At 32.9% G+C, this 133,484-nt stretch overlaps 3 protein-coding genes across 3 annotated transcripts in view; 1 reads left to right on the top strand and 2 right to left on the bottom strand.

Moving 5' to 3' along the window:
* The first annotated feature begins 59,200 nt into the window (after positions 1-59,200).
* gcm (glial cells missing) lies at positions 59,201-79,387 on the top strand. Its single transcript, XM_088273207.1, has 6 exons — positions 59,201-59,332; positions 72,477-72,721; positions 73,070-73,225; positions 74,304-74,557; positions 77,179-77,266; positions 78,198-79,387. The coding sequence occupies exons 1-6, from the start codon at positions 59,322-59,324 to the stop codon at positions 79,292-79,294; spliced, it is 1,851 nt and encodes a 616-aa protein (XP_088129333.1). The 5' UTR covers positions 59,201-59,321; the 3' UTR covers positions 79,295-79,387.
* Positions 79,388-82,774: 3,387 nt separating this feature from the next.
* Positions 82,775-116,229, bottom strand: Atg17 (autophagy-related 17). Its single transcript, XM_088273206.1, has 18 exons — positions 116,013-116,229; positions 113,300-113,500; positions 106,065-106,273; positions 102,677-102,846; positions 101,976-102,103; positions 100,242-100,468; positions 98,409-98,662; positions 96,723-96,905; positions 94,556-94,728; positions 93,527-93,713; positions 92,927-93,210; positions 92,070-92,156; positions 90,269-90,416; positions 88,118-89,157; positions 87,398-87,578; positions 86,462-86,596; positions 85,249-85,378; positions 82,775-84,344 (listed from the first exon to the last, which is right to left on the bottom strand). Exons 2-18 carry the CDS (start codon positions 113,365-113,367, stop codon positions 83,947-83,949), a joined length of 4,002 nt encoding a protein of 1,333 aa, XP_088129332.1. The 5' UTR covers positions 113,368-113,500; positions 116,013-116,229; the 3' UTR covers positions 82,775-83,946.
* A 12,036-nt stretch (positions 116,230-128,265) lies between these two features.
* jp (junctophilin) overlaps positions 128,266-133,484 on the bottom strand; it is a 20,243-nt gene continuing 15,024 nt past the window's right edge. The window contains exons 2-3 of the mRNA XM_088273185.1: positions 132,196-132,399; positions 128,266-128,879 (exon numbers count right to left, since the gene is read on the bottom strand). Coding sequence (XP_088129311.1) covers positions 128,793-128,879; positions 132,196-132,399 — 291 coding nt within the window. The 3' untranslated portion in view covers positions 128,266-128,792. The remainder of the gene's footprint in view (positions 128,880-132,195; positions 132,400-133,484) is intronic.

The raw sequence follows: 133,484 nt of genomic DNA, 5'->3' as shown, positions 1-133,484 counted from the left end.
TCTAACATACAATTTTTCGCAGAATCTTTGTGGCACATTTTATAAAATTTATAAAATTAAACAACTTTGTTTTAACCCCTTTTTATTATTAGTACACTTCAACCTATATCATGGTTTTTTTTAATGTTTTTCGCAGATTATTTGTGGCACATTTTATAAAATTTATAAAATTAAACAACTTTGTTTTAACCCCTTTTTATTATTAGTACACTTCAACCTATATCATGGTTTTTTTTAATGTTTTTCGCAGATTATTTGTGGCACATTTTATAAACTTTATAAAATTAAACAACTTTGTTTTAACCCCTTTTTATTATTAGTACACTTCAACCTATATCATGGTTTTTTTGAATGTTTTTCGCAGATTATTTGTGGCACAATTTATAAAATTTATAAAATTAAACAAGTTTGTTTTAACCCCTTTTTATTATTAGTACACTTCAACCTATATCATGGTTTTCTTGAATGTTTTTCGTAGATTATTTGTGGCACATTTTATAAAATTTATAAAATTAAACAACTTCGTTTTGACCCCTTTTTATTATTAGTACACTTCAACCTATATCATGGTTTTCTTGAATGTTTTTCGTAGATTATTTGTGGCACATTTTATAAAATTTATAAAATTAAACAAGTTTGTTTTAACCCCTTTTTATTATTAGTACACTTCAACCTATATCATGGTTTTCTTGAATATTTTTCGCAAATTCTTTGTGGCACATTTTATAAAATTTATAAAATTAAACAAGTTTGTTTTAACCCCTTTTTATTATTAGTACACTTCAACCTATATCATGGTTTTCTTGAATGTTTTTCGCAGATTATTTGTGGCACATTTTATAAACTTTATAAAATCAAACAACTTTGTTTTAACCCCTTTTTATTATTAGTACACTTCAACCTATATCATGGTTTTCTTGAATGTTTTTCGTAGATTATTTGTGGCACATTTTATAAAATTTATAAAATTAAACAACTTTGTTTTAACCCCTTTTTTATTATTAGTACACTTCAACCTATATCATGGTTTTCTTGAATGTTTTTCGCAGATTATTTGTGGCACATTTTATAAACTTTATAAAATCAAACAACTTTGTTTTAACCCCTTTTTATTATTAGTACACTTCAACCTATCGGTTTCGACAAGAACCTTGTCATCATCAGGGTTTATTAAATTCTAAAAAACTAAAAACATTAAAATATTCATAATTAATTACATTCCCTTACCAAAAACTTCCACACACTCCGTAAAATATCCTAAATGTTATTTGTTCCTGATGATGAGAAGGTTCTTGTCGAAACCGGTAGGATTAAATGTACTAATAATAAAAAAGTGGTTAAAACAAAGTTGTTTAATTTTATAAAGTTTATTATGGTTTTCGTGAAAAAATATCTCAATATATCATACAATTTAGACGGTTTACAATTATTACGTATTTATGCATATAAATATACATATTTTTTTTGGTTTTTATTTAACTTATTTTCTTTATATATATCCAGGGTTGCCAATCTACTGCATGGAATCCCAACTCGATTGGGGAAATTGTGGGTATTGGCACTTTGTGGGGAAAATGCGGGGATTTTAACATTTGACCATTAATTAATGTAACAATTTTTTGAAAGTATATTTTTTGTGTGTTCTCCTTTCAGTATTATTTTTATGTGTTTGTATACTGTCTAACTAAATACAATGTTAACTGTTTTTTTAGGCTGTACTTTCTTACATATTTTATTAAGTATAAAATGTATTTTTAATTACTATGTATTTTATGTAAAAGCCCGATTGTATTTTAAAATTTAAAAAATATGTAGTCGATTTTTTATTAAAACTTGTTTATTTCCAAGGGATAATTATGTGGAGAATTTGTGGGGAATCGGGACTTTGTTTTTCCCCAATTTGGGGAAATCGACCTAGATTTTTGGGGAATTATGAAATTGGCATTAGCAACACAGTATAAATCATTCATTGCAAGATTGATCACCTTGCCTTGAAGTATGTAATACTGCGTTAAAAGGATGCAGTGCCTTGTGTACCATTAGGTGCGCAAAAGGACAAGAAGATGAAGAATATAACATCAACTTCAAAATTAAACTCATTTTCAAAAAAAGTACATATCGTAGTCATACAGGAGAAATTGACCAAGTGCATTATTAACAAAAACGTGATCATTGACTATTTGACATCTTACTACCTTAATATTGCCCTGGAAAAAATCCCAAAGGAATTTAAACACGGAAAAATAATATATTGACTTTTTTAAAATGATTAACTGCATTGATGTTTATTTTCTTGCCAAGCAAAAGTTACTTAAATGGCCCTCCTGAACATTTTACTTTTTGTTAGTTGGTCACTTTCTCCTGTAGGACTACGATATATTTTTAAGTATTTTCCTTATTTATTAAGTATTAATTATTTTACTATACGCTCAAATGTAATTCTTGAAAAAAGTGGAATTTCGATACTTCACAAGCATTGTGAGATTATATATATGCATGTATATACTAAATTAGTATACTTTCTATTTCTTTCATTTCCATTTAATCAGAATGTACAAGAGCAACGCGTTGCCGGGAACATTTAGTGTAAAATAAATTTAATATAGGAAACTACAAATGTTTCAAAACGAAAAGATAAATAGATCAACAAACACGTATGCCATTTGGATATTTTAATATTCGCGTCTGAGGTACAGCGGAGTTGAGATTTCTTTAATAAAATAAGAATTTCGAAGGAGCATAATACTGTCAACACGTTATTTCAATATACCGGCTACTTGATATTATGCTTTTTCGGGTTATGAAAACTCAAAATGACACTCTACTGCGCTTCGCAAACGCTTATCCCTCGCCACAAACCTGCCATAAATCACAAAGTGTCTCGTCCTTTAACTGCCTCACTGCAAATAAGACCGGACGGTCGTAAAGGCGAAACAATGGCCATGGAAAATTAATTGTTTTCTTCGGTCGCCCCGTTATAGGGTGCTAACCCATCCGCATATCATTTTTTTTTAAATATTTATAAAAATGTGCTAATTGAATGAATCCCCGAAAGTAAGAATGTAGCCCCACTCGGAGGAGGTGACATGGTTTGTCAAACAATGACGCGCTAATATTTTGCACCTGATAAAACGCGAACAAACGTAGAAATCTTTTTTAATTCAAGTTTTACATAGTAAATAGGTATTAATATAGAAAAATGGATTGATATTACCATAAAGTGAATGCCGAATCAATTAATGAAAATAATATAAATAATCTTTAAATACAGTAAGAGGTAGCACGCATTAAACAGATTGATTTTTGTGGTATAAATCAGTCCAACACATCATAACGCTCACGTGTGACTCATAATTTTGAAGCTTCAGAGGCGCTCAAATTCAACCGAGTATAAAAATAAACTGTTAATAATGAAATAAAATGTCGGTGAAAAATCAAAATTATAACTATTACTGTTTTACCGAAAAATATGGTTCATATAAAAATTACGCACGTATGCTATCGCGATTCTAGATCAGAAATGTGATAAATTTACTTGAAATCTTGAAAAAATAGCTAAAAAATTACGCCTGGAATGTAAAATTTAGAATTCTAACTGATGATAGTTGATATTATAGTAAAAAAAATAATTCTAACCTTACAGGGACATCTTTGGTGTGCGCCGTGAATAAATTTGTATAAAAATAATGAAAAATAATGCACTACCAAATGTTTTCTTTACTGATTTGTATAGATATTACATGAAAGTATCTTTATAATATGAACTACCAACGTACGATAGTGTGGCTCAAACCGCGGCTGATATGCGAATGTAAAATATTCTAATCCACCAAGATATGGCGGCCAGTATGCCGATGGGTTAAGCAGATATTTCGAGATATTCAGAACTATCGAAGACAACGCTTTGTTCTGATGAGCGAAGAGAGAAATTAAGACTTCATTAAAAGCGGCTGTGGTCGATTTGATGACCGAACTATCTGCTCACCCGTGACTCGTTGTGTTGCGAAATATGTGACATACGATACGGAATTATCGCGTTTTGTTTATTACCAATTATTGTACGTAATTAACTTTCCACTAAATGAACTACATTCATTCTCATTTTATTTTTTGACATCTCATCAAAGATGACGAAGAATATGGAAATCACTTTAACATAGTTTCGTTGTAGCTTTAGAATAATTAAAAAAAAGTAAATAAGATATGTACATATATGCAACTAAAGCAAAGCTATGATTTACATATCAAATAAGAAATAATATCAAACATAATAAAAAATTTCGGGAGCTACTGTATACTAGAAATATGAGAAATAATTAGAAACTTGCAAGAACGCTCTAGAAGGATGAAAAGCCATTAAAATAAGAAAAAAGGGAACTATTCAAACACTAAAGTTCACACTAAAGTTGCAAACTTTAAAAAATGAGTAAGAAATAAAAAAAACGGGGTAAAATGTAAAATATCCAAAAGAAATGTAGGGCAAAAAGGCATAAAAAATAAAAATAATTTAAGAAGTAAACATAAAATGCTTAAACATGAAAAAAATGAAGACATTGAAATCATGATAATTAATTGAATGAATTATATATATGTTAACTGAAGAAAATAAAACACAATTTAAAAACAAAAATAATAATAATTTAAAATAAATTATATCACCCACAAACATAAACAATAAATGATAAGTATAGTTCCCTCTCCAAGCATAAAAGCTTAATCTCTTTATTGCAGAGAACAGCGTACCCAATTTTACGATTGTAATGTAGAAATTTCTAGAAAAAGTTTTGAATTATTTAAAAAATACTCATGCAACTATATCAAATGATTTTAAAAAATATCCAATTTCCAAATGTCTAAAGAAATAGTCAAGTTTTATTGTTGATACATAGAATTTAATAGTGTTTTCGCAGAGATCAGCTTACTCGATTTTAAGATTGTAATGTAGAAATATCTAGAAAATGTATTGATTTTTTTAAAACTATGCAACTATGTTAAATGATTTAAAAAACTGTATTTGCGAATTTCCAAATGCCAAAAGAAATAGTCAAGTTTTAATGTATAGAAGATAAAGGTGTTTTTTTTTAGATCGTGTAAGGATCTTGTCGTGGTTTTGTCCTTTAAGGAATGGGAACAAATGGAGTAGTCGGTACAGGCGACCCGCATCCAGGCGCGTGCTCCTCGCAGTCACTCTTGCACCTGGAGATGAAGACCACCTTTCCTGATCCATTCCATATTAATCATCATGGGGAATATTGGACACCGCGGGAATAGTAATTTATAGACAGCCGTAAATTAGATAGACTCTGGCGCATCACGTTTTAAGCTTGAGGATGTAATTGTCCAGAAAAAATCCTAATTGATTGGTGAAAAGATACTGACTGATAGATCTGAGTGTGATAATACTAATGCCAATATTCGCTGAATTGTCAGTTATACATTAACCATACAAAAGTTATTTGAATAGACTTTTGGTGTATCACGTTTTAAGTGTAAGGGCGTAATTGTCCAAAAAAATACTGATTTCATTATTTGATTCGGGGGTTTGGAAATTTTGGAAATATCTGTTTATTTTTAATTTAAGTTTTACTTGATAAATACCACTGTTTTTCGTAATCTATTATGATGCATGTTTTGATGCACTCCACATCATTACGATGTTTGAAAATGATACGGAATACATCGAAACACGTGTCACAATAGATTTGAAGAAATAGTATTTTTGACATCTCATCAAAGATGAAGAAGAATGTGGAAGTCTGGGCATTTACGGGGCTGACGACCGTCATAGGCTGGTTTAAGTGATCACTTTACACACGTGTAACATTCACCAATTCTACCCATTATTGACAACCACACTACTCAAATTTAGGAAGTTCTATATAAATGAACCAATTTAGAAACATTATTCTTGAATCACTAGAACTTCACTAGAGACATCTATTCGGCTATCCAAACTCAAAACACAGTGAGGGACATTTTTTTGTAGTACTTTTTTTTTGCATTTTTGGACTAAATAGATTCTACTTAATCTAAAAATGCAAAAAAAACGTACTACAAAAAAAATCTCTTCTTGTGTTTTAAGTTTGGACAGCCTTATTGGTGAGATGAAAAGAACCTTTTTATTGAGAAGAAACTCTTTTATTGGTATGTGAGGTCCGAATCCTAGATTATAATCACACACATGAGAAACGCCAGAAAACATCACTTTCATTTGTATTATTTAAGCTTATAATTTGACCAGATAATTTATTTACAACATTTGAGTATGTCCAAATACTTATTTAGTATTTGGACACACTCGAAATGTTGTTAAGATAGTGGTATTTACCCATTAAAACATAATATAATAATAATAATAAAAACCCTTATCCGCACCCCAATGGTGTATTAAACTTAACTGGTGTAGGGCACTGTGTCATATAAACGCAGTGTTATCTTGATCGTTTACACACGAAGAAAAGGTGATCAGCCCTCCAATTCAGGTACCAGTCCATGGTAATATTGAATAAATATTACAATGAAAAAAAACACTTTTATTTATTTTACCCCCTTTGGGAATTGAACCCGGGACCTCCAGAACGGTAGTAGAGCGTGCTGACCATTACTCTATGGAAGTGTAAAACTAAATTAAAAATAATTTAACTTGTAAAATCTCAATTCAATGATCTGCTGATCGTGTTAGCGATATTCAGATAGCATGTATGGGAATGAGGCAGGTGAGAATCTAGAAGCAATGATATTTATGATAATGTTTTTGCTGATTTTCTCGGTACAGGTGATCCTTGTTATTGAACAGCAGCAATACAAAGTAAAAGAATAAAGACCACGTGCTATTAATATGCACCACGATTGAAGCCACTTATCTCGGATAAATAATTAAGTGTAGCGAAATCGCGACAATACTGCCTACTTTGTATGCAAGGTTCGTAACGTTTCAATCACTCCGCTACTGAATAATTGAACGCATCGTAAAATCGAAACCTGATAATGCTGTCCTCCTTGAGAATCGAGAGAAAAATAAAATTAAAATTACAAACTATGTGGTGTGGTGCTAGTTTTTCTTCTTCTTCTAATTTATAATCGATATTATATTCATTTATATTCAAATATATATATATGTATATATTTATATATATATATATATATATATATATATATATTTATATATATATATAATATATATATATATATATATATATATATATATATATATATATATATATATATATATATATATATATATATATATATATATATATATACATATATGAAATAATGAGAAAAAATTCAATATAAATAGATTGAAAATTGTAAAACAAGTGTAAGTCCCTCTCCAAGCACTCAGTCTCTTTTTTGGAGAAAACTGCTTTTATGATTTCAAGATTGTAAGTAGAAATGTTTAGAAAATGAATTATAATTATAACATGTCGAGTGTCCTATTCCTCAGTACCTCTTTTAAACACATAAACCCTGAATGAGTAAGAATTCATGATATGAACATTATTACAGTGAGAATGGACTGATCTTGGTTGCTCACCTAAATTAATTATTAATTAACCTTTTCTTCCCGGTGTTGTGTACCTTGTACACATTGCTTCTAATAACCATAATATCTCTATAAATATAATAAATACAAGGCTAAGATTTTAGGTATTACTCCATAACATATTTACGTATTGATTAAAAAAATAATATGAATAATAATCACAATTTATCGGGTACATCGGAGGTATTTTGTGAATATCGGAAACAAATTTGCGTATAAACAGCGCGTGAAGAGTGTACGGGAACCGCGACCCCATATTCGCATCTCACTCTTGCATACTTGCACTGTGCAAGCGTGAGGAACTCAAAGCTCGATTTTTTTGACGTCATTTGTAATTGACTAAGGGGATTAGCTATGAATGTCCGTAGTTTTCCGATTTAAAATCGCTATTTTTTCACTGTGTAGCGACTACCCAACACCGGGACGCGCGTTTTTATTTTAGCACCGGATGGGAAGGGTTAAAACACATAAACCATGAATGAGTAAGAATTCATAATATTACATTATTAGGGTGGGAAAGAGCCGGTCTTGGTTGCTCACCTAAATTCATTCTTTATTAACGTCATTTGTTCCTTTGTATCCTAAGTGTGTAGCTGTGACCAATAAAGAGCAGTCGACACTTACAATTTTGAGTCCATTATGCTCACGATTAATTTGAAGGACATTCTTAGGCCTATTTAAACAACGCAGTATTTGCTGGAAGAAAGAAGGGAAAAGGGAATATCAGACGGGAACAAATAATATGTTTGTTTACATTCAAGTATCATCGTGTGTGAATACAATGGGTCAACTGTTCAAAATCACACGATATTTATTTGTTAAAAAATATTACACTGCGGAAAACATTGCGGAAAACATTGTTTTTTTTTCAAGTATATCGTAGTTATACAGGAGAAAGTGACCAAGTGCATTTATTTACAAAAACGTGATTATTGACTATTTGATATCTTACTAGCTTAATATTGCCCTGAAAACATCCCAAAGGATTTTAAACTTAGAAGTATAGTATATTGACTTGGTAAATATAACTGCATTGGTGTTTATTTTCTTGCCAAGCAAAAGTGACTTAAATGGCCCTTCTGAACATTTTACGTTTTGGTAGTTGTTTACTTTCTCCTGTACGACTACGATATTTATACTTTATCCGCCTCCGTAGTGTAATGGCCAGCACGCTCGGCCACCATTCTGGAGGTCCCGGGTTCGATTCCCAGGGGGGTCAATTAAATATAAGTGGTTATTTCACTCTAATATTTATTCCATATTACCCTGGACTGGTACCTGAAGCGGAGGGCTGATCACCTTTTCCTCATGTGTTAAACGATCAAGATATCACTGCGTTTGTATTATGCAGTGCCCTATGCACTATTGGGGTGCGGATAAGGAATGAATGAATGAATGAATATTATATGTTATGATTATATTGACATCTCAACATAGATGAAGAAGAACACTGAAGTCTGGGTATTTACAGGGCTTACGACTTATTTAAAGATTTTGCGTTTCATTTGTAGAACTTCATTTTAATTTACATATGTATAACAAATCAAACACTGATTTTTTTGGTCTACTAATCTGTATTTTATAGTTAAAAAACTCTTTTTTTTAAATTGTGTCAATTTTTTCGCCTAGTTATGGCATTTTCAAACGAATGTTTGTTATATAATGACATATTAATATAAACCGTTTTTTAACATGTGGGTGCGATTTGTGTAGTGGGTCGGTACGATCGAAAGTATGGTCTGAAGCCAGCCAAATGCCAGGTCGTAAGCCCTGAGTTACTTACACTTCCATCTTCTTTCATACAAAGAGGAACGATAAAGAAAAAGTAAATTTCAAGAATTTTCTGTATAATATTTATTTAATATCATCCTGGACTGGCAAATGAAGCGCAAGGCTGATCACCTTTCGTTCGTGCGTTTCCTTCGCTTCCTTTCGTTTCGCTTCCTTTCCCAAACGAAGCGCCAGGCTGATCAACGATCAAGATAACACTGCATCTATACGATGCAGTACCCTATGCACCATACGGTGCGGATAAGGGTTAGAATTTTGAAACGATAGATTCCTAATTTTAGATTTAAAAGTGAATATAAGAACAATCTCCTTATCATTCTTCGTTCACTTTGTGTAATACCACTTAAACAATTCAAAAACACTAATTCGTGACTACCGGTTTTGAAATAATGATTCCATCATCAGGTCATTAAAAAGAAATTGTTACGGTCTGACATTTTTCAAAAATAAAATTTTGAAAGAGAGAAAGAAGACAAATGAATCAAAATGGGGAAATTTTAAAAGTGGTCTTGAAGATAAATTTAGTTGGTTATTTACTATGGGTAAGTCTTTATTAATTGATTTACTTAATAAACAAACAAAAAATAGAAAAATAGAATGTGTCAGTTTGTGGTTCCGTGGTTAGTGTCGCGAACTCTTAAGTCAGAGTTTCTCAGTTCAAACCCACTCTAGCACAATTTGATACCTATTTCTAATAATGAGCCGCGTATGCCCGCAGAAATAGTATGAAATTGAAATATTTGTGCAAATAATAAAAACACAAATATTTCTCTTTAATAAACAAAATGTATAAAAAAAGAATTCAAGAACTATCATATGAGCGTCAATCCAACTATTATAGACAGTGAATTCATCCTTGAATTTCATTTTAAATTACCATAAGAATATTTTGAATTACGCCAGTTTAAATCAATTGAATAACACTCGTAAAAAGTCATGTCATTAATTTCTATAAATGCATTCGTTTATGGTTCATCCGTGATGTGAAAGGGTTTTAAATTGTGCTCCTAGTCTTTGATTTAAGCATAAAGGACCTATTACAAAAGGCCCTCCGAAGGGACTCGAATTACTATACGAGTGCATGACAACCATTACATTGTCTTTGGATGCGGCCGAGGCTATTTATTATCCTCGACAACAAGTGCATTTTGGAATAGATAAGACAGTAAATGAATGCAAATGGTACAAAAAACTGATAGGTTTTCAATAAATTCTATCAAAAGGAATATTATTATTAAAAATTACATACTGTGCTACCATTCATTCAAGGTAGAATATACCACACAAGTTGTTGCTGTGTAACCCTTTTAGTCCAGAAAACATTTGTCATAACTTTGTAAAAAAATGCCAAAATGTTGATCGGTACTATTTTTTTTATTTGATTTATTTAATATTTTTACAGATTTTTTTTACACTTGGGTGGCTTGACTCTGGCCAATGTCTGATCACGACTGATTCTTCAGCTCTATGGATTCGTTGCGTGCGGCTATGAGGATAGCTTGAAATGACTGGTTATGATTGATAGTCTGGAGGAGAAGAGAGGGAGAGGAAGATTGCCACACGATGGACTGATCAAGTTAATACAGCAGCAGACACCTCGATGGTTGAAGCGCTACATGCAACTCAGTCAAGGGGAAAATTAAAAATTGTCATGCTTCGACAAGGGTCACAACCCTTAGTAATGGGAGTAAGATGAAAAGAGATAAAAATATTACATTTAAATTTATAAAATTAGATATTTGTACTTATAAAATTACGCTGTTTCTCTCCAAAAAGAAACTAAGCTCTTGCTATTGATTGTACTAAATTAATGATAAAATACAGTATTTTTTTCTTCGTGTTGTTTTTTTGTGTTTCGTGTATAAAAGGCATTTTCGAGTATTTACAACATTATGAGTGTATTCAAATAGTTGTTCTCAAATCCGAGTTTTCTTCACTTCACGAGTTATTTTTACATATTGATATCGCAATACACATAGACAAAAATATAGAAGTCTGGGTATTTAACGGGCTTATGGCCTATCATAAGATGGTTAAGTGATCACTTTACACACACGTGCAACATTCACCATTCTACCCATGATTGACAACAACACTACTCAAATTTTTGGCACTCCTAGATGAAGGTATGATCAATCTCACAACACAGTACATATGAGTTCATAACAGCCAAAAAAAAAAGGTTATTTAAAATCTTCTATTTTATACAATAGAGTCGAATACTTTGTTTTAAAATAATAAAAAAATAGATTTGAATTTTTTTTCATTGCAACAAAAAGCCAACGTAGTCGAGAACCATTAAATTGAAATAATAAAATATGTATTTTTTAAAATATTAGTTATTGTTTGAAGGAATACGATTACAAAGGGTTAATTGCAGAATGTTGGGGTGATGTGATAATATAGCCTTTGGTGATGAATGTTTGGTTCCGTTGGAGGAGGAGCCAAATAAAAGATTTAATAAGTACGTTGGTTGTACAGAAGCCACGTTATTTTTAAACAAATTACGATCCAAAAAATAAAACATCAGCAATTGAGACCCCGAGTTATGATTGTTTAAGATACGGCTCTTGGTCTAAAGATTTTTGTATCAATTTTTATTCTAAACTAACTGACGACTAACCATCACGCAGCTTCCCCACTCAGATAGGCAGAAAGAATAGAGCGCCACAATCTTCGCCTCTTGCACATTCATACATCTTTTCATACATTCACGCCAATTATTCCGACTCCTAATCTGATCACATTCAAGTATTTGATCATGCCAAGTTTTCCTCGGTCTTCTGAATTCAATTTTTCAGTTTTTAACTTGTAACATCGATCAATATGTGAGAGTATTACTCGTAGAAGTAAATTTAGAATTACATTGTTGACATCTCAACAAAGATGAAGAAGAATATAGCATATATAAGTCTGTGCATATACAGGGCTTATGACCTGGCATGGGCTGGTTAAGTGATCACTATACACACGTGTAACATAAACCACTCTACCCATGATATACAACCACACTACTCAAATCTTAGAAGTCATTCTTGACTAATCAACTTGACTTGATATTCTTGATTGTTTGTAAAGACAGATTGGTGTGACTTTCTATTCTCTCTACCTATCCCTACGGCAAAGTGATGATTACTTAAATAAAAAAATAAAAAAAATTATGTGATGATTACTTAGTTGGTTATATCCAAGTAAAGATGGGTATACTAATAAAAATAAAAACAAAAATCCTAGATTCTAGGCATATGTTTGATGATACTCCCTACCACCATGCGCGTAGCACGATGCGCAATGGTTACTCCTATTATCTCAACCTATTTAATAGAGGTCTTCCCAAAAACAAAAACAATAATAGGGAAATTTTGAATAAAAAATAAAGAATTTCATTTGAAAAGATCCCTAGCGATGCCGGTGGTTTAACCAATCACCGCGCGTTCTTGTGACACCAGTATAATGCGTAAGCACTTCTGTACAAACGTACACATCACACACCCTGTGACGACGCTCGCTGTAAAGTGAGGTGACGTTGATCGAACAAGGAAATTGAGCTATTAGAAATATTGTGGGTTAAGTTCAAATTCAGAACGAGATCGGCCACGCAAAGGGCTAGACGTCTTTCGACGCACATTTTTTTTACAATATGTATTGGAATTTGATTTTTTAAAGAATATATATTGAGAAAATATTTTAATGATTTTTTCATCTCCTTACCTTTCAATAACTCTCTTCTTTTCGAAACCGTTTATTTATTTCGAAATAGAAACTTATTTTTCATTACAAAAATTATGTTTTGAGCAAAATATTCAACTACGTGAAATGTTACCTTAGTTTAAAGAAAATTAAATACCGATTTGTCGTATATTGGGCCTAAGGCGTTGTCCACTCGGTTAAAATGCTTGCAACGCATGCTACAATACGTTTATATATTCTACAATCAAATTAAATAAGAATGTAAATGTTTAACTAAAAAAATAACTAATCATCTCACCACTTCCCCGCAAAGATAGGCAGAGGGAATAGTATGTCTAATTTTTAATTGTAATTCTGGAAGGCTTCAATTCTTATTACTTTTTGACATCTCATCAAAGATGAAGAAGAATATGGAAGTCTGGGCATTTACGGGGCTGACGACCGTCATAGGCTGGTTTAAATGATTACTTTACACACGTATAACATTCACCAATTCTACCCATTATTGACAACCACACTACTCAAATTCTTGGAAGTTCTATATATATATATATATATATATATATATATATATATATATATATATATATATATATATATATATATATATATATATATATATATATATATATATATATATATATTTATATATATATATATATATATATATTTATTTATATATATATATATAAATATATATATATATATATATATATATATATATATATATATATATATATATATATATATATATATATATATATATATATATATAAATATATATATATATATATATATAAATATGTATATATATATATATATATATATATATATATATATATATATATATATATATATATATATATATATATATATATGTATATATATATATATATATATAAAAAACCCTTATCCGCACCCAATGGTGCATAAGGCACTGCGTCATATAAACGCAGTGTTATCTTGATCGTTTACACATGAAGGAAAGGTGATCAGCCTTCCGCTTCAGGTACCAGTCCAGGGTAATATTGAATAAATATTACAGTGAAAAAATCACTTATATTTATTTTACCCCCCTTGGGAATCGAACCCGGGACCTCCAGAACGGTAGCCGAGCGTACTGACCATTACACTACGGAGGCGGACAAATATATATATATATGAACCAATTTAGAAATCTATTGGTGAGATGTAAAGAAGCTTTTTACTAAGCAGAAACTCTTATATTAGTATGTGAGACATTATTAGTATGTGTATTGACACACTCAAAATGTTGCTTCAATTCTTATTTACCTTTTATTATTATTGATTGTAATTCTCAATATATATTTATTGAGAATTACAATCAATAATAAAAGTTATGTAAAAAATAATCTTGGATAATTTTAAACTTTTGATTCCAATCTTACCCCATTTTACACTTGATCGTTTCTACAGGTTTCTGCCTTCTTGGACGATGTCAGTAGCCAGTTATTATTCCGTATTAAATGTACGAGAACGTATGTATTTATAGATGGTTGCCATCTTATTTAGCATGTTATTGAGAAAGTATTCGGTGTAATAACCCAAATCCCTATTTTACACAAAAATAAATAGAAATTGTCAAATAATATTATGTAAGAGATTCAATGTACGCTTTCTATTTAAGATTTTTAAAATCTAGATCTCGCAGGGAGGTAACTTGATTTTCCGTTTGTAGTAACATTCTTCATTAGATTTTTCCCCAAAATACAGACATAAACATCATATCATACATAGAAAAATATAAAATACAATATAATTTCAACTTGCTACCATTTTTTTTCTTCTCTTCTTATAACCCTTATTCGCACCCAATGGTGCATAGGGCACTGTATCCTATAGAAGTGTTATCACGAATTTTAAATACATGATGATAAGATGATCAGCTCTGCGCTTCAGATATTTTAGTCCACGGTAATGTTAAATAATTATTAGAATGCCAAACCCCTTATGTTTTTTTTAACCCAGGAGGGTTTGGAAACTTTAGTTTGATAACTTAGGAAAACATCGAACTTGGAACTTCCAGCAAGGTACCCAAATGCGCTAATCACTACACCACAGAGTGAGATATCAATTGAAAATTAATGTAAAAAACTCTAAACGGAGCAAAGTCAGAATATGTCAACAAAAAAATGGACACAGTCTACATTTTATGCACAAATTTCGTAATACCTCATTTGTTGACCTCGTCTGGGCGTTATGCAGAAAAAAGTCAGTACACAAATCATTGATCATAAATTAAATCAGTTAATTTAAACAAAATTAAAACAAAATTATTAGATCGAATTCCACTTTTATTTTATCAAACTCTTGATAATGTCGTGATTAAACGAAACGCGTCACATTATATGTCATTGTAAATATCAAAATTGTGTCGGGTTGTGGTCCTGTGGTTAGTGTCGCGTACTCAGAGTTGAATCAGAGTTTGTGGGTTCGAGCCCACTCTACCACAATTTGAAACCTATTTTTAATAATGAGCCGCTTAGGCTCACAGAAATAGTATGAAGTTGAAGTATTTTTGTAAATAATAAATATTTCTCTTTTTTTTTAAATAAATAAAAGTGGAATTCAATCCAATAATTTTGTTTTATTTTTTATACGTTACCAAAAAAAATTAATCCGTTAAGATGACATACAAAGGTACGTTTTATGATCTTGATGATATGATTAGTAAGAAAGCAGAGAAGACGCCACTCCTCTAAATAATGATAATAATAATAAATTAGTTATCCATATTGCTTATGACACCGGTAAATACTTAATTAATAAAGTATCTCCGGAATATCATGTAACCTGTTATTAAACAAAACGATTCATTTTACCCCAGGGATAAATTATTGAGAGGAAATGTTGCAGCCGTAAATCAAGTGCCTTAATTCATATTTGTTAATCGGAATTACAATTTGATTCAAATATTGAAATAAGATCGGTTTAATAAGTACCTGTCCAGCCTCTCGTCTGAGCAATTTGGGTATTCGAGAATAAATGATATCATTTTATTACGAAATACCATAGTAACGCAATCGTGATATTTTATTATGACTATGAATTGGTACGTGGGTATTTTGTTAGTGGTAAAGTAATATAACACTATCCTTATCATTCATCGTTCATTTTGTGTAATACCACTTAAAAACTGTACTTCAAGACTACCGGTTTCGGAACAACCATTCCATCATCAAGTCACAGTCTATATTTGGTCTGATGATGGAATGGTTATTTCGTAATCGGAAGTCGTGAAGTACAGTTTTATTTGTTCACTTTGTGTATTACGACTTAAAAGTAAAGTTTTAAAGTGGTATTACACAAAGTGAACGATGAATGATAAGGAGTGTTATATGTACGTGTCAACTTATGTTTTTAAGTAACTAACTAACCATGATATGACGGAGATAATAGAACACCACACCACTCTGTTTTAGTAAACATTCTTCGCCTTTTATGACATCTGACCTAACCACTTTCATGTACATATTTCAAATACTTATCCACACAATGGTGTATAGGGCACTGGATCATTTCGGAGTACTCTTATCTTAAATGTACTTGTCTTTCAAATATTCTTACAAAATTCCATATTAAAATTAGGTATAATATAATAGTTTATTTGGTATACCTAATTTAATGGACTAAAGTCGTAATTTTTCTTTAAAAAATACCTCTATGATTTAGGTTCGAAATTTATATAAAAATGTCCAGTACTTGATTTCAAAATCCAGCCAGTCTATATAAAATGGTTATATATTCGATGCCGCGGGAAACCTATCGTTGTAGTGATAGGAAACATATAATAAAAAAATACCACACAACACGACACGTGCATTTGTAGTACTCAAAAACACACTACAATCGCGTAATGCGATATTTTCTGAGGCGAACACGCCCCCACTCCGTCAAGGATTCCACAAGAGCCCCGAAACTCCGCGGTAACATTTTGGTACAAATGTTATTTTTTAAATCTTAAAATTAAGGTTCGTCTTATAGTCTGTAAAATACGGTTATACCTAAAATACAAAAAATATAATTAAACACCCTTTGGAAATAAAACTAATCACTTTAACGAACATCAGGGGAGTAGGATTGAGGGATGATCGACTTTGATGCAAAAGGTATGTATTATACTAATGTGGGTTTAGTTGTATGAACAAGTTCACACATAATTCACCTCGCGATCCCTCTCAAAATTTGGATCTCGCAAACTGATAGTTATCTAGAAGCTTTAAACAATAAGGCAATATTTTCAGATTTATATTTATTAATTTGGCAGTCACTTTGTGGTAGATAGATAATAAACATCCATATTATATATTCATTCAAACCTTTATCCGCACCCCAACGGTGCATAGGGCACTGTATCATATAAACGCAGTGTTATCTTTATCATTAAGACATGAAGGAAAGGTGATCAGCCCTCCGCTTCAGGTACCAGTCCAGGGTAATATTGAATAAATATTAGAGTGAAAAAAATCACATTAAATCATATTTATTTGACCCTTCCTGGAAATCGAGCCCGGGACCTCCAGTACGGTAGCCGAGCGTGCTGACCATTACACTACGGAGGCGGACATATAATATATTTGTAGATAATATACGCCAGAGGACGCCCACGTCGCGAATATCTAAGCGACTTATACGAGGACATATGCTGCTCGACGTATGAAGAGCTGAAGGGGGTTTCGGAATCTAGTGCAACGGAAAGTCTGTTTATGACAGTCAATAGTCCGGCATCTCTTGAGGAGTTTTACGTGGTTTCCTCCCAGTAATCAGCAAATGCTGAGAAGTTCCTTATTGGCCCACACTAGAATATCCCTCCTGTTCCCAACACAGATTTAAATAAAATATCTTACCTAAATAAATATCTTAAAACCTTATATATATATATATATATATATATATATATATATATATATATATATATATATATATATATATATATATTTATATAAATATATATATATATACATATACATATATATATATATATATATATATATATATATATATATATATATATATATATATATATATATATATATATATATATATATATATAAGTAGATTATAATAAGAAAGGTAAATAATAAATTCCCATCTAAAAAACTTAAGAGAAGAAGAATAACAACATTTTGAGTGTGTCCAAATACTTATTCACAAAATCTGGATTATCTCCAATTACAGGAGTTATTATCATATTATATTTTGACATCTCATACAAAAATGAAGAAGAATATGGAAGAATATGGGCATTTACGGGGCTGACGACCGTCATAGGCTGGTTTAAGTGATCACTTTACAAACATGTAACATTCACAATATTCACACGTGTTACAATTTGAGTAGTGTGGTTGTCAATAATGGGTAGAATTGGTGAATGTTACACGTGTGTAAAGTGATCACTTAAACCAGCCTATGACGCTCGTCAGCCCCGTAAATGCCCAGACTTCCATATTCTTCTTCATCTTTGATGAGATGTCAAAAAATAATAAGAAGAATAACTGTAAGTGGAGATAGCCAGATATATGAACAAGAATTTGGACCCAAAATATTCCGGCTAAATTATGTTCATTATTTCAATACGTATAGTTCGTTTCAACGTTGAGTAAATGTCCCACAGTGCAGAGCAGCGCCCCGCAATTTAGGCGTAATTTACAATTTATCCTGTTGGAATAAATAATGATTTGATTCCCATTCAAACGTCGTCACATTTAAAGCAATTTATTTTTCTACTGTATCCTCTCACCCCTTTTTACATACGTAATACCTTTCTCTGTTATACTAATCGTCTGTGTTTGATATATCACCAGAGAGGGCCTACTTCCGTTCTTGCTGTCCTGAGCCGACAAACCTTTGGTTACCAAGAAATAATAATAAAACGCAGTAAAATTAAGACTTAGGTTTTTTCAATTGAGACTTTTAGTATAATTATTATCATACACTAGATTATTTACCCTACAGATGTTATATTGATATTATAGGTGTCTCGATTCGAGACGAAACATATACGTTTTTATGCGAAAGAAGATAGGTTTATAAATTTTTTGTAGGAGGCATAGTTTAATCAGGAACGTCCAGCTTATTATTATTAACTTTATTATTGATTTGGCGTTTAATTTGTAGAACTCCATTTTAATTTATGCATTAAATTTTAAATTAAACTCAAAATTTTTACAATTTTTTCGCCTAGTATTGCCATAGCATTTTAAAACGAATGAAACGATTGTCATAATATTGATTTTTCTGTGTTATTTTTTTAAACATTAAAATACAACTTAGTAGATCTGTGGGTACAATATTAATTCACTTAAATTGTATTTTAAAGAAGAGAAAAAAAATACCGCTGCTGTTGAAATTATCACCAAAACGGATAATAAAATATTCAACATACATTTTTGCTTGAAGACATTTTTTTCTTCTGATCCTTAACCGCACTCAATGGTACATAGGGCACTGCATTATATCGACGCAGTATTTTGATCGTTTATTATATGAAGGTAAGATAATTGGTCCTTCAGTTCATGAACTCGGGACCTCCAGCATAGTAGTTAAATGCTCTAACCATTACACTACGAAGGCAGACAACTTTTCAATTTTGAAACCAGTAAAATTTTTTATATGTATTACTCAAAGAGTAAATAAATATGATCTAAGGTGGTACTTTTGATTTTAATTAAAAAAAAATTATGAGTGATAAAATATTTTTAAATATAACTCAGTGTGATACATTTGATATTCACTATATGTTGACTGTAAGAAAGACATTTAAATTATGATATGTTTAAAAACTTAATTATCATAACAATAAATCGTTTAAAGAATTTATTCAAAACCTTTTTTTAAATGAAAAGGCGTGTGCGATGTAAAAAAAAGGTTTCCTACCCGTTTCGTTCACCCTTTCTCACCCTTTGTTTGAACCCTGTTTGCATTCCGAGCAAATAATGTCTAATATGTAAATAAACTCTAACTAATGCCTCTGTAAATATGCATTTAAGCATACTTTGAATAAAATGGCACGAGGATCCTTTCGGAAGCGCCTCCTTTGTTTAGTAAAATAAACATAGTCAGTTTTTTATGCAGCGCTTCAAAGGTGTCAAATTTTGATTTAAGGCCAGACCTCAAATCCTTTACACGGCATTAATCATTAAAAGGATATTCAATTTCATACTCGTTATTTTTAACGCTTCACTTGAACGAATGGGTGTTATATCCTTTTAATATCCTTAATCAATAATGTTCGGTGTATGGGGCAGTCAGCACATTGTTTTATCAATCGCAAGTTACTTGAGAAGAAGCAGAGGAAGACCGAGAAAAACATGGCACGATCAGGTATGCCAAATACTTGAAAGTGGTCAGGTTAGGAGTCGTAACAATCGGCGGGTATGTATGAGAAGATGCATGAACGTGGAAGAGGCGAAGAATGTTTGCAAGGACAGAGTGGTGTGGCGCTCTATTCTCTCTGCCTACCCCTGCGGGGAAGCGGCGTGATGGATAGTTAGTTAGTTAAGTTACTTGATGTCACAGTTAGGCCAGTTATAGACCAGTTACGTTGGTAACTAGTCTATAACTGGCCTAATATATGTTTTTTGAAACATCGATAATACTAGCTAAGTACCTACTACTAGCCGTAAAGTATTGACAATCAAATTGACAGTCTGTAGAAACAATGTTGCAAGTTTAAAAACCAAAGTCAACATCAACTGTCAACTGTCAATTTGACAGATGATTTGTAGTTAGTACGTTTTACTATTTCACCATGAATAGATTTAATGAAATACGCCTTGTAATGCTTTTTTTACTATTAAGCGGTAAAAACGTTTGTAAAAATTGCCGAAAATTTTATGAAGTGTACGGTGAGAATGCTTTGAGTAAACGAAGGAGTTGTTTGCTTTTCCAAACTTCAGGTACAGTTAATGTCTCATTCTCTAGTCCATGGGTCGGTAACCTTTTGTTGTAAAAGGGCCAAATATTTTTCATGGGGATCAGTGCGGGCCGCACTTGCAGTAGGTATACATACAATATTTATGTACAAATATTTTAGTTTTAAAAATAAAACGCTAAGTGTATATTTTAACGACATTTATTGTATTTCATAAAATCAATGAGATTCCCTTCGCTCCCTTTCTCGCTTCCTTTCACTCGATTGTGTATAATATCGTCCGTCGTGTGCGTTGCGGCGAGAATCTCGCGGGCCGCACCAAGATGTCTCGGGCCGCAGGTTGCCGACCCATGCTCTAGTCGATAAGTGTTCTTAATATAATATTTTTTAAAGTAAAAATTATGGCCTGATCTAGTGGCTGAATTATGCATGTCGTGTTGGGTGGAAGAAACACTATTTTCGCATTAGATTTTTCTATGCGAATCACATAAAAAATGACTTGAACTACCTACAAAAATAAGGGAAAGGTTTCATTACATTTGAAAATCGTATAAGTTCAAAATCGCATAAAAAAATCCGCATAAAAACAGACCCCAGTATATATGATTAAATATTCAAAAAAGTTAAAAAAAATAGTTTGGATATGTGTAAAAATATCTAAATATGTCATTTGACATAGCAAATGGTTTTGCTAATTCTTTGAGGTGCGCTCCGTTGAATGATCTAATTCATTGTGGTGTGAGTATGTACTTACCGAAGTATTGTGGAGTTACAAGCATCGTCCCATCCCTTTGGTATTTTCCCAGTAATTACCATCCCTTTGTACTGCGATAAGCAAACCTCCCCCACTCTACAGGAGAGGAGAAATGAAACACCTATCCGATCGAATTGTACTCTGTCCATTTAGTTGATGAAATAATTTGGAAAAGAATCGCGATGTGAATTTTTTAAATTTAATTTCAATTTAATAAGATTTATTGTTAAAAAATTGAAATCGTGTATGTTGGCGGCGCGTGAGCTGGTTCGTAAAGTAGGTTATAATATTTTGGTAAATGTCAAAAATAAGGATATGGACTGACTTTTTCGGTAGATTTTCTGATTCCTGTCAGGAGAACTGTTATAAGCTGCAAAATTCCTCGCTGCAATGTTCCTCGTGTATCGTCTCAGCAACTTTGATTTATTCAATCGATTTAGCGCGAATATGTTAAATATTCAATCAGCGATTTTTTAGCGATTTATATCATACCGAAGCAAAGCGAATACTTCTTGAGAGAGATTCAATTAGCAGTATGTTAACAAGTGGACCAAAAACCAACGCCAGGGAAGTACTAGTGTATTGCAACAAAAATGTTTTTGAATGTTTTTCGCAGATACTTTGTGGCACATTTTATAAACTTTATAAAATAAAACAACTTTGTTTTAACCACTTTTTATTGGTAAACTTTTTCCAACCGGTTTCGACAAGAACCTTGTCATCCTCAGGGTTTATGTACTAATTCTAAAACATTGAAATACTCATGGTTGGGTTATAGATAATTTTTGGAATCTTCAAAAGGTGTGATGGTTAGTTTAGTTTTTTATTGTCATTTAGCAGCATTTTCCATCGGACGGACTATATCTCGCTTAGAACAAATACGCCAAATACAACGAACGTATCAATGTCCTAAACCAGTGGGTCGATTGTGATGGCATTTGTAATCTGTTCGATTGTCAAACGCGGAGCAGACACAAACACCATCCACGCTCCACACTCCATACACGGCTGTATGGGGCGCTGATTACTTTGATGTGCTTTGTGATTAAACAAATGCGTTTTAGATAACCCGAGAACGTTTCCTTTGTGACGAAACAAACCGGACATTCTATATAGCAAATACCACATTCAATAAATATTTCGTAAAATTGAAAGGTATATTTTTTTATAATTCTTTATATTATCCGATATAAATCGGTGGTACTGACAAAACTTAAACAACTAAGAGTAACTAGCTAACTAAGTAACCATCATGTCGCTTCCCGAAGGGGTAGAAAGAGAGAATAGAACGCCACACCAGTCTATCTTTACAAACAATCTTCGCCTCTTCCAAATTAATGCATCTCCTCATATATACCCGCTGATTATTCCAATTCTTGACATGACCACGCCTAAGTATTTGACATATTTGATTATGGCAGGTTTTCTTTATTCTTCCTCTGCTCCTATTTCCAAATACAATTGCATTTTAAATTCGTTTTACTGTTCCTCCTTCACTCATTCGTTTCACATGTCCAAACCATCTCAACACACCTTTCTTAATTTAAACGATAACGCTTATCGCGGCCTTACGTTATTTCCTTATGTCACCATTCGAACATCTATCATACATCGCTTTGCCGCACCGAGAGATAGCATTCGACTGCATTCAGTCTACTTTCATCCTTCTTATGCCAACTACACTTTACTTTCATACATTAAGGTTGTAACCAGGACTTCAATGTATACTGTTGGAGTAGTGCGTTGAAAATTAATAAAAATAGTAATGGTTTGGCACTCGGGGTTGCATGCCCATACTCGTACAAGCGTACGTACTTGGACACTAATTTTTCTCTAATGGTAAAAGCACCTGTACCAGCGAATAAAAACAATATACATTTTGAGTGTATTCAAATACTTGTTCACAAATCTGGGTTTTCTCCACTCGGTTATTTTTACAGGGTGGTTTTAGAAAACTGAATAATTATTGCTCGTGTGCAGAGTGATCACTTAACCAGACCATGATAGGTCATAAGCCCTGTAAATACCCAGACTTCTTTCCTTTCTTCCCAGAATCTTTTTCGTCTATGTCAAAAATGTAATTCAAAATTTACTTCTAGTTATACTATCAAATATTGATCAATGTAACAAGTTTATTGGAATTGAGGTAAGAGGAATTTTAATTAAAAAACAATAGATGTTGATAACATGTATTTTCCCACGAAATCGATTCAGTTCTCAGCGGGTAGCCTTGGCGTCTATATTATAGAATAATCTCACCCCAAAATCTTATAAAATCGGAAATCAGCAAATTCATAAAAATCCCCCAGATGTGACAAAACATACGTGTGTTTTCCAAAAATGCATCTCGCTCACATTCATAGTAGATACTTTGTACCGAATGAAATAGCAATTACAATATTGGTAGCAGTTGGAAGTGTGTAGAAGTCAGGAGTCGATTCATGGTGATCGGTTTTATATGATTATCTGCGTGTGAGATCAAAAACGCAACGAAATTCAATGAAAAATGTACCAATTTAATTGTTATTGATTTTATTTCTGAAAATGATACTACTGTTCTCAATTTGTATTTATTTTCTTAAGATATTTTTCTTTGGTAGTGCTAAATATCGTTGAATATTATTATTTGAATTAGTGTTTTTTAATTTGATAAAAGAGAAATATGTGTGTTATTTATTATTCACAAAAATACTTCATTTTAATACTATTTCTGTGAGCCTTAGCGGCTTATTATTAGAAAAAGGTCTCAAATTGTGGTAGAATGGGTTCGAGCCGAGAAACTCTTGACTCAAGAGTCCGCGACTCCAACCACGGGACCACAACCAGACACAATTTTTATTAATTGATTCGACAGTTATTTTGTGGTAATACCTATCCATTTTTTATTAAGGTTTTATCTATATAATAGTGGTATTTACCAAGTAATACATAATTTTAAAAATATATTGTTTGATAATTTCACTTGGTAGAATCATAAGAAACCAATGGGATTATTGGTTGGGATGGTATGAGTAATTCATTATTAAATAGTATTATTGTTGCCCAAAAATCAAAACGAAAATAATTTCCGAGAGTTAAGTTCCGAGACAATACTATATAGGAAATACTCGACAAATAACTTATGCCAGTCAAACTACATATATCGCTCACTCCTTTTAACAACGACAATTTTTAGTTGTGCATGTTTTTCGGAAAGCTCAGAAAATGTACTATATCCCAAAAGTGGCATATTTTTAACATAACATTTACCCGATACAGGGCAGAAAGTGTTGCTTTTGCATTTTGAAGAAAAGGTATTGTTTAATATTTTTTTTAAATAAACTAAATATTTTTCAAATGGAGAAAAAAAATTGAGGTTTTACCAAAAAAGATCTGTTGCATAGAAAAAATGTTCAAAAAGTGGCTTTATATTTATTTTTAATACATTGTATTATATTTTCTCTCATTGTATTACACGATCTCCTGAAAAATCAAGTTTTTTAACGTATGACGTTGTTGAAAGGAGTGAGCGATATGCTAAATCTTTACATATGGGTTTAAGTATTTCACTCACATAATACAAGCAAGCACCTCCCAGCAAAGCACACAAATCACAATCAGCACACTTTAAGGAAACGCACATATAACTGCAAGAACTAAAACACAGAAACACGTGAAATTAAACCTAACACACACCTCTTTTAACCAAAATATCTATGATTATTACGCAATATTGTGCAACCTGCCTCCGTTATTTATAAATACATTAAATACCAAAAAGTATGAGATAAAGGAGGTGCATAGTTCTGAAATAAATTGCATCATTCGGCGTATTCACTTTGAACCCTCATGGAATCGAACCCAGGACCTCCGGAATGGTAGACAAACGCGGTAACATCTACATAAAGGAGGTAATATTATTTATCAATTTTATAATAAATTAAACAATTCGATTCAAAAAGTAAAGAGCAGAGCGATAAAAATTAGTAGAATTTTCAACATCTCAACATAGACGAAAAAGAATATAAAAGTCTGGGTATTTATAGTGCTTATGACCTGTCATTCACCGTTCTACCCATGATCGAAAACCACACTACTCAATTTTTCGGAACTGCTAGATATATTGATCAACCTCATGAGACAGTACATGAGACACTTTTGTTTGTACGCAAGATCCGAATCTCGTATTATTTTTACATACTGGGAAAAAATTGAAAACATGATTTTTTATGCAGCTTATAATTTAACCAGTTTATTTCATTCACAACATTTTGAATGTGTCCAGAAACTTATAAATTACTCACTAAACGAGCCTATGACAGGCTATCAGCCTTGTAAATACCCAGACATACATATTCTACTTCATCTTTGTTGAGTTTTCAAAAAGATAATTCTTATTTTTAAAGATAACTTTACTTTATCGATACTTTAAAATGTTACAAGTTTTTAAAAACTTTCATTAAATGCTTCGGCAGTCATTTTTTGGTAAAATCTATCCATTTTTAATTAATGTTTTACTTAGTAAATATACGGTGTTTGAAAATGATGCGGAATGCATCGAAATACGTGTCGCAGTAGATTTTAAGAAATAGTGGTATTTACTAAGTAATACATTAATTAAAAATTACTAAGAGCTGATTAAGAATTGAATTAAGAGGAAATAAATTTAAATTAATTCCCATGTGTAAAAAACCTAGATGTGTGAACAAGTATTTGGACATACAATTTTTTTTTCAATGAACAGAATTTACTAGCGAGTGAACGTAAAACTCGCGTGTTCTCAAATATGCCTTTTCTACCAAATGAGCCGTTTAATAACGCGCTATCTCTCGCTGAACACTAAACCCGACACCAGGTCCCATCAATCAGAGTCGAGGGATGAACCACCCTTACCGCATAGAGTGTGGCCACCCCTAATGAGTGTGGGAAGTCCCTTATAGACAATCGGCAGAGTCATCGCTAATTCCGACCAGTTTATCAAATTGGTTAAATCGGTTATCGAGTATTTTTCCCCTGGCGTGAAATGGTTAGCGTGTGTAGCTACCATGCTGGAGGTACCGGGTTCAATTCCCAGAGGGGGGGGATACATATTAGTCATTTTACACTGTGATATTTACTTAATATTTCCCTGGACTGGTCTCTGAAGCGCATGAGTGATCACCTTGCCTTCATGTAACTAACGATCAAGATAACACTTCGTCAATACGATGCAGTGCCCTATGCACCATTAGGTGCAGATAAGGGTAATGATGATGAAAATGTATTGTCGATCATGGTTTTTCAGTGATAATTCTCTGCATTTTGCAAACAAAATATTACTTTTTTTTAAATTGTACATGGTAAATACAATTTTTTCTTAAAATCTATTGTGACACGTGTTTCGATGAATTACACATCCTTATCAAACATCGTATGTGAAGCTAAGTCCAAATTTTAGAGTTCCAAAGATTGAGAAGTGTGGTTGTTAACCATGGGTAGAATGGTGAATATTTCACATGTATAAATTGATCACTTCAACCAGCCTATGACAGGCCGCAGTCTCTGAAAATACTTAGAAATCCACATTTTTCTTAATCTATGTCGAGAAATCAATATAAATAATGTATGTTGACATGTTATCTTCTAACCCCTATCCACAATCAATGGTGCATAGGGCACTGCATCATATAAAAGCAGTGTTATTTTGATCGTTAACACACGAAGGAAAGGTGATCAGCACTCCGCTGCAGGTACCAGTCTAGGGTAATATTGAATACATATTAGAGTGAAAAATTACTTATATTTATTTGACCTCCCCTAGGAATCGAACCCGGGACCTCCAGTGCGGTAGCTAAGCCAGCTAACCATTACACCACGGAGACAGTCAATTATTGATTATTTTTATTTAAAAAAAAATTCAAAACATATTACATACATAAGTCATACATATAATATTCCCGATGAGTAATTTCTATTTCTCATTTTGGGACATGGGATTAAGGTTAACAAGACTGAAACACAAAGAATAAATTAATAAAAAATGTTTTTTTTTAATAACTAAAAGTAATACTAATATGTCAAAATATAAAAATACTAAACAGGTAGGTATCTTGAATAGGCATAAAAAGCATTATTAAACTAGAATTATCCTTAATTTTAAAACTAGATTGGGGTCATTGAATCAGATTCATCACCCCTCCAGGGTTACCAATCAAAACATTATCAAACCATCCGACGGCAATACGAGACGTCTCTTGTGTTCTTATCACCATCCATCAATTAACCCCGGAATGACGTAACGATTTTTTATTAGGGCAGACAGAGGGGGGCGCGGCAGACCCCACCGACGGCTGTGGGAATCCCTCTCGGCGCTGCAAGACACCGGATACTATATTATATTGTGATGTTTTGTGTGGCGGACAAAGGAACTTCCATTTGCGGTAATTCGGATATCAAATATTTGGTCAAACAGCGCGAATGACGATACAAATTGACATGATGCAATCTAACATGACATTTTTGTACTAAAATAACAAATAATGTATAAACATAAATTTCTTTTTTCAACATTTTCATAGCTTCTAAAGTTTTTCAGTAAATTGTGTCCAAATGATTTTTTTATATACATTTTTGTGAGTAATGCAATAAAAAAGTATCGTGTAAATGTTGTCAATTAAAAAGACTGGTCTTATTAAAATCTAACTAACTAAGCATCACGCCGCTTCTCCGCAGGGGTAGGCAGAGAGAATAGAACGCCAGACCACTCTGTCCTTGCAAACATTCTTCGTTCATGCATCTCCTCACACACACTCGCCGATTGTTTCGACTCCTAGTCTGACCACTTTCAAATATTTGGCATACTTGATCGTGCCAACAAATTATAAGCTGCATAAAAAATTTAAAACCATGTTTTCAAGCATGGGTATAAATACCCAAGCTTTGTAAATGGGTTAAAAATATATCAATTTTTTTACAGTATATATGATGCAGTGCCCTATGCACCATGGAGTGGCTCTTTTCCGATATTTATACAAAAATGACGTTTTCAAGGAATCAATATTTCATATTATTTTTTGACATCTGAACATAGATGAAGAAGAATATGGGGCATATAAGTCTGGGTAAATTTACGGGGCTGACGACCGTCATAGGCTGGTTTAAGTGATCACTTTACACACGTGTAACATTCACCAATTCTATCTTATCCCTTTCTTTTTGGCCCAAAATAATAATATTATATTCTATGTATTTCGTTTACGTAATTTCACATTCACTATAATTTTAAACCAATTTGCTAATTTCGTTTCAATCTGGCCGCAGAGCAGCGTTCGCGAACACGCGCCTCCCATAAAATAGGTGCCTAAATGCATAAAAAAAGCGACACAATATCCGAACATCCCCCGATCATAATCGAACACAATCACGCCGAATGCGTTCATTGAATTCCGTAATATGTAATATGAACTCATCGGTAACGGGGCATTATTGACCAATTGTCGATTTTTTACAGGACTCCCAGACAATGGCCACGGAGAGGAGAACGTGTCCAAATAAAATTTATTGGTCAACAAACTATTGCAGGAGATTTTGGAGGGAAAACGAACGGCATCTTATTCATGGAAGGAATAACAATTGGGGGGTAAGTATTTTACAATATTTGTGATTTTTATTATAATATTACGAGTATTACACGATAGCATTTATGTTTTTGTTGATATAAAAGAACATGGAAAATAAAAATCACATTTTAGTATCATGTTAATATTTGTACACAATTTATTTATTTTATTTTATTTCATTCACATAAACGCCAAAAGAGCTTTTACAAGTACATATAATTCATGCAGGAAGAGTAGATGTTTTACTAGAGTTTAATGGGATATATTTGTAAATAATTTCATATAAGTATGTTTAAAGATAAATTTGTTACTTTATTTTATAACAATATATTAAATAAAAATCTTATTCTATTGTCTTGTATTATTGTTTCCTGTGTCTCTCTAAAAAATAGACTAAGCTTTTGTGCTTACGAGAGATTTACATTGAATTGGATCAGTTTTATATCCGTATTTATGTTAAAATGATTAGCTCTCAAATACGAATATTTAATTGGAATTGCTTAGTTTTGAATTTTAGATTTTTTAAAAATATCTTAAGGCTTTAAAAAAAGGACTTACTTGTTTTGATTTTATATTTTTTTATTGAAAAAGAAATGAAGGAAATAAAAATATACTTCTATCTGAGTGAATTAATTTTTTTTCTTTAGGTGTAAAGGTTTTTTTATACTTAAAATAATTGTCATAATGTAACTTTGTTTATTTTTATTTTATTTTTTTATTTTTTTTATTTTATTGGAAGGAAGAACAACAGTTACAATATATGATACATACAGAATAAAAAAAAATAAAATCATGAGTTCCAATTATAGTTCTTCACAACTATGCATAAAAGAGGTCTATATAAAGGAAGAGACATGAGACAAGGATGGGATAAAGAGAAAAGGAGATAGCAGTGATAGGAAAAGAAGAAAAGGAAAGGACAGGGAATAGAATTACTTTTTTAATATAAGATTTCGAACAAATTTTAAAATCACTATAAATATTTTTAAAACAAAGTTACATTTTAATTATAAAATGAAGAATGACAAATTTAGTGCTTCAAATATAATTTATATTAAACAATTGTTTTCATTCAGTTGTGTATAGTCTATTACACCAATATTTATATTATAAAACAATTAATTTGGGGTTGTTTTTAATGTTTTTAATAGTTATTATAACATAAATGTGGATTTGTTTAATTGGCTATATTTTTAGTAATGTAACTATTTTTGTTATTGTAATGTAATATTTATTATTGTTAATGTAACTTTTGTTTATTTTATACTTTTTAAAATGTAAAGCTGTACAATTCCCGAACAATTTTTTTAAAAATATTTATCTATCATAGTATCAATCTCTAATGCCTTCTTTATTTCATTGAATTTATTAACGCTTCTATTGTATTTTTTACCCAATTTGTAAAACAAACTTTCGCTTTTAAACGGCTGCTGCCCAATGAGCTGGTCTTTATCGGGTTGATATCCGACTACGCAGCGTTGGGGTACAATCATTCCCCACATAATGAGGAACAAAGAGGGTCCTACCACAAAGGATTTCAAATATTATGCTTACGTTCTGCGCCCATAAAAGAACAGTCTTGTTCAATATTTTTGACGAATCCATTGTTGGAAAGATTCGTTACTTTGTGAGAGAAATGAAATATTAAATTTAATATACAATGCTTAATAAATAAGTGCATATATCACTTTAAACTGGGTCTGTACAGCGTCTGATCTAGTGGTCGATCCAATTTGGATGATCTAAGTTTATATATTGGAGCTTGCATACTGAACGTAATTTAATATGAAAAATATATATGTATTTATATTGATATGATAAATTGCTAGGCTAGATGATTTCCGCAATTATTTGTACAAGTTGTTTCAACGCAGGATGTTTACAATTCCTTACGGCGGGATAAACGATAGTCCACAGCTTAATCTTCTTTAAACCCAAGTAATATACTACGTAATTCATTTTTTTTGTTGTTGCTTAAAACACCGTTTACGTATTAAAAAAAAAACTTCGAAATAAATGTACGGTTTTGAAAAGAAAAGAATTCAAAGTTAAAAAATGATAAATAAATATTTATTCGCCAAATTCTAATCAATATATTTTCTTAATGTGAGCGGACAACACGTGTGGCTTCTCGCACAGCCGGTCGCGTACTAATTGCAAATTTTTAATTCATATTTGAGAGTACACCCTTAAGCTATGACGAATCTGACATCGGGTACCTATATGTTTTTTTTTCACTAAAAAAGATTCATACAAAGTATATTTATTCCTACTTTTTGATATCTGAACAAAATTTGGGTATTTACAGGTAACTCTACCACTACTACTGCTACTTCTACTACCATCACGCCGTTTCCCGCGCTTTTTATTTATTTTATTTTTTTATAAAACATATGTTTTCCCTAATGACCTAAAACTTATCAGCGTTTTTTCAGTCCATCAATTTATTTGTTACATTTCAAATACATATTGTGTATGCATATTTTATTTATTTTTTATGAACATAAATTGTATACATTTATTTAAATCACAATTTAACATATTTAGAACATTTTTTGCAGAGACCCACCAAGCTACATTGTGTGTCTTGTGGGTGAAGCTCTTTTTTAATACATTTTTATTATTTTTAACGATTTTAATCGAATATACACACAAAAAAGATATAAAAATTAAGAATATAATCATTTTACAATTTACATTAAATTAACTCTTGATCAAAATTCTATTTAATATTAAAAAAATATATATCGCCAAACATTTTTTTTTTGCTAGCCAAGATCCCTCAATGTTGTATGAAGTTGGTATTCATGTGTAATATTATTATTTAATGATGTTTCCATGTCGTAGCACGTGTCGGTCGTACGCATGCGTAGATAAGATATTACGGGCGACCTACGTTGCACCTGGAAGGGCGCGTGTCCTCTGCCTTCTACCTGATATAACTATTACCTTTTACCTTCCATCCTGTTCCGGTATTGTACCGTGAAGCGCGCCGTTGATGGCACAATGAAAGCTTTCGAGAGAGCTTTTAAAATTGAAACTAAAAAATACTGTTTGACCATCTATGTATATAGTAGCCTCACCTAGTAGTATCACCTCACCTCCTCTTCTTCCAACTAATTAATATTTTTTCATAGCTTAGTTTAAGGCCTTATTCGCAATAATATAATTCAGTTAGCGTCCGGCAACGCTGAGAACTGGACATCAGTTTACGCTCATTTTTTTAGAATATGTATACGTATTGGAATTTTTGTAGTTTTTTAGAATTTAAATTGAAAAAATATTTTTTATATTTTTTTTACTCCTTACCTTTCAATAAATCTTTTCTTTTAATAACCTTTAATAAAAAATAATTTATTTCGAAGAAAAACTTATTTTTTCAATACAGAAACACTGTTTTTGTATTGAAATAAAAAAAAATCTTTACGTAAATAATTCCTAATATGCGCTAAACCCAGAATTTGTGTAAAAAAAATTGGGGATACACTAAAAATTTCGAAAATACTGAAATCTTAATAATAAAAAAATTCTATGAAACTGTTTTTTCTCTTCTAAAAACAACCACGTGATCATAAATAAGAAATTACAATTGATTCATTACTGACCAAACATAACACTGCTAGAGTTAAGTAAAGCAAGAAGTGGCCTAACTAAAATTACCGTGAACAAACAATATTTGCAAAGTAGTGAAAAGGACGTTGTATTACCTTTTACATTTTTTAGCCGAGTATAATTAATTGTGACCTTTTTTCGTGATCACCCTAATTGAGTGGGCTTATTTTAACAAGCGCACATTGAATTAATGAAAGCTCTCTTTAGGATAGCGTGCCGCTTTTAGTTGATCTTGCCCTCTTTTATTTCAACATAATTGATTCAATACTTTAATGAAAACTGACAATTAGTAAAATGAAGAGAAATTAAGCTTCTTAGCCGAAATATTTTTTCTCGTTTCGTCGAAAAAAAGTCATTTCTGGGTTTTCCCTTCAAATTGCACGTTTAACAAATCAAAATATACGTTTTACAACAAATTGGGCGTTATATTTTATTTTACCCCTGTGTATGGAAGCCAGGCATGGAGTTGGCAAAAAAAAGGATGAAAGCAGACTAAATGCAGTCGAAATGCAATCCTTCAGACGAATGTGTGGCAAAACGATGTTTGATAGATGTTCGAATGATGAAATAAGGACAGAATGCAAGGTTGAGATAAGCATTATCGATAAAATTAAGAAAGGCGTGTTGAGATGGTTTGGACATGTGGAGCGTATGAGTGAGGAAGGAACGGTTAAACAAATTTATGAGGTGAATGCAGTTGGAAAAAGAAGCAGAAGAAGGCCAAGTTGGCACAATCAGTTATGTCAAATACTTGAAAGCGGCCGGGTCAGAAGTCGTTATAATCGTCGGGTATGTGTGAGGAGATAGATGAATATGGAAGAGCCGAATAATGTTTGCAAAGACATGGTGGTGTGGCGTTCGATTCTCTATGCCTACCCCTGCCGAGAAGCGGCGTGATGGTTAGTTAGTTAGTTAGTTAGCTATTTTTTTTTTATTTTATAAAAAAAGTAAGAATTTTTTAAAATACAATATATTCATATTAGTTCTACATATTCCATCAGTGTGAATATCTTCCCACATCTTTAATTGTTAGGAATAGCGAGTCTATTGGTCGTCAAGTTGGCAAGCCTGCGCGGCGCGCTGTCATAGTCTGTGCGCGCGATGTGTACCTACTGAAGTTTTCAGATTTTTTTTAATACTAGTAATCTATCACGAGACTTTGAACATACGTATATTTTTTCAAATTTTAGATTTTTATAAAATACAATATAACGTCCAATTTGTTTTGTAAGGCGCCCAATTTGATTTATGCAGCGTCCAATTTGGTGAGACGTCCAAATTGAAATTAAAAACTTACATTATTATTGCTCTAAAGTTTTAGTTACAAAAGAGTATATTACATTTATTTATATTTTGTACTAATATCAACCCTTTCTGCAATAGCAACAAATTAACAAAGCGTTTTCACGCCAGAGATTAAAAGCAACCTTTCATATTTATTACCAGTTTGTCAATAATAGTTTAAAATTCAAATATTAAATCTTATTAATCTGAAAAACAACATCAATGAATTTACTTACGTCTTTTAAAAATAAACATATTTTTTTAAATTTCAATTATTTAAACAAATAAATTTTATATTAAAAGAGGAAATGCCAAAATACATATTTTTAAAACATATTACATACATAACAGTAACATTTATAATATTTCCGATGAGTAATTTCCATTACTCATTTTAGAATTGAATTTAACAAGGTACCTACAAAAATGTCAAAATTTTAAAACGAAGTAAATAAGATATGTAAAAAGTAAAATGATGAACATGTAATTGGGAAAAGAAGCAGAGGAAGACCGAAAAAAACATGGCACGATCAGGTATGCCAAATACTTGAAAGTGGTCAGTTTAGGAGTTTTGAATATTGAAAGCATTAACTTTGCGGATCATATTGATATATTATTTCGAGAAATAAAAATACTTTGTGTTCTGATCCACTCACATTTTTACTAACCAACTAGTTCCGGCAACAACCTGTTGCCCTCTTCAGGGTTTAATTTCAGGGTTTAGTTTAGTGAGGATGGTTAGTTAGTTAGTTTAGTTATAAAATGATGAACCATATGATTTGGTATGAAAAGAAACGGCAAGTTTTCTCTCTCAAGAAGATGAAAAATCAATGATGTTTTCTTTTAAATGATTTTGTAAAGTGCAATATGTGCTTCTCACATTAAGTAATTTTAATTAAATAAAGCTTCAATTTATTTTCGCAAAACACAACTGAAAAACCCATCCCCTTCACGGCTGTTAATATTGAAAGGGGTAATACGTTACAGCATCGCGCAGAGAAAAGAGTTGGTAGTGGGGAATAAAAAAATACAAATTATTTCTTTCTTCTTGCGTATACAATGCATTACTGCAGTCAGCATACTTAAACATAATATCAGATCACTCACACAATTATTATTATACGGGTTGGGAATTGATTTTGAATATTAATGAACGATTCAATCACAGAATCCCATTTTGAAATAGTTTATTTATGACTAGTATTCAGTATTTATCAAGCAGAGTGATGTGAACAAAGATATATATATATATATATATATATATATATATATATATATATATATATATATATATATATATATATATATATATATATATATATATATATATACATATATTTGACTTTTATGTGATGAAGGCAAAGGAAATATGAGCAGGTAAGGCGCAGGCGCTAAGCGGAAGAGGTAGAAGAAACTAAAAATAATACTATATGTGTAGAACATTTTGAGAGTGTCCAAATACTTATTCACATATCTGGATTATCTCCACTTAAGAATTTTTTTTTTTTTTTGACATCTCAATATAGATAAAGAAAAATATGGAAGTATCGGTATTTACAGGGCCTGTGACCTGTCATAGGTTGGTTAAGTGATCATTTTACATACGTGCAACGTTCATCAATTCCACTTATGATTGAAAACCACACTACTTAATTTTTAGGAACTCCTTGATTTATACTCGACACAAAAAATGACACAAAAATTAAAAATCAATATGATGGATGATAAGGATTCTAATGATAGATATTTCAGGCGTTTCTTGAAAAGTAACAGAAAAGGTTCATTTTCAAACGAAGAGGTCTTTAATCTGTTTATAGTCTGGCCGCTTGGACAGAAAATAAATAACTGAAGACTGGTGTGATTTGACAAGGAGTAAAAAGTGTGAAATACAAAGTGATATACCAATTTCAGTAAATGTTTCATATTTAAAAATGACACTCCTTTTTTCTCAATTAGTATTCCCTAGAATAGCGAAAGTGTATTATAAAATATGATATTTATTTCTAACGAACTCATATAATAAAGAGTTTTTAAAAGAACGGAATAATTCATGGCGGCACATTCATAAAATGGAGTCAAGAGTTTCCAAAACCTCGCTAAATACTTACTAAGTAACACTCGATATCATTTGTATTTTATATCTGTTAAGTGTTAATAGTATCAAACGCAGAAACCTAACAATAAATTCACTTCCCTTTGGAAAACTCCATGGTACAATTGTTATTTCTGTCGCCGAATGAGCACACAAGTACACCATGAATACCCGATACCGTTAAATAAAATCTAAGCACGATAATGCAAAATTTAGCTCTAGAATGGTTTAAGTGCCCGCATGGGATAAAAAAAGATATACAGGCATAAATAATAACAGCGTATCTACATTACTCGCCAGTCCCCATACAAACGCAATAATTTAACATAGGTTAGTAGTAATTGCACAATGGTAGGTCCTAAATGTTTGGGCGTGATTCCCACACTAGACGATAAGGGATTTATCATTCTCACCCCTGCTCTCTGTAATTTGTTAATTTAATCGAAATTTCGCTAATTTAATTATTTATTTCGTTGCACACAATAACACATATTAAGTTGATTGGTTTTATTTCAACAAATTCATATGAAAATAAGGCTTTAAATATATTAATAAAACAATCGTTAAACACCACTTTTTGATTCAATTAAGGCCTTACTCGCAGTAATAGATAAAAACACCAAAAAACGAGTGTAAAAAGAACTCCACCGACAAGACACAAAAGATAGCTTTAAAAGGCTCTGCAAAAAAATGTTTATTATGTTTAATATATATATATATTAATGTTTATATATATATATATATATATATATATATATATATATATATATATATATATATATATATATATATATATATATATATATATATATATATATATATATATATATAAATATATACATAAATAAATATATATATATATATATATATATATATATATATATATATATATATATATATATATATATATATATATATATATATTTATATGTATATATATATATATATATATATATATATATATATATATATATATATATATATATATATATATATATATATATATATATATATAGTAAACAAATAAATATTTAAGTACAAAAAAGCAATTAAAAATAGAATTCAGTAATCGTCCGGCAAAGCTGAGGGCTAGGCGGCAGTTCACGTCCAATTTAAAAAAATAAATATATAAATGAATTTTTTGTTGTTTTTTTTTTAAAATATACATTTTGAACTAAGTACATTTCCTTTTAATAACTTGTTTAATGAAAAATATATTTGTTCAATACAAAAACGGTGTTTAAAGAAAAAAATCAAAAACTCAAATGTTACCGGGTTTAAAGTATTCGATAAATCACAACTCAATTCTGTTACCGAGTTTAAAGAATTGAGTTGAGATTTATCGAATACTGGGCCTTAACGTAAACACGACTAGTTTCGAAAACTACAGATGTTCTCATCAATAGGTGAAAATAGGAAAAACAGTTTTTTTAACCTTAACCTTAAATGGATAGATTTTAGACTGCCGAATCAATCAATGAAATAAAAAACTAATTAATTTCAGTTTTTTTTTTTAAATTTAGCAATGAAAGTAAATGTTCGCGTTTATATAAAAAATGTGTTTGGTTAAATATGAATAAATCACTTGAATAACACCACTCAATATCAATTGTATGAATCCCGGAGTGTTATTCAATAAATGTGTTTTGATGATGTCACACAATCGTGAAAAGGTTCATCAAAAAGATATTTCCAACCCTTAGTTATCACGGGGTTGGTTGATGAATTACGTTATAGAATTAAGCACCTACCATTGAAGTCAACTGAGAACTACCCTTAACGCCCACGATTCAATTTATCTGTATTTCAGTTGGTATTATTCGAATTTATTGTGAAAATATGAATGATAGTTCAGGGAGACATTCGTGACAAAGGAAATTTTGAATAGCGATACGAATAATCCAAATTGCGTGAATTTCGGTTGGTTTACGTGTTGTTTACCAAAACTGAAGAAAAACTCAGTGCTTTTATTTATTCAACCCATCCGCATTTCAGTTTTAATTTATTTTGTAAATATGTATACAAATATACTAATTGAATATTAAAAATAAAAAATAAAGTAAAAAAGTTCACCCGCCCGGAGGGGATGTGACATGGTTAGTCAAACAATGAGACGCTAATATTTTGCACCTGATAAAACGAGAACAAACATAGAAATTATCTTAAAATGCAGAAAAAGGTAGCACCAAACTGATTTTTGTGGTATAAAGCATTACCCTCGCGTGTGACTCCTACTTTTCAGGCGTCAAAGGCATTCAAATTCAACCGAGTTATAAAAATAAACTGTCTTATAAAATTATAACTATTACTGTTTTACCAATAAATGTGGTGCATATAACTATTACGTACGTATTTTATCTAGATCAGAAATACGATAAATAAATTGAAAAAAATAACAACATACCTGGGATGTTAAGTTTTGAGTTTTTACTGATTTTAGTTGATATTCTATATCTAGTTTTAGGATGATAACTCATGAAGCAATGACTAGTCAATTTTGCCACCACCGCTACGTTGCACTAATAAATGACGTAGGCAAATATTGTAGATAATCGGTTACCAAAATATCGGTGGGTCACGTGGCACGTCTAATGTATCGCAATAATAATATATTTTTATGGGAATGAATTATTAAAAATATAATTTTTTATTGTAACAATGAGTCGACAATTTTAACAAACCAAAGTATATTTTTTAAAACCAAACAACGAACATGATTTTATTTTATTTGATTGACTTAAAAATGGGTAAAAAAATTAACGATTCGACTAATGTATTACTAATAATTATATACTGTACAGAACATTTGTAATTCTCAAAATTAGTATTGATTACATTATTAAATTAAATTGAAATGTTTTATACATTTTTATCACGTTTTCCGTAAAGTTAATGCCAAATCTATAAATAATAATACGAAGACTTTCTTGGATTTTTAAATCACTCAACCTTAAAAAAATTATTTGATACTATAAAATATATACTATAGATACTGTAAAAATGAGCAAACCGACGAAAACTTAGCACGATCAGGTATATCAAATACTTGAAAGCGGCTGTGTCCGGAGTCGAAACAATCTCGACGCTCGGCTACCGTTCTAGAGGGACCGGGTTCGAATAAGTGATTTTTTCACTCTAATATTTATTCAATATTACACTGGACTGGTACCTGAAGCTTAGGGGTGATCACCTTTCCTTCACATGTTGACGATCATTATAACACTGTGTTTATATGATGCAGTGCCCTATGCACCCTTGAGGTGCGCCTAAGGGTTTGAAGATGAAAAAATGCATGAGGAGTTGCATGCATGTTAAAGAAGCGAAGAATTTTTGCAAAAATGGCGTTCTCTTATCTCTGCTTACCAGTGAAGAGAAGAGGCGCAATGGATCGTTAATTAGTTTTTTTTTCAAATATGTTTTGTATTTTCCATAGTAAGAAAATATATGTTTTGGTTTTGGTCAAAGTTGTCCAAGGGTTCAAACCTTACCCGTATTGACTGTAAGTAGGTACCAAATTTGTATTTTATTACAATTTACTGTTTTAAAGGACAATCGAATTTTACATTCATTTAAAAAATCTAACGTGGTCCTTACCCCAGTAAATTGAACGCGGCATGGTCATTAAAAAATAAATGCGACCATTATTGTATCTCAATACGAGAGCCGATAGAATACCAAATCTCTCTCATAAGTGTCAATCTGTTTCAATCAATCATTTAACTCCACGGTAAGCGTAAAAGAGATTGATTAATAAAATATGTCTCTTTCTATATGAACGCCATCACAACGAGTGCGAATGAGATGACAACTTTTATCGATGGGAGAGAATTGTGATTTTTTAAATTTATTTGACGGAACCCCTAACGGGTGGAATGCTCGTAGATCAGTTATTTTATAGGTCAGGGGTCAAATCCTATAATCCCAATTTGTATTGTGGTGTGACGTTCGACGTGAACATATATTTTTTTTAAAAATATTTTATTGCAATGTGTTTTTTATAGGGTTGTTTATGACCTGCGAAAATGCAGCTTTAAAATATATAAATTCAATAATTGATTCGGCAATCACTTTGTGGTTTTTGAATTCATGTTTCGACGAATTTCGCATCATTTCCCAACTCTAAAATTTGGATTTAGATTCACGTACAGTATTTGAAAATGGTGCGGAATGCATTACTGAATGAATTACTGTAAAATTAAAGTTTTCACTTGTCATTTCTGAACATTTCTGTTATTATCAATTAAAATATAATAAAATAAAACCCTTCTCCGCACCCCAATGGTGCATAGGGCACTGCGTCATATAAACGCAGTGTTATCTTGATCGTTTACACATGAAGGAAAGGTGATCAGCCCTCCGCTTCAGGTACCAGTCCAGGGCAATATTGAATAAATATGGCAGTGAAAAATCACTAATATCAATTAATAAATTTATGTAAGTAAGGCTTACCAAGGGAAATTTTAATTAAAAATGGAAAGATATGTGAAAAAGGTGACTGCCAAATCGTTTAATGAAATCGACATGAAATCGAAATCAAAATAATAGGCAGTTTTTTTACTATACTAAATATATTTATATTTACTGTATTTATATCTATTTCTCCTTATCGTTAAATGTTTTCTAATTTCATAGCCATAATGAATGTGTATGTGCCTGACACTAATTTATTCAAACAAGATAGTCTATGGTTAACTGTTTCACGAAATGCGGGAACAATCGTTATTCGAATTATTTTACCTCAATAATTTTGCAATTACTCACATTTCATTCCTTTGTAACAAAAACATTATCTTTGCTACGTTTTAGAAATGATTTCCTTGAATTGTTTTAATATAGCGTCATCAATCACTATTCGAATGATTATTCGAATCAGTCACTATATCGAATGCAAACAGCCACAATTCGAATTATTTTATCTCAATAATTTTGTAATTACATTTAATCCTGTGCATTATTATTAGAAGGTTTTAAAAGTGATTTGTTTTATTTAAGCATTATCTTTTTGCAGCTTGAAAATGATTTCCTTATTTTTTATGTAAGCATTATCTTTGGAAGGTTTTTCAAAATATTTTCCTTGATTCGTTTTATTTAAGCATTATCTTTCAAGGGTTTTCAAAATGATTTTCTTGTTTTGTTTTATTAAAGCATTATCTTTTGAAGGTTTTTCAAAATATTTTCCTTGTTCGTTTTATTTAAGCATTATCTTTGAAAGGTTTTCAAAATTATTTCCTTAATTTGTTTTATTTAAGCATTATCTTTTTGAAGGCCTAGAAAAATAATTTACTTGATTTGTTTTATTTAAGCATAATCTTGGGAAGGTTTTAAAAATTATTTCCTTGATTTTTTTAAAAATAAGCATTATCATTGGAAAGTTTTGAAAAATAATTTCCTGGAATATATTTTTTTAAACCATTATCTTAGGTAGGTTTTTAAAATGTTTTTCTTGGTTTGTTTTTAATAAGTATGATACATATTATTGGATTGCTCTTGAATGTTTATTTTAATTATAATGGATTTGGATTTTTTACTGATGCGAATTTTTTAAGTATAATTGATTTTAAGATTGTGTACTAGAAATGTCTAGAAAATAAAAACCCTTGTGACTATATTAAATAAATAATTAACAAATAAAAAATAACATATAGCATTTCGCTCACTCCTTTCAACTAAGTCATATATCAAAACACTTGATTTTTCAGGAGATCGTTTTTAAAGTTTTAAAATATAATAAAATGTATAAAAATAAATATCAAGCCACTTGTTGAACTTTTTACTGTGCAACAGATCATTATATCGTTAGTCCTTCTTCTTCTTTAACTTGTTGTAGGCCTAGTGGCCTGTTTTTAAGAGGGATTAGCCTCCTGCCATGTCGATTCCCAGCTATCGACCCATCTCTTTGGTGGTCTGCCCGGGAGTCGTCTATCATGGGGTTGGCCGTACAGTGCGATGTGGGGGAGTCTGGATGGTTCCATTCTCCTCACATGCGCATACCATTGTCTCCATCGTTGGCTTCCCCACCTAACGACATCTTCCATCTCGCATATTTCCCTGATCCTGGCGTTTCTTATTCTATCTCGAAGACTCTTGCCTGATATGCTTCTTAGAGTCTTCATTCCTGACACTCTAAGCGCCTTTTTTGTATCGTTAGTAAAGTGATTAATCCAGTTTCAGAGAGAATAAATACATATTATTTACATATCCATTTTCGCGTAGAGATTCAATATTCTTTTAAAGGAGAAAAATCTATCACTCCATGGTATAGTCCTAAAGTACCAGCCTATGATGTACAGTGTGAAAGTTGGTTCTGTATATTAACGTACGAGTATATACTCGTATGTAAGGGGATGATTAGTTCCGGCTATAAGTAGCCACGCGTATAGTAAACCACCAGATACATCAATCAATGTTACCCTCCTTTACTTACAACATAAAAGGCATTCATAGCTTAGTACTTATAATATTAAACATCGTATCCAAAACGTCATAATCCATCTAAGCGTTCATATAAAAAATATTTAAAATGGTCCAAGAAAAATATGGTTGTTTTCGCTCGAAACCATTGAGTAATTAATACATACCTTTAGCGGTCAGCGCGTTTGACTACCGTAAAAAGGTTCTGAGTTCATTTCTTAGGGTGGGTCAAAATAAATATTTAATTAAATTATTTTTCCCACTATTATTAATGTATCATTACTCAGGACTGGTACATAAAGCGCAGGGCTTTAAAAACGCAAACTTTTTCTTTCATGTATTCAACGATCAAGTTTGTGTACGATGCGATGTAGTGCCATTTTAACCATTGAGTGCAAACAAAGGTACAAAATACATGTGTATATTTATATATATAATAATAATAATAAATCCCTTACCGCACCCCAATGGTGCATAGGGCACTGCTTCATATAAACGCAGTGTTATCTCGATCGATTACACATGAAGGAAAGGTGATCAGCCCTCCACTTCAGGTACCAGTCCAGTGTAATATTGAATAAATATTAGAGTGAAAAAATCACTTATATTTATTAAACCTCCCTGGGAATCGAACCCGGGACCTCCAGAACGGTAGGAGAGCATGCTGACCTTTACACTACGGAGGTGGACATACGTATATATATATATATATATATATATATATATATATATATATATATATATATATATATATATACACATATATTTATACACGGGTGTGTGCACATATGTTTGGCATTTGACAATTGGGTGAATTTCAATGACACATAGTCATAAATAATCGTAAAACTGGATTCAAAATTATTTACACAGTTACATATTGAATTTCTTAAACTGCAATAAAATAAAAGATAGAAAACAAACTAATTTTTTATATTATTTTAATATTATTTCTCAAATATTGCCTTATTTTTCAACGAATTTGTCTACAATATCTGTCAATCATTCAATCAATAATTTAAAAAAATATAAATAGTTTAAATTTTTAATAGTCCGGTAGAAAATAATGCCACGGCGGTTAGCAAAGCCAATCAAATACGAAATAATCGGATTACAAAGGTCTTTACAATGCAGTTGGTATTATTTTTCAATAGACCCGCCCGTATGCCCGATGTTCAATACACGCCAAATTTATTATTTACTGACCACTTTACAAACCGTTTTACGATATGAACCTAACAGTGATATAATAGTAATTAGGTATTATAATAACTGTGCTTGGTGGTGAGAAGTATTATGAAATATTTATCCCATTTCCGGTCTAATTAAGGAACACAAAACATTACCTTGAGGTAGTATTTTAGAGCGAGACATGGAGTTGGCAAAAAAAGGATGAAAGTAGACTGAATGCAGTCGAAATGCGATCTCTCAGAAGAACGTGCGACAAATCGATGTATGATAGATATTCGAATAGTGAAATAAGGAAGGAATGCAAAGCTGAGACAAGCATTATCGATAAGGAGCAGAGGAAGACCGAGAAAAACTTGGCTTGAAACAATCGGCGGGTATGTATGAGGAGATGCATGGACTAGGCGAATAATGGCGAATAATGTTTGCAAAGACAGAGTGGTGTGGCGTTCTATTCTCTCTGCCTACCCTTGCGGAGAAGCGGCGTCATGGTTAGTTAGTTAGTTTTTTAGAGCTTTTTTCAGGAATTCAAAGAGAAGTTTTACCGATTGATGATCTGTAAAAGGTAGAGTTTTCGGTTATTTGCGAGTGCCAAATGGAGTTAGCGACCGGCTGCACAAGGAGCTGCACAATAATGTATAAACTTATCTAAACAGTATTCCTAACATTTTGAGTGTGTCCAAATACTTCACAAATCTGGATCATCTCCAATTGGGAGTGCTTTTTAAAATTATTTTTTTGACATAAAATAAAATGCTTCTCCCATCCTACCATAGTTGTCTCTCTGAACAGCGCTCATTTTTTATTAAAGAATATACATGTATCTATATTAATTTGTTTTAAATAGAATATACATAGAAAAAATATTTGATAATGCTATACCTTTCAATAACTCTTTTATTTATAAAACCATATCTTCTTTTGAATAAAAACTTATTTTTTCAATACAAAAACGATGTTTTAAAAAAAAATCAATGTCGAAAAATGCTACCTGGGTGTAGAGAAAATTAAATTACGATTTATCGTATGTTGGGCCTTAAGTAAAGAAGGATTTGGAAACGAGGTGAAAGTATTAAAAGGATTTTTTGCCAAAAGTTATCTTATTATTTTTTGATATTTCATCAAAGATGAAGAAGAATATGGAAGTCTGGGCATTTACGGGGCTTACGACCGTCATAGGCTGGATTATAATCACACACATGAGAAACGCCAGAAAATACCATTTTCATTTTTATGTTGTAAATAAATTATCTGGTCAAATTATAAGCTTAATAATAAAAATGAAAATGGTATTTTCTGGCGTTTCTCATGTGTGTAATTATAATCCAGGATTCGGATCTCACATACTAATATAAGAGTTTCTGCTTAGTAAAAAGCTTCTTTACATCTCACCAATAGATGTCTCTAGTGAAGTTCTAGTGATTCATGAACAAGGTTTCTAAATTGGTTCATATTTATAGAACTTCCAAAAATTTGAGTAGTGTGGTTGTCAATAATGGGTAGAATTGGTGAATGTTACACGTGTGTAAAGTGATCACTTAAACCAGCCTATGACGGTCGTAAGCCCCGTAAATGCCCAGATTTCCATATTCTTCTTCATCTTTGATGAGATATCAAAAAATAATATGAAAATAACTCCTGTAATTGGAGATAATCCAGATTTTGTGAACAAGTATTTGGACACACTCAAAATGTTGTAAAAGTTATCTTATTCCAGTAACGTATTCTACATATCTATTAACCGTAAATTTAAAAGGCAGGGCCATGTTTGTCCCAATCGAGAAATCCTACAGATTTTGCAATAAAAACCGCAAACAGTGACTTTGATTTCCAATAGAACCGTGTGATAATTCAATGGATATCGTGTTTTCATTGTTGTCCCTTTTGTAGTGGGCTCGTAGCACAGCAAACAACAAACATATTCATAGAAATCCTGCACAGGGTGCATCAATCTTCATCCCCCAGACAAGGAGCATACGCCTGCCCTCCCTCGCCACTGTCACAATACGAGGGGTGAGATCAGAGATCACCCTTTATACAAGTTAGAAGTGGTATAATCCGCCTCGACGGTTATAGACGTTTAGCGAGGGGCGATTATTTGAATAACTGATTTTTTTCTTTACAAATAAGCAAATATTGTACCTTTGTACATTTATTTTGATTGGACTTCGCGTATTTGCAGTTTCTGGCTCAAATCCTGAGTTTATGAAAAGTATTTAGGAACTATAAATAATTTATTAATTATTTTAATATAAATAACTAACTATCATGCCCTTTTTCTGTAGGGGTAGGTAGAGAGAATAGAATGCCACACTTACCTGTCTTTGCATCTAGTACTCACCTAAATACTCGTATTATATCGTATAAATGTACCTACCGATAGCTAGGATGGTGAGTAATGGTCCAAATCAAATTTATCTTTTTGAAGCTATTTTTTTTTGGTTTTACTTGGTAAATACCACTATTTACGATCTATTATAACACGTATTTTCATACTTCTGCTAATTTTAACTAATTAACTTACTAACTAACTAACCCTCACGCCAATTCTCCGCAGGGGTAGGCAGATAGAATAAAACGCCACACCAATCTGTCTTTGCACACAATCTTCGCCTCTTTCACATTCATGCATCTTCTTATACATTCACGCCGATTATTCCAACTGCTTTCAAGTAAGTGACATATCTGATCATACCAAGTTCTTCTCGGTTTTCCTCTGCTCTTTTCTCTAACAACAAAATGTGTTTTTATTATATATCGAAATCCTCTAGACTTGGGTTTATATAAATATTACTTACACAAACTACTGGTATGTGAAAAATATAGCTTTCATTACGTACTGACATGAACTATTTAAAATTGCAATCATCCCCTTGAACGCTTAAATGGCAGCTAATAAAATGGTACATTAAAAAATTGGTGTTATTTTGTATACAGGATAGACTGCCAATGCCACCGTTCATCCCTCATTAGTTTTTTTGTAGCGACATTATTGCGCTCTTCATGACCGGAAATGTATCAAAATTGTTTCAATCTACCGGGTGGACAGAAAGAAATATACGACACGACTGTAAATATAATTTTTAAAAGTAAATTGTAGTGAAAACTTAATTAATTTATTGATTCTTTTAATTTGTGGAACTCCATTTTAATTTATATATTAGTTTTAAATAAAACACAGATTTTTTGAGTCTACTAAGTTGTATTTTATCAACAAAAAATAATATTGTGACAATTGTTTCGCCTAGTTATGGCATTATCAAACGAATGTGAAAATCAAATGGACTGAGAGTCCTTATATAATTATGTTAATTGTCACAATATTAATTATTGATGTGTTTTTTGTTAATAAAATACAACTTACTTGACTCGAAAAATCTGTTTGATTTAAAATTAAAACATAACTTAATTTATTTTTACGATTTACATTAATTCTATTGCTGCATGAAATCATATGTTTATTTGTCTTAAAAGAAATCCTGAAGTGAAGTATGGGTAGGAATTTATATATAATATGAAATACAAAGAAAGAAAATGAATATAACACAAAATATTAAAATAAACGAAATTAATGTTTTTTGTTGGGTCCGTGTTAATCATTCTTTGTATCGACTTTTATAAGCTCAAAAGACTATCTGGACTATTGGATTATACGAATGCGTTCAATATGTCAACATTTATTACTGATGTCATTATATAAATTTATAAAAATGTATATATATATATATATATATATATATATATATATATATATATATATATATTTATATATATATATATATATATATATATATATACATATATATATATATATATATATATATATATATATATATATATATATATATAAATATATATATTTATATATATGTATATATATATATATATATATATATATATATATATATATATATATATATATATATATATATATATATATATATATATATATATATATATATATATATATATATATATATATATATATATATATATATATATATATATATATATATATATAAATATATATATATACATTTATTAATTTAAAAAACAAGAAGTTTTTATAATAATTAAAATGATTTTCTATACATTTCTACTTTAAAATTTATTACGCTGTTCTCTCCAATAAAGATACTAAGCTCTTATGCTTGGAGAGAGACGTTCTCTTAGTATTGATTATGTTTGTGAGTGATATTATAAATTATTATTCTTATTTAGTGTTTTTTTTATTAACATTTATGTAAGTCAATCAATTTGTTTTTTAACATTTTAATATCTTTTTTTGTATTTGTAGGAAGGTTATTGAAGTATTTGATTTCCAAATATTTTAAATTCTGTTAGAATTGTTTGATATAGCATTTTGATATTTTAAAATATTTTATATGTTTTAATAATCGTCAAGTAGTTTCTGTCCACCGTGTATTTCAATAATATAAATAAAATAAGTAATGCTGGTGTTAAAAAATCTGAGTTACGATCTACAGCCGCTTTGATCCGTGTGAACTCTGAAATGAATTTTTACCATTGGACCAACATAGGTATAAAAAATTAGGGTTTTCATAACATAAATTACGAAGTGGGAGCGCTAAAATATGCTCCCTTTCTGTATCACTTATCCCGAGGGAGTTTAATATATCATTGTAGTCTCCTCATTAAGAATAATTATGATTCAATTGTAGATATTCCATTTCGAGAGCTGTGTCATTTTTAAGGGTGAAAGACGCTCAAGGGTCGGTAAAGAGGGGGTGTTTTGATTTTAAAATAAAAATTACTTGAATTTTTCATAATATTTTTTTAGCGTTTACAAATGCTAGGTTTAATCCACTTTTTGAGTTATTTACATGAATATTTTTATTGATATCTTATATCATAAATTTAAAAAAAAATACGTTCTATTTTATGTGAGCAAACTAGATAAAAAATGCACTTGATCTTTTCACTTGCAGTATTAAAACAACTTTCCAAAATTTGAGTAATACGAATATAAATCATGGGAAGAAGGGTGAATTTTACACATTGCATAAAGTGATTACTCAAAACAGCCAATGACAAATCGCGAGCCCTGTAAATACCCAGACTTCCATATTTCCACTTCGAATAGACTTCTTCATCTATGTTAAGATATTAATAAAAATCTTTTCAAATTTTGTGAATTATTTCATACATTGGATTTCGACCCTAAGTATGATACATTTATCAATATGTATATTATTTATTTATCAATATGTGTCTCACCAGAGTTGAAGCATATATTTTTATGCGAGGGGAATGAGGATGTAATGTAATGTAAGTATCATAAAAAATTAATATTCAAAATAAACGATGAATCAAGTATTTAAAATACTTGAAAGTGGTCAGGTCATGAGTTGGAATAATCGGCGAGTATGTATGAGGAGAGGCGTGAATGTGAAAGAGCTGATGATTATTTGCAAAGAGAAATTTATATGGAGTTGAAGTCTATCCGCCTACCCCTTAGTACCCTAGTTAGTACTTTCTATTTCCACTCAACCATTATTCATCGACACTATTTCGGATGAGTGGAAATGCGATGACTGACCATTTTCTGTAAATGTCTTTGCACTGTTCCGTGTCTGTCTGCTGTGCTGGTCAGGGTTGTGGGCGTCTGTGTACCGGCCAACGTCGAGTCTTGATCGGATCTAGCTGACTAATTGAACTAAACACTAATCCCTTTCACTGCCTACACTGGGGAACTTCTAGAAAATTTGGTGATGGACTTACAGCCTTGTATTATTTAGATTGGCAGTGACAGGTATATTGAAAGCTTTTAAATGTAAATTCACAGTAAAATCGGGATACAATTTTATGTTGTTTCACATTTTCAATAAATTTCGCAACTTAGTTAAAAAAAAAATTGCTTAGCAAGAGCAGATCTGTCAGGAAGCCTAGATGCTTCTGTATCAGATCTGGGCATGCGGTGGGACAGCTTTCAATATAAGTACTTTCTATTCAATAATTACATTAGCTTTTTAGAAGGAAACTGACATGAATAATTACAATAATTTATTAATATCAGTTTTCTTCTGAATTATAAATCTAGAATAATTATATTTCAATACCTTTCTAATAATAGTTTCAAAAAAAATACATATTTAACAATTATGATAGAAATAAGGGTACTTTCAAATGTCTTAACATCCCAATCTTACAAACTCCCAAGTATGAATACTTGTCTAGAGTGCACAATTAGTCATTCTACAGGTGTAACACACGTGCGACTCCACGTGCCAGCCCCAAAGTGTTGGGTTGTGTAGGCTGCACGCGCGAGTGCATATGCATAGATAATAGAGTGCAATACATGTTTTAATATTCCGGTGATAAAGTTAAACACAAGATGGGTACGTGTTGTGGGTTCTCTTATCACTGGCGCGTGTCTTGCTACTTGTAAACTGTATTTTATTATTATACGTAACATATTAGACTTTGCAATGAATAACCTCTTCATGCAAAGAATTTGCCTTCTCTGATGACTTTCAAGAAACGCCTGAAATATTACTTTCTTTATAAGAACTTTAAATGTCTATCATATATTTAAAATAAAACATTAAATAATAGAATTATGTAAACTTTTTCTTTGGTCATCCCTTCATTTTAACTATGTTTAGATTGATTTGTAAATTGGAAATTATTTTAATAATTTCTTTAAATTTCATTAAAAAAGCAGCAACTATTAACAAAACTTAAAATATTTGTTAACCAAATTTTTCAAAATATGAAAATTAATGACGGAATTAATCTAGTGAATTTAAGTGACGAATGGTTAGTAATCGAATCATCGTGAATCATGTGTGTCTTAATATCTGAAAATGTGGTTTACGAACAGATACGGTTAATTACAATGTAAAACGGTTACGAGTATCCGTTTGCTATATTTTGATGCGGTAAATTGTTAAAAATTGTTTCAAAACTATACTAAGTTTGTTAAGCCCTTCTCAAAACTGACGAAACTTCGCCATCTTGGTTTTTCTCTGTCGCACTCTGTTTTATCAGTAGAATACTTTTCATATTTTGATTATTTAAATCAGAAGCAGAGGAAGACCGAGGAAAACCTGGCACAACCAGGTATGTCAAATACTTGAAAGCGGCCGGGTCAGGAGTCGTTATAATCGTAGATGCATGAATGTAGAAGAGGCGAAAACGTTTGCAAAGACAAAGTGGTGTGGCGTTCGATTCTCTCTGCCTACCCCTGCGGGGAAGCGGCGTGATGGCCAGTTAGTTAGTTTAACTTTGTGGATCATTTTAATATATTTTGAAGATATAAAATACTTTATTGTTTTTAAAATACTTAATAAAATACGTATTTATAAAATAAGTTTGTTTTATGACTCCTCATGAGTCATAAAACAAACCCTGAAGAGGGCAACACGCTGTTGCCAAAACTAGTTGGTTTTTAATAAAAATGTGAGTGGATCAAAAAACGGAGTATTTTATTTCTCCAAAATAAAATGAAAATTTAAACGAATACATTTATTTACACACACAAATACACATGCATATAATATAGTAATTGCAATTTTAAAGATTTTTTGTTGACTCTACGGCTCTGTATACCGAAAAGTATTAAGTCCAATATAAACATTCAGAAACGACTGTACAATACATAGGTCTGGCGGTGCGTGATAATCCGAAGGGAGTTAATTAAATAACCATTAGATACAGCTCCCTAAGGTGTGGAAGCACAACGCCCTTTATTAGGATTTTGGGTAGTTTGTTGTTTATTGTACAGCTTATCTTCTTACCGGGTGTTTAAGGACGTCAATTCAAGAAGTTTTTTTTGCTGTTGTTTTATTATACAAATTCATGTGAGAATTGAGTGCTGATAAAAAAATCAACATGTAAATTTAACGGACGAAAACAGAAAACTCAATGTTATAATATGAATTTATCATATTACAGAAAAATGTTACTGCTCCGCTCTACGATTTATACCCGTCACTTCTGATGCCCAGTCAGGTGCACCAATCACTAAGCTAATATAATCGTATACAGACCTGGCCATAAATATAAGGCACCCCCTACAGAATTGGTTTGTGTCTTTAAAAACAGCAATTCTTGGAATTCTTGTAATCCATTCGGATTATATTGTATTTTGATGGATTTTTATCTATTACTTTCTACCTGCTATCCTGATTAATTGAAAACACTCATTGTTTACTCATTTCACGGGTCACTTTTATATTTGAAACGTTGCTCTCCAGTTTTTATAATAAGTGAATGAGTTCTTCTTGCAAAATCTATTTTTTATACCATACCCTTACCCTTTTACTCCCTTCCGCACACACACACACACACACACTCCCACTCTTTTTATTTTATTTTTAATCTCTTGTTGTTTTTGATCGTTATTATAACATAAATCTGGAATTGTGGAATTGGCTTTATTTTTATTAATGTAACCATTTTTTATTATTACTTTTACTAAATGTAAAGCTGTACAATTCCCGAATGAATAAATAAAAAAATGTGCGATGTTTTCTATACTTTTCATTTAAGCCTTCATTATTTTATATTAAAACGTTAAAAAATACGTGATTTGAGTAAAACTGAGCAGTCTCAAATACTTTTATTGAATTCAGAAGGATTAATCCAGGTCCAAATAGCTAAAAAAATGAAATGCTCCCGGCGTGCGGCCCAAACAACTATTAATATAATTTTTAAATCTAGTTTTTTAGACCGCCCAAAAACTGGCAGAAAAAGGATCACTTCAAGTCAACTTCCCTAGATTGAGAAGTGTGGTTGTCAATAATGGGTACAGTGTTGAAAGTCACCCGTGTGTAACGGGATCACATAAACCAGCATATTACAGGTAAACTTTGGTGACCCCAGAAGATACTCAGAATTCCCTAATCTTCTTCATCTATGTTGAGATATCAACAGTTAAATCACTGTTGAGATATCAACAGTGATATCTGTCAAATTGGGTTGCTTCGATTTTGCGACCGCATTTATATGGCCGGAAGTTCGGGATGGTTTTTCTTTGAATTGTTAAGGGCAGCAAACGCCTTGCGCCCGCATGATGCCTGGTAGTGACGTCACGCGGAAAAGGGCGCAAGTGTCTGGTGCCATTGTGCCCCCTCGGCAACCCTTGCAAACAATTAAGATAATTTCCGCTACTAGTATACGATAAAAACTTTGCAAAGGGTAATTTTTTACGACGATATATCCTTGTAAGTGCGTTGCTCAATAAATAATAAATAAACACATACATTGTACATACGTATAATCTTCTTCTTTGTATACCATGTCAGTTACTGTCTCCCTGCTTTTGATCTTCGGAGCACATTTCAGTCCATTACATAGACCAATATGACCAGCAACGCATCAAGACACGTATAGAAGAAGATTGGTTAATTTACGAAGAGATTTTTTTGTGAATTATCACCTCAAGGGTCCTTTAAAAAGAACTTAAGTCTAATAAATAAAATTGTCATTCTAATGTACAATTAATATTACCCTGGATTGGTGCCTGAGGCGTACTACTGATTATTTTTCCCACATATAATTAAAAATCAAAATAATACTGCATCAATTTGAAGCAGTGCCCTATGCACCATTAGGTGCGAAGTCCACAACATAATTAAAACATTAATGTTAAAATTGACCAATTTAATAATAAGTATACAAAATACGCGTCATAAAAACCCATTGCACTCGTTCCAGGAATTGATATATTTTAAATAAAAGCTTAATGTAGGCGTATTAGTATATGCCCATAAACAGATTATCATTAACTATGACAAGTCCTTAGAAATCGGACAAAAGACTAAACTTAAACATAGTAGAAGTAAAAATTGTTTAACCCTTTTCCTACCATAACTTTTGGGGTTTTTCAACATAAATAATTCATAAGTAAAATGTGATCGATAATTTTTAAACACTCTTTACCATTTTGTAATAAATATATTTTTAGATTTGTCGTTCGGCGAGTTAAATTTTCACAGCTGGAGTTGCTAAATGTATGCAAGATGTACAAAATCGACTAACAAGTCAATTCTGCTCTCTTAATGTCCACCTCCTTTTTACGCCGTGCCCATAGTACCACAAATCAAACGACTTGCTGACTTAAGGCTTAGATCACAACTGTTCAACTCAGATTGTATTCGGCCACGCTCAGGTTTGAATGTGTCTTCACGGTAAATTTTTTTAGAATGTTTTTTTTGTTTTTCAGAATAAATATATTTTTTTTAACTCTTAACCTTTCAATAACTCCTTTTTTATGTCAAAGAAAAACTTATTTATTCAATACAAAAGTGGTGTTTTGAGATGAAAAAATGTTTACGTCAAATGTTACCTGGGTTATAGAAAATTAAGTTGCGACTTAACGAATGCTGGTCCTTAAACAAGGTGGATTGGGAATATGAGCCTTAGCAAGGGTTATAAAAATGTACACCCCGGTCCTGAATGCTTATTTATTTATAATTACATTAGTATTATATTTACTTCATTATTGTATTTGTACCCATTAAAAAACGATTAAAGGATTAGTCAAAATTTCAGGTAGTTACTGATGCACAAAATACCGAGGTTTATGTTCAAACATATAGATAAGGATAGGTAAATTCGCCGAATTGACAGGTGTAGCTGAAAACCTTTTCAATAAATTATATTAGTAAGTATATCCGTTCAACCTTAGCAAACAAATTATCGCCGACTTATGGATACTGAGATCGAATGATCTACACCAAGTTATTTAGCTAACGCCTCTGACGTCATGAAAAGTCTACCCAGACAAGGTTTCCCCCACGGGCCATTCATCTTTATTTATCTCGGTCATCCTAATAAGCTTGCTCCGCAGGAATACCGCATCCGATGAACAATTATTTTTCTACATTTCATCATACCTAATTCTCAATTTACCCTTTCGCATGTTGTTTATTTTTCGGTTCAAAGTAGTAAAATTTTTCCATTTTTTTTCTCTATACTTGTGTATATATTATACCGATATGATAACGTACAAAGTAGCGTATCACAACTTTAAAATTTAAAGTTGTAACGAAATGTTTTACAAAATAAAAATAAACAGATCACATTATTCTAACCCTCATCCGCACCCAATGGTGCATAGAGCTTGATCTTGATCTTTAATTACTTGAAGACAATGTAATCAGTATTGCGCTTCAAGTTCCAGTCCAAAGTGATATTAAAAAAACATTAGAGTGAAAATTACTGAAATGTTTATTTAAACCCTCTTTTGGAAAGATCCCAGAATCTCCAACACAGTAAACTAAAGAATTATTTTTATTACTATATTTTTTCGGATGCGTTTATTTTGTCAAAACGTAGGTACATATATTTTTTAAACTTTTTATTTATTAGTTTTTTCAGATGTCACTTTGTGGTAATATCTATAATGTTTTTATTTAAAATTCACTTGGTGAAAATCACTATTTCCTAAAATACATAGTGACATATCGCTTACTCCTTTCAAGAACGTCATAAATAAAAAATCGTCAATTTTCAGTTGTGCATATTTTTGGAATGCCCAGAAAATGTACTATATCCCAGCAAAAGCGGCATATTTTAAACTTAATATTTACACGCTACAGGGCACAAAGTGTTGTTTTTGCATTTTGAAGAAAAGGTATTTTTCTTTTTTTTTTAAATATACTAAATATTTTTCAAATGCAGAAAAATCCTTCAGGTTTTACCTAAAAAGATCTGTTGCACAGTAAAAAGTTCAATAAGTGGCTTGATATTTATTTTTAATACATTGTATTATATTTTTAAACTTTAAAAACGTTCTCCTGAAAAATCTAGTTTTTTTTATTTATGACGTTCTTGAAAGGAGTGAGCGATATGTTTAGATGCATTCTGTATCATACCATGTTTGAAAATGATTCAGAATGCTTCGAAACACGTATTACAATAGATTTTAAGGAATAGCGGTATTTATCAAGGGAAATTTAAACTATTTTAATACGTTTATAAAAAAGTAAAAATTAAAATCTACGTAGAATTAATCAACAAGTATAAATGCAGTAATGTGCTACTATTTATTTTGATAGATGTAAATTTTGGTTATTTCATTTTAATTTATTTTAAATTTTAATTTATGACGCACATGAAATGTTACGTCATCCTTTGTTAGATATTGCGTGGAGATATTTACGAAACAAATAACTTAAGACTGAACACCCTCGACTAGAGTTTGCTTAATTTCCCACCAATATCAATTAAGCTCAGTTGGGGAGAGCTTTCAAGCTCTCGTCTCTCGTTGCTCTAATAAGGAAACAATGAAGCGCCTTTGTTGTGAAGTTTGCTCCAGCCTCATACAACTTTATTACAACAACCATTTCTAAAGCTCGTCCTTATGTTTTCAAAATTAATAATAAAAAAAAGTTTAAAAATTTTATTTTCAGTTATTTTATACATTGATTCATTTAATGTTTTTTATAGTTTCATTATTAAATTATAAATAATTATAACATGATTTAATTATAAATAAAACTAACTAACTAACTAACTAACCATCGCGCCGCTTCCCCGCAGGGGTAGGCAGAGAGAATAGAACGCCACACCACTCTGTCCTTGCAAACATTCTTCGCCTCTTCCACGTTCATGCATCTCCTCATACATACCCGCCGATTGTTTCGACTCCCAACCTGACCACTTGGCATACTTGATCGTGCCAAGTTTTTCTCGGTCTTCCTCTGCTCCTTTTTCCAAGTACATAAATAAAACACGTGTTTTATTTTACCATTTAAGTGTTTTATTGTTACGATTAGTTTCGGAAGTCACAGATGCTTTCATCTACGGGTTTGAATATAAATGTTTATATTTAATTCGTAAATGGAATTATCTGTAGCTTCCGGCACTAGTCGTAACAATATAATACTCAAGTGGTAAAAAAGTATTTTATTTTTAATTATGTCTAATGTTTCATCATTTAATGGTTTTTATAGATAGTGGAACCAGGTTTTACAACTTTATAGCATAATAATCAAAGTTGTTTTGATAAAAAAGGCATGTGTTTGGTTTTGTTTAAGGTGTTTGGATCTTGTGATTCTATGTACGTTTCCCGGACATAGAATTACAAGATCATTTAAGGAACACATCATTTGAAGAACAATAAAAAGTAAGTATTGGTAATTATGGTAACGCGCACGAACTACAAGATATAAAACACAGAATCACATCCAACAAAAATACATACCTCTTTTGGTCGAATAACTTTGATAACTATGCAATAATGCGGTATAACCTGCTTCCACTGTCCATAAAGTCATTAAAAATTTAAACTAAATATTAAAAAAAAATATTCATAAATGTATAATGAAAACGGGATAAATCAGAAATCGTTCGTAGTATCATTCAGTCATGTAGTATTTGATTGTATAAAACCTTTTTTTTTTCTTTACATTTTTTTAAAAATAAATGTTTTTAACTGTACCATCGCCACGCGAAAACTCAGTGAGGATACATTATTGTTATTTGTAATTATGTATCTTCTTCTTCTTCTGTGCGCGTCATGTCAAGTCCCCCTGACGTCGACTATCACTTAAGAGTAATTGTCTTCGCGTAAAATCAATTCAATCCTCGCACGATTTACTTCGTAAGAAATTTATTAAATTATATATTGTCTGCCTCCGTAGTGTAATGGTCAGCACGCTAGGCGTTCTAGAAGTCCCGGGTTCAATTCCCAGGGCGTCAAATAAATATAAGTGATTTTTTCACTGTAATATTTATTCAATATTACCCTGGACTGGTACCTGAAGTGGAGGGCTGATCACCTTTCCTTCATGTGTAAACGATCAACATAACACTGCGTTATATGACGCAGTGCCCTATGCACCATTGGGGTGCGGATAAGGGTGTTAGATATTATTATTTATATATTATATGCAGAGGCGTGCATTCTACATAGGAAGAAAAGCAGTGCGTATCCTGAAATTACTCGCGTTTCATATAGAAACTCGACCAGTGCCTACTATGCCTAATCCTTACCCAACCCTATTGCCTACCCCGATTAAAAACTCTGTGCTCGCCACTGTATACATGGTATATCTGGGTATGTATTATACCTTAATATGTTGGTAGGTACCTACGATGCAGAATAGCCAAAGTATTGGGATTCGTTTCAATTACCTACGTCTCAATTATCAACATCCTCGTCTTACTTGCTATAATACCAGTAGCACTCATGCGTGTGTCATTATCACATAAACGACTACTGAATCGACACGCAAATATGAACAGAACCCAACGCTATTTTATCTTTACAACATTTTTAGTGTATCCAAATACTAGTTCACAAATCTGGATTATCTCCAATTATACGAGTTATTTTTCATATTATTTTTTAACATCTCATCAAAGATGAAGAAGAATATGGAAGTCCGAAGTATGAAAAATTTTCATCTCACCAATAGATGTCTCTAGTGAAGATAAAGTGATTCAAGAACAATATTTCAAAATTGGTTCATATATATAGAACTTTTTAAGAAGCTTTTTATTAAGCAGAAACTCTTATATTAGTATGTGAGGTCCGAATCCTGATAATAATAATCCAGGATTCGGACCTCACATACTAATGAGTTTCTGCTTAATAAAAAGCTTCTTTACATCTCACCAATAGATGTCTCTAGTGAAGTTCTAGTGATTCAAGAACAAGGTTTCTAAATTGGTTCATATATATAGAACTTCCAAGAATTTGAGTAGTGTGGTTGTCAATAATGGGTAGAATTGGTGAATGTTACACGTGTGTAAAGTGATCACTTAAACCAGCCTATGACGGTCGTCAGCCCCGTAAATGCCCAGACTTCCATATTCTTCTTCTTCTTTGATGAGATGTCAAAAAATAATATAATTATGAAACGTCTACATTCGCTTTTGTCTTAGCAATTAATTGAGTTGCCTGTCTAAATAAGCGTTATATACTACTTTGATGTATTGCAATAAAGACCAAAGAGAAAACACAGGTGAAATCGTTCTACAAAACTTTTCATACACATATGTATATACATAAACCGTAATATAGCCACGCAAACAGCCGCTTTGATCAACCTTCTAAAACGGATGTCTTTTGTTCAAACAAAAACCAACTAACTCTTCTAACGCTCCCTTCCTTCCGATTTTCCAAAGCTCCAGCCAATGGGAAACAAGGGAGGGTGTGGCTAACGCAATGGTGACTAGCGATTGGTTGGTTTGACTCAGGGGTGCGAAGAGGCAGCGCCGCCGCGAGAGCCTTCGACTTGCGTCAGTTGACGCGCAGCTTTGCTCGGAGCAGGTCGTTTAGATCTATCGTTTTTCTTTAAACGATCTGTGCTCGTAATATAATATTTGCCCAAACTTAGTAATATAATATTAAGTTTAGAAACATTTGTTTTATGCGATGATCCTCTCGCGCTTGATGGACATGCTGTGATTGTTGTTTGAGTGAATTGGACTTAATCTCTGTTTTGAATGTTGTGACGTTTCGATAGGAGATAAGTGTCAACAAGGATTTGTCATCAGATTTGGCAATGGTCATTTTGTAAGTGCTTATACCTTACTTTTAATTGTAGATTCGGAAGTATTTATAAAAATATAATTTGTACCATTTTTATTCATTTAAGTAAAATTTGTCACATTTTCGTTTCATTATTGATATATCCTGCCATCTTTCAATCGGTTTATGCAGGTAACAAATTATATAAAAAACTATATTATTTGTTTAATGTTTTAACAATATGTTATAAATATGATTGCCTTAACGATATATGCCTATATTTTTTTTACTTATTAAAATTGTTTTTTTTACCAATATATTTTTTAATATTTAACATGTATATAATTTATCTAACGATATATATATACATATATATATATATATATATATATATATATATATATATATATATATATATATATATATATATATATATATATATATATATATATATATATATATATATATATATATATATATATATATATATATATATATTTATATATATGATAATAACCTACACTCAAAACGAATGGAGGCTTATTAAAAAAATATCAAAAAAAAACAAATGTTTAAAATAAGTAGGTACACTGAAAAATAAACAAATTAATCAAATAAATAATGATTATAATCAATAAGAATAATAAATAAAGCACACATCGATAAATAAATATATTTATGGCAATGTATAAACATATGCCAGAATTTACCGAAAAGGCAATAAATGTATGTTCTTTAAGAAATTTGACAAAGTGTGGTGTAAATATAAATACTAAAAAAATTAAACATTTTTTTTAATACCTTGTATTCGAATGATAAAAAATAAATGGAAACACAAAAAACATATCTAATGATAAAGTTAATCTTATTTATATATTTTTTTTAATTCGTTACTTTGAAGATAAAATGAATACAGTTGTATCAATATTTATTAGTTTCACAAAATAAAAAGACGTCTTAGGTAGGTACCTAGATATATACAATAACCTATTTAAAATAGATATAATACGTTACATTTATCTTTGGAATACAAGATACACGAGATATTTCAATTCTACCTGTCAACGTGGGATAAATTACGATCGCCTATTAGTAAGACTTCGCAAGCACAATAATTGGACACAAAGCCTTTGTAATCGGCACTACAAACTTTAAGTCACACGACCGGAAGCATATGTAAGTCACACAAACCAACCAACATCCTAAACACGTAACTTCCTTCAAAGCAGCCCATAGATTTGCCACAGGACAACGGTCAACGCAAAAAGCTTTGATTGAAAGCTCAAAAGCCCACTTTGATACATATTGCGTAACTTTAGCACATTGTAATATGTCTTATTATGGTGATCCTTGATTTCCGAGTATCTATTAAGGGTGTTTAATTGTGTAGGGATGAATAATAAGAAGGCAACAGCCTCAAACCGCCCTATTATTGAATGAACAATGCCCCAGGTGGAGTATTATGAAGAGGGTTCGAAATTTGGGGTATTGTAGGCCGCCAAAAAGGCATTTCTTTGAATTGACAATGAATGAAATTTATGTAATAACAGTATCGAAATATGAATGTAAATGCTCTCGTGCCACTGATAAAAAAAACAGGCATAAGTGACGTCAATTGCCATGAGACTTGTGCAATATACATACGTAGTTCCATGTATATAAAAAAAAATAGTACAATTAATTTAAATGTGTATTAAGTATTTATTATATTTATATATATTGTATGTTGATATATTTAAGATCAAAAAAATATCTTCATTATATGAGTATACATTTTTTTAAATTAATTTAATTTTTACTTGGAGTAAACCACAGTTGTGTTCGAGTACTGTTCGATGCATTCCGCATCATTTTCAAACACCGTATAATGTGAAATGCATTTTGTTACGATAGATTTTAGAAATAATAGTTTTTCCCGAGTAAAACTTAAATTTAAAATGAATAATGATACCACAAAGTGACTGCCGAATCTATTAATAATTTTTTTGTTTGTTTTATGAACTTATTTTTTAAATATCAAGTGCAAGATATATCACCTTGCTTTGCAGTGATTTATGAACCATTGGGTGCGTAAAAGGGCAAGAAGATTATGAATATACCTATCATCTATTTGTAATTTTTGCTTGATGTATTATATATTGTATTACTGTTCGAAAAATGATTTGATATTATTTAGAAGTGTGCAAATTGTCTTAGTCAAGTGGGGTATTCAAAACACGGTAAACTTCAAGCGGTTCAGGTATATTCATTGGTTACATTAGGGTTGGAATGACTTACCGCTTACCCAGTAAGGACGCCCCAAAACCAGTAACCGTAAAATCGATTCAATTGACCCCAACACTTATTGTAATTTTATTTTTTAACATTCTACATCTGGTGTACGTTTAATTACGAATAAATTATGATCAATGAATAAAACACACAGACGCTTAAATTTAATATTGTTTGTGTTAAACAAACCGCAGTTATTTGAACAATTTAACCGATTAAAGAATATTCAGTGTGTTTTAAGCATATCTGGTTTAAGTACTATATACTCACATTATATCGCATATATATATATATATATATATATATATATATATATATATATATATATATATATATATATATATATATATATATATATATATATATATATATATATATATATATATATATATATCGATTACAATGATGGTGAGTAATGGTCCTTTTTAACATTTTCGCAAATTTATCTTTTTTGCGATGGAGGATTTTTTTTATCAATCCTTTGCCAACAATCCAAGGATTCCAACCATCTTTTTTATTGAAATTTTACTTTATTATGACACGTATTTTAATGCATTCTAATATAATTTTAACCAACTTACTCTCACGCTACTTCCCCGCAGGGGGAGGCAGAGAGAATACAACGCCACACAAATTTGTCTGTGCAAATAATCCTTTCGCCTTTTCGAAATACATGCATTTCCTTACCGATTAATTCGACTCTAAGTATTTTTACAACTTTTAAGTATTTTCAATACTTGATTATACCAATTTTTCCCGAGTCTTCCTCTGCTTCTATTATCAACCACATTCGCCTCATAAATTTGTTTTACTATTCATTCTTCATGTCCGCCTCCGTAGTGTAATGGTCAGCACGCTCGGCTACCGTTCTGGAGGTCCCGGGTTCGATTCCCAAGGGGGGTAAAATAAATATAAGTGATTTTTTCACTGTAATATTTATTCAATATTACCATGGACTGGTACCTGAAGCGGAGGGCCGATCACCTTTCCTTCATGTGTAAACGATCAAGATAACACTGCGTTTATATGACACAGTGCCCTATGCACCATTGGGGTGCGGATAAGGGTTTTATTATTATTATTATTATTCATTCTTCACTAATTAGATTCACATGGCCGAACCATCTCAATACGCTTTTCTTAATTTTATCGATAATGCTTATCTTAGCCTTGCATTCTTTCCTTATATCACCATTCGAACATCTGTCACTCAACGTTTTGCAGCGCACATTAAGCATTCAGTCTACTTTGATCCTTTGCTTCATTAATTAATTCCTTGCTTCATTAATTCCTTGCTTCATTAATCCGCTAATTTTAAAACACCGTTTATGAAGCTTTAGTTGAAGTTTTAGAGTTTTGTGTACTTGGGACGTTGAGGGACTTTAGTGATATCGCTCACTCATTTCAACAACGTCATATACAAAAAAAAACTAGATTTTAAGGAGATCGTTTTTAAAGGTTAAGAATATAATAAAATGTATTAAAAATAAATATCAATCCACTTATTGAACTTTTTACTGTGCAACACATCTTTTTAAGTAAAACATGAATGTTTTTACTCCATTTGAAAAATATTTAGTTTATTAAAAAAAACAATACCTTTTGCCCTGTAGCGGGTAAATATTAAGTTAAAAATATGCCGCTTTTGCTGGGATATAGTACATTTTCTGCGCATTTCGAAAACATGCACTACTGAAAATTGACGATTTTTGATATATGACGTTGTTGAAAGGAGTGAGCGATGTATGAAAAGTTGCGATACCTTTAAATGAGTAAGTTGAAAGAATGAGTAATAGGAGTATAGTCGCTGACTGTAAAATGTAATGTCATTAGTGTAATATGGTGATTAGAAGTTCTCAGGTGGATGTTGACATAGGTGCTTGAACAGTGAGGAAAGAATGTCGCTTGCTCTGTGAATTCGCATACTAATTAGGTGATTTCAATTATTCTGTGATTAATGGCTAAACAGTTCTGTGTTTGGTGTTTTAAAAGATGCAATTGAAGCGTTTTGATTTAACCTGAAAACTAAGAAATTCTAATTTTATAAAATGAAATATATCAAGTTCTTGTCCACCGAGTCGAAAAGTCAACATACAGTTTACATAATATATTATTTTAATTTATTAAATAAATACCGCTATTTCTTCTCTAAATCTATTGTGACACATATCGTTCACTTCTTTCAAGAACGACATAAATAAAAAAACTTGATTTTTCAGGAGAACGTTTTTATAGTTTAAAAATATAATACAATGTAAAAAAAGTAAATATCAAGCCACTTACTGAACTTTTTACTGTGCAATAGATCTTTTTAGGTTAAACCTGAAGGTTTTTTCACCGTTTAAAAAATATTAAGTATATTTAAAAAGATAACTAAACAGTACCTTTTATTCAAAATGCAAAAACAACACTTTCTGCCCTGTAGCGGGTAAATATTAAGTTGAAAAATTGCTTCTTTTGCTGGGATACAGTACATTATCTGGGCATTCCGAAAACATGCAAAACTGAAAATTGACAATTTTTGATTTATGACGTTCTTGAAAGGAGTGAGCGATATGTTTCGATGCATTCCGCATCTCAAACACTGTATGTCAAGCTAAGTCTAAATTTTTGTAAGAGTTGTTCACTATCGATAAAGTTAAGAAAGGTTTGTTGAGATGGTTTGGGCATGTGAATCAAACGAATGAAGAAAAATAGTTAACATATTTATGAACCAAATATGGTTTGTAATAAAGGCAGAGGAAGACCGAGGAAAACTTGGCGTGATCAAGTGTTTCAAATATAAAAGTGGTCAGGCTGGGAGCCGGAATAATCGGCGGGTATGTATGAGGAAATGCACCAATATGGGAGAGGCGAAGATTGTTAGCCTAATACAGATCGATGTGGCGTTCTATTCTCTCTGCCTACCCCTGCGGAGAAGCGGCGTAATAGTCTATTAGTTAGAAATACTTAGTAATTTCTAGATGTAGCATTAAAAATAATGGTGAAATACGACAATTTAAGATAAAAATAAATTATTTTTGTATTAAATTTGTACGATTATGTTGACAAATTTTACAAAAAAAAAATCACGAACGGATTACGATTAATTCCAAGAATTTCGTTAACATCAGTTTAAATAAAACCTTAAATACAAAAAAAAATCACGAACGGATTACGATTAATTCCAAGAATTTCGTTAATATCAGTTTAAATAAAACCTTAAATTAACCTTTAAAGTTTAAATTATTGATTATAAAGACCAATGACACCACATTTCAATGAGGCGATATGAGAAGTATATTTATTACGCAGATATTAGGCACATATCAAAATTAATTATCGGCTGTAAACGAAGATGGGATACAAATAAAGCATATCCAAGGAGTGCCTCTGCATTTACCAATCCACGAACAGAAAATATGGCTTTATAATTTGACTTAAGTTACTATAAAACGCCTCGGGCATGTCCTGAATTTTGTATTTTTGTTTGTCTACATATTTTTAAAAGCAAATATACAAGGCGGCGCAAAAATAATCACCCTATCGGAAGATGTTATAATTTTGGCAAATAGCGTCGTACGTCAATCATATTTATCATTTGCAAGCTAGACAGCTGCAGTATACAAACAAATTAATAAAACGGGAACAAATATTTATCAATACTGGCGGCAGCTACTTGACGAATATAATCATTTTCACTTTTTTTATTTAGGTCCAAATAAAGATTTTCATAATTTTTTATTTATTTATTTATTTACAAAAAATAATTCTAAAAATAAAATTTTATAATTATATTTGCGCCACCATGAATTTGTTTGTATACTACAGCTGACTGGTTCACTAATCGCTCACTCCTTTCGACACCGTCATAAATCAAAAATCGTAAATTTTCAGTTGTGCATGTTTTCGGAATGCCCAGAAAATGTACTATATCCCAACAAAAGCGGCATATTTTGACTTTATATTTACCAACTACAGGACAGAAAGTGTTATTTTTATATTTTGAAGTAAGGGTATGGCTTAATTTTTTTTTTAAATATACTAAATATTTTTTAAATGGAGAAATAACATTCATGTTTTACCTAAAAGATCTGTTGCACAGTAAAAAGTTCAAAAAGTGGCTTGATATTTATTTTTAATACATTTCATAATATTTTTAAACTGTAAAAAAGATCTTCTGAAAAATCAAGTTTTTTGATATATGACGTTGTTGACGTACGACGCCATGTGCAAAAATTATAACTGGGTGATTAATTTTGCGCCACTCTGTACGTTAGGCATAAGAAATAAAATTCTTGGGTGCTATAAAAAATAGCATTTTTTCCTTGTTGCGTTACTTAATTGTAAAACTCCTCCCATCGAAGATATCAATGGAAACCTCGCATTAATCAATTTAAAAAATAAATAGTCTGTATATTTAATATCTTTTTGAAGATTTATTGTGAACAGTTGAAGATACGTAATCTCTTCTATTACATTTACATACTACAGCCATATGTATACTTTTAGTGCAAAGTTACATTTGAAAAGATAATAATAGTTTAAGCGTAGGCTCATTTTAAATTGAATTGAAAGGTATGTAATTTAAATATAAATTTAAAACACTCGTATAAGACCAATTTTTAGTTTGTTAATTTAAACATGACGTTCAAGTTCGATTACATTTTTATACAGATCGTTGGTTTATTTTTGATATCATAAAAAAAATAAAAAATCTCATAAACCCATAATAATATAATAAAACCCTTATCCACACCCCAATCGTGCATAGGGCACTGCGTCATATAAACGCAGTTTTATCTTGATCATTTACACATGAAGGAAAGGTGATCAGCCCTCCGCTTCAGGTACCGGTCCAGGGTAATATTGAATAAATATTTCAGTGAAAAAAACACCTGGGAATCGAACTCGGGACCTCCAGAACGGTAGCCGAGCGTGCTGACCATTACACTGCGGAGGCGGATAATTTTATTTTATTTTTTTCATAAACCAAAGGGCGAGAATATTAATAATAATTAATTTTGATTACTTATATTGCTCTTTTTTCGTAAAATACTACCTCAAGGGTATTATTAATTGATTTAGCTAAACTTTGTAGAAAAACATAATGATTTAATTATTAAAAAATAAAAGACTTCAAAAAAGTAGTATCATACTATTGTTTTAAAGTATTTTAATGTAAACGCGTGTAGTTTTGAAAGCTATACATATTCTCATCAACGGCAATCGGCGGGTATGTATGAGAACATGCATGAATGTGGAAGAGGCGAAGAATGTTTACAAATACAGAGTGGTGTGGCATTCTGTCCTCTCTGTATACTCCTGCGGGGAAGCGGCGTGACGGTTGGTTAATTATTTTGGGACATTTTCTTCAATTTAATTTCATGTGACCATTTTACAATTCAGACATTGTAAAATCGTCAACAAATGCAAATAGAGCAATACTCATATTTTTTAACAATCGTAGAAATACAATCGTCATCGCAGGAAGCTGATTCCTCTTAAAAACAGGCCACAAGGCTTACACTAAGCAGCAGAAGAAGAAGAAATATGGACCCTATCAATACGACTAATATACGAGCATGTTTCTTTTATTTTATTGAATTTCCTGAATAATTTGTTAATTTAATACAAACATTAGTTAACATACAAACATTAGTTGTTAATTTAATACAAACGTCCGCCTCCGTAGTGTAATGGTCAGCACGCTCGGCTACCGTTCTGGAGGTCCTGGGCTCGATTCCCAAGGGGGGTAAAATAAATTTAAGTGATTTTTTCACTGTAATATTTATTCAATATTACCCTGGACTGGTACCTGAAGCGGAGGGCTGATCACCTTTCCTTCATGTGTAAACGATCAAGATAACACTGCGTTTATATGACGCAGTGCCCTATGCACCATTGGGGTGCGGATAAGGGTTTTATTATTATTATTATTAATACAAACAAGACAGTTACAATTTTCTCAAAACTTACCACACCAAAATCTAATAACCGGAACCACTTATATTTTTAATAGCAAGGTTGGTTTATGCTTTAACAAATATAATTAAAAAATACTTTGATAATTGTTCAGTGAGAATCGGTGAGAGTTCCACTATTTCTACAAGTTGATAATAATGATCAATGATCTACACCCGATCCAAATCAGTTAGTAATGTAAGACTTGGATCGGAGATTTATATCTCGGTAATTGTAATGATTTAATTATGACCGATGAAGCTATAAATAAAACAGATTACATGTTTGGTTTTCAACGAATGCTTTTACGATCGATCGTTTTATTCGGAATGTGAATTCGGTTACTCACGAGAAATGGAATAGACAATAAATGGGTGCACAAAAATTAAGGTGTCTGCCTCTGATCCTACACCAACTTCCATTATTATATTATAGATGTCTCCACTTAAGATGAAGCATCTAGCGTTTATATACGATAGAAGATGGACGTCTTAGCATCTCATGGCTCACGACCTGGCATTTATTATTGGTTTAAGTATTAAATACTTTTTTTTGACATCTCATCAAAGATGAAGAAGAATATGGAAGTCTGGGCATTTACGGGGCTGACGACCGTCATAGGCTCGATTAAGTGATCACTTTACACACATGTAACATTCACCAATTCTACCCATAATTGACAACCACACTACTCAAATTATTGGAAGTTCTATATATATATGAACCAATTTTGAAAATTTTTTCTTGAATCAGTAGAACTTTACTAGATCCATCTATTGGTAAGATGAAAAGAAGCTTTTTATTGAGCAGAATCTCTTTTATTAGTATGTGAGGTCCGAATCCTGGATTATAATCACACACATGAGAGACGCCAGAAAATATCATTTTCATTTTTATTATTTAAGCTTATTTGACTAGATAATTTATAATCCGGATAATCCAGATTTTGTGAACAAGTATTTGGACACACTCAAAATATTGTAAATTCACTACATACACTTGTGTAACGTTTGGCATTTACTTCAATCATTCCTCAACTTATGGTGCCACTATTAGTCATACTTCAAAATCTATGAAATAAATACAAGCACGTAAAAGGAATCCTCCAGCATTACATACATAAAACCTACAAAATTTAATAAACTGTTGATGTTTAACAATGGACAGAATGGTAAAGGTTACACAAGTCTATGAAATAATCGCTTAAGCAAGCCAAATGCCAGGTTGTAGGCTCTGGAATGCTCAGACTTCCATCTTCTTTCGTATATAAACGATGGACGCTTCATTTCAAGTTGACACCTATAATATAATATACCTAAAATATATCATCCGTAGAGTGAAAAATCCAATGTCTAATAAATTCCTTTTTTTAAGACAGTCTTGTATTGTCATACATATTTGTATTTTATAAAAATAGCTAATTCAAAACATCAAATAATCATTTACTTAATCTAAATTTTACTTGGTAAATATCTCTTTTTTTAATTTATCATTAGGATCTATTCAGCATCACTATAAAACTCTTATACTGCTGAATGCGTTGAAATCTGTTTCACAATAGATTTTTAGAAAACGTGGTATTTACCATGTAAAATTTAAATAAAAAACTATTTAGATATTACTACAAAGTGGCTGCTGAATCAATTAATGAAATGATAATTCTGTTGAACTCTCTGATTATAGTTTTCTTCAGTATTTAAAAAGTTCTGATCCTTTAGTCTGTTGATATTTGTAAAACGATAACACCTCTCATTTTATCAAATACTTTTTATAGTGATTTTTCTATTTGTCTATTGCACATAATAAATAAAATGTCGATAACTTTAACGCATGGGCAACACTGAAACTCGGCCACATATAAAATTTTGACAAATTCCTTGGCAGTCAACTTATTAAAAAGCGAGGCTTTAAACTATGTCGATTTTTTGACGAATCCACCCGTGTATCCTGGAAAATCTCATAAATTATATTATTTTTGCGACTGACATCATTGGTAATAATTGATAATCAAACCAAATCATATGTTTACATTTAAAAAAATACTCACGCAAATTCGAAGTTGAAAATCGTGTGGTAATTATTTTCATGATCACGAAAACTTTTAATTTAGTGTTGCGTGATTTGACTATGACTCGTTTGACAATACAATAAATATTAAATATGCACAACATTTTGAGTATGTCCAAATCCGTGTTCACAAATCTGGGTTTCTCCATAAAGGAGTTATTTTATATTGAAGTCAGGGAATATGGAAGTCTGGGAATATGGAAGGTTTACAATCTGTCATGGGCTGGTTTAAACTCATTTTATGTATTCATTTTTAAATCAAACACAGATTTTTAAATCTACTAAGTTTTATTTTACTAACAAAAATACATTTTATGTGACTCAAAAAGTAGACTCAAAAATCTGTGTTTGATTGAAAAATTAATACATAAATTAAAATGGAGTTCTATAAATTAAACGCCAAATCAATAAATAAAAATCATCCATAGATGCTGACGAGAACTGACTTATGAAATAATGTATCAGTTATATGAAGACTTCGGAGACGTACCTGTCTCTTCGTCAGGACAATCACTATATCAGCATCCAAACACTACTACACGTCACTTCTATAACACTGTTCACCATCTTACAACTATTTAAAATATTAAGCCGAGGTCTGAAATGCACATCAGACCTCGTTGCATTACAGACTTCGGCTTTTAGTGCATGTTATTCTGCAACCCTTAGTGCATGTTGGTCCTCGGGTCGACCAAAACTCATGTGATTAACATTTTGTGAAGTTATATGTGAGTAGTGCTATAGTTTGTTTGCATGCTAGTGTATTGATTGTCCTGACGAAGAGACGGGTACGTCTCGAATACGGCAAACAAAAATCTCGGCAAGTGGTTATATATTAACATTACTGTTTTTTTCAAGAGAAATATTTGTGTTTTCATTATTTACACAAATATATAAATTTCATAATATTTCTGTGAGCATAAGCGGCTCAATGTTAGAAATAGGTATCAAATTGTGGTAGAGTGGGTTCGAACCGAGAAACTCTGACTCAAGAGTCCGCAACCTTAACCACGGGACCACAACCCGACAAAACTTACATTTTTGTGGAGAAAAAAAATTAAGTCAATAGTAATAATTTTTTTTTAGTAAATGCCCAGACTTCCATACTCTTCTTCATATTTGATGAGATGTCAAACTCCTGTAATTGGAGATAATCCAGATTTTGTGAACAAGTATTTGGATACACTCAAAATGTTGTAAGTAATAATGTCATTGATTCTATTATTTTTTTGACATCTCATCAAAGATGAAGAAGAACATGGAAGTCTGGGCATTTACGGGGCTGAAGACCGTCATAGGCTGGTTTAAGTGATCACTTTACACACTTGTAACATTCACCAATCTTACCCATCATTGACAACATCATTGATTCTAAGCCATTGGACATATCGCTCACTCCTTTCAAGAACGTCATAAATAAAAAAAAACTTGATTTTTCAGGAGAACGTTTTTAAAGTTTAAAAATACAACACAATGTATTCAAAATAAATATCAAGCCACTTATTGAACTTTTTACTGTGTAACAGATCTTTTTAGGTAAAACCTGAAGGTTTTTTATCCATTTGAAAAATATTCAGTTTATTTAAAAAAATAATTAAATAATACCTTTTTTTCAAAATGCAAAAACAACAGCGGGTAAATATTAAGTTAAAAATATGTCTCTTTTGCTGGGATATAGTACATTTTCTGGGCATTCCGAAAACATGCACAATTGAAAATTGACGATTTTTGATTTATGACGTTCTTGAAAGGAGTGCGCGATATCAATAGAGCAGTGCGATGTATTATAAGTACTCGTATTTGTACCAACGTACCTACGAGTAGCTGTTAGCGTACTTTTTAATTGCCCAGGTGTTAAAATTTGCTCACTTACCGTCAGACAGATATATGTATTAAGTGTAAATAATAAATAACTCATGTTACTGATTAGCAATAAAACACATTGGGTCATTAGGAAAAATACATGACTATTAAGAAAAAGAGAAACCAAATACTTGACATTAGATTTTCCTCTTATGTATAAAATGTTTTTTTTTCTATTTTATTTGGGAATTTTACAGATCAGTTACAGTATGTTAATCATGTAAACAGGTATTACAAAACATGTAGAAGACTTTTCCAATTACAAAATTCCACATTTGTAAAAATATCTGGAACAGGGATAGGAGGGAGGAAAAGAGGAAAGGAAAATATCTATGGAATTCGCGGATTTTTTTGGAAACATTTTTTCTTGAAAGTCATATTTTTCCCTAAAGACCAAATTTATTAATGTATTTATTTATTGGTCAGTTTATAAAGAGAAATCATATCAAGGGCTATTTACAATTGACGGTGATTTTAACGTTTTAAATCGACATTACAAAATTTTTGAAAATCACTATAATATACAAGATATGTTATGTTAAGGTATGTTAGTCGTCAATTTGCCTGCGCGGCGCGCTGTCATAGTCTGTGCGCGCGTGTACTCATGCTCAAAGACAAGATTTTCAATATTACTTTGAATCATGAGTACTACTTTTAATATATTTTTAAAAAATGTTAACTTTTTACTAAAATACAATATAACGTGCAATTTTAAGTGAAATATTTATTATTTATACTTAATACATATATCTGTCTGATGTTAACTTTCCAAATAAAATAATAAAAAAAAACTAGTTAACTTATAAGGGATCCGGAGAATTCACTTTAAAGAAGATCGCAAAGTCTTTCTCTATCTGAGTGTATTGAAAGCTGTCCCACCACATTCCCAGATCTGATACAGAAGCATCTAGGCTTCCTGACAGACCTTCTCTTCCTTTTTTTGTGAACCAAGTTGCGAAATTTATAGAAAATGTGGAACAGATACCATCTCTCTGAGTGTAGTCTAAAGTGGATCCATACTAATCGAGTTTGTCTCATTTTCCAGGAAGCGCACTCTGTCCCCGGTCACGTCCATGAGCACGCCGCGCCCGTCCCCGCAGCGGGCCCCGCAGGGCGCGGGCGCGGGCGCCGGGGCCGAGGGCGCGGGCGCGGGCACGGCGCCCGACTGGGACATCAACGACACGGCCGTGCCGCGCGTGTCCTCCTTCGACACCTTCAGCGAGTGGGCGGACGGCCACTGCAGGCTGGTCTACCCGCCGCACAGCGAGGAGGCCAAGAGACACGCTTCAGGTAGGATTCGTCAAGCGAAAACACAGTGGTTATAGGCTGGTCTAATAATTTCCTTCTCGCGTCTACCCTGGTCAGTAATGCACGATCCAAGATAAAGTCATGTGTACTTTTGTACCCTTTCAAGTCCACAATTTGGGCTATTAAGTGGCAACTTTGCACCTCTATCTATTGTCATGATTTTTGTTTTGATAAGTTCAGCTGATTGCTACCTGTGCCTGGCGACCTATCACTCTTCACCATACAATATAATAAAGTACCTATAACTCTCTTCATAAATCGGTCAAAATAAAGTAACATTCAATTTAAAGTATGCATGATTATTAAACATGTGTTTTTTTCCGTTTTCAGGCTGGGCGATGAGGAATACAAATAATCATAACGTCCACATCCTGAAAAAAAGTTGTCTAGGTGTTCTAGTCTGCTCGGTTCGCTGTAAGCTTCCCAGCGGAGACAGGGTTCACCTCAGACCTGCAATATGCGACAAAGCCAGAAAAAAGCAACAAGGTAAGTGTCCGCAAAATGACTGAAAATGAATTGTGCATGGAACTGATAATTACGCTTAGTAATTATTAGTACTACAACGAACAACCAACGATCGAGTGAATTCGATCATCACCGCCTCATTTTGATGCAATGCACATTTTGAAGACGGTATTTACTGTATTACTACAGTAAATACCTCAATTATTTGGATCGATCAAAACATCTTTCCGCTTCTCCGCAGGGGTAGGTAGAGAGAATAAAACGCCACACCCTTCTGTCTTTGCAAATATTCCTCGCCTCTTCTACATTCATTCATCTTCTCATACATACTCGTCGATTATTTTGAGTCCTGACCTGACCGATTGTAACATAACATTTACATCATATCGCTCACTCCTTTCAAGAACGTCTTAAATAAAAAAAGATTTTTCAGGAGAACGTTTTTGAAGTTTAAAAATAGAATACAATGTATTAACAATAAGTATCAAGCCTCTTATTGAACTGTTTACTGTGCAACAGATTTTTTTAAGTAAAACCTGATGGTTTTTTCTCCATTTGAAAAAAAATTTTTTTTAAATAAATAAACAATACCTTTTTTTCAAAATGCAAAAACAACACTTTCTGCCCTTTAGCGGGTAAATATTAAATTAAAAATATGCTGCTTTTACTGGAATATAGTACATTTTCTGGGCTTTCCGAAAACACGCACAACTGAAAATTGACGATTTTTGATTTGTGACGTTCTTGAAAGGAGTGAACGATATATAAATCCAGTAAAATCATAAATCAAAAACGAATGAATTGTTTAGAATCATAATTTTAACGAGATATCAAGTGTTTTTGCCTAGAATTTCCACTCATAGATTAAAGTTTTTCTTAGTCTTTTTTTGCTCATTAATTTGATTATCAAGATCACATCATTTTCAAAAGGTGTTTGATCGAATGCATCAAAATACGTATCACGATAGATTTTTTAAAAATAGGGTATTAACCAAGTACAACTTAAATTAAAAATAGAAAGATATTACTACAAAGTAATTGCCGAATCAATTAATGAAATCAATAAATAAAATTAACGAATGTGTCGTTGTCACTCCAGGCAAGCCGTGCCCCAACCGGCTGTGCTCGGGCGGGCGGCTGGAGGTGCTGCCGTGCCGCGGGCACTGCGGCTACCCCGTGACGCACTTCTGGCGGCACACGGAGCACGCCGTGTTCTTCCAGGCCAAGGGCGCGCACGACCACCCGCGGCCCGAGGCCAAGGGCGCCAGCGAGGCGCGCCGCTCGCTGGGCGCGGGCCGGCGCGTGCGCTCGCTCGCCGTGCTGCTGGCCAGGGAGACGGCGCTCAGCAACAAGGTGAGCACTATTACATATATCACTACTATTGTACTCGTCAAACATCCCCTCTTAACGTATGTTACAAAATATGAGACGCTACGGACTACCATATGAGATGCCACGGACTATGAGACGCAACGGACTATAAGATGCTACGGACTATGAGACGCAATGACTATAGGACGCTACGGAGTATGAAATGCTACGGACTATAAGACGCTATGAACTATGACACTCTACAAAGTATGAAATGCTACGGACCATAAGTGCTACGAACTATAAGACGCAATGGGCTATGACAGGGGCTCCCAAAGTGTGCGCCGCGGCGTCCTGGTGCGCCGTAGAAAGTAAAGAGGGGCGCGATGAGTCGATCGTCTATCATTATCCGAAACCACAAATATTCTCGGATACCTATAAAGCGACAATTTCTTTTTTGAGAGCTAGCATCTTTCTACCCTACTACTATCATTGTAGGTACCTACCTATTTCTTTCGACTGTAGTATATGTATATGCATATATACGCACATATCTCTCATATAGTCACGTTGTCTTTTCCAAATAGCTTATTAAAGTAGGGCGCCGTGACAAAATACTAAACTTGTAAGTGCACCGCGGGCTGAAAAAGATTGGGAACCCCTGGTCTATGAGACCCAACGGACTTTAAGATGCTACAGACTATGAGACACAAAGGACTATAAGATGCAATGGACTTTACGACGCTACAGACTATGAGAAGCAATGGACCATAAGATGCTACGGACTGTGAGACGCTACGGACTAGAGTATTCGTCACTTTTTCTCGGTTTATATTTCTTTTCAATTTAAGTTTTTAGCAGGAAATTATGCAAATATCGGGATAGCTAGAAATACGCAATACGCAACCAAATTTGTGCGCTGATTAGAGATTCAAGTGATTGTCGTAATTAGCGTGAGTGCTAAGAATCAATATATCGACTCTCGTATACTTTGTGTTTCTAAAGTTCTGATACGTCATAAAAATTCACAAATGTTCAAATTTAGTGAAATATAGAAATACGTTTTTAAATACAAGCACGATGGTTAGTCAGCTAGTATAAAAAAAAACTCAGCGTCAAAACGGTTAAAATCAGTCTTGATTTCAGCAAAAGCCCAGATTTTCTTGTAGGCAGTCCTGGCAGTACTAAGCACATGCCTTCCTTACGTTGCAACGGAATACATGAATATTAAAGTGGAAACGTCTGTAATGATCGGGTTTCACGGCACAACGATCAGCTTAATGAATTACTTCAAATAAATGTAGTACACAAGTCAAAGACCTTAATGGGAGGCCGAGCAACCGACACATTAATTACACGCTGTCCTTACTATTTATGGCGCCAAATCTCGTATTCCTCGGAATGGTTGCCGCGTATTATCGACATTATTCCAGCTTACCGACATTATTCTAGCTGCGACTGCCTAAAGCATTCACTCGTAATATCCATCTCCGCCCGCGAGACAAACGTACGATTGTCTGTGTGAAAAAAATAGTAGGTACCTGCCCGTAAAAATCGAATTGAATAAATAATTTACATTCGGATGTGAATTCGTGAACATTTTTTACGGCGCATAAATTTGATAGGTACATAATTGCCTTGACTATTAAAATTAAAAAATAATCACTTGCACCCTACAGGTTAAAATAATTTATTATGATGATTAAAAACATCTTAGGTTTAGATAAATATTGTAATATATAATTTATAAATTCTTTTGATCGTTAGAGTGCTGAGAAGCACACACTTCTGCTTACATACAATCCTATTCGCTGGCCTAGTGAATATCCACCATAAGTACATAAGTAGTTTAAGGCTTACATTCGGTATTACAACCAAAAATCTAGGACTTTTTTTCAAACAAAAAGGTCCCGGAACTCACTACATGTCAAGCTTTTTACTAAAAAAAATCATAACTACTCAAATATTCATTACATTACCATATGTTATCATGTTGATGAATTATATCAATATAGATTATAATTACGTAAGCGCAAACATTGTTTCGTCTAATTGATTTTGAAAATTTAAAAAAATATATCCGTGAAAAAAGGTGCCGGAACGCCGTTCCACCGCGTTAGGGCGCTTATCCACTACCCGAAATTCCTTGTAATTTGTACCGTCCGGTACGTCAGTTAGTGTTTTAAAACGACGTTTGGCTTGGATTGGCTTGTGCTTTTGTCCATCTTTCTTCGGATCGGTGCATGAACACGTTGCGCGTAAATTCGATCACGCTAAACTGTCGTAGTCGTTTTCATTTTTCAAAACCGGACTGCCGAACCGTGAAATCCCGTGTAGTGGACAAACGCCCTTACATGGAAAAAAGCCTTGTTTCAACCAAATACCAGATATAAAACTATGCCGAATATGAATAATCATCGATTATTCGGTTCATCTTTAGTGGTCACATAGGTGTGAGCCGGTTGCTTAAATTATATCAGCAAATCACAATCTATATGTTGTGTATTTTTGGCTAAATTATATAAACCGGAATGAGTAGTTTGCTTCTGTATGTAGGAAATTAAACGAGCATCAGTTTACATTATGAAGGGTGACCAAGATTCAATAAAACACGGGTTGTTTACCTAAACGATGAAAATAATTTGTTTTTTCTTTGTTTGCAGCTCTTATCATTACGGGTTCCCAAACGGCAGAGAGAAAATGCAAACGCCCCCATGTTGCCACCGCCATTGATAGCAGATAGCTCAAAAGGTTTGTTTACAACTCAACATTGTTTTTTTTTAAATCAAAAGACTATTTATTAGTAGTTCTGGAATAATTCAGTACTAAGATACATCGCTCACTCCTTTCAACAACGTCATATGTCAAAAAACTTGATTTTTCATGAGATCGTTTTTTATGTTTAAAAATATAATCAATGTATTAAAAATAAATATCAAGTCACTAATTGAACTTTTTATTGTGCAACAGATTTTTTTAGGTAAAACCTGAATGTTTTTTTCCATTTGAAAAATATTTAGGAAATAAAAAAAAATAATTAAACAATACCTTTTCTTCAAAATGTGAAAACAATACTTTCTGCCCTATAGCGGGTAAATATTAAGTTAAAAATATGCAGCTTTTGCTGGGATATAGTACATTTTCTAGGCATTCTAAAAAACTTGCACAACTGAAAATTGACGATTTTTGATATATGACGTTGTTGAAAGGAATGAGCAATGTTTTAGGTGTCTCAGCAGAGACAAAACATCTATTTTTGTACATAGAATGTCTGAGTATCCCCAGGGTCTACAATCTGACCCTGGCTTGCTAAAGTAATCACTTTATGCAATGGGCAACGTTCAGCATAGAATAAATAAAAAATATTAATAATCAACCCAAATTAGAAGAATATAAATTGAAAACTCATTTCTAAATAAAATAAAATAATCTCTCTCGATTAAATGAAATACAAGTATTTCTTTTATTCATCAATTTCCATTCACACTCTAAGAAAGAAATGCGCATACGCATGGACTGTCTACGACGTATGCGTTGGAGAGAGTAGAAACGATTTTCCCACTCTTTCCTTTAAACTTCCGATTGAATTCAGAGAAGGAGAAGCAATTTTCTTTTTTACCCAACCGCACACAAAAAGTTTATATACAAAAAATAAATAATAAATTGTGGTTTCTTCTTTCAGGATACTCGTGCTCCTGTTCTCCATTCGAGTGCATGTGCGGACAAACCAATCAGAACAACAACAGCCAATATTACTCGCACATTATGTCTCCGAGCTACATGCAGCCACAAGTCGACACTTCATACTGGAACGTACAAGATCAAGCCACACACTCGCAAAATGAACAAATACTTAATAACAACTACCAATACAACCCGTCCAATAATGAACCGGTCGACACTCAGAGCTTCGACTTCGTTCCGATGACAGGAGACATATTCCAGCCGGAAGAAATCTTCCAGTTAGATCAGCCTCTTCGACCAGATTATCCCAACCTTCAAGAACATGGCAGCGAATTGGCTCAATCCCCTCCGACATTCATCGACCTGGGCAGCGGCGCAATACACAAAGAGAACTTCAAAGCCGAGGAGACGTACTGGATGCAGTGCCAACAGAACTCCCAACACTTTATAATTTCCAACGACGATTCTAACAACTCGAGCCAACTGAACACGAGCTGTTCTCCAGAAAGCTACATCCAAAATGATATTCTAGAACACCAACCGACCGTACTCTGCAATACAAGGTTACAGTTCAATACCGATGAAATCCAACAAAACAAAGATGCAAACGTATTGCAACAAAACTATTATCCCCAATACCAAAGCAGCGAACAAGGTTTAACGTCACCGAGAACTATGGAAAACATGACCCAGGATCCTAAATACTTCTGCTCAAATACCGAGCAGTATTCTAATAATTACGATAGGAACGACTACCAATTGACAAACTGCGCAGACAAACAATACCGATATTCCTACGACAACAGATTGATGGATAAACTGGAGGGTATTCCAAACATCCCCATGGAATCGGAGATCGACATTCCGACCATAGACTATCCTTCGGCAAACGGGCAGTACTTGTACGAACCTATGGTCCATAATATGGAAACATCCAACCTGATCTCGGAGACCTGCGAACCGTTGATGGACATCAACCGAGTGACGGAACAAACCGACTTCAGATTGCGGTGCACGGCGATGGAGGAGTGTTACCAGACCCAGTTTAGATCTCCGCATCACTTCAGTCAGTTTGCGGCAGTCAGTCATAATTAAGTATTATTAAGTTTGAACATTGTAAATATGAATTATCTTTAAGGTTTTGTTGATAAATGGAAAAAATAAAAGAAATACTAATTTGTATAAAAATTTATTGTTTTTTTTTCAAGGTATATCACATACCCTTCACTCTATACTAGCTACATTGCGATTATTGTACACTGATTAGATGATGTCACCAATTTACTTATAATTGTATGCCAGCGATTATGCGGATTTCAAAACTTATTTTAAAACAGTGGTAAGTGCAAAATGTATGAAACATGAATAAAATCCATAAGGTACATGATAGTATTAGCCAGTCAGGAGAATATTTTTCGCTTAAGTTACTTATAAACAATTAGCTTGACTTGATTGGTCAAAAATATTAAAGATAATATTTTAGCATTAGTAAATTCTTTAAAAAGCACATACAAATGTACTTATACAAATGTTTTTAAGAGAGTACTGGTCATAAAAATAAAAGTTTTTACAAAGTCACAATACATATTTCTTAGTAACAATTTATTTTTAAATATATTTGTTGATGAGTTTGAATAGTTTACTGTCACGCATTAAAAAGTGTAAACATAAAATTCCTCTTTATTCCTGACTGGAATAAAATAAAAAAAATGTGTGAAAATTTTTAGTGACGCAAGCAGCATAAGGAAATCACGTCAGAATTTGCACATGTCAATAATGAAACATTTATTGTAGTAATCAATTATCTTAAATTTTAACCTAAAGTATAAAAAAGGCAAAATTTATATATTATGAAAGTATCATAATGGTACTCTGGTAATAACACGTGATTCTATCATGAAATACCATACCTCCATTTTTCGACTGAACACAAAAACGACAAATAACGGTGTTTTCAATCAATATTAAACACCTAAATAAAATTTACTGAAAAAAAAGTTGCTAAATTGGGAGAATATATCAAATTTGATTTTCTTATTCTGAATCGAGTAAGATTTCAGCTGTGTGGCATCAGTGGCGTGCGTAGAGTTTTTATCAGGGAAGGCAATAGGAAAAAATACGCATCAATTGATCTTTTAAGTGTGAAAAATCTCGTATTATGTATTACGTATCACTGAAAGATAATGAGAAAAATGTGTTCTTAAAAAAAATCCTTCACTATCATACATTACCATAGTCTTTATTGTATGCAAAAGTTAATATGACGGAGACATATTATGGTTTGTATGTATATTGTTATAAAAAAAAACTAAAGATGGCACCGATGATAGTTTCTGTCCGCAAAAAGCAGCACTTTTATCATACTAAAACACATTTACCCATTTATTTTTGCATAAAATTCAACATTTGAATATGTGTGAAGTGAACAAGGCACATTTAGTTTGTGTTCATTGTAGTAATATATCTGCTCCCGTAGCATAATGCTTAGCGCTAGCTACCATGCCGGAGGCCTCGGGTTCGATTCCCAGAATAAATATTAGTGATTTTTCAATACGATATTAAATTGATATCATCCTGAACTGCTACTCGAAGCGCAGGATTGATCACCTTGCTTTAGTGTAATCAACAATTAAGATAGCACTGCATCAATATAATGCGGTGCCCTATGTAGTGCTGGGTTGGCCAGAAGATGACACAAGTGTTATTATTATTGAATTTTTATGTTCTAAATATTACTTTGTAAATATAAAAATATCAATATGATTTGTATTTTAATGCAAGCGAGGCAGGTTAGGCGCTGCAATAGATTTATATGGAACGCATGCCACCGTGCGGTATAATTTTTTAAATATCCAAAAATTGATTGAATTGAAAGATTTCCCATAACATCATTTTATGAATTGGATAGCGGCATATTCTACACAACCAAACACAAAACACGTTGAATACAATTTACAACGGCGTTAAGAACTATCAGCTACAGAGGCACAATGTTTCATACATAAATATGCTTTACATAGCTAAGCGGGCCAAACTCAAAGTCTAGCTCCAGAGTTCATAAAAATATGTAACGTATATCAGTGAGACGTTTTACCAATAATTATTCAATGTGCCGATATTAAAAATAGTGAGAAGGAGAACAATTTTACATTAAACATGCCAAATTTATAATTCACAATAAATAAAACTCAAAGGGATCCACAAGGAAATATATTATAAATATGTGACCCTCCGAGTTAATACAAATATTTCAATCTTTATTATGGCTATACATTTAAATAATCAAGCGGTCATGTTTCCTTAAAACACAACCACAAAAAAGGCATAAAATATATATTTATTTGGTATCCAGAGATTTGGAGAATACACAACATAATACATTTCGATTTTAACATCTATAAAAATATAAATTACTCTGTTTTCAATCACAAACGACGCAATCATTTTTATATTACAGATTGCACTGGAATTATTTAAGTGAATTTAAAGGTGTTCATTGTCAAAATGGGGCCGGGGGGCAGTATCCTAATAGTGTATTCAAATAGGTATGCAATATTACTTAATTGTGATGATTTTTGAGATATATCTTAGATTTATTACGTTCTAAAGCAGAGTGAAACTGTTAATCGAGGATTTAATATACAAATATATTTAATGCTACATAACACACGCATACTCCATTTCACGCACTCGCTCACAGATTCAACTATGCAACTATTTGAGGAATATCACAAAAATAAAAAATAAATGAGAAAGCTGTTACTTTTTAATTCCAACCCGGTAGCATCCGTCTGAATCGTGGATATAAGATTATATCAGGTAATGCCACAGCCAATTGATCTTGAAGGTATATACTTAGAAGTAAATTCGTATATCGAAAAAAATAATATATCTACTACTTCTATTAAGAAAATCCTTCATTTCCTTTCATCCATGGTATACTCACAACTACAGAATGGAAAATAAAGTGTAGAATCATGAGAATGCCAGAAATGATAATTGGACATAATTAATCTACCGTTACCCAATTTTATGATCATTCCTGGTCTTACAGGTTTTGAAGAAACAATTAAAATTCTGTGTACCGCTAAATATCATAGCGTAATATTCTAAAATTGTTATAAAAGGACCCAAAACGGAAAGAACACTTTTACTTAAAAATATAGTTACCAATATTTTAAAACAATTAAATTTGTGAAGAAAAAAATGGTAAGAATACTGAAATAGAAATTAAAAAAAGACACAAGTGATTCGGCTAATCCTAAAATTAATACGTAACCTAGTTATACGCAAACATTCTCAAAGAAATCTCCCAAAAATTATTCAGAAAAATATAATGACATTGATTGCATAGTTGAGATATAACGCCCACTGAGAATAATTACTATCACTCCCACACACGACAAACTGGATTCATCTCATACACAAGTCAGAGTGTACACACCACTGGTCTAAATTTTACAAAAAGGGCACATTCCAAATGCCAGATAAATTTAAAGAACAATTAAATTCAACGTATGATATAATTTCTTTTTTTGTTAAATAAATTTTATATTTATTTAAACACTTTTCAACTTTTCAAGAGCAATTATTTTTTTCAAAAAACCCGCAGCAGCTCATATACCAATGCCTTAGAGCGCAAACATGACATTTCGAACAGTTTAAATTTCTTCAAAAGAATAATATCGTGTGAACTTATCCTGCGTATTTTTCGTTCACTGAACATGTTTTCGATGTTGAAAATATTGAAAGGCAAAAAATACACATTCCCAATGCAAATCTGAATTTACTAAAATATAAAGTAAGCCCATCATGTATTCAGTATGTTTGTACGCTGAGGCATCGACATTTAGAAAAAAATATACATCAAAAAAGAAATTCCAAGAAAATACAAAAAAAAATATGCGACATATTTTAAGCATAAGACATTTTTATCACGATCAGTCACTTTATGCTGCTGGATTTTCAGCGACGAAAAATACCAATAACCGAAAGCACCATCGATTTGCGTTTTAACCTGTTAACCGGGCTGGACGTATAAATACGTCAAATGTAAACAATATCGGCAACGGGTAGGACATATGAATACGTCCTGTAAATATATGTCGCGCCCTGGAACGGGCGGGACCTATATTTTCCAACAACAAAGGTAATTAGCCATCCATACATATTTCGACACAAATTCTTTTCTATCTGGTTATAATTTTGTGTTTTCCTTTGTGATTTATATCTAAATAAAGAAAAAATATATATTTCATAGTCTTTCCATATATTTTAACTCTTACCACTCTGTAGGCCAGACATTCTGGCCCGTATGATTCTAGTAGGCAGCTCTGTGGGCCACAATGTCCGGCCCGGCGCAGGTATAACTTTAATCACTGATTTCTCTATCACCCAAGTATATTCTACCAAAAAATATTTCAGATAAATACAGTTAATCTTAATTAACATGGTCATACGAATTGCCTGACAGTGTCCCAAAATAGGGAACCAAAATATTTATTTTAATGGTAGAAAAACGTCGCATTTTTTTATCAGAGTAGCTGATCAGTTATGAGAAAAAATGGTCAGAGTGGAAAGGCTTAAGTATAAATAAAATATATGAAGTTACGTCCACCAGGCGTGACGTACTGACACGTCCTTGTGAAAGAGTTCGCGCCCGTTTTATGTTGCGTATTTAAAAAGTGAACTCTCCAGTTAACAGGTTAAGAGAAACGAGAAGGAATTTGGGGAGCACTATTGACGATTCACGGAGTGGCTTCTTCGGCCACTTCGGAGATTAGGTCGTCGTTGATGCGACCGTCCTTGGAGACTTCGTAAGGCACACTTTCTTCCGGAGCGAGGATGGTGGTCTGGACACTGCGGGAGAGGAGGGATGCCGCTCGGTCCGCCTGGGAGCACGGCACCTGCTGGTCATCGTTGGCGGGGCCCGGGTTGTTGATCTCGATGGAGTCGGGCTGCTCGCTGCGGTCGTCGGAGACCAGCAGCTCGCTGGCGGCCTCGTCCGCGCGGCGCGAGGAGGCGGACTCGGAGCGCAGCAGACACACGCTCTTGGTCATGGCGGACTCCCGGCTCTTGGAGCTGGTGGAAGGGCCCGCGATGGCGGAAACGCTCATCCCGCTCAAGCCCCGAGGTTGACTAGATTCTAAAGCGAGAGAATTAAAATATTTACTATTTTCACAATAAATACAGCGAAACCCGGATTTTACCTCCCCGGATTTAACATTTTCCTGTCAATTAAGTGTAATTAAGTGTAAATACCAGTATTTCCTAAAATATATTGTGACATGTTTCGATGCATTCCGCATCATTTTCAAACAACATATACGGTGTTTGAAAATGATTTTGGTAATATGTATGTATGTTTTTTTTCAATATCCCCAATTTATACCATTTAGGTTTTTGTATGCAAAAAATTTCATCTACATGATTTTCACAAAAAATAAAATAAAACAGTATGTTTTTTTTTATGCATTTTTTTCCCTGCATTTACATTTTCTCTCCATTTAAGTTTTTTTCAATCGGAGTAATCTTGAAATACACATGGGAAAGGTCACCCTGCGCTTTGGGTAACAGTCCAGAGTAATAAACAGGGTGAAAAATCACATATATCGTAGTCCTACAGGAGAAAGTGACTAACTAACAAAATGTAAAATGTTCAGGAGGGCCATTCAAGTCATTTTTGCTTGGCAAAAAAATAAATATCAATGCAGTTAGTCATTTTTAACAAGTCAATATATTATACTTCCAAGTTTAAAATCCTTTGGGATTTTTTTCAGGGCAATATTAAACCAGTAAGTAAGATATCAAATAGTCAATTTTCAAGAAATGCACTCGGTCACTTTCTCCTGTATGACTACGATATGTATTTAGTTCCCTCTGGGAATCGAACCCGAAATGACTGCTACACTACGGAGGTGGACAAAATATAAACAGAATCTCTATTTTTGTGTTACATAAGCGAAATTCAAAATTATAAAAGGATTTGTTTGCAAACATTCCTCTAGTTAAATATTTTTTTAAATAAATAAATTATGGAATGAACTCACCTTTTTCTTTTAATAAAGTTATATCACAGGTGAAAGCAAGATCCTTGTCCAGGATTTCTGAAGATTTTAAAGGTCTAACTTTTACTCTATAGAAACGGGAACCTTGAGCAACATTGTATCTATTGCGGATCTGGAAAAATATAAAAATAAGCAGTCAGTAACCAAACCTAAAATATTGACGGTCAGTAAACAAACCTCAAATATTAACAGTCAGTAAACAAATCTAAAAATGCATCCCAATGTAAAATAATCAATTTTAAATATATGCATATTGATCCGATTAAAGCTTATTAATCATTAATCAGAATTTTGCCAAAAATTGGAAAAAAAATCAAAATTTCGGTCCCTCTTACGATTCGTAATATAAAAACATTCCAAATTCCAGTTTCTATTATGACTTGTCACACAAAACATTCAAAATTCCAGTCTCGCTTACGATTTGTCATATAAAACATTAAAATTGGAAAAACATTTTGACCGAAATTCAAAATAAAATTAAGAGAAAAGATTTAAAAAAAAAAACAGTTATTTCGTTTATTTAAAACTAGCTTCACACAGACACGCATTGTGTTATAAGAAGAATAGTAAATTCTGCATCAAGGGAACAATTTAATGAGATATGGAGTATTTAAAATAACTTTGTAAAATAACACAATGATCGATGATATCGAGATATTGAGATATTGCATAATAATAATAAACCATATCCGCTCCCTAGGTGGAGCATATGGAGTCCACAAACTGTCTCCAGGCTTTTCTGTCGGCTGCCAGCTCCCTTGCATCCTCCCAAATCAAATCCGCGTCCCGAAGTTCTGACGAGAACTGCCGACGAATTGTCAGCAGTGGTCGCCCTGGGCGGCGCGAACCTGATGCCTTGTAAAAGAGGCAAGCTTGATTAAGGCTCTCAGGAGGCATGCGGAGTACATGGCCAAGCCAACTGAATCGCCTTTCCTTGACGACAGTTGTGACCAAGATTTGCTGCGTCCTACGCCTTATCTCTTCATTCCTCACAAGGTCAAACCACCGCACGCCTAAAATTCTCCGCAAACACCTATTCTCAAAGCTTAGTACACGGCTGTTCTGGGCCCTTGTAAGGTGCCATGTTTCACAGCCGTATAAGAGAACAGGAGCAATGCAGGCATTGTAGATATTGCGTAGTGTGGTGAAAATAATATTTTATATGAATATTTATAATATTAAAAAAAACAGGCACCTTAACAGCAATGCAATAATCTTTGCTTTCAACCTTTCCAATATAATAATGCGTCCTATTAGAGTCCTTTGGTGGTATTTTTAGGTCCAAAGTGGATAAGCAGTCAATGTGGAGAAGGAAAAGAGACGGAGAATCCTGAAAAACATGAAATAATATAAAACTCTGATCATAAAGAAGAAAAAACACACCCAAAAATATTTTTATATAAAAAAAATTAGCAAGTAAAAATGCATCCCAAAAATAAAACTGCAAAAGACAAATGTGGACCCAAAATTCAGCATTTTCCAATGGCCTTGAAAATACAATCTAATTTTATATTGCGAAGAATGCTCGCTATATGTTGGTTCTCTAAGACAAGTACTCATTCTATGTGGACCCAAAATTAAAAATTTCAAAATGACCTTGAATATAAGTTCCAATTTTAAATTTCAATTAGTGCTCGCTCTACTTGGTACTCATTCTATGTGGACCCAAAATTAAAAATTTCAAAATGACCTTGAATATAAGTTCCAATTTTAAATTTCAAATAGTGCTCGCTCTACTTGGTACTCATTCTATGTGGACCCAAAATTAAAAATGGCCTTGAAAATAAATTCCAATTTTAAATTGCAAATAATGCTCGCTCTACTTCCATATTAGAAGACAAGTTCTCATTCTATGTGGACCCAAAATTAAAAATGGCCTTGAAAATAAATTCCAATTTTAAATTGCAAATAATGCTCGCTCTACATCCATATTAGAAGACAAGTTCTCATTCTATGTGGACCCCAAATTCAAAATGTCCTAGAAAATAAATTCCAATTTCAAATTGCAAATAATGCTTGCTCTACTTGGTTCTGGAAGACAAGTGCTCATTCTATGTGGACCCCAAATTCAAAATTTTAAAATGGCCTTTAAAATAAATTTTAATTTTAAGAAACATATGAGTTAATTTACCTGAAGAACAGAAAAATTGTTGTATTCTGCATCCCAGGTGATGAGAATAACATCACCGTTACTGCAGGAAGTAGAATTGAATATACATAAAGGGAGACTAATGGGTATAATATTTTTACATAGTTTTTGCCAACTTTTGGAATCCGGATTGGTATATGAATCTTTCAACACGATGTTATCTCTGAAATAGATAAATAAAAGGTTAATTTCACAAAATGGAAAGAATTTTTTTTATACTTTAACACATCAAGGGGGCATCGCATCTTAATATGTATTTCTGTACATTTCTTTTACGACAAAGTTAATTAAAATACAAAATAAAAGTACAAAAAATTTGATTGACGGTAAATCAAACTTCATTTATGTAATACTATTAAAAATTCCTCTTCTTTAGTTAATTAGTCTTCCTCATTACTGAGGGTTGTAACCCTTGTGGAAGCAATGACTCTTCTGCAGCTTGGCTGTCCAAACTCAAAACACAGTAAGGGACATTTTTTTTTAGTACATTTTTTTTGCATTTTTGGACTAAGTAGATTCTACTTAGTCCAAAAATGCAAAAAAAAATGTACTAAAAAAAAATGTCCCTTACTGTGTTTTAAGTTTGGACAGCCGAGCTGTCCCTTGACTGCGCTGCATGTAGTGCTCAATAGTTAATGGTAAAAGAAATATCTATGAAAATACTGAATTGCGATGCCCCTTCAAAAAGAAAAAAAAACTCACGTTTGTTGTTCCTTGACGGCAGTGACTGGAACAAGCGACTTCTCTTGGAGCTGCTTTTCCAGAAAGGTTTTCTGAGACTCCAGAGTGTCTACCCGAGCCTGCAGGAAGTTGATGTTCTGGAAGTCGCTGGTCTCCGGATCGCTGAGTTGCTCGATGATTTCTTTATACTTGTTACACTCCTTTTGGAGGTGGAACTCCCTCTCCTTGCTCTGGTCCAGCTGTCGCTCCTTCTCGTCCATGATCCTCCGGACGGCGTCGCTGAGGCTGACCTGCTTCTCGCTTTCCAGCTGCCTTTTCATTTCCTCCGTCACCTTCTTCTTGGTCTCCTCCTCCTGCTTCTCCAGAGCGGACTTGATGGCTTCCTCCCTTTCTATCTCCATGTCCTCCTTAGTTTGCAGCAGTATGGCCTTGTGGCTGGCGATCTCGATGACGTCGGGCCTCTCTATCTTCTCCAGGCTGGACTCGGACGGCGAGCGGTCCATGCTGGTGCAGGCCACCAACTTGAACCGGGACCGCAGAGTGTCTATTTGGGCCTTGAATTCGTGCGTCAGTTTCTCTTGCAAATCTTTTAAAGCTTTTTGATGAAGCGTTTCTACTTCTTCCATTTTTTTACATTGTAACTTGGCCGACTCTTCGTGCGTCGTAATGACGGCTTCCAAATCGCTCACTTTAGTTTGCATTTCTTGGAGCATTTGAGTATATTTATTTTCTAGGGATGCGAATTCGAGCTTGTGTGTGCAAATTTCGTCTTCTCTTTGCGTTAAGGTCTTTTTTATATCGTTCATTTCTAATTCGTGATCTACGGTGAGCCTTTGAAGGGTTTCTCTTTCCCGAATGGCATTATCGGAATTACATTTATCCCAAGTTTGTAATATTTCGCAACACCGCGATTTGAACTCTACCTGATTTTCTAAAGTATCCGTTTTCAGTTTGCCGAGTTCATTTCTTAATGCGCAGATAGATTGAGAACACACATTCGATACGGAGGACAACATTTCTCTAAGATTTTCCACATCGCTACACTGCGACTGGAGGTTCTCCTAAAAATTAATATCTTACATTAATGGACGCATCACTCGACAGACACAATTTATAATATGTATAATTCCATTCATACGATGTTTGCGTGTCTAGTTGACAACTGTAGAATTATAAAACATATTCAAGCATGCAGAGACAAATGCTCGTTTGACATAAATAAACAATATTTGCAGCACTACTATAAAGACAATACTCGGAGGAATCGGGAAGAGGATAGTACAGGAACGGCCCGTAAAAGCGAAAACAATTTCATAGATAAACAACAGATTACAAAGCCGAACAGTTCAAGTGGATGATGCACCAAGTCTATGGAAAATTGCGAAATCGCTAAATAAAGGCCAAAATGCATCGCAAGTAGCAAACAGCGTACCAACAGAGCATGCGTCGCGAGAGGCATCCCTACGAATCCGCTCTATATCTCCATCTTGAAGAAAACAAGTTTTGATAAACGGATGATGTTTTGATCGATCTACAGGTAAATGATTCTTCCGATAATTTAAAAAAATACATATATAGTTGCCATAGTGAAAAATATCATCTATTAAAAATGTGATTTGTAACATATTTTAATATTGAAACGAGAAAGGAAATAGCAATATGTCAAATAGTTAATTTTTTTATTTATTATGCAACTGTCCGAAGTCCACCCGTAACACAAAATATTAAATCTAAGTGCATTTACTATGTGGAGATTTTAACATGAGGCAATATGCGAGATCCGTAAGAGAACCGGAGTAGGGAGCGTGCGCGAATGCTTGCGATAGCGGTGCACCATCATGATCTCTCTACCTGCAGCAGAGAAGCCAGAGTCTGCGGCTCGAGGGGCTCGTGGGCCCAGTGGAGGCTCGTGGGCGGGGACTCCTCGATATAGAATTCGGCCGGTTCGAAGTCCGCCCTCTCCCCAGGGGGGCCCGTCGGCGAGGAGGGCGAGGGCGGCAGCTCGGGCCGGCGGGAGGGGGAGAGGGGGGAGGGGGAGAGGGGCGGGGAGAAGAGGCAGCCCACCTCCATCCGCCGCGAGGGGGCGGGGCCTTCGGGGATAGAGGCGAGGCTCTCGGCCTCCCTCTTGGGGACGGCCTTTCTCGGGGGTTTAAGTGGCGGGTTGGGGCGCACCTCTGTGAGTGTGGAGACTTCGCAGGTGGCGGGCGGTGGGGGGGGCGCGGGTACAGCCGGGGCGGCGCCTGCCCCGCCGGACCTGTCCAACAGGGGGCTCTGGCCGACCTTTTCGAATTCCTCCGTATCTGTTTCCGATTCCACACCGCTGAAACAAAACACACGATAAACAATAACATATAATTTTATGATTAAAATATAGCTTTGTTCTAAAATAAAATCACTATAATTTATAATTGTCATAATAAAATGGAGTTAAGTGGTAAAGAAAACAAGTGTTTTTCTTTTACAATTTCATCATGTCTTACCACAAAGTGAATGCCGAAACAATAAATAAAATATATTTTTGTTTTAAAATAACTATAAATTACCTATTGATTTGGCGTTAAATTTAAAGAATAACATGATGGTTTAACTTTAAAAAATACCACTTTTTGAATTTATTTATGTTGTACTAGTTTTGAGAACTACAGATATTCTTAGCAACAGGTGAAACTACAAACTGGCAGTGTTTTACTTTTATATTTTAATCATTAGATTACTATGTATTTAACTGCAAAAAATTTTTGATTTAACAATTGGAAACAATTTGCAATCAAATGGTAATCATATTATATTCTAATTTTTTAGTTTTATAATTATGGACAACACTGATAAGATTGTACTCTAACAATTCGCTCACTCCTTTCAAGAACGTCATAAATCAAAAATTGACAATTTTCAGTTGTACATGTTTTCGGAATGCCCAGAAAATGTACTATATCCCAGCAAAAGCGGCATATTTTTAACTTAACACACTATCTGCGAGTGGATTCGCGCGCTAACTACTACGTGGGGCGGGCGAAAATAAGGGTGTTGCGGAAATAATGTGTATTTTTTTTAAATCGCTATATCTGTAAAAGTAATGGGTATTTTGCCTTAAAATTTTTTGTGTGATACTTACCATAGCCGGTACTGTGTAAATACATTGTTAGACACACACATTGACGTTGGAAAATTGTATATTTAAATATCAAAAAAAAAAATTCATTCTTTCATAGTTTTAGATAGATTTAGTTAGATTGGTAACAAAATTTAAATGTAAACAACTCGTAAATTATAAATATAATTGTTTTCTCTTGTCCCAAACAAAACATTAAAGATAAGTGGTCTGAAGCTTCCTAAGGAACGCCGGTGTCGTATGACTCGTTGGCTCGAATTTTTATGTTGCTCATGCTAGTTCGTATTACTCATAATAGAGATAAACATCTCAGAAAAGAAGTGATAACACTTAACCACGAGTGAAAGGGTAAAATTACCCTTCCCGCAGATAGTGTGTTAATATTTACCCGCTACAGGGCAGAAAGTGTTGTTTTTGCATTTTGAAGAAAAGGTATTGTTAAATTGTTTTTTCAAATATACTAAATATTTTTCAAACGGAGAAAAAACCTTCAGCTTTTACCTAAAAAGATCTGTTGCACAGTAAAAAGTTCAAAAAGTGGCTTCATATTTATGTTTAATATATTGTATTATAATATTTAACATTAAAAACGCTCTCCTGAAAAATCAAGTATTTTGATTTATGACGTTCTTGAAAGGAGCGAGCGAATTGTGTACGTTATGAACAAATATCTTCTTTATTATTTTCAATTACATACTCAATTGAGTACCCTACTCACTTCCTCAAGTCAAGTTTACATTTATAAACTCGAAAAGTAGTCTGTAAAAGTATTTTTATTTTTATGTACAAATAATTATAAATTATTAATATTGGTGTTCTACATCGTGAGTCTCAAAGGACCCAAGATAGTGGAAGACTTACCGATCCACGCCAGCTTCTTTTACAACAGCCAATATTCTTTCGTCAACTACTTGGGTTTCTACAGTTTTTGTGGTAGTATTTGTTGGTCTGAAAAATTAATCATAAATAATCATAATTTACCACTTTTCTTATTGTACACAGATTATAGGAAGATATCTAAAATATGATATAATTTTTTTTATAAAATAGAAAAGCGGCCGGGTCAGGAGTCGTAGTAATCATCGGGTATGTATGAGGAGATGAATGAATGTAAAAGAGGCGAAGAATGTTTGCAAAGACAGAGTGGTGTGGCGTCGATTCTCTCTGCCTACCCCTGCGGTGAAGCGGCGTAATGGTTAGTTAGTTTTATCTAAAATATGATATTGACTATATCGGTTACTTTCAAAACTAGTGCAGACTCAACAAAGTCTTCGTAAGAGTTGTTTTTTATTTTATTTCTTTTGATTTGAATTTCCACACGAATTGAAAAAAAAATCATACAAAAATCTTTTAACAATTTGAAACTTTGTAATAAAAGTTGCTTAAAATCGAAAATAAATTTTAAAATCGAAAAAGGGTATTTTATTTTCATTTGTTCAATTAAAAATATAAAATAAACATTATTACCATAATTTTAAAAACAATCTTTCACTGTATATCTGTTGTTATAATTTTCTAATGCATTGTTTGCGGGAAATGCTTGAAACAGTCTTTTACAATACTGTTGGTAGAGAGCAGAAGACGCTTATAAGCGTTCTATTTGCTATATATCACCGGTAGAGGGAGGTTAAAAATAAAATAAAAACACAATTGCACCGCATGCTGTGAACGTTGCAACTAATTGGAATCGCAGAGATGGGGTGAGCGAGATGCGTTACCTGAGCGCGAAGAAGCGCGTCATGGCGGCCACGTCGCAGGGGGGGATCTCGGGCGCCAGGTGCGGCATGCGCGCGGCGAGCGCCTGCAGGTCGGCGGCGGTGAGGCGCGGCAGGCGCGTGTCGAACTCGGGCGGGGGCACCGTGGCGAAGGGCGGCGGGCTGTCCTCGGTGCCGGGGAACAGCCCGCTCAGGAAGTGGCCCGAGAAGAGTGTGTTGAACGCGCGACGCCGCGAGCTCTCCTCGTTGTGGATCGTGAGCAGGTGCCGGGCCAGGTCGGAAGCCCACTGGAAGACAATCCATAGAAGACAATTTTAGCCCAATTTGTTTTAGCAAATAAATTAATAATTTAAATGCAGCTTGTAATAATTTATTGTTTATTTTTTATTATTTCTTAAGTTAGCTTATATTACATAATTGAAACTATTTTATACACTTCATTTACTACATCTACATATATGTAGTTAATGATTGATGCTTAAGGACGGGAAGAAGAAATTAGGAGATACGAGATTTGAACATAAACTCAGAATGTAATCACTTGAAGATTATGTTTGGTTCTTGACGTTGGAACCGTCAGATTTTGCGGTAGGAAATACTCACGGCGAGGAAAGCTTGAGAGAAGGTCCGCCTCCTGACGATCTCGTGCACGGCCGTGCAGAAGAGCTTGGGAGCCTTGTGGAGTTGGGTGATGACGGCCAGATGGCGCTTCAAGCGAGAGAGGGAGCGGTAGTAGAACAGGAGGCAGCTGTCTATCTCAAACATCCGATTCTCAACGTACACTATCCATCTGAAAATTAAAAAAAATTCACTTTTTTTTGTAGCCAAAATGACAATAGCGGAGAAAAAAATTGCAGAATCAATTATTATCATCAATATATATTTTTTAAAAGTTTAATAAGCTATTCGAAACAATACTTCATAAGAAGTTTTTTTTTTTCCACAAAAATATAACTAAAAACATCAGGTTATTATATTTTTTATTTTAAGAATTTACAATGTTTAAAAGGTGTCCAATACAAAAAACAAAACAAAAGCCTTAAAAAATGTTTTTAAAAAATATGTAAAAAATAAAATAATTCACTAATAAAAAATAAAAAACAAACAAATTTGGTAATTTTTTTTGAAGAATTCCCAATAAATTCCTATTAAAAGCATGAAATGGCAACTGTCGAGCTGTTTGGTTGTGATCTTATGTAACACAGACAAGTCAAAAATGCAAGCAGTGCTTGTGTTTTTAATAAAATTAATATTCAATGAAATAAAATTAAAATTCAATCTTCTTCTTCTTATTATTATAGGCCTTGCGGCCTGTTTTTAAGAGGGATTATTAGCCTCCTACGATGTCGATTCCCAGCTATCGACCCATACCTTTGGTGGTCTGCCCGGAAGTCGTCTACCATGGGGTTGGCCGTACAGTGCGATGTGGGAGAGTCTGGATGGTTCCATTCTCCTCACATGCGCATATCATTGTCTCCTTCGTTGCCTTCCCCAACTAACGACATCTTCTATCTCGCATATTTCCCTGATCCTGGTATTTCTGATTCTATCTCGAAGACTTAAAAATTCAATGAAATATGAAATATATCTTGATAAAGAAAAATAATAAGTATAATTAAGGTGTGACGTTACTTCAGCCTGTGGTAGAGGTTGACGGCGAGTTCCTCCTTGGCCTTGGCGCACCTTCCCCGAACGTCCCTCAACTTCTCCTGGTTCTTCAGCATGGACTGCAGCTGCTGGCAGTGGGACTCGCACAGCATCCGCAGCACCGACACGTCACCCAGGTGAGCGGCCTTCTGCTGGTTCTAAATAAAAATCATATCATATTCTCAATATGTATTATTAATATTTAAAGCATTTACTTTGTGGTTAGTCATTTTTACTTATTTATTTTTTTACAAAAATGTTAATAATATTAGTATATAACCACTCACTCGGTGAGTGGTTATATACTAATATTATTAACATTTTTGTAAAAAAATAAATAAGTAAAAATCATATCATTTCAAAACATTGTTATGGATCAGTTCACAATTTATTAAGATTTGTTTGGTTTTTTAACCCTTATTCGCACCCGATGGTGCATAGGGCACTGCATTATATATAAACGCAGTGTTATCTTGACCAGGGTAATATTGATTTTTTTTTAAAAAGAATAACCTGCAAAGCCTCCATTAGAGGCTTGTCTGCAGGGTGGATAGTAGGGATAGGAAAGGTAAATATGAAAGATACATCACAAATACGTAGACCAATTCAAAATAAATCTTTCATAAATTTATTTCGGACTTTCGGACGCCAGTTTCGCAGTGGAGCGTCTATCCAGCTACGCCGCGGCGCCTGAATTAGATAGTAAAATCACTAGTATTTATTTCCACCCCCCCAGGGAATTGAACCCAGTACCTCCAGTTCGGTAGCCGAGCACTACGGAGAAGGACTATAATCTAAATAATAATAATAAGTACTCTCTTATGGTAGAGAAAGTCCAAAAGAAGTTTCTGAGGTATCTCTACATGAGAGAGTACGGCTATTATCCTTGGCTCTACCCGACCCAGTTTCTCCAGGGTATGCTTGGCTACAATAGTTCAGAGACTAGAAGGAATGTGTATTTGATTACGCATTTTTATCGATTGTTGCGCGGTATGATCGATAATCCTGAAATTATCCGGAACATTGGTCTGTATGTTCCCGATAGTTACCTAAGACAGCGTCGACATAGATTATTTCACATTCCTATACACAGGACCAACCTGCCGATGGTTATGCCTGTAGAAAGAGCTACAGCTATGTTAAACAATATCTCATCGGATATTGATCTGTTCAATGTATCTGAAGGAGTTTTCCCAAGTTGGATTCTTCTACACCTTTAGCAATAGTATTCTGGCTTATTTTCTATTTTTGTTAATGTATACGATTTAAATTTAAGTTTGTAATGTGTATATTATCGATAAATAAATAAATTGAAATTGAAATAATGATATAATCTAAAGTGCAAGCGCGGTCCGTCCATACATGCTGTGGATGCTACGCATCTCTTGCATTTTAGAGTAAAAAGATTTGGACTTCTATCAGTAAACAGCAATACTGCAATTTAAATATTTTGATATTTCTATAGCGACCTTATTGTGATTTTTTTTCAAAGAAAACGTTTTCCAGATTATACAAATATTATTATTATAAAACATCGTGCATATATCGTCCCGTCTCAGCGTACGCGAAACAAACGACACGATATAAAGATCGCGGGCGAGTCTAAATACACATACATTCTCAAATACAGTGAAATGCGTAAAACGCACGTACGCAAGCAATACTTGGTCTGGAAGCGATGTGTAAACTGCATGCACAGTGCCAGAGCCTACGTTCTTTCCGCGCATGCGCACTGAGATCCGCAAGCCAACATCCATATCAACTGTATACAATATTAACGACAGCATCCAACATACAAAAAAGTCTTTAATACCTATATATATATATAACAGAATCACATACTCTATTGGATTGTTCTTAGTGCGCGCGTTGCTTTGACAGTTTGCTGCTTTTGAGCTTGAAGACCGAAGTCAAATTTTTATAGAATATTATTAACCTGCGATTTACTTCATAATTTAAATAAATAAAAATGAATTGATCATGTTTTGTATCTGTAATTATTGATTTATGGATTTATGGAGATGGCGTTTAGATGTGCATATTTGATATCTAGTACCAGTAAGTACGAGTATAAACATTTGATGTCCAGCATCCCTTCTACAAAAAGTTACCGACCGCCACTGCTAAAGTGTAAAGTGTGAGTGCTAATCACCTGCACGAAGGAGAAAGCAAGGTCCTTCTGCTCCTGCTCGATGCGCTTGGCCTCCAGCATGAGCTGCTCCAGCCCGCTGAGCCGCTCCTCCAGCCCCTTGATCCTTTTCATGCCCTCCTGCCCCGCGCTCTCGCGCGCCTCCGCCACGTCCCGCTGCAGCTTCAGCATCACGCTGTCGTCCAGCTGGCGGAAACAAAACAACACGTCTAATGTGTACGTAAACAAAACACCTCATTCATATACAACAAGGACTATATGTTAGACATTCCACAAAGACTATATGTTAGACGTTAACCTGTTAACCGGGCGGGACGCATAAATACGTCAAACGTAAACAATATAGGGTACGGGTAGGACATATGAATACGTCCTTGAAATTTATGTTTTTTATATTATATATATGGACGTATATTTTTCGAACAACAAAGGTATTGGTCATCCATACATGCCTCGACATGAATTTAAGACACGGAATGAATTAGTATCATTTGGCTATTGAGAGTGGTAGACGTGTTCTGGGTGAGCAGTACTGACACGTCCTAGTGAAAGAGTTCGCGCCCATTACAAGTTGCGTAATTGAACAGCGGACCGCCTGGTTAACAGGTTAATTACCTAAGTTTGTTTCCATTCAAATTTTGCTTAAAAAGATCTAAGTTACTTTTTCTTTAAGTCTTATCACTCATGTAGTACATGTTTTGCTAACTTTTTTCATTTTTAACATTTTTATTTATTGTTTTCTGTTAAAGTCAAGTATTTATAGTTTATATTAACATTTAATCTAATTTTACTTCTTATAATATCTATTGTATTCTTGCCAGTGCCCTTTCTTCTTCTCCGTCTTATTCCTCATTGCTGAGGGTTGTGACCCTTGCGGAAGCAATGACTCTTCTCCAGTTATCCCTTGACTGCACTGTACGTAGCGCTCCAACCACCAAGGTGCCTGCTGCTGCCTTAATTTGATCGGTCCATCGTGTGGGGATCTTCCTCTCCCTCTCTTTCCCTCCAGGCTACCGATTACAACTAGTCGTTCCAGGCTATCCCTGTTGCCATGCGCAACGTGTCCAAAGAACTGGAGAATCCGTCGGGTACAGACATTGGCCAGAGTCAAGCCATCCAAGCGTAGTTCTTGGTGAATGGACTCATTGGTGCGTCTATAGACTATATGTTAGACATTAATTACCTTAGTTTGTTTCCATTTAAATTTTGCTTAAACAAATCCAAGTTCCTTTTTCTTTTAGTCGTATCACTCATGTAGTACATGTTTGCTAACTTTTTTCATTTTCATCTTTTTCATTTTCTGTTAAAGTCAAGTATTTATAGTTTATATAAACACTTAATCTAATTTTACTTCTTATAATATCTATTGTATTCCTGCCAGAGTCCTTTACTATGACCTAAAATATAATGAATACCCTACACACATTCCATGCCTTTGTGGGATATTTTTTTGTATTGATATTATATATTTTTTGTACTTGTAATTATAATATATTGTGAAATGCAAAAAAAAATAATAATAAAGAGAGAGAAAAAAAACCCCTGAAGAGGGCAACAGGTCGTTGCCGAAACTAGTTGGTTTATAAAAATAAAAGTGAATGGATCAAAAAACAAAGTTATTTTATTTCTCCAAATAATATATTGAAAAAAAGGGGTCTATAGTAGGGATAATATGGCAATCAGACTTACCAGATCGAGGGCATCTTTGCAGTACTTGGCGATGTCCTTGAGCGACTCCTGGTTCTCCTTGGCGGTGATCCAGTGCAGCAGGGTGAGGGCCTCCCGGCTGCTGCCGCGCCCCCGGCCGCCGCGCACCGCCAGCCCCCGGCCCTCCTGCGAGCCCTCCGGGCCCCCGAGCTCCTCGTCCCCCTCGGAGGCCGTGCTGCCGCCGGCGCCCCGCAGGCTGGACGTCTTGGAGGACCCGTCGTTGGAGCCGGTGGTAGCTGGAAGGAGGGATTAATTATTATATCAAAAGGTATTTCGGTCAAAACGATCAGTGACGGGAGTTCTTTGCGATCCAAAAATGCCATCCAAATTAATGGGAAAAGTCTACCAATCAATTGTCAAACCCGCACTCCTATACGGCTCCGAATGCTGGACGATGTATAGCACCTTCTCTAGGCAACTAGAATCCGCTGAAATGCAACTAACTTTTCTAGGCAATTAGAATCCGCTGAAATGTGAATGCTTAGATGGTCTGCGGGAGTGTCCCTTAGAGACAAAATAAAGAGTTCATACATTCGTGGAAGTCTACGAGTAACAGACATAAATAGGAAGGTAGAGGAAAGGTAATTGAGATGGTATGGGCATATAGGACGCAGAGAATCCCAGCATGTCGTAAACCAGGCAATAGAAATGGATCTTCCTCGAAAGATATCTAGAGGAAGACCAAAAAATTCATGGATGCTGCAAAGAGAGAAGATGGTTCGAAGACATGGCCTAGGTGACGTTGTCCATGACAGAACGACCTACAACCTGAGGACGAGGAGAACTGACCCCAGCAGTCTATAAAGACGATAAGTTGGGATGTAGCCAGGAAGAAGAAGAAGGTATTTTGGTTTAAAAAAAAAATTTACTTTCTATCGGACTGAAATAATTTGCCATACATTAGGACCTTTATAACTCAAACCCCTTAATCGTAACACCTCTGTAAACCGAACGCCCACTCATCTCTCCGAGGTTTAACCGAGGTGTTCTTGTGACCCGCGGAACATTTCACACATTTTTTCTATAAGTGTACATAAAACTACCAAAAGAACATTCCATCATGCGTAGTTCGTATCATATCCCATTTATGGAAGTATCTCACTATCGTGACAATTTCTTCTATGGTATATTCGTGTTAACAATCACAACATTTTGCGATCTACTTTTAAATACACATTGATAAGAATACAAGCTGCTATAACCGAGTGCTAGAGCGACCCAAAGTCAAAATGCTATGTAAAAGCTAGTTATACAGTAGCCATGATACTAGTCGAATAAAGCATATTAAATCTCAAATGAGAACAAGAATCACTGATGAGCATTTGGAAAACTGTTTGCGTGTAGCAACAACATCAATCGTTAATAATGTATCAACATTGATGCACTTAGTTCTGACAAACAAAATCAGATGTCTCACAAATTTAAAAAAATATATATATTTTTATGTTTTTGTATTGCCTAACTCTTATCTTGTTAATATGTTTGATTCACATTTTTGTTATGTCTGCTTAAAAAAAAACAATATATTTAATATTTGCCATGAATAATAAAAGAAATTTTGTTTTACAGCCTGTTAAGAAATCTGATTTCTGAAATCTGGCCTGACTGCTGAAAATGTTGGCCACCCATGCCCTACAGATTCTCTGTGCCGTAATCCAAACACTCCACTAGTCCGAACAGAGGGTAATTTTTTGGCGTTCGGATTATAAAGGCCCTGCTGAAGGCAATGATGGCAACGAACAAAACATTGTTTTTTCCAGGAATGTTTATTTTGTCATTATTTTTTTGATAATTTAGTATTCTAGGGTTAATTACCTTGTATATCTGTCTGTGCGCTGGTGACAACCGCGTTATCCTTCTGCCCCCCCTCGAGCGACGGCAGCTTGTTTTCGCTGTCCTCGTCATCAGACGCGTGTCTCTCGCTGCAGGACTCGCTGTCAGCGTGAAGGTCGTCAAATGCGGTGAACGGGTTGGAAGCGGCGTTCAGCCGCAAGGCGGGTAATATGGGGATGCTAGACAGAACTTCCAAATCTTCGTTGAATCTGCCAAAATAAAATGTACGTTAGGATTATATAACTAACTAACAGAGATAAACAAAGAGAATAGAACGTCACAACAATCTGTCCTTAATTTGTATTTTTTTGCATTTCACAATAAAATGTAATTAAAAGTACTGGAATATCCAATTTTATTAACACATTTCGGACGGGTGTTTTTTACGCTATAAGCGATATACACTCCACAAATTTTTCAACTGATTCGCCACAATCAGCTATACTTCCAAATCTATTGAATTACTACCAACAGGTGGATGGGACCAAAGAACATTGCATATATATATATATATATATATATATATATATATATATATATATATATATATATATATATATATATATATATATATATATATATATATATATATATATATATATATATATATATATATATATATATATATATATATATATATATATATATATATATATATATATATATATATATATATATATATATATATATATATATATATATATATATATATATATATATATATATATATATATATATATATATATATATATATATATATATATATATATATATATATATATATATATATATATATATATATATATATATATATATATATATATATATATATATATATATATATATATATATATATATATATATATATATATATATATATATATATATATATATATATATATATATATATATATATATATATATATCGGTAGTGTAAAGGCAAAGGGGTATATCTGTCTACAAAATTTTACAGGAGAGCAAAAACAAACTTGTGAAATTAAATACTTTGTTCGGATGGCATATGTACATATCTTAAGAAAACTAAATAAGTATTGCAACTACAGCTATATCCTTTTGCTAGATTATGGAATACACTATCTTAGACATTTTGTGGAACAAACTTAGAAAATGAAAAATTTGACAGATATACCCATTTGCCATTACACTACCGATATACACAAATTAAAAAAAAATAATGCAATATGGATGTTCAACAATAAGCAGAATGGTGAAAATTATACAAGAATATGAAGTGATTGCTTAAGCCAGCCAAATATCAGATTGTAATATGTGGAATGCTCAAATTTTCATCTTCTTTTACGTATTACAACGATAGATGTGCTCATTTCAAGTTGAGACACCTATAACCAGGGCTATTCTTTTAATCAAAAATGGACTCGGAACTTACTTCATGTCGAGCTTTTTACTAAAAAAATATATATTCATATATCATCTGAATATTCATTACAATACCATATCTTATAATTTCGACAAATTATATAAATAAAGATTGTAATTACGTAAGCATAAACATTGTATCGTCGAATTAATTTTGAAAATTAAAAAAAAAAAATTATCTGTTAAAAAAGGTGTCGGAACGCCGTTCCACCACGTTACATGGAAAAAAAGAACTGCCTATAATAATATGTATTAAGATCCTTCGCATATAACTGAAAAAGTAACAGTTATCCATTAGTTACTAATTGGGAGACTCACTTTGAAAGGAATTCAGTATATTCATTCTTTTTCTTAAGATGTTCCCTGAATTTCTGCTCAAAGTCCTCTGCTCTCTGTTGGAAATCACTCGTAACATCTTCCATGTTGGCGACAACAGCTGCCCAGCCCTGGGAAATAGACAAACAATTAACAATTTCACTAATTTATTCGGCTGTCACTTTGTGGTAAAATCTATCCATTAAAATCTACCATTATTTCTTAAAATCTACTGTGACACGTGTTTCGATGCATTCTGCATCATTTTCAAACACCATATGTGAAACTGATTCTAAATTTGCTAAGCTTTCCCGCACAGACTCTATGTAGCCCTAAAAACTGATTATGCACGTTGATGGTTTATTTTTTATAGATGTGTAATCTCCTCTCTTTTTTGTGACAGTTGCATTTGCCATATCGCCGTGCATAGAACGCAAGATAACGGGATTTTTAAAACTTTTTATCTTCGAAGGAACACATTAAGATTGCAACTTGGGTTAGTAGTAATAATATAATAATTTGAACCTTATGTAATACGTAAAAAGTAAAAATATATAACGATGCGTGCAAGTGACTTTCCTTTACCGCACGCTAAGCAGCAACTGATTTGCTCATAGCACTTTTAACTTGTATACACACGAGCGCGATGGCGTTCGTTGGCATTATAACGGTTAAGCTTTGTAAGCGAGTCGGCCAAGCCTCACCTGTTGTTGCAGATGCTGGTCGTGTACCAGTTTCTCGCAGACGTGCATGTGATCTCGGGCGAGCTCGTAGAACCGTTGCGCCAGTGCGGAGCACTTTGCCACGGTGCTGTAGTTGGAATTGGCAGCTGCCATCGATAGGCAGTTTTCCACCTCTTCTCTGAGATCCACATCTGAAGACAAAAATAAGATTATTAATAAGAATATTTCCATAAATATACAGATGCCTTCTTAGGCCCTTACAGCAAATCAAAAAAATTGAAAAGGTTTACATTACTCCTATGTTGCTTTTAACATGTTGATTGCCGGGTCACGTGTATTTTTCGGCCGGTATTGCCGGTCAAGTGATTTTTCACACTGATTTATATTATGTCATATTACCCTGAACTGCACCTGAATCGCAGGAATGATCACTTTGCCGTCATGTAAAAAACAATCAAGTTATCACTGCGTAAATATGACACAGTGCCCTATGCACCATCAGGTGTGGATATGAAGAATAAGAAAGTGAAAAATTGTTATAAAAGAAGGCTAAATTATTGTAACGGGTAGGTTGAACTTTTTGAAGTTTATATGCAGTCTCATCAATTTAAAGAGGCACAAAAATTAACAAATTTTAAATGGCAAAACTAAAGACTCAACATCTTCAATGACATAATGCGTGTGAGGGAGTGAATGGACGACAAGAGAAAAATTAAGAGGATATACATATATGGCAAATCTGAATGGAAGAACAGAACGAGGACTACAAGGAAAGAAGGAGTGTATTAACCTTTGAAAAGGAAGTCCACATTTCTGAGAATTAAATCATTATAGATGGCAAACTTCAAAGAAAGATTCCTAAAAATAGTCACATCTCGGAGAGGGAAAATAACCTTTTCTGGGAAGATGCCAAATGTTTTGGTCGAATCTTCAAGATTACACTTTGCAAGTCATAAAATGGCCATATCGGCATTAAATTCCTCGTCTGCATTCAAAGACCGAAGTCCCACATTTGAAAACATTGTAAGTTCATACAAAAATAAAGTTTTACATAACACAAATTCAAAAATAAACATATCCCAAGGTCTGCATTATGTATGTAAAAGGAAACCCTCGTTATCTAACTGAAATACTAGTAAATTTTGACATCTCAACATGGATGAAGAAGAATATGGAAGTCTGGGTATTCACAGGGCTTATGACCTGTCATCGGCTGGTTTACGTGGTCAGTTTTTGTTGGTTCAAGTGAAAATCATGTTTTCATTAGTCTCCCAGAATGTAAAATAATTCGGGAAGAATCTCTCAATCATAGATGGTGCCAAAAACTAGCATGTGAAAAAAAGGTCAATTAAAAGATATGTATACATCTTCCGAAATTTGAGTAGTGTGGTTGCCAATCATGGGCAGGATGGTGAATGTTACATGTGTATAAAGTGATCATTTCATGAAAGTCTCTGCTAAATCAAATAAAGATTTACTCATCTCGACCATAAATTGTGTCAAGAACTCACGTGTGAAAATGGTCAATTATAGGCTTTATACCAGGCATGTCATATCACATGTTTATATATTGCGGCCCGCGGGCTGCATGCAGCCTGTTTAGCTTCGAAACCGGTAGACATTATAATTAAGTAATATTTAATATTTATAGTGATTTTAAAACAAAGTTACATTTAAATTATTGCATATTTTTGTTTAAAATTGATTTAGCATTTTTTGTCAGTACACCCACTATATCGCTCACTCCTTTCAAGAACGTCATAAATAAAAAATCGGCAATTTTCAGTTGTGCATGTTTTCGGAATGCCCAGAAAGTGCACTATATCCCAGCAAAAGAGGCATATTTTTAACTTAATATTTATCCGCTACAGGGCACAAAGTGTTGTTTTAGCATTTTGAAGAAAAGGTATTGTTTAATTTTTTCGAATATCCTAATTATTTTTCAATTGGAAAAAAGCCTTCAGGTTTTACCTAAAAAGATCTGTTGCACAGTAAAAAGTGGCTTGATATTTATTTTTAATACATTGTATTATATTTGTCAACTTTAAAAATGTTCTCCTGAAAAATCGAGTTTTTTGATTTATGACATTCTTGAAAGCAGTGAGCGATATGTACTCTTGCTATTATCTTTGCTGTACTCTATATCCAGAGGTAAATGACTGAGGCAGAAAAAATGTACGGGTTTATGAGATAAATGTGGCTTGTTTACTGAACATAATATAGATTGTGAGATGAACGCATTGGGAATGGTGTATGGTAATAAGACGCCCACTGCGACTGTGATGCAACGAGACTGCATTCAGATGAATGGTGTCAAAAGTCAAGCCAATGCACTCGAGAGCTCCGTCATAATCAGGGAATTACTCTCAATTTTGTAACTTGTAACTCGTTGTAAAAAGAATAATTTTATTTGCAGTGAGAGGTATTCTGTTAATTTTGTTACTTGTAACAAGGAAGAATAATTGTATAAAATTAAATAACTTTGTTTTAATTACTTTTTTAAAAAATATGAGTACACTTTACCCTACCAGTTTCAACAAGAACCTTGTCATCATCAGGGTTTATTGGATTCTAAAAAAATAAAAACATTAAATACTCATAATTAATTACATTCTCTTACCAAAAACTAAATCCTAAATGTTATTCTGCATTGCGTAGCATCTATTCTTATATGGTTTTTGGTAAGGGAATGTAATTAATTATTAGTGTTTTTAATGTTTTAAAATTTAATAAACCCTGATGATGACAAGGTTCTTATTGAAACCGATAGGTTAAAGTGTACTTATAATAAAAATAATAATCAAATTAGTAATAATAATAATAATATTCATATTATATGAGATATTATGGTGGTAGAATCAATTTATTCAATTTTACCCTGGACTGGTACCTGAAGCGGAGGGCTGATCACCTTTCCTTCATGAAGATAACACTGCATTTATATGATGCAGTGCCCTATGCACCTTTGGGGTGCGGATAAGGATTTGAAGAATAATAAAAAAGTGGTTAAAACAAAATTGTTTAATTTTATAAAGTTCATAAAATGTTCCACAAAGTATCTGCGAAAGAAAATAATAATTTTGTTTGCGGTAAGAGGTATCCTGTCAATTTTGTTACTTTGTAACAAGGAAGAATAAGTTTATTTGGAGTGAGAAGTATTCTGTAAATTTTGTTACTTGTAACTTGATGTAACAAGGAAGAATAATGTTATTTGCGGTAAGAGGTAGAGGTACATGGCAATCTCTCTCAAAAAATCTGTGTTTGATTGGAAGAATCTATTGACATGGCAATCTCTCTCAAAAAATCTGTGTTTGATTGAAAGAATCTATTGACATGGCAATCTTTCTCAAAAAATCTGTGTTTGATTTGACAATCAATACATAAATGATATACAGTTTGTTGCACTCACCGACTCCGAAGTCGCAAGACGGCTGCGGAGGTTCGCACGACTCGATGATGTTCTTGCTGAACATGAAGATGGGGTTGGTGTCCGTGCCAGCGCTGTAGGAGCACACGCGCGCATCCGGCCGCAGCACCTCCCCGCCACTCACCAGCAGCACTTGCGCGCTCGCCGGGATGTCGCACACCTTCTCTATCTTCGTCTTCAGCGTCACCACACTGAAAATATGAATCCTCGTGAACGTGGCATCTTTAGTTATGCACTTTGCAGTATGGTCAATCGGACCCCGACCACAGTAAGCACAATCAGCGGTGGGCTGCAGGGGGCTCGGAGGGGCTCGCGCAAACCCCTTGTAAAATTTGACTTGGGCTGGCAAGCCCCTTCTTAAATTAAGAAAAATCTATATTCTCTTACTAAATCAGTAAAGAAATGCAAATCTGAGGTAGGTAAGTACATTACAATTAATATTAAATATTTGATTTGTTGAATTAAAGAATTCTCTACCATAAAAAAATAAGTCATATTTATATTTTGTCGTTTTATGTGCATATTAAGTATTTTTAATTATTATGTATTTTGGGTAATTCAAACAAAATGATAAACATAATTGACCTCACAGTGTAAAAACCCTCCTTACAGACGTAATCTCAAATTACCCATACATAATTTATATTAAAAAATAAATATTAGAATAAATAGTTAAAACACATATATTTAGAGAGCTCGATTTGTTGATATTTTGCATTATCCCATTTTGACAAGTGTCAATCTGATAAGAATGCACATGTAGATACCTTATCTCTCAGATGTCGTGTTGCGTTCCACAGAAATCCATCGGACAGCGAATGTATGGAGTCATCAAATATTCAAATCCATTTATATATAAAAAAAATCAAAGGATTTTGAACAAAAAGATTAAAAAACAGGGTCAAATTCAGTGCAAGTGAATAATCATATTCTATTCCTTCCAGTGACATTTTTGTTTATATTAAGGAAACAAAGTGCAGAAGAAAGAGTCCAATGCGCGTATTAGATACTGCACATATATCGCTCACTCCTTTCAAGAACGTCATAAATCAAAAAACTTGATTTTCAGGAGAACGTTATTAATGTTTAAAAATATAATACAATGTATTAAAGATCATTAATTAACCAGTCTGATGATGTCGGTAACGACGAAACCCGGTCTCTGGTCAAATAAAAATAAAGTGGAAAAGCTAAAAATATTGGTATTAATCTAATAATATATTAAAGATAAATATCAAGCCACTTATTGAACTTTTGACTGTGCAACAGATCTTTTTAGGTAAAACTTGAAGGTTTTTTCTCCATTTAAAAAATATTAAGTATACTTAAAAAAATAATTAAACAATACCCTTTTCTTCAAAATGCAAAAACGACACTTTCTGCCCTGTAGGGGGTAAATATTAAGTTGATAACATGCCTTTTTTGCTGGGATATAATGCATTTTCTGGGCATTCCGAAAACATGCACAACTGAAAATTAATGATTTTTGATTTTGACGTTCTTGAAAGGAGTGAACGACATATTATATGATAATTGGTATTGGTAAAAACTAAAATGTAAGTAAACTTTGGAAAATCTTGAAAAATCTATAGTACTTACTTTGCAAAATCTATGTATTTTTTACATTAAATAATCATTATTTTAAAAAGGTATTTTCAAAAAAATTAATCGTATTGAAACAAAAACAAAAATTGCTATTACGTGTGTCTTTAAAATCTCCTTTTTGATGGAATTAATTTATAAAACTTCATATAAAATGGCATAAGAAAACACGCAAAAGTCTACGACCTTGGAATTTGTTTGATAATATTATAAATCGCAAATCATGTGGAGGCTTTCCTGTGATGGCTGTTATTTATTGCAAATTATTATGCAATAATATGTGGCAACGAACACAACAGCATGTGCAATCAAGAAAATACATGGCATTTATTGTGTATTAAAAAATATCACTTATTAGCCGACATTGATGTTAGCTTTCTAACTCACATTGGATAATTTGGCTGAAACAACTCGAATGAACTGAAATCTATTAAGCCTTACCACTCCTATATCGAGTGTTACTCAATATGACACTATTTAAAATTGAATCAAAACAGTAAACAACATACAACACATCCATTGGTGCATAGGGCACTGCATCATACAGAAAAAGTGTTGTCTTGATCGCTAAATACATGAAGGAAAGGTGATCAGCCTTCCAAATTCAGGTGCCAGTCCAGGATCATATCAATTTTGAGCCTCTTGAGAATCGAACCCAGGACCTCCAGCATGGTAGCCTAGCACGCTAACCACTACACTATGGAGCCGGACAAAATATACTGTATAAAATAAAACAACAACTGTATAACTTATTCTACTTTTATTTTATTTGACCAGTGACCGATAGATATATATTAGAAATCCTTGGTATAAATAGATAAAAAAAATTGCCCTAATAAAGAAATATTAAATGACCAAGTCACACATCTCTACTGTATCCATTGGAAAATAAACAATAGGTAGTTAAATGTCACATCGATAAGAAATAAATGCCAGAAATTTAACATTTCAGAGCATACAGGACTTCCCCATACAAATGTGCAGTAGGAGTTGTGAAAAATAGGTTCCAGATTCGCCAACATATTATTTGAATTTGCATTTAAAAAATATAATTTGATGATAAAATTATACAAAATCCTAATTAAAACCGTTACCATAACTTATATCGCTCACTCCTTTCAAGAACGTCATAAATCAAAAATCGACAATTTTCAGTTGTGCATGTTTTCGGAATGCCCAAAAATTGTACTATATCCCAGCAAAAGAGGCATATTTTTAACATAATATTTACTCGCTACAGGGCAGAAGCGAGACAAGAATACTCTAGGCAGAAGCGAGACAAGAATACTCAAGGCTCAATAAAGATATACAAAGACATTGCCGACGAGACAAAAATAAACAAATTTCGGATATCTGTGCTGAGATAGAAGATAAAGCGAATAGCGTCACTACAAGGGATCTTTTCCAAAAGGTTAAACTCTTAACCCGTGCCTTCAAACCTCAGACATGGGCAATAGAGGACCAAAATGGAAGCGTTCTGACGGACATTGGCAGCGTCTTGGAGAGATGGCGAGGTTACTGCTCCGGACTATATGCCGAGACCTCAACAGCAGTTAGTCCTTCCTTTGAGAATCAAACCATGGAACCCGACATTTTGGAAGAAGAGATTCGAAATGCACTGAAAAAACTAAAATGCAACAAGTCCCCCGGCAATGACTGCATACAGGCCGAGCTTCTAAAAGAACTAGGGGATAAGGGCATAAAAACAGTGCTGGATCTCTGCAACCTCATATGGAGAACGGGAACATGGCCTCAGGAATGGGCTAAATCTGTTTTCATTCCTCTTCACAAAAAAGGCTCATCCAAAAAGTGTGAAAACTATAGGACAATAGCACTTATCTCTCACACCAGCAAGATAATGCTATATGTTCTAAAAGCACGATTACACAGTTACATTGGATGGCAAATACCAAAGGAACAAGCTGGTTTTGTGAAAGGAAGAGGAACAAGAGAGCAGATCCTCAACATCCGCCAAGTTATCGAAAAAAGCCGAGAGTTCCTGACGCCAACTGTTTTATGCTTTATCGATTACAAAAAAGCTTTCGACTGCGTGAAGTGGGAACATCTGTGGAAAGTACTCATGGAGATGGGAGTCCCATCCCATTTGATAAAACTCATCCATGGACTTTATGCCCAAAGTAAGGCAATCGTAAGAATCAATGGCATAAACACTGCAAGCTTCCCCACTGAGAAAGGTGTAAGACAGGGATGCATACTCTCCCCTGACCTGTTTAACATCTATGGGGAATACATCATGCGCAGGGCTCTCTACGAATGGAATGGAGGAGTGTCCATTGGTGGCGTAAAGCTGTCCAATATACGATATGCGGACGACACAACACTTTTGGCCAAAGACCCAAAAGAGATGGTAGATCTCCTTAAACGAGTAGAGATTGAGAGCAAGGCACTGGGACTAGAGATTAACCAAAGCAAGACCAAGATCATGATCGTAGATCGATCTAAGAAGTTTGGTGATCTCGGGAACTCACTGGAAGGTTTAGAGATAATAAACGAGTTCCAGTTCCTTGGATCTCAAATCAGCAATGAAGGAACTTGTGAAGGAGAGATTAGACGTCGTATCGCCATCGCCAAAAGTGCCATGTCTAAGCTAGACAAAATTTGGAAAGACCGGGGTGTGAGTAACAACACCAAGATGAAGCTTGTCAGGAGCTTGGTCCACTCCATTTTTCTCTATGCTGCTGAAACATGGACTATAAAAGCAGCAGAAAGGAGAAAAATTGATGCCTTTGAAATGTGGTGTTGGAGGCGCATGCTCCGAATTCCATGGACAGCTAGACGCACCAATGAGTCCATTCGCCAGGAACTACGCTTGGATGGCTTGTCTCTGGCCAATATCTGTACCCGACGGATTCTCCAGTTCTTTGGACACGTTGCGCGTGGCAACGAGGATAGCCTGGAACGACTAGTTGTGATCGGTAGCCTGGAGGGAAAGAGAGGGAGAGGAGGATCCCCCACACGATGGACCGATCAAATTAAGGCAGCAGCAGGCACCTCAGTGGTTGGAGCGCTACGTGCAGCGCAGTCAAGGGATAACTGGAGAAGAGTCATTGCTTCTGCAAGGGTCACAACCCTCAGCAATGAGGATTAAGACGGAGAAGAAGACAGGGCAGAAAGTGTTGTTTTTGCATTTTGAATGAAAGGTATTGTTGAATTATTTTTTTGAATATACTAAATATTTTTAAAATGGAGAAAAAACCTTCAGGTTTTACCTAAAAAGATCTGTTGCCTAGTAAAAAGTTAAGTAAGTGGCTTGATATTTATTTTTAATACATTGTATTATATTTTCAAACTTTAAAAACGTTCTCCTGAAAAATCGAGTTTTTTGATTTATGACGTTCTTGAAAGGAGTGAGCGATATGTATTTATTATTATAATACACTACTTAAATTCATTCAATTTCATAATTAAAATTTAACTTAGTTTTAAAATCACTATAAATATTTTATTATAACTTAATTATATATCTAACGGTTTCGAAGCTAACCGCTTCTTTATCAAGACTGATTAATACACTGAAATATTAGACTGAAAATCACAAAGTTAGTTCTTCAAATATAAATTATCATTCAATTTCAATTAATTTTGTCAAAAAAGTTATATAAATCATGGTTTTTAACCCCTGCCTTGTTGTGTAAATAACATTGAATTTCGTCTAGCGTCTCACCGGTCTGATAATATCCATAATGACCAAATCCGATCACAGGCCAAATAAAAGTGGAAAAAATTAGAAAGTTGTTGTTTCGATATATAAAATATAGTTCAACCAAGAAATGTCAGTACAAAACTAAAATATAAAATATATTGTATAAATTGTCTGTTGCTTTAAAAGTTATTGTGAACCTTTAATAAAAACGACTGACATTTTGACATTGCAATGGCCGCTATCTTAGTGCTAAATGTTTCTTTAAATAAGATGCTTTATTAAATTGATATTGCGATGTTGGAAAACATCTCTCCGTGGCAAAAAGCAATTTAAAATAAGGTTTAAAAAAACTTATATTTTGTATAATAAAATTATTGTAGACTTTGTGGTATGGTAATATAATGTTCTCCTTATCATTCATCATTCACTTTGTATAACCACCTTGTATTTTTTTAAAGTAGTGTTATATAAAGTGAATGATGAATGATAAGAAGTGTTAAAAAAAGTTATAATGATTAAAGTTATAATAATTACAATTGTTTTTTTACCATTTGAGTTTTATTAAAGACTACTAGTTTTTGTCCGCCTCCGTAGTGTAATAGTCAGCACGCTCAGCTACCGTTCTGGAGGTTCCGGGTTCGATTCCCAGGGGGGATCAAATAAATATAGGTGATTTTTTCACTCCAATATTTATTCAATATTACCCTGGACTGGTACCTGAAGTGGAGGGCTGATCACCTTTCCTTCATGTTTTAACAATCAAGATAACACTGCGTTTATATGATGCAGTGCCCTATGCACCATTGGGGTGCGGATAAGGGTTTGAATGAATGAAGTTTAGCTTCTGAAGCTAGTAGTCTTTAATAAAACTCAAGTGGTAAAAAAACAAGTGTTTTATTTTAAATGTCTTACCACAAAGTTAATGCCGAAACAATTAATAAAAAAAGTTTTTATTTTAAGTTTTGCTTGGTATAAAAAAAAAGTTAACGATATTGATAGTAAAGAGAAGACAATGACATTCAATAACAACGTAAGGTGATTCATTTAACATATGATAACACAGAAGTAAATGACATTATGTTCAGATATAAAAAAAGAAATAACTTAAGTGCAAATAACCTGTGCCAATATCTTGTGAATTCTATAAATAAGATGGGAATTGTGAGAGAATTGCGGATCTTTTGTTGATTGACCTAAATAACTATTAATAAAATAACAACAAAACAAAAAAATAAGAGAATTTAGAAAAATTATAGATATTCTTTTGTCTGCCTCCGTAGTGTAATGGTCAGCACGCTCGGTTACCGTTCTGGAGGTCCCGAGTTTGATTCCCAGGGGAGTCAAATAATATACGTGATTTTTTCACTCTAATATTTATTCAATATTACCCTGGACTGGTACCTGAAGCGGAGGGCTGATCACCTTTCCTTCATGTGTAAACGATCAAGATAACACTGCGTTTATATGAAGCAGTGCCCTATGCACCATTGGGGTACGGTTAATGGTTTTGTTATTTTTATTATATGTACTAGAAATATTATGCAGATATGGCGAATATCGGAAATAAACTTCCATTTTATTACATTGAATCTAATGAATCATGTTTTAGATATGATTCATTAGTCTGAAGATGCTAGTTAAAAAGTGAAAGTGATATTGTTATTAATATATTAACACACTATGTACGGGAAAGGTATTTCTACCCGTTCAGTCGATTGATACTTAAGGACGGGAAGGGTATTTTAACCTTCTACGCCGCCCTCATTTCAAAGTCAGAAATGAAGGAATTACATGTTCAATATTTTTATGTGAATATAATGTACCAATCTCTTTGTTAAGGTCTTAACTATATGTACATAATTATCAAACCCCGTCGCCAGCGGTCCACAGGCGTAAAATACACCCGTCCTTAGTGTGTTAAACAAATAAAAATAAATAAATAAATATTTACCTTTCTAAGGCTAGATTGATGTCAAACGTCATCATGGTGCCAGTATCCACGTGGAATACGTAGAGCATCTTGGCTGCTTCTTATGTGCTACCGTAATTACAAATAAATAAATGCATTCACAATGTCAGCTGTCTCTTCGTAAACTACTTATGTCTATCTCTGTCTGTCAGTGCCAGTCAATGTCATCTGCAACTGCTAGTGCTGAAAGAAAAAGAGACAAATCAGTCCTGTACAATTGCAAAAAATTACAATATTGAAAGTTTCCAAGCAAATATATGAAAAAACATGAATACAGTAGAACCTGGGATATTTTAACCCCGGATATTCAAAATCCTGAGAAATCCGAACAAGATTTTGAAGAAAAACGAGCTAAGAACACACTTTTTATTTGATAAAATTATCACATCGTGGGTATCCTGGCAAAAAATTGTCAAATACCTGTTTGAATAATACCTGTTATTTAAAGCTTAAACTAACTAACTAACCATCGCGCCGCTATGGTTAGTTAGTTATAATATGATATTATTTTTTCACATCTCAACATAGATGAAGAAGAATATGGATGTCTGGGTCTTTACGGGGCTTATGTCGCAAATGAATAGACTTCCATATTCTTCTTCATCTATGTTGAGATGTTAAAAAATACAACATGAACAAGTATGAACAAGTATTTAGACACACTCAAAGTGTTGTAATATATTTATGTTTCAATTGACACCTTCTTTCACATGCTACTTTTCGGTACCATCTATGGTGTTTTTAATTAGCAGATATATATATATATATATATATATATATATATATATATATATATATATATATATGAACATATACACTCTATCCAGCCTATGACAGGTCGTAAGTCCTGTAAATACTCAGACTTCCATATTCTTCTTCATCTATGCTGAGATGTCAATATAAATAATTCCTAAGTGGAAAAAATCCAGATTTGTGGACAAATATTTGGACACACTCAAAACATTGTGAAGAGATTATATTTGTATTCCTCCACCTTCTATATAAGAGCACATTCTGGCAATTTCATTTTTCAAAACGGCAAAATATTTCAGCAAGGGGTGCTAGACTAAAAAAGTTTGAGAACCTTTGTTGTGAATCACTTAAATATGAATTTGATTCTGTGCTAACATATCGCTCACTCCTTTCAAGAACGTCATAAATCAAAAAACTTGATTTTTCAGGAGAACGTTTTTAAAGTTTAAAAATATAACACAATGTATTAAAAATAAATATCAAGCCACTTATTGAAGTCTTTACTATTCAACAGATCTTTTTAGGTAAAACCTGAAGGTTTTTTCTCCATTTGAAAAATATTTAGTATTTTTAAAATAATTATTTAACAATACCTTTTCTTCAAAATGCAAAAACAACATTTTCTGCCCTGTAGCGGGTAAATATTAAGTTAAAACTATGCCTCGTTTGCTGGGATATAGTACATTTTCTGGGCATTCCGAAAACATGCACAGCTGAAAATTGACGATTTTTGATTTATGACGTTCTTGAAAGGAGTGAGCGATATATTTATTTTAAATAAAAGATCAGAGCAATTTAAAAAGTGTGGTGATTTATTATTAGTGACTAATATGTCGTGGCGGCGTTTTTGGCTACGATTCTGGAGATCCCAGATTCGATTCTTAGGGGGAGTCAAAATAAGTATAAGTTATTTTTCACTCAAATATTTATATAATATTACCCAGGACATTTAAAAAATACCTTGTCTTCATGTAATTAACGATCAAGATGATGCGTTGAAACAATGCGGTGCCCTATGCACCATTGGGTGTAAATAAGGTTAAGAAGAGTCATTTATACAAATCCTTATCCTATAAAGGTAATAAAAGATTATAATTGTTAGAAAACTTTAACCGATTATAGTTATGATTAGTCGCAATAAATGTATTAGTTTCGTCATTTCATAAATTGATGTCGGAAAAAGAGTTTTATTTTTGGTAATTATCGTGATTTAACTTATCAGGATACTATTAATTTATAAGATTATTTTTAACGTAGAACATTTTTCCATTGCCAAAAACGTAAATATAAAAAAAAACTTTATTTAAAAAAGTGTTATTTGTCAATTTAGTTTTGAATGACCGTATCGGTGATCCGTGCGCATGGCAGAATAAAATATCACTTATCACTTGATTCACGAAATGCCAAAATATTGAATCAGATATCGGAGCATAAAAGACCTTCAATCGATGTAAATATTGTGTACGAAAATTGACAGTGAAAAAAACATTATGCACGACACATATCATTACATAATTTATAAATATAAACACACATAAAGTGTTTATGCAGGTTTTTCTAATCGAACGCATATTTTAGAGACTTTGAATCAATAAAAACGACGTAAACTATCGATGGAAGCCGTTTTAAAAATTACTTCCTCTATTTCGCTATACCTTTAGGCGTTTTAATGTCAATTTTCTGGTACATACATGGTCCGTATACATAATATACTTGTATTTACAGGCTACAGGCCGTGACAGAACGGAACAAACATAAAATATAGATACCCGATCACAACAAAGGTAAAAGCACCCTAGACATACTAAACAAAGAAACCGTCTCGAAATATGGCACTGACCGAAGAGAATAAAATTAATGGAGATTCTAGCGCATGAAAACACGATTTCCGACGAACAAAAGGGGACGAGATACACAAGACAATAACGTCGGGTGAACTTACATTTTCTTCGAGTATTTTGCAGATTTCCAGCCATTTCTCGACGCACAAACTATACGGCATCGCAAATGGCAATTTTCTAATAATTTAACATTTGTCGCAATAGGCTTGGTCACTGTCGAGAGATATTACGATATATTTCGCGAAGCACAAGTTTACCGTGAACACTGACTGAGGTCACATACACGGGCATCAGCTCATCAGCTGACGCTCGCTGTTCTTTGTTTGTAGTGTCAGAAAATGACTAGTACTGAAAAAGCCGCGAGATGGCGTTGACAGCTCAAACGCTTGTGCTGCCAATTACCTCTATCGACAATTTTTGAAACTACCAAAGATGTTATGTAAACATTTTTGACGTTTATGCGTAAATGTATTGATTTTCCTAACAAAATATACTCATTAATTTTCTACAATTCCTTTTTTTTAAATAACAAATTAAATTGTTAGAATACGCACGATTAGAAATAATATGAAACTTACAATTTCCCACTATTTTCATATTCAAGCGTCATTTTAAATGTCCACATACTTATTGTTTACATCAGTTTTCACCACAATAAAACTCTGCGTTCGGAGTATTCAAAATATTTTTTTAGTTTTTAGTAATATTTACTCCCAACACCTATAGCACTCATACGACGTTCGGATAATTGATACAAAAATAAACTATGACGTAAAATCCGACACGTGTATTTTATTTTACGTTTTATTTCGCATAACGTATAAGTTTCAGACAGAGCGAGCGATGCCAACCGTATGTTGCGATGTTTTGAACTGATTTGCGCGGGTGCTTGCCTGCTTGGATATGTCCGATATCTGTTTTGTTTACATAAAATATTGTTAGAAAAATAACTTTTATAATGACGTAAGTGATTTTTAAGATAAAGTATATTCACTCACACACTCACCGGAGTAGAGAAAAAATTCCCAAGCTCCAGAATGATATATATACATATATTTTTAAATGTAGGTATGTAGGTACCTAGTAGTTTGAAGCCAAATAGTTTCAGTCAAACCAAACGCCAAGAGCGATATTAGCGGCCTTTAGACGTACGCGCTTTACCGCGCGAATAGTGCGGATCATGCCATCGCTTCAGGTAAACCGCGTGATAGCGAGTAGGTGTGTACTTAAAAAACTTGTTAAAAAAGTACAACTTGAATTTAGACAAGGAGTGTGCACGACATTTTTCTTAACGCACGGTTCATTTTTATTATTTAAAAAAAATATTTGTATGAAATATTTTTGGTACATCAATATTGCAACGTCGATTACAATATGTATACATTAAAAAAAGGTTATTCTGTACTTGAGTGCATAAAATGACAATAATTATAATACGTATTTTTGGTCACAGTATATACATGTGAGACATATCGCTCACTCCTTTCAAGAACGTCATAAATCAAAAATCGTCAATTTTCAGTTGAGCATATTTTCGGAATGCCCAGAAAATGTACTATATCCCAGCAAAAGAGGCTTATTTTTAACTTAATATTTGCCCGCTACAGGACAGAAAGTGTTGTTTTTGCATTTTGAAGAAAAGGTATTGTTTAATAATTTTTTTAAATAAACTAAATATTTTTCAAATGGAGAAACAATCTTCAGGTTTTACCTAAAAAGATCTGTTGCGTAGTAAAAAGTTCAATAAGTGGCTTGATATTCATTTTTAATACATTGTATTATATTGCTAAACTTTAAAAACGTTCTACTGAAAAATCAAGTTTTTTGATTTATGACGTTCTTGAAAGGAGTGAGCGATATAACATTGACAGCCATCAACAAAATAACACATATCAGCTGATTATGTTATGACAGGTTCTGTATGCGTTTGAAATAATTTCATTAATGTAAAAATCATTAGTTATTTAGGGAATCGACCTACATGTAAAGTGTTGTAAAATATTAAAAAAAACTAACTAACCATCACGCTGCTTCCCCGCTTGAGTAGGCAGGGAGAATAGAACGCCATACCACTCTGTCTTTGCAAACATTATTCGCTTCTTCCACATTCATGCATCTCATACATACGCGCCGATTATTTTGACTTGACCCGGCCGCTTTTTGATATACCTGATCATCACAAGTTTTCTCGGTCCTTTTTCCAACTACATACGCATAAAAGAATTACCGTTCTTTCCTCACCCATTGGTTCCACGTGTCCAAACCATCTCAACACACCTTTCCTAATTTTATTGATAATGCTTGTCTCAGCCTTGCATTCTTTTCTTATTTCATCATTCGAACATCTACCATACACCATTTTGATGCACATCCGTCTGAGGGATCGCATTTCGACGGCATTTAGTCTACTTTCATTCTTCTTTTGCCTACTCCATGCTTCGCTTCCATATATTAGGGTTGGAACCAGGACTCCATTGTGTACTGCCAGCTTAGCTTTCGCTAATAGGTTTTTATTCTTTATAACTGATTTCAGTGCATCATTTACTCTGTTCCCGGCATTCACTCTCATTTCTATCAAAATGTAAATATAATACTTATAGATTAATAAATAAATAAAATATGGTTATGAAAATACGATGAAAAATATATTTAATTCCCGTGGCAGTATTTTGATCGATTCAAAAATAGAAATAAAACGCTGTGCACATGCCACAAGCCCACGACCGATCGCTCAGTGGTTATGTCCTGGCATTGTGCCAACAGGGTCTCGGGTTCCTTGCACATGTATCATAGGAATTTTTCGTTTTTCACTCGATGTAATATTAAATTTATATGTGTATGACCTTCTTCGCAGAGCAGATGTGGGTCGTTCGCGAACGACATTATATTAATGATTCGTTCGTATGCATTGATTGAGTAACCGGATCCACAAATGAAGTTATTCACTTCGAACTACGAACGCTGATCCGTTCCCGTTCGTGATCGATGAATCGGTAATCTAGGGCCAAGATTATCGATTCATATTTTTTGTTATTATTGTAATACTTTTAATTCAAACCCTTATCCGCACCCGATGGTGTATAGGGCACAGCATTATACAAACGCAATATTATATTGATCGTTAACACATGAAGGAAAGGTGATTTGGACAGCCCTTTGCTTCAGGTACCAGTCCAGGATAATATTGAATAAATATTAGCTTGAAAAAATCACTGATATATTTATTTGACCCCTCCCTGGGAATCGAACCCGAGACATCCAGTACGGTAGCCTAGCGTGCTGACCATTACACTATGGAGGCGGACATTGTTGTAATATTATTAGCAAAAGGCGTGGAATGAGGGTTTAATAACATAACAAGGATTTTTTTACGACAAAAATAATTTATCGTATGATTAAAAAAAAATCACCCAACGTCCAAGTGATTCTGGAATCTATCTACAGCTTATGCAACACCGCTTATCATGGCCCTACTTAGCTTTCAACTTGATAACTTTTATAGCCTATACCTACTCGTGAGTGGATATACTCTTTATGTTTGAAGTTACTTTAATTCATAATTTCTTGTAATTCACGAGTGAAAATTCTATGCAAAAACACTCGCTTCTAGTGTAATTTTGTCCGTCGAAAGATCCAAAGTTCTATTGATCCGGTTTTAGTGAACGGATCACTTAAGTGATTCAATTCCACTGATGCGAATCTTCTGAAGTACCGGATCTTACCCACCTATATCGCGGAGTAGCGAGTAGCTCTAAACTCTTAATTGATCTGGGTCAAGCAAGCTTCAAACTATGTATCCAATAAGTAGGTACGTATTATACTAGCGGGTTTGAAATGATAAATCATTGAAATGCGATCTGCACAAGTTCAAATGAAATCCGCTAGGTTCGCATGTGAAAAAAAATATTTGACTAATCTTATTTCTAATTCATCCCATAGCGATTTCATAAATTTTTATCGTTTATGAATCGATCTCATAATTATTTTTATTCTTTGGGACAAAAAGTAAAGATAGGGCATATTGTTATTGGGTGAAACATGTATCGCTCACTCCTTTCAAGAACGTCATAAATCAAAAAACTTGATTTTTCAGGAGAACGTTTTTAAAGTTCAAACATAAAATACAATGTATTAAAAATAAATATCAAGCCACTTATTGAAATTTTTACTGTGCAACAGATCTTTTAAGGTAAAACCTGAAGGTTTTTTCTCCATTTGAAAAATATTTAGTTTATGTAAAAAATAATTAAACAATACATTTTCTTCAAAATGCAAATAACAACACTTTCTGCCCTGTAGCGGGTAAATATTAAGTTTAAAATATGCCTCTTTTGCTGTGATATAGTACATTTTCTGGTCATTCCGAAAACATGCACAACTGAAAATTGACGATTTTTGATTTATGACGTTCTTGAAAGGAGTGGGCGGTATGTGAAATTAAACTATGACATTACACACTAACTTTCGGGGCAGAATTTGCATGTAATTGATGTTATACTTCTATGGTTGATGAATTCAAACCAGTTTCACGGAGAAATGCATAAATTTAGACTTATAAATGCTGCGAAAAAGTCCCGTTACATTTTTTTTATCTCATTCTTTTTAGAATGCCCTGCAATGCAATGTGGGGGAGTCTGGATGGTTCCATTCTTCTTCTTTGCCTTCCCCACCTAACGACATCTTCAATCTCGCATATTAATCTTATCCTGGTGTTCCTTATTCTATCTCGTAGACTTTTGCCAGATATGCTCCTTAGAGTATTTATTTCTGACACTCTTAGCGCGTTTTTTGTTACTACGATGTCTCCTTTGCATTCGATCCTATATCGCTCACTCCTTTCAACAACGTCATAAATAAAAAAAACTTGATTTTTCAGGAGACCGTTTTTAAAGTCTAAGAATATAATGAAATATGTTCATAATAAATATCAAGCCACTTATTGAACATTTTACTGTGCAACAGATCTTTTTAGTTAAAACCTGAAGGTATTTTCTCCATTTGAAAAATATTTAGTATATTTAAAAAATAATAAAACAGTACCTTTTCTTCAAAATCCAAAAACAACACTTTCTGCCCTATAGCGGGTAAATATGTTTAAAATATGCCGCTTTTGGGATATAGTACATTTTCTGGGCATTTCGAAAACATGCATAACTGAAAATTGACGATTTTTGATGTTGTCGAAAGGAGTGAGCGATATGTCGTGATAAGTCGCACATAGGTTTTATATATATATATATATATATATATATATATATATATATATATATATATATATATATATATATATATATATATATATATATATATATATATATATATATATATATATATATATATATATATATATATATATATATATATATATATATATATATATATATATATATATGTATATATATATATATATATATATATATATATATATATATATTTATATATATATATATATATATATATATATATAAATATATATATATATATAAATATATATATATATATATATATATATATATATATATATATATATATATATATATATATATATATATATATATATATATATATATATATATATATATACATATTATATACATGCACATATTTATTTCAATAGTCAAATTAAGTGACTAGACACATAAATTGACGTTTCTTCAATACATATTTTATTACTCTTCTTACAAATTAGGGTCCTGTTTTCAGTGAAACATCTATGGTTGGATGGGATAAGCCCAAAGAGATATACGATAAGTATATACTCTAAGGCTCTAAGGGCAAACCTCCCATAAAAGTTATTTCCGAAACAATTAAGATTAGTACCTACTATTATCTATTATTCCAGCCTCTAACAGGAAGGCTTGCAAATAATTTACTCAGAAAGGGTGAAGGCACATTTGGTTAACAACATCCTAATTTATACCTACTCACGTTTATGTCCTGTCACTACTCTATTTTATTTTATTGTTTTTGGGTATTTACGGCGTTATATTCATTTCTTTCTGCAGGCTTTTCGCTTTAGGGGTCAACAACCATTTTAATAGTTAAATAATTAAAATTTGTTTTAAAATCACTATAAATATTTTATTATAACTTAATTATAATGTCTACCGGTTTCGAAGCCAACGGCTTCTTTCTCAAGACTGATTAATACTAGTTAATATTGATTAATACTGATTAATACTAGTATTAATCAGTCTTGATAATGAAGCGGTTAGCTTCGAAACCGGTAGATATTATAATTAAGTTATAATAAAATATTTGTAGTGATTTTAAAACAAAGTTACATTTTAATTATAAAATGGAAAATCACAAAATTAGAAATTCAAATATAATTTCTATTTTGATAGTTATAGTATGAAAATTATTCATTTTTAATTCAAACCCTCATTTGCAACCGATGGTGCATAGGGCACTGCATCATATAAACGCAGTGTTATTTTGATTGTTAACACATGAAGGAAAGGTGATCAGCCCTCCGCTTCAGGTATCAGGTCCAGGTAATATTGTATTAATATTAGATTGAAAAAGTCACTTGTATTTATTTAACCTCCCCCCCTGAGAATCGAACCCGGGGCCTCCAGAACGGTAGCCGAGCGTGCTGACCATTACACTACAGAGGCAGACAAAAAAGTAACGGATACTATCCCAATCGGGTAACTAGAAAAGTAACAGTTGACAGTTACCCACATCTGTAGTTAAACACGTAGGTATACCTACCATCGCTCGGGGAGGCATCCTGCCCAACATCTTGGCCATGCTGCAGCCCAAGAAGACCGAGAAGAAGGCGCAATAATACGGCGGCTCCACTTCCCCCCTCAGACTCAGCGGACTCAGCGGATTGACGACGTTTTTCTTTAAAATATATATTTTTACCATTATCATTTCCATATCATAATCCATTCTGTATAAGCAAGCGCTCTAGAGATAGTATTTTACGAAAATGGTGCTATATAAATCATCCAAAATCATTATTATTCTTATACTGAACGAACTCGAAAGAAATGATATGCGATATTTATGATTATTTTTTAAAATTTTTTATTCATTTAATGTATTAACATTTTTATTTATAACATAATACATTTGAATCATTTATACATATGGAGAACTTTTGTATTTCGATTCGCTGTGCCTCTCCATAAAAGAGACTGTGCTCTTGTGCTTGGAGAGGGACTTACACTCGTGGTTTAATGTTTTATAATAAAAGATAAAATAGTCTTTTTTTGTATATTTTTTCAAGATTGAAATGTATAGAGCTTTAATTTTTTTCTTAAGTATTTTTATATCATCTATTTTTTTCATTTCTTTAAGGAGTTTATTGAAATGTTTGATTGCCAAATATTTGAAGTTTTGCTGAAATTGCTTGGTGTTGCTAAGCTTTCATATTGTCTAATATTTCTTAAATACAGGCTATGCAGGGTCTTCGTTAAACAAATGTGGTTCTCGCGTTACCGACCCCTGCCTTGACCAAAACGGATCAGATAAATGTAACGACTTTTATTATTTGTTCAGGATAGTTTAAAGAAACTTTTTTTTTACTTACCTTTGCTTCTTAAGGTCCCATAAATAAATCATTTTATGTAAATAATAAAATAACAAATACATATATAGTTTTTTTCGCAAACATTTTATTTGACAACTGACTGGGTTTCGTCAGACTGGTGATGGTTTTTATTTTATTATATAAAATGTAGATCCACCAAGAAATGTTAAATCATATTATTTTAAAGATATGTTTACACTGATCAGAAATAATAAAAAAATTACAAAATCGACGTGCCCTACATAAAGTGCTCTAACTACATTTTTTGTCAATTTTGAGATATTTGGTGTACGTTATCAACTGACCGTTATCTAGAAATATAAATAAACAAAAAATATATATAAAATAAATTAAGCCTAGTTTTCAGGAGTATAAGACGAACTGAACTCATAAAACGCTAACTACTTAATTTTGACAAAGCATAAAGTTGTAAAACGATTTAATACAATATTTTATCGTGTTTTTAATGTATAATACTAGTTTAAATTTTTAAGAAAAACCGTTAATTAATAAATAAATTATGTTGAATAAATCTTCTAAGCTCACTCCAGTAAAGTAACAGATTTGCAGATAGAGTACTTTACGTAGGGGCCGTCGAAATACAGCTCCTACCCTCTCTTCAACCTCCAACGTCCCAAGGATACTAGTCTAAAATTTAGAATTACCTTCACATACGGTGTTTGAAAATGATGCGGAATGCATCGAAACACGTTTTATAATAAATTTTAAGAAATATGGGTATTTACTAAATAAAACTTAAATTAAAAATGAAATTATATTAAGTAACAAAATGTAAAGTCCCCAATCAAATCTAGGTTTTTTGTGTTTGGTGACAAATGAAATGAAATTGAGAATTGAATGAAAAATTTGATGGTTTAAAAAATCTAAAGATATACCCTCACATATTATTAATTTTTTAAAGAATTGGTTACTACTACTACTACTACCATAACGCTGTTTATCTGCAGGGGTAGGCAGAGAGGATGGAACACCACTCTCGTCTGGCCTGACAAATACTCCTGGCCTCCTTCACATTTTATTTCACTGCAGTTAAAATTTGCTGGATGAGATCCTATGAATTATTTGGTAGCATTTCCGTCTATTGGCAATTAATATATACTTACTCGTATAGTATACAGTATCTTCTTCTTCTTCAAACCCTTATCCGCACCACAATGGTGCATAGGGCACAGCACTCATATAAACGCAGCATTATCTTGATCGTTAACATACGAAGGAAAGGTGATCAGCCCTCCGCTTCAGGTACCAGTCCAGGGTAATATTGAATAAATATTAGAGTGAAAAAATCACTTATATTTATTTGACCTTCCCCCTGGGAATCGAACCCAAGACCTCCAGAACGGTAGCTGAGCGTGCTGACCATTACACTACGGAGGCGGACAAAAAAGTAACGGATACTATCCCAATCGGGTAACTAGAAAAGTAACAGTTGACAGTTTAGCCACATCTGTAGTTAAACACGTAGGTATAGTAATATATATGAAAAGTAATATAAATAAGTATAATATACATGAAAAAAAAACGCAATGTTTTTCGCAGTATACTTACTATTTTTTAACAAATAAAAATTGTGTGATTTTGAACAGTGGACCGCGAGCACGGTAGCCCAGCGTGCTGACCATTACGCTACGGAGGCGAACAGTATGCGGATACAGTATATTAGAGCAAAAAAATCTGTGTACTTAACTTACCATTTTTAAGTACCTATTGTCATGATGCCTTCACTGTCGAGGGTGATGGGGAAAATAAATACATTTTTTTGAATAATAATACACTTTATTTTGAACATCGTAGCACCTCAACATGTCATTTCTAAAACACAACTTCCTTGCCAATTGGTACAATCTCATGTATCTATTTACAAACATCACTGGATGGATACATCGATACAAGATCGATCTTCAATCATTAATTATGTTATTTTGGAACGATGACAAATAATAGATTTATCATTAAAAAGATAGGCAAAAAATTATATATTTTTAATTTAGTAAAATACACCTGTAGAAAGATTATAAAATAGCAATGTAATAAGCTATTGGAAATATTTGGGATACACTAGAATGTATTTGAGTAAATTTTAAGATGAAACTTTTATTTGATACAGAGATAATGCTGTAAATTTTATTGTGATATACAAAATAGGGTTGGGGTTATTTAAAATCCACATTTTATGCCAGAAATCGGCATTCACCTTCCTAATTAGTTTATTTAAAATATTCAATATAATTGAATCTATATGTATACCTGTCACCAGGCCTAAATACTAAAAAATGATTTCAAAAAGATGTTTCTTTAATATTTTACAACATTTAAATATCAAGAATGGCGTATAGAAAGACAAGAGTCGACTGCTCCGATATATTATATAATATAGTGAAAATAAAATAAATTATTAATAAACTTGTAACTAGCATTCATATATTTATAACCTCCATACATTTATTTACGACTGAAGCCAAACGAAGATAGGAAATTATAAAAAAACGTTCTTAGTACGTAGAATTTTAAAGAACAATTTTGGCAACTTGAGTCACAAAGTTTTATGTAAAGTATAATATAAGTTTGTAAAAGAAGTAACAGTATCAGAAACCTGTTGAAAATAAAGGAAATTACAGTCAGAAGGCACACATATTCACTCACTCTTTTCAATATATATATAAGTATATAGATATATATTTTTCACTATGAATAACAAATTAAATTTAACGGGAAGAGAATTATTGTAAAGATAAATCAGCTCAAATTTATGGCTTACATGATATGCATATTATATTTTATAAAATTTGAAAGATTGACAACTTAACTTTTAACTCTAACAACTTTTGAAAACTCGGATTCACTATGAGAAAAGTCTTTTTAAAACATAACGTGTTCGACAGATGGCGCTGTAACACATTTATCATTAGTCAATCTACGAGTTTATAACATGTTGGAAAAGTGGTGCTCCCATCAATATACAGGCACTTTTCATATGAGATTTACGTAACACCTGAATTCTATGGGAAAACAAGCTTTCTTGGGTGAAAACACTACGCATTAAATTATGTATCGTCAGACTCCCTTTCACCTCGCAACTAACACTCGCGTATAGAAAAGTTTTATTCCTTAAAAATGCCAACACTTACTTCCCCTCAATACTCTTCACCACATCGAATAACAACATTATAAAGATGTCGGTATATATTCATTACATAATATTTATTCAAAAGTACGCTACATTTATTTAGTATATTAATGAGATAATTTTTATACAAAAGCTTTAAAGTTTTGAAAAAGTCATTTATAAGGTAGGTTATACATTGGTGTAAAAATATTTTCTATGTCAAATATAATATTTTAAGATACAAACTAATAATGCGCGCGAAGTTGTGTGATAATTCGGAAACTGGATTCTAAAACCGATGACTGAGGAATCGAATTCAATTTGTAGTACATATAATATTATCGGGTCTCTGGAGGCAACTACTGACCGAACAAAAGGTTAATTAATCTGGACATCGATTACATACGAAAGTTATTGTTTTAACCACGAAGTGTTAATAACTTTTCTAGTTTTTGAAATAAAATAATTACTTTAACTTCCTGACAATGTGGATCGACAACTGGTTTAAAAATGCCATTAAAAATAAAGGTTTAGACGTAAAGTAAAAGTTATCCACACTACGTTATCTTTTCACCATAATTCTTGTCTCTAGTAGTCTATGTATCTTATCGGATCTATGAAATTGTCCCTGAAATATCACACAAAGCTTCACATATTGCCGATCGAAGATATAATATACCTTCTCATATAAACGGCTTTAACCTGACAAAGGAGCGATATGATATAAATATGTATTAAAATCTACAATCACCAAAATATTTCGATTTTTATACATCGATCATAGTTTGGTAACGACTATAGAAAATTTAGTTTATCTAGCTACGTTTTAATTAAATTGAATAAAATTCCATTTCCTAAGTGTAAAATACGAAAATTTTAACGTGAAAAGCCAAAGTAAAAGTTATCACTTAATTGTTGACTCAGTACTGTACATACGATAAGAAAACCACACGCGTGTATACGCAATTTTCACAAATATTGACGCGCATATTTTCGCCGAATTCGATGAAACAAAGTTATAAAAATGTATAAAACTTCATTTTTATATTTCGCACAAATTGACGGGTGAGCTTTGAATCCATTATCACTTGTATATGAATCAAATTGGCTTTAGCGTGCGTATTTAGACAAGAGTAGTAAACAACATCCTTAATCCTAGTGAATTCAATATCTCTCACAATGCTCAACAAATAACACTAACTTGAATATCTCACGTAAGTATTTCAAATTGATATAATAAAACACGCTTTGGTGCAGAATATTATAATCACACTCCGTTCGCGATTTGCGGAAGATTGATTTAAATTTCCGATATTTCAAAATTCTTTCAAAGAGTAGATAAGATCACTCTTTTAATGATGGTATATTGGCATAACTATAGCGAATCTTGAAAAATTTCTACGTAATAAAAGTGCGTGTAGTATATTTTAATATTATGCAAAATTGAAATATTGCTCGAGAATGTAACGCATGATTTTTACAGCATATTTAAAAATATTCGGTTACGCGCCGAATGCCTTCTAAAATCCTACAAATCCGATTGATATACGAACAAATCGTCTTAGTTACAAAAAATTAAGGCCATTTTCAATAGATTTCTTTTGTAAAGCAATCAACGGTTTATATCCTTCTCAAACTCTCGAATGTGCTTTTCAACTAGAGGTATAATTTCCAATTTGTTTAATTTCTTTTCTCAAAAGGATTTATCTCGTATAAACACAGTTATTATTTCAGTGCTAAAATAAATATTTTATTAACAATTACGAATCAAAGTTGGCCAAAGATAACCGCATCATTTTACATATACTTTAGACATGTAAACATTATTATATTGAAATAAATAACTCAATTTAGGTTGTCTACTAATATTATAATTACATCAGGCCCTAATCACATTATACAATAGGTCGTACGAAAAATTGACTCACACATGGATCGCATGTGCGATTATGTATGTACGTGTAAATAACGTATCATATACGACGAGTACCTACCCTGCAATGAATAAGAAGTCGACAAAAATCCATAGATGTAAAGATTCTGTCAGATTGACAAAATATTTCAGGAAATTTCGCTCATCTTTCAAGTTTTTTTTTCAGTTTTCATGAAAAGTTTATGCCAGGATAGCAGTAAAATGTGACGTATTTGTTGATTCGAGGGGGCCGTCGTCATGCCGGGGTGTCGGGGGGCGCCGCGCGCGGGGGGCGGGCGCTACGTCAGCAGTTTGAAGAACATGATGGCCAGGGAGATGTTGATGAAGAGGACCAGCATCACCAGCTGCTGGCGGGAGAACCAATCCTGGAAGAAATACAACCGTTACGTTTTCGTTTTTACGCAAACAAACATAAAACGTCGATCATATCAAGATCAGATCATATCAACGTTTAAAATATCAAATCTTTAAAACTAAAATAAAAAAAAACATGTAAGACTCACCCCTACCTAGACTCCATACCAAAGAATATATATATATATATATATATATATATATATATATATATATATATATATATATATATATATATATGTGTACATATATATATATATATATATATATATATATATATATATATATATATATATATATATATATATATATATATATATATATATATATATATATATATGTATATATATATATATATTTTTTTTTATATTTTATTATTTTTTTATTTACTTTGTTTATTTTTAATTTTAATTTTAATTTCTTTGTTTAAAAAAAATGTATGACGAACTCCATCTCTAAACACAAGTATCTACTTTATTAGAGAGGTAGAAACGTTATATATTGAAATGTATTGTATATTTACCAACTATTTTGTTTTATTTAAATATTTAAAAAATATATTTATACTTATATATTTATATATTTATCTAACAAACCAAATAACTAAGCACCACACCGGTTCCTCGCAGGGGTAGGCAGAAATAATATAGCTCCACTTCAATTTGTCTTTGGAAACAATCTTCGCCTCTTTCATATTCTTGCATCTCCTCGTACATACCCCCGGCGATTATTCTGACTTCTGACCTGACCTCTTTCAAGTATTTGTTAAATTCCTTCTTTCTCTGTTTTTATTACCAACCACATTTTACTTAGGCACAAATTTTGAGAGATATTTTCGTTTTTTATATAAAGCCTGGAGTTAGAAATACAAATAAATAAAATATATTTTAAAATTTAAAACGTCCTCAAAATGATAGGCGTACTTTTTATTTTACTCTGCCATTTAAAAAAAAACTTCCTCATCCTATCACAGGCCTGGCCAACCCAAATTGCACCCCGGGCCGCATCGATGACCTAAAATTTTCCCAAGGGCCGCATGCAGACATTAGAAAAAAAATCGTATCAACGAATTTCATACTTCAGAGTCAATCAGAAAGTACAATCAAGGTACTTAATTGTGAAGAAAAAAAAACATTACTACGACCAGATGTGAGAAGAAAACACACATTGAACCAACAAAAAACATTTTAAAAAATGCTAACAATCAAAATTATTAATTAGAACACATAAATTAAATAATATTAACAATTTTATTTTAAATAAAACCAATTTATCAATGGCCTCTCAGTGCGAGATTTGAGTTTCTTTTCGCTTACTTAATTATTCTAAATCTATCAATGAAGTTGCACACCTACACTGGTTTTCGAGATTTTTCGAGATTTCTTTAAATTGGCAATGCTGAGGAGCGATCGAACGGATATTGTTCATAACTTAGCTCATAATTTAATAGTTGAAGGCATGAATTTTGTTGATGTATCAAACCGTGTATTTTAAATACATAACGTGGGAATATTTTTATTTTAAATTGGGTGTAAATAATATGTAAAGTGGGTGTATAATAATAAAATAAACAATGTGTTGCTTTGTAATTAAAGTTAATTCTTAATTTATCTTTATAATATTTTTCTATCTATCTATCTGATTCTGACAGTTCAGAATATTATATTTTTTCTATCTGATGTCTTTTGTTTTATTCAGTGCGACGCATGCGACATCTGGTGGTAGAAATGTTTTATGTAGGTACTATATGTAAGTACTTAATAAAATGTATAGGTAGGTACCTAGGTATTTTATTACAAATATATAACCGATTTAAAAATATATTCTTCATACGTGGCCGCGGGTTGGCGGGTTGGCCCATCAGAACCAAATTGACATTATTTAAAGTTTACATAAAATATAATAGGTTAAACATAGTATGGTAAAATCGTTGGACTGATTCCATATATCAGCATGCAAATGATTAGAAATCTGAATATTGAATGTAAACATATCAATATTTCAATACGTGAGATTACGCATAAAGCTGAATGGTTGATTGATTTCAGTAAAATAGATCGTGTCTCATATGTTTTTCATTTGTGATAATTTACATACTACAACAGTAAAACGCATCGTATGAAATTATACATTAAATGTGTATGGAGTGGGCGTTGTATTACAGTATCTGTGTAGATGAAACATAAATAAAATTAAAATGCCAGAACTTTAGACGCAGAATGTAATGTTGCTAAAAATGAATAAAACGTCATATTTTTTTTTATATTCAAATAATTTACATAATACACTTAAAAATTTATACGTTGTATAAAAAATTATACAATACACTGTATTTATATTTTATTACTACACTATTATATTGTTGCTCATGAACTCATATAAAATAGACCGAGGTTGACTAGCAATCATTTTATCACCTTACATAATTTTTTGTTATTTTTTCGGCAGATTTTTTTATGTTTTTTCTGAATGTATATCAAGATATGTTTATAATATATTGAGAGAAAAAATACGATGAATACGACATGGTTTTCAATATTTTGAAAACATTTTAGTATGTAAAATATAACTGTTTTGTTACTCAGGCTGAATCATTTAGGTATCATACCATACAGATATTTAAAATTACTTTTAAAAAAAATGAACAATTTTTTTTCCTTTTTTTTAAATAACTTTTTAAAAGAAAAAACTTTTTATGCAGTTGTTGATCTCAAAATTACAAAAAAAAAATTACGTAGAATATTCCGCCTCCGTAGTGTAGTAGCTAGCGCGTTTGACTACCATACTGGAGGTCCCAGGTTCGATTCCCAGGGGTTAAAATAAAAAATAAAAAATTTTCATTAAAATATTTATATTTATTATTATACTGGTATTTATTATTACTATATTGGACTGGTGTCCGAAGCGTGAGACTGATCACCTCGCCTTTAACGATTAACATAACATTGCATTCATTCGACGCAGTGCCCTATGCACCATTAGGTGCTGATGAGGGTAAGAAGAATAAGAAAATGTTTTAAAAGTGGGATGCTTTTAAATAAATGGGAATGAATGTTATGTCCATATTTATATATATGACGATATAATAAAATGAATTGATGTAATGTCAGCCGTGTAATGTACGAAAAAAGGAAATAAAATCAGTAAAAAGTTAGAGTATGAATCCAGGGGAACAGAAAGTTATAACGGGTGAGCTCAATTTATTCAGAGTTGACGAGCGAGCAAGAAATAATGTTATGTTAGTATTAGGAACGAGGAAGCTTATTTACACTTCACTCTCATTAAATAATGCAGTAACAGGATAGCAGAAAATCGTGGAGTGCGCACCTTAACTTGCGGGGAGACGAGGTAGAGCAGCGGGTTCGCCCTCAACCTCTCCGACTCGTCGGCCATCCTGCGGATTTCTTCTCTGCGCGCGGAGCCCAGCATGGACACCTCCTCGCGGCTCATGGCGTCCGGAGACTTGGGGGCCAGCGCTTGCACGTCGGGCAGGGACTTCTTCCGCTGCAGAGGCTGCGGGGCAGGGGGTGCCTGGTGACAAAATAACCACAAATGACACCCCGTCACTAAATCAACAAAATATAAATTATCATTTTTTTTTGACATCTCTTCAAAGATGAAGGAGAACATGGAAGTCAGGGCATTTACGGGGCTGACGGCCGTCATAGGCTGGTTTAATTTGATCACTTTACACACGTTTAATTTCTGGCGTTTCTCATGTGTGTGATTATAATCCAGGATCAGGAGTCCACCACGCTAATCAGGTACAAAACACTCGTCCATCTTCAGCCCACCTACATGTATTATATATTACATATTCTCTTTTCGTTTTTAGATGAAAGCTCTCTTAGCCGCGTTCCCAGATTTGATTCATAAGCATCTAAGCTTCCTGACAAACCTTTCTTGCAAAGCAATTTTATTTTATGAACTGCGTTGTGAAAATTAAAATAAACTGTCCTGCGTTTCAGGTACTAGACAAGAGAAATATTAAATAAATATTACAGTGAAAAAATAATTATATATATTTTCAGCCCTCTGGGAATTGAACCGGGACCTCAAGCATGGCAACCACTACACTATGGAAGCTATGGAGCCATACGAAAAGTAAATCCTCACCAAGTGGCGCATAGGGAACTTTCAATGTTACCTAATCATATTATTATTGTTGCATACTTGTTAATTTCTCACTGCACTAAACTTTACTATATTGAAAATCAATTATATTTACAATTCAGTTATATTACAAAACAATTTATTGCTATACTGTATAGATTAAATCCACACTTATATCAACCATACGGTTAGTTTGGGAGTCATGCAACGTATCACATTCTGAAACACATTATTATAATGGAAAAAAACGGTTTGATTCAAATGCACTTTCAACAAAACGCATCAAAAATGGATTCAGGGTGGAAATACATTCCCGAACATAATCGGGACATTTCAGGTTTATATGTAAAATATTTCAGAAACAAACATAATGGCGATGGAAAGGAAACCGAAATTCTCCGGATTTATTTTTTGTTTTTCATATTCTTCAGGAAATTCAGAAATCTAACTACAAAATTCTCGTTGACGCGACAAGGCGAGGGATCTTCTGTTTCCAGATTTTC

The sequence above is a fragment of the Brachycentrus maculatus genome, unplaced genomic scaffold, assembly GCF_059751285.1.
Source record: "Brachycentrus maculatus isolate JH-2025_06_01 unplaced genomic scaffold, ASM5975128v1 h1tg000559l, whole genome shotgun sequence".
NCBI classification, from domain to species: domain Eukaryota; kingdom Metazoa; phylum Arthropoda; class Insecta; order Trichoptera; family Brachycentridae; genus Brachycentrus; species Brachycentrus maculatus.
This window is presented reverse-complemented; position numbering and strand designations above follow the sequence as displayed.

Excerpts from the sequence above, each read along its gene's own strand:
- gcm (XM_088273207.1), top strand. Across the intron at positions 74,558-77,178 it reads AGACGGCGCTCAGCAACAAG|CTCTTATCATTACGGGTTCC; the intron begins GTGAGCACTATT and ends CTTTGTTTGCAG. Across the intron at positions 77,267-78,197 it reads GATAGCAGATAGCTCAAAAG|GATACTCGTGCTCCTGTTCT; the intron begins GTTTGTTTACAA and ends TTCTTCTTTCAG.
- Atg17 (XM_088273206.1), bottom strand. The coding sequence starts at position 113,367 with ATGCTCTACGTATTCCACGTGGATACTGGCACCATGATGACGTTTGAC. Across the intron at positions 102,847-106,064 it reads GTCTTGCGACTTCGGAGTCG|ATGTGGATCTCAGAGAAGAG; the intron begins GTGAGTGCAACA and ends TTTTGTCTTCAG. Across the intron at positions 100,469-101,975 it reads TATACTGAATTCCTTTCAAA|ATTCAACGAAGATTTGGAAG; the intron begins GTGAGTCTCCCA and ends TTATTTTGGCAG.